At 40.0% G+C, this 125,601-nt stretch overlaps 1 protein-coding gene across 1 annotated transcript; it reads left to right on the top strand.

The window, feature by feature from the left end:
- The first annotated feature begins 43,416 nt into the window (after positions 1-43,416).
- Positions 43,417-111,990, top strand: LOC126470049 (uncharacterized). Its single transcript, XM_050097550.1, has 6 exons — positions 43,417-43,593; positions 44,358-44,579; positions 80,155-80,383; positions 97,898-97,978; positions 98,065-98,139; positions 110,959-111,990. Exons 1-6 carry the CDS (start codon positions 43,522-43,524, stop codon positions 110,988-110,990), a joined length of 711 nt encoding a protein of 236 aa, XP_049953507.1. The 5' UTR covers positions 43,417-43,521; the 3' UTR covers positions 110,991-111,990.
- The last annotated feature ends 13,611 nt before the right edge of the window (positions 111,991-125,601 follow it).

The following is a 125,601-nucleotide window of genomic DNA, read 5'->3' as shown; positions in this document are numbered from 1 at the left end:
CTACAGTCACTTATCTTCGACACTTTCCTGTATACCACAGCAGTATCAGTGAACACCTGCATGTTGCAGCTCCCCCTCCTCCTCCCCCCAATCTGCCACATCATATATGTACATAAAAAACAGAAAAGGTCCTATTACACTTCCTGGGGCATTCTTGATATTACCCTTGTCTCTGAGGAACACTCGCCGTCGAGGACAACATACTGGGTTATATTATTTAAGCAGTCTTCAAGCCAGTCAAATATCTGGGAGCCTACTCCGTATGCACATACCTCCATTAACAGTCTGCAGTGGGGTACCATGTCGAATGCCTTTCAAAAATCTAGAAATGTGGAATCTGCCTAGTTCTCAGGATGTCATGTGAGAAAAGAGCAAGCTGGGTTTCACAAGGGCAATGCTTTCTGAAGACATTGTGAAGCTTCTGAAGCTGGATGTATTGCCTCTTCAAGAAAACGTTCTAAATATAGCTCTGAACTTAATCTGAGAGCAGTTACCAAAGAAGTGTGTGACTTTGTGACCAACAAACTAAAGGAAGATTACAAAACGCTCATGTATTTATTACCTCTGAAATTATTGACCCAAAATATTTGCTTCTTTCAGAGAACATTTCCCAGGTGTTTTAGACAGTAGGTTATCATTGAGTTATAGTCCATTTATTTGTCATGATAAATTGAAGAAGAACTATCAGTGATTTATCACAAAGATCCGTTTAAAGGCATTACATCGGTTCACTTTCCTTGTGGAAGGTCCCCTTGAAGAAGCGTTCAGTGAAGCCAACATAAGTTGGCAGATTGTACTAACTACACATTCTTCAACAGCAGAAGCAAACTGCAGTTTCAGCGCTGTAAAACTATTTCAAACCTTTTTCAGAAATAGTGTGGGTCAAGAAAGACTGAACTCAATGACTGTTTGTTCTATTCGCAAGGAGAAAATCAGCGAAATTCCAAACTTCAACAATATAGTGATTGAAATGATTGCCAGTCAGAAGAATAGGCGTGCTCAGTTGTTCTATAAGTAAGCTGCAGGACAAAGACCACATTAGTTAACATTTTAGTTACGTAAGATACACATGAAACCTTACCTAGCCAAGGTTTATCCCAGAGTTTTTGCCCTTGCCCAAAACAAAAGCCACGAATGTCCCCAAATTGTTCTCTGGTGCATTCCCAATGTGGAAGAAGTAACATGCTTCTTCCCACAGTTACACTTGTGTTGTTTTTACACGACAATCACATCACACAAGCACATCTAGAATAAGTATGAACATCAGCAGGAGGAGACCTGGTGCATTTCGATTCGGACCCAAACAGCTCCAAACCTCTAAAGTTATTCAGTAAAATATGTCACCATAGCGTAATCTTACACACTCACAAAAATATACAGAAAACCAGGGAAACTGATGGACCTCACCAACTACAATATTACACACACACATACACACGAGAGCGCGCGCGCGCGCGCGCGTGCGCGCACTTACATACACAAAACGATAGTTCACTTCTGTATGTCAATTATTTATAGCTACAGTATTTTGTGGATTATATTTATAACTGTATAATTAGGATATTTACTATTTTTAGTATGGTTTAAGCAGGAGGGCATAAATAAAGATTAGATGGCAAACACTTGGGAACAATTCCGTTATAAAGCTTTTTCACTTTTTATTTGAGCCCCACCAACGAAACTGAGCAGCAGCTACCACTGGCTCAAAAGTTACGTCTGGAAATGTTTCACATAATATAGAACTAAGACTTGCTCCATAATCAGTGACACACTTAGCCCACAGCTGTTAAATGAAAAACTAATGAGTTTCTAAAGCAAAACATGATAAGATAGCTTACACACTACCAGCACATAAGATATCCATATGAAAAAATGTTAATGAATTTGAATTTAACTGACAAAGTGCCGTACAGGGTTACAGAGCACATTTTTTTAATGCATCAACATGCACTAAATTTTATTTCAATCTCCCACAAAGTACAGCGAGGAACATTACAACAAAATGGGTCTCCGGTGTGTCACTTAAAACTGTTTCAAGTTTAATAAAATTCTGGCACATCAGATTTAGTAGGATTCCAATGTATTGGTGAAATTCGTCTACTATCTTCAGTGAAAATAAATGTTACTAATCAATCGCCACATGACATGCCAAGCACCCATGCACACACCTCCATAACTCACAGCCAAGGATCTGACACTCGCTAGTTGGTAAAGTTCTGTCAGCTGGCCACGCATAATCCACAGGGAACGATTGCTGCTAAATGCAAGACTGCATCACTGTAGCCATCGCCCCATTCATGTGAACTCCAACTGAAGAAATCATCCCACCCAATCCATGTGAAGCTTAACCTACTGCTTTGCAGTTGAGACCAAGCAATAACTACTAAGATTTTGGACTGAGTGAGAGCTGACACAGGTGTACTCAGCATTTAGTTACTTTTCTGCAACTTTGGAAGCAACTGTCAGGATGTCGCAGAATCTGTAACCCACTTGTCCATACAAGCTGGTGCAAGACTCAGGAATTGACTGGTAGAGCCAATGATGAAATCAACAGAGTGTATAACACTTACATTTAAATTTTCCTTGACGTGGGAGGTGATTGTAGTACACTCACTTCTGCTAAAATGTATTGTTTGTAGCACTTGTTAATAATCTGTAAATGTGTGAAAACATTTATATAATTGCTGTTGCATTTCTAGCATTTGCAAGTAAGAATGCCTTTGCCACTGTGACTACAAAGCCTATTCAGTGGCAAGAAACAACTCCATTCAAAGCAGAAATATATACTCATTTCGTGACGACAAGATGTGACAATATGGAGTAAAGTTGAATACCAATACCGTCAAAGCTGCTAATATTAAGTTCTCCATTAAATGCAAAAAGATGCAAAACAAAGGATTTGGTCAAAAAGAAAGTAGAATACAAGAAAAATATTTAAAATGCATTTAAGTCGAGCAGTTCACAAAGTTTTACAGAATACTATACAACGAAACCAATTCCTGTTTTATATGAAACAGAACAAATATGGAATCAGTTACTCCACATTTTATTGAAATGATGCAGAATATGACCAAGATACCCACAGTATGGTTCCAAAAGTGCAATAGTAAATTATAATCAAGAATGCAGTACAATGAAACCAGTTCTGTGTCATGTCATGTCAAATGATACGAGGTTTTGAGATTTTCTAAGACGCAGATACTTCCATTTGATAATGGACACACAGTAGAAATCGCAGTATTATGTTTATCAAATAAATAATTTTATAGCTTCAAGGCGATCATGATGACATTTACAAACTTTTGTATGTCTGTGAAGCTCAGCTACGAGAAGTTAATCTTGGTTTTTATTGAGATTTCTCGCATACATTACTTTTCAAAGCAACAAAAACCTTTCAGTTCCCTGGCATACACTTTACAACTAAACTACTATAGATGAGGCGACCTGCATCAGTCACGTTACATGATTTTGTGAACGTATATATGGCTATACTTAAGCGTTATTGCAGCTCTAGACAAGGCTATAGTCCCACTTAGACCCATTTTGCTTCGCAGTTGAAAGCTGGAAACATTACTGGTGGATGTCAAGGATCATTTTATGTCAACTCGACTACTGGCCCATCCATAGAACATAAATGAAAAATGTTTTCCTTTAAAGTGCATATTTAGAATTACAAATATGGATTTTCGAGCATTATATCACTGTATTAAAAGTTCGCTGCAAGGCCATTAGGAGCACTACCGTACTCTGGTTTCACACAGGCATGAAATACTTACACGCACCGCCACCCATAACTACTGTCCCATTCAAGTTAGCATTTCCACATGCTGCAGCTGGAAAAGCTACTTACACGACTTTCAAGACGGCGACAAGTAAAGCATTTAGGAAGGAGAAACTAGTGGCAGGCAATGTTTAACAGTATCCTTCAAGTAAAAGAAGCTTCTCCCTGAATGGAAGATAATATGGTTGCATAGCATTTGGTCCAAGAGTTTATTCTGACATTGGCAGAGAAAAAACAGATCCACAAAGGTTGGCTATGGAAATAGGTATCTTGTAGTAATTGTGAGGAGACATCCACTATGCTAATAAGGGAGCTATCTGCTGAGGACGAAAATAATATTCATCACTGCAGTCCATGCATTGCAATGTGAAGAATACTATTTTTTTAAATTTATGTTAAATGCTTAGAAGCTATCTACAATAAACCAAAGGTACTTTAGAAAGTTAGGTTTTTGTTTCAACAATTCTGCTTTGTTTTTATTTTTAGCTTTAGTCAAGATTGTGGTAGGTCACAGGTTATGTAAAAATGATGCTTTCTCTACTGGTACAGTACTTAAATTTGTAATAAAACTTACTACTATTATACAGAAGACATTTCTTAGTGATTGCATCAGTAGAGAGCCTTTTGTATTTGCATAGAATTTTAATTAGGGTCAAGAACATCTTTAATTAAATCTATAAAGGCACAAATAAAACTTGTATTTCTACTTCACCACCATATTTATACTAGGTGACTAAAGCAAAAAACTATTATCATTATACTGAAATAAAAAATATCTCCACAATATTGATGGTTCTGTAATAATTTGGACCTCAGTGAATCTATATTCTAAGCTACAATATTTTTCGAATCTGTATGTCACTTCAAATGGTGCTGTCTTACTTTATTAGAAACAAGTAATTATAAGCAATGAGTCTCCTGTTGCACATTTAAGAGAATTATGCAACTTCACAAAGTATTTATTCGTGTACTTAACGACTAAACCCATTATTGTGTCAAGATATTAACTACTTATGTTCAAAAAGACAGCTTTACACAGGCATCAATGACTTACATGTCCATTTCCCCCACCACCATTCACTAAAGTCAATTTACATGTCATAGCACTCTATTTGGACACTGACACACAAGTTTATGCATAAGATATGAAATTTAAAAGGCATTTTTAACTTTCTTGCACAATATCACTTTCCTCATCATCACATATGAGCTTTAGTTTCTTTGTGGTTTTAGAGATTTAAAACTACTGTTCAGCCACACTGAAATCCTACACAAATATGAAAATGTTTGAATCGGCACTATACTTGAGTAATGATCGTTCAGCACAGTAGTACAAAATTCAGTTACAAAATTAAGTACCATGCCAGTAAACCAAATATATATGGACAGCATCTGTGGCCTATCAGAATCTTGAACAACGCAAAAAAACTGAACTTTTGATACAAAAGCATTACTTTCCAATGTGTGCTGTAAACAACATAAAAATTTAGAAATAGTGCTCTTCAGAATGTAATTCATGTATTGCAGTACTCCAAATACCATATATACATTTCAGTGTTACCTGTAATTTAGAGCTGGCATGGCATTTCGCATATGTTTGTTAGACTTTTATATAGAGACAGAAATATGGCTCAAAAAGATTTCACAATTGATTTTACTCATTCGAAAATGATTTTCGAATGAAACTTAGTTCTCAACAGATAATTCCTTTACTTGCATATTATATGTTCCCAAACGGTTCTACAACATGCCAGTTTCCATAACAAACACTTGTGGAGCCGTGTTTTTCATCAAGATATTTGGCTTAAAGTTGCACAACTCCAATATGAATAATTTCACTTACTGCCATCTAAAACGTCACGTAAATAGTGCTTCCAATTTTGGAGCAGGGAAACTAATTTGCAAGTAAGGGTAGTGGTGGATGGGGGGCGGGGTGCACATGTAAGAAATTAAACCTGTGGGAACCTAGCTTAAGAGAGCTAAGAGGTATACAGTCCAATGGTCGAGGGCAGGATCAGAGCTGCATTCCTACAGCTTGTAACAAGACTAATGGTAATCAGCAGTGCTGCTATTGGCTATGTTTCTATGAACACATTGAGATTACAGAACAAATTGTGAACTGTAATTACTTGAAGTTAAAGTATAAGTCCACTGAATGAAAAAGGCATTGAGGGCCAACAAACGAAAATCGAACTGTACCTATCAGCACACTGGAATGGTGTACACAACTCACTTGACACCCGTGAAAAATGTTTTATATTCTGCTATGTGATCTACAGTTCTCAAGAAAAGCGTTTCAAAATAAGTTTAAGGAATTACAATTTCTGTTTTTCTTTTTTTTTCAAGCATTCTTGGGGATATGGAGATCAAAAGAACCATGAGATAGGAGTTCATTTTCCACAGCAGAACTTCACAAAATAGTGGCATTCATAATACTTGTTGAAATTGCTTGGCAAACCACTTGTGTGTGGTGAGATCATGGCTAGCAATGGACTGCAATGGTATTGCATGCATGGAACTGTGGGATAGATCGATCATGTGAGGGGACTTTAAAATGTGTCCATTAGCGAGTAATTGTGTAAGAATGTTCTGTAAGTATTTATCATGAGGCTCTATTTAAATGTTTGAAAAGAGAATATTTAAAAGTTAGTACTGTCGTGTTTCATAAGCTCACTCAAATAATTAATTTAAGCACAGCATTTGCAAAACCATTACCTTCTGAATGATGCAGTTCGATGGGATCAGCTAAAGTAGTTACTTCATCTGATGGAGTATACATAACAGAAAAGTCATACATTTCTTCAGCCATCCAAGCATTATTTCAAGCATCAACGAGGGACAAATCTTCCAATATGGCTTGTTGGATTCTATGTTTAATTTCCTCTTCCTTGCTGCTTGCGACAATCCGCTAGGCCCAAAAGGAACATAATCATCAAGGACTTGAAATTCTTCATCGGGCTTCTGCCTCATTTCTAACACATCATTTAAAATAGCATCAGAATTTTCCTGCGTAATTTTCTTTATTTTACAAGGAGTCCTTGTAGCTTCTGTTTCCATACAGTTTTCATCCAAAACAGCAGGTGTGTTTGTTTCATATTCATTTTCTTTGTTTTCTCCATCACACACCCCAAATAAATATAATGTAGAATGAATATTACATCTACATCTACACAGATAATCTGCAAGCCAGCGCACGGTGCGTGGTGGGGGTTACACTGTACTTCTACAAGTCAAGTCACTACCTTTCCTATTCCACTTGCAAACAGAGCAAGGGAAAAACGACAATCTATATGCCGCCATATGAGCCCTAAGTTCTCGTATCTTGTCTTAGCGGTCCTTATGAACAATGTGTGTTGGCAGCTGTAGAGTCATTCGCCAATCAGCTTCAAATGCAATCAGGTTCTATATTTTCTCAATGACGTTTCTCAAAAAGAACATCATCTTTCCCCCCAGGATTCCCATTTGAGTTCCCAAAGCATGTCTGTAACAATTACAAGTAGAGATATTCAGCAGGTTCTATCTCAGTTTTTAAAATAACCTGCTGAATATATCTACTGTTATCCAAATTTCAATTCTAACTCATTTACTTTCATTTTAAAAAACGTGTATCTTATTATAAAATACGTAGGAAATTTAGAGGAAAGGATATTTTTTCTTTTTACTATCACTTATAAAAATTATTTTTTTTAAAAAAAAAGGTAAATGTAAGAAAAGAATTAAAAAGTGCAAAACATTGCTATCGAATACCTTCCACTCTTCTCCGACTTTAGGCTTCTGACCCTGCCTACGTGACACTTCACAAAGACTAAGTTCAGCTTTAAATGAACCGCCTCATTTTTTGCGGTTATTATTCATTACACAGCCGAGGACAGAAAATGTGTGGCAAATGGCTAGCTCTCCCCACATTTGACTCATTTCTGACTTCGTCAGATCTATGGCCACAATCATTCAGTCGATATAGTGATGCGGAGTCTGGCAGAAATCGTCGGTCGGCGGTTTTTATATATAGTTGGCACTGGAGAAACAAAGTTGATTCTAATTTCCACATCTTCATCTGTTTATTTTACACATAAAATAAATTATTTTCTTCTCCATATTACATTCATTTGAAGAGACGAATATGAAACAACATGTAAATGTCAATGACAGTACTGAATTCAGTGTTAAAAAACAATAATTTACATTTGAAATGGTGTATGTTCCCGTATTAAAGTCAATGGAACTTATATCAGAGTCATCCATCATTCAGCAAAGAAATGACACATGAGACAGAGGTACATTTGTGTTCATGTGAGAGAGATGGAGTAAACAGGAAACTGTTTTTTGATAAAGAGCTGCGGATAGAACTGTCTCATTCGGCCTTGGACTCAAGCTGACAGTTACTGCTCACACTGAGGTAACTGTTAATTCTCGTAACAACTGTTCAACCGATTTTAAAAATCCAAAATGTTATCATAATCTATTAAAAATTCTAAGTTATAATTTTGTGCTTTGCATTGTATCGCAAATTGTTTTTACCTTACATTACTATACACAAGTGTGTCATTCGGAATTTTATGATTAAAAGTTGCATAAAGTTTCATAGTTGCCTTCTGACTTGTAACAAATTTTTTATGCAAATCATGTTAATGATGTAGGTAGTATAGTCGTTATGAAATAATATACAGTTATATCAGTGTCTGCTTTAAGTAGTGTAACTCGTTTAAAATCGAGAAATGTATCACAAGCGTTCTGAAAATTATTTTAGTTATGGAAATCTGTAATATCTAACTAAAAAATATTACTACCACTTAATCCTGCAGCTTCTAAAGTATTAAGTTCATATAAGGATACTGCAATTATCGGATGTTTCAATGAATTTTCTCGTTGTTCAAGTTGATAAATGGGTTCATATTTAACAGTTGGTACAAGAGTTAGTATTCATTTGTTATCTTTTCTAAGCTTGTTTTTCCAACATTTATATCACCTTTAAGGTGATGTAGTTTATTTCCAAAAATACTCATTTATTAAATTTAGTATATCATTAAATTTATAATTATCTGACAACAGTTTTGGAAGAAATAAACACAAATGGCCACAAATTACCTCATTAAAATCTTGACTTCGTTGTCCATTATAATCCAACTCGCTTGAACCACGATGCAACCTATGGCCTGTTTTAGCTGATGTAATATATTTAACCAATTCTCTTGGAATTTTTCCTACAAATGATTTAAATTCAGATCTTTTATTTTTATTTTTATAGTAATAAAATCAATGAGTACCAGCATGATCAGCTGTATATCAGTTTACTATTTCACCTTCAAAACTTCTTGGTTTATTGGGTAATTCATCATTCATGAATACTCTGAGCACTATGGGACTTAACATCTGAGGTCATCAGTCCCCTAGAACTTGATTTTTAATTCCTTAGCAAGTTTTTCTATATCAAAATTTCTTAATGGATTTGGATAAAAATCGAATGTTTCTGGCACTTTTTTAATTTTTTTTCATTCCAGCGCCAACTTTCTTTTCCATTGCCAAATTATTTCTTTTTTGTTCTGATCCTTTATTGGTTTTTTTTATTTATTACTGCATTTACAATGGCTCCAGAACACGCCAACCAGTGAACCAGCAGTTGCTAGATATAGTAATGCAACCAGTAGAAATGGTAAAAATCCTCCTTCATGTTTTGTTAATGCCAAATCTTCTTTCTTTTTGTTAGGTACTCAATAAATTTTTTAACAACAGGTTTACCTAAAGTTATAATTAAATTACCACCTGTTTTTGTAATCTCTCTTTTTAGTGCATCAGTTAAAAAACAATCGATACCATTTAATTGTTCATTATTTTATTTAAATTTAATCGATTTTCGTTTAGTCTTACCACTAGGTAGCAAAATATAATCAATATGGAAGTTATTCATTTATATAGATAAACATTGTAAGGATGATTTTTTAGGTAGCACTGAAATGGTGCTTCTGAAATTTGTTATAATCCCCAACCATCGTAATCATCAAGTCCCATACGTAATTTTGGTGTTCAATACATTATTCCTCTAACAGCTGTTGTTGCTGATTTTTCCCCAAGTGAGGCATCTTTAGCATACATTCTGTCTATTGCAGCTAACGATAGTTCTTTGTTTGCCATATGTCCAGATTCTAAATATTTATTATCTCAATATGCACTATCATGTTGTTCAGATGTTTTATCTAGTGGATTAATTCCTCTATCACCATATGTTAATCATTCCTCTAACTTGGTAAGAAGCCTGAGGTATGAATATCCCGGTACATGCATCTTAGGCTTTGATAATTTATTTAAATCCTAATTTACTAATCTTTTCCTACATTTTTCACTTTTCCAAAATTTGTGAGAAAGCCTATTCGAAAATTTCATTAAGTATGGAATTCCTTTTGGATTGTTGATGATAATATCAGTAAATTTATTTGTTAACATTTGAATTATTCCATTTTTTCATTATGAGAAGTTTTATTTCCAGGTTATTCTTCACCATGAATTATTGATAATCTATCGATTAACTGATGGACCTCATCCATCCAAACATATTCAATAGATTTTTCTGAATATTTCTTTATTAGACCTTGCCCTATATTTTTAATCTGGACTTGAATCTGGAACACCTATATTTTTGCTCCTGAAGTTTGGGAAATAGTCATCAACAGTTTGTTTTATGTAATGTTTGTGTTTTTTACCTCTACTTGATTAGATTTTATTTGGATAATTATCAGAATATAATGTATCTGATATGTACAAAGTATCTGAAAAGTTGGATAAATCAGCACCACCAAATCTTCACCTATATTGCCCATAGTAATACGTTTTTAGTTGAAAGATTCATTAATCCATCTGTAACTTCATATTGTTTATGACCAATAGTTATTTTATAATAACTGAATTTAACTGATAGATAAACAACATATTTAAATTGACCAACAGGTCTAAATCCAAAATTTATATCTTCATAATTGTTGACATCCCCCCCATGAACCATGGACCTTGCCGTTGGTGGGGAGGCTTGCGTGCCTCAGCGATACAAATAGCCGTACCGTAGGTGCAACCACAACGGAGGGGTATCTGTTGAGAGGCCAGACAAACGTGTGGTTCCTGAAGAGGGGCAGCAGCCTTTTCAGTAGTTGCAAGGGCAACAGTCTGGATGATTGACTGATCTGGCCTTGTAACAATAACCAAAACGGCCTTGCTGTGCTGGTACTGCGAACGGCTGAAAGCAAGGGGAAACTACACCCGTAATTTTTCCCGAGGGCATGCAGCTTTACTGTATGATTACATGATGATGGCGTCCTCTTGGGTAAAATATTCCGGAGGTAAAATAATCCCCCATTCGGATCTCCGGGCGGGGACTACTCAAGAGGATGTCATTATCAGGAGAAAGAAAACTGGCGTTCTACGGATCGGAGTGTGGAATGTCAGATCCCTTAATCGGGCAGGTAGGTTAGAAAATTTAAAAAGGGAAATGGATAGGTTGAAGTTAGATATAGTGGGAATTAGCGAAGTTCGGTGGCAGGAGGAACAAGACTTCTGGTCAGGTGACTACAGGGTTATAAACACAAAATCAAATAGGGGTAATGCAGGAGTAGGTTTAATAATGAATAGGAAAATAGGAATGCGGGTAAGCTACTACAAACAGCATAGTGAACGCATTATTGTGGCCAAGATAGATACAAAGCCCACACCTACTACAGTAGTACAAGTTTATATGCCAACTAGCTCTGCAGATGACGAAGAAATTGAAGAAATGTATGATGAAATAAAAGAAATCATTCAGATTGTGAAGGGAGACGAAAATTTAATAGTCATGGGTGACTGGAATTCGAGTGTAGGAAAAGGGAGAGAAGGAAACATAGTAGGTGAATATGGATTGGGGGACAGAAATGAAAGAGGAAGCCGCCTGGTAGAATTTTGCACAGAGCACAACATAATCATAACTAACACTTGGTTTAAGAATCATGAAAGAAGGTTGTATACATGGAAGAACCCTGGAGATACTAAAAGGTATCAGATAGATTATATAATGGTAAGACAGAGATTTAGGAACCAGGTTTTAAATTGTAAGACATTTCCAGGGGCAGATGTGGACTCTGACCACAATCTATTGGTTATGACCTGTAGATTAAAACTGAAGAAACTGCAAAAAGGTGGGAATTTAAGGAGATGGGACCTGGATAAACTAAAAGAACCAGAGGTTGTACAGAGATTCAGGAGAGCATAAGGGAGCAATTGACAGGAATGGGGGAAATAAATACAGTAGAAGAAGAATGGGTAGCTTTGAGGGATGAAGTAGTGAAGGCAGCAGAGAATCAAGTAGGTAAAAAGACGAGGGCTAGTAGAAATCCTTGGGTAACAGAAGAAATATTGAATTTAATTGATGAAAGGAGAAAATATAAAAATGCAGTAAGTGAAACAGGCAAAAAGGAATACAAACGTCTCAAAAATGAGATCGACAGGAAGTGCAAAATGGCTAAGCAGGGATGGCTAGAGGACAAATGTAAGGATGTAGAGGCCTATCTCACTAGGGGTAAGATAGATACCGCCTACAGGAAAATTAAAGAGACCTTTGGAGATAAGAGAACGACTTGTATGAATATCAAGAGCTCAGATGGAAACCCAGTTCTAAGCAAAGAAGGGAAAGCAGAAAGGTGGAAGGAGTATATAGAGGGTCTATACAAGGGCGATGTACTTGAGGACAATATTATGGAAATGGAAGAGGATGTAGATGAAGATGAAATGGGAGATACGATACTGCATGAAGAGTTTGACAGAGCACTGAAAGACCTGAGTCGAAACAAGGCCCCCGGAGTAGACAATATTCCATTGGAACTACTGACGGCCATGGGAGAGCCAGTCCTGACAAAACTCTACCACCTGGTGAGCAAGATGTATGAAACAGGCGAAATACCCTCAGACTTCAAGAAGAATATAATAATTCCAATCCCAAAGAAAGCAGGTGTTGACAGATGTGAAAATTACCGAACTATCAGCTTAATAAGTCACAGCTGCAAAATACTAACACGAATTCTTTACAGACGAATGGAAAAACTAGTAGAAGCCAACCTCGGGGAAGATCAGTTTGGATTCCGTAGAAACACTGAAACACGTGAGGCAATACTCACCTTACGACTTATCTTAGAAGAAAGATTAAGGAAAGGCAAACCTACGTTTCTAGCATTTGTAGACTTAGAGAAAGCTTTTGACAATGTTGACTGGAATACTCTCTTTCAAATTCTAAAGGTGGCAGGGGTAAAATACAGGGAGCGAAAGGCTATTTACAATTTGTACAGAAACCAGATGGCAGTTATAAGAGTCGAGGGACATGAAAGGGAAGCAGTGGTTGGGAAGGGAGTAAGACAGGGTTGTAGCCTCTCCCCGATGTTGTTCAATCTGTATATTGAACAAGCAGTAAAGGAAACAAAAGAAAAATTCGGAGTAGGTATTAAAATTCATGGAGAAGAAATAAAAACTTTGAGGTTCGCCGATGACATTGTAATTCTGTCAGAGACAGCAAAGGACTTGGAAGAGCAGTTGAATGGAATGGACAGTGTCTTGAAAGGAGGATATAAGATGAACATCAACAAAAGCAAAACAAGGATCATGGAATGTAGTCTAATTAAGTCGGGTGATGCTGAGGGAATTAGATTAGGAAATGAGGCACTTAAAGTAGTAAAGGAGTTTTGCTATTTGGGGAGCAAAATAACTGATGACGGTCGAAGTAGAGAGGATATAAAATGTAGGCTGGCAATGGCAAGGAAAGCGTTTCTGAAGAAGAGAAATTTGTTAACATCCAGTATTGATTTAATTGTCAGGAAGTCATTTCTGAAAGTATTTGTATGGAGTGTAGCCATGTATGGAAGTGAAACATGGATGATAAATAGTTTGGACAAGAAGAGAATAGAAGCTTTCGAAATGTGGTGCTACAGAAGAATGCTGAAGATTAGATGGGTAGATCACATAACTAATGAGGAAGTATTGAATAGGATTGGGGAGAAGAGAAGTTTGTGGCACAACTTGACCAGAAGAAGGGATCGGTTGGTAGGACATGTGTTGAGGCATCAAGGGATCACCAATTTAGTATTGGAGGGCAGCGTGGAGGGTATAAATCGTAGAGGGAGACCAAGAGATGAATACACTAAGCAGATTCAGAAGGATGTAGGTTGCAGTAGGTACTGGGAGATGAAAAAGCTTGCACAGGATAGAGTAGCATGGAGAGCTGCATCAAACCAGTCTCAGGACTGAAGACCACAACAACAACAACAATTGTTGACATACTTTAATGTCCTTTCACTTGTATTTATTCTTTTAGAATAGACAACATTCTTTATTTTTTGACATCACTCAACTTTATTTTTTTAACTGCAATCTGAGGTTGAGCTATTGTTTTTCTTTCTTCTTCATATTTGTTCAGTGAATCTTGTATTTCTGATTCACTTATTAAGTTGTCATATTTACCATTATTACCTTTGAACAAATTGTGTAGTTCTCTAATTGCAATATCATCTTCAGACCAGTTGTGTAGTTTTCTATTTGGTGATAAATCTCCAAAATCCTCTGTATGATTATGATAGAGAATCATCTGCTTTGTAACCTCTCTGTTTTCTTCAGTATCTTTTAACACATTATCACCTAAACCTACAACAAACTTTCCTTTAAGTATTTTATTTTACCTGGGTTTTCTAATGCCCTCTGGGTCATTTTTGGTAAACATTTGTTAAAGATGAAATAAGCACTAATCAAATATTTTTAAATGTTCAACATTTATGTTTATTATGCTGGCACCAGCAAGAGCTGGCTTTAGACAGTTACTTGTTTAACCTTTATGTTATGTTATGTTTAACCTTCTTGTTCAACGTTTATATAATGTTATATTTCATTTCTGGACTTGCCTCCATTTGGTTTCCTAGTCATGTCTATTGTAAAAAATTCAAGCCAATCATTCCAGCATTTATTAGATATTTCTTTAAAATCGTCAAATTTTTTTTTAAATCTCAACCCACAAACTCATGATAAATATGATTTAAACTTGTGTCATCTTATCTGAAAATATTTCAAATAATTAAGATTATCTCTGACTAATCGTTTTGGTATTTTCGAATAAGTTTGAGCTAAGCAAAAGTAAACTATTCCTTCATATCTACCTCTAGTAAAATATTCTTTAACTATAACTTGATTTTCAAGAAGAATGTCTTTAAAAACTACAATTGAGTTGCTTTGACATTAATCTAATTGAATAATTTCATCGTTATTTTCCATAAAAGTTGCAATTTTTTCGTTATGCTTATTTTCAGATTTTTCACATCTTTCTATAAATTCTTGATATTTCGGTTCATCATGAGTTTATTGGTAGAGATTTAAAAAAGTCTGATAATTTTAAAGAAATATGTAGTAAGTGCTGGAATGATCAGTGTGACCTAACATCTCAAAGATGTTCGGGCTCACATGAGGTTCCACTTTGTTGAAATGTCTTGGCTCAAGCTCGTCTAGGAGTTGAACCGCACGTGTCGCATTACACGCCCTAAATTAGACACTTTGTGACCCTTTGGTTAAATTGTCTGGCTGCTGGTAAGTCTGCAAAATACAAAGTTAACATAACGTATAGTAACAGTGATAATAATACCGTGAACTAAATTAACCACTCAGTTGCGATTTGGTTAAAATAATGTATATTCAGAAAGCAAAGTAATAGCGAAAGTGGTCGTATTTAGAGTTATTGTTACACTCAAGCGCATATCCATTTGACATGGTTATATCATTCACAATCTCATCGCGAATTACTCCACCTCGTTAACTATGCAAAAATTTGGAGTTCACACTAGGCTTGAGACTGCTCAGCTCTCAGAGACTGGGTCCCACAATACCACACAATGTGTTTCCCTTCCTAGCTGCCTAAAGACAAACTATCTGCTTTCGTATGTCAATCCCAACTATATCCTTTGGTGTCTCCATCCGAACTGTCCACTTTGAGTCTGCACCAGCACTGTCCGTCTGCCTGTCCACGGCCGCGTTTCCCGTGTGCGGAATATACTCGCTCAACTGACTAGAGCAGTTCCCTTTCCTGAAGCCCTCCATTTGATTGGCTACAGCTTATTCTATGATATTTTACATTTTAACGTATTTAAATAATCAAAGATTGACCACTTTCACATTCTAAATAAAGTAACAATAATATCCATGACATAGTAAAAGTTAAATTCTTTTACATAAAATCAATGAAATTTCTTTCTTAACTTCGAATGTCAGTAGCTTTGCACTAATGTCTTTCTGATAAATAAATAAAGAACAAAAGAAAGTATTATGCACTAAACTTTACAACAAATATTCTATTACCTAATGATTTAATAAGGTGTCATGCTGCCATCATTCAATGTGTTCCATGTGGAAGAAGTGATGATCTGATGCTTAACTGAAAATACTGATAATTTAAATTTACTATATCTCTTAATCAAATAAAGTTAGTGTTGATATTTACATTTCTGATTTTAATGATGTGCTTCTATATGAAATGTCGATCGTTAAGAGCGACCAAAGCGATTAGATTTTAGAATTCAGGTGTTTGTTACAAAACTTGTTAATTTCACTTTAACAGTAAATCCTAAATTATTATAGATATGTTCAATATTCAAGTTTTATTGGGATCACCATGAAATGTTACGAAGTATGGTAGATTAAAATTACTGTGGCTAGATTCCCTGCATTACTACAGAATTAAGTAGTTTCTATTAATGTTTCCCTTTATGGCCAATCTTAGGTCCGCCATGTTTAACACTGCTACATCTCCTTAGCCACAAACGGCTTCTATTGGGTCTCCCTATCATGTAGGTTCTCGTCTGTCTCACTTGCACACTACAGCACTTAGACCTCAATAGCAATAGACACCTGTTAGTTTCCCCATCTCGTGGTGAATCTGTGCTCTTTGTGGCATGCAGTTCTGGATAACAGGGTTCATTTCACATTTCCTGAAGGCTGACTCTTTCGGCCATATACTCAAATGACAGTGAAGTGCTCGTTAACACAGATCAGTTTGGATTTTTTAGGATAGACATTACTAGGAAACTTTTAGAATAAAGGTAAAAATGATTAATTTTATCCCAATTTAACCATCCTGGTGCTAGAATATAATTATTAATTATTAATGTCTTTTTCCACAACCCCTTGGTCCTCTGATTGCACATTGAATATAATTTTGTAAACATTTAACTGGCTTACATTTTGACTTCTGCTAAGGAACTAAGGTTTCATTTAATTAAATTAAAAAATTAATAAATGAGTTGTTTGTTTCAGTTGACAGATAAATCATCTGTTCTCAAAAGAATATTAACTGCACATACATAACAATGTGACACTTGTTGGTTTTGTATTAAACTACTTTGACTCTGAATATTACATCAAAAAACAATGAATTCTGTTGTGTTGGAGAAAGTCCTGTTGGTCAGTATAGATAAAAAACTTCGAAAAATTTATTCATACGTAAAAGCCAAATATTCACATTAAAGCAGATGAAATTTTAGACAGAGTAACTATTGAGAGTGATGTAAAATTATAGTATGGGAAGTGCACTTTGATTTAGTGGACAAATTGATGAAGCCATTAAATAGACTGCTGATAACAATGTTACTAAAATGATTCTATTTTAGTTAATTAATATAAATTTTAATCTAGCTGATAAAATGTTTATACAACACACTGATCATTTTCATTGAGAAACTAATATTATTTCTTAATTCAAGCCTAAATTTGAATTTTGTGAACCAATAATTTCTAAATCAAATTTTTCTGTAAATATTGCAATTATGTATCCTACTCAAGTTTTAGAAATTCCTATAACTGATGAAAATGACAGTTTGATTGACTTTAATGGTGTTTGTGTAACTGTTGTTTTAGAAATGTTTTAGTCCTTCATAAAATTTTTTCCTTAATAAATCACGAACAAAACAGAGAGTTATCGGTTTTACTCACTCCCTGTGAACGAGAAAAGTGAAAGTAATTTAAATGTACCCAAGAAGGATACAGAAATTAATATAAGTATTAGTGATGGATGGTTACATCCCAACCATGCACAGTTATACATGTGCATCAGTATTACTGGAATTTATGGTACAGATTATCCAACATACAATGGAAAATCCAATAACAATTCATCAATAATCATGTGTCAAAACTGTTGCATTTTATAAGCCCAAAGAAAGGAAATCATATTTTATCAGGAATTTCTTCATCAGTTCTGTTGAATTTTAATTCATCTCTTACTGATAAGTATGGAGGATCATATTCTTAAAAATGGAAAAATAAAAAGTAAGAAAAATAAAGTACCTTATCCACTAGGAACCGCTGGTGAATTTTTTTAAAGATTATAAGGAAATTATATGGGGAGGTGATTCGACAGTAATTTTTACTTGGAGTTCAAGTGTGGTAGATGCTATTTTATGACGGTCTGATTTGAACCAAGCTGGAGTTGAAATAAAAGAACTTTTTCAAAAGCCAGTTGCAGCATTAGGCATTGGTGACGGCTATCAGCCTCGTGCCTGTGGGAGCCTTGCCTTATTCCAGATGTTAAAATTTTAGCGATCTAGTTACACTTATTTATCTCCATATAAGTGTGGTAGTATTTGTCTAAGGTCGTCTGGCAACGTTATGAAAGTTATCCCCTATTACACACTGCACACAGCACCCCAAGTGTATATGTCTGGAACTGCAGACTGGTTCAGATAGATCGATTACAGGATACACGTATGTTGTACCTGTCATGAATATGTGCGTGCATACTAGCACGCAGTGATGCACAAAATTCAGAGGTACAGAGGCTTTTCATGACTAAGTTAAAAACTGGTTATTTGTCCACTGGAAATAAGTTATTGCTTATATTTTGATACATTTATCATGGTGATGTGATTTATTTTATATTTTTTAGGTAAGTCATTATCCAAATAGATTTCTTAACATATTTACTTTCCTGTAGAATGCTATTTATTTGACTGTCGAAAATTTTAGATAAGAATTTCTTTAACAAATTTTGTATTTTAATGTCTTTTTCTGATACAATACACAGCAGAATAAATAAAGTTCTGTTATGTACAACAATCATACATCTTGTTTCGTCTATACCACAACACAGAGTACTTTAAGTACTGCACTCATCAATCTACTTAACAAAAAATATTTCTAGGTCATCATGTCTGAAGGACCGTCAAGAGACAGAGACATAGGGAGGAAATGGGAATCCAGTGTGCATCCAAAAGAAGAAGAAAGGTTGGGATGGGCACATCCAAACAGGCTACTAGTTCTAGTAAGATGAAATTTCTTAAGGAACCTTCTTCAGGTGTAACTGCTCCAGAGGACTCTGATGAATCTCTTCTCCAAGTTTCTTTGTTTCTGTAACAGAATCAGCATCAGGGTCGAATGAATAGGTTACCCTTCCTGAATCAGTATCGACATTGCGTGGAGGTACTGTGATCCAAGATTCTGAGCTTAATAAAGAGTTAAAACGAGAAAGGATTAGTGATTCAGAAAATTAAGAGCAAACTTTTCATATAAGAGAGTGATTTATAGAATTAGATCCAGGAAAGTGGATATTTCCAGTAATAGATTCGCAGTGTCATGACAAAAGTACCAAACAAAACATGCAGAAATCTGATGAAAGTTACCCCAAAGACGCAAAGAAAAGAAATTTTACTAAATGTCATTTTACTAAAAAATTGAGTAACAGCAAAAAGCAACATGGCATATTATTAGCTTACTCCATGCCTCAAGATAAAGTTTATTGGTTTCTATGTAGACTTTTTTTGTATTTGCAGACACAGGTGGTAAAAAGAAGGATGTTGTGTAAAATAAGGATGTTGTGACTGGAAAGACTTAAACTGGATATTGCAAAGACATGAACTAAGTCAAGGAAATATGGGCTGCATGATTAAATAGATGGAATTCTATAAAGGAATCGATTATGGAAAAATGGTAGACAAGGAAAATGAGATACTGATTAGGGAATCCCAAAAGTACTGGTACAACTTGTCTGAAAGATTGATCGATATTATCAGCTACTTAGCCTTAAACAATCTGGCATTTAGAGTTTGTTGAGAATCCCTTAACCTGAGCGATAGCAAAAACACTGGAAATTTTATAGATCTATTTAAAATGTTATTCAAATAAGATCTAAAACTAAAAGAGCACTTGCAACGTATTAATGAAAAGCTACTTTGTCAACATTATCTGAGCCATGAAAGCCAATATAAATTAATTACATTAATACCGAAATCTGTTATTAACGAAGTTATAAAGAGAGTCAAACAAGTAAAATATTATGCCTTCATGCTCTATTGTACCAGGGATGTGAGTCACATGGAACAAATGTCAATAATATTAAAATTTTATAATTCCTCAACTAAAGAAATAGAGGAACATTTCGTTGGGTTTATTGTTGTCACGGTAACAATGGGAGAGTATTTAACAAATGCCATGTTAAAGGAACTAGAAAACTATAACCTAGATATCCTAAACCTTCGAGGACAGGGATATGATAACGACTCCACTATGGTTGACGTTAATGAAGGTGTCATAACAAAGATGCTCAATATTAATCCACTAGCATTCTTCACACCTTGGGGATCACGTTGGAATTTCCTTTGGATAGATGCAGCCAACACTTCTGCAACAGCTAAAATATGTTTTGGCTTCATCATAAAGTTAATGTGGCCTTCACAAAGTCAAGCAAGCCTTGAGATCTTACAAAAAGTAAATTAAAATTGGCATTAAAACCTATGTCTGAAACACGATGGTAAAGTTGAATCAGAGCAGTAAAATCGATATTTTTACAAGTTGATGTCAACAAAAGTTTGAATCACCTGAAAAATAAAAATGATTATTCCAAAACCGTTAATGACTGTGAAGAAATTTTGAATGAAGCAATAACTTTTAAGTATATTGCTGCAATGCACGTGTGGTATGATATTTTACTATGTGTAAACAATATAAGTTAACTAAAGCAAGATAATCTGTAAGAGCCATCTGAATTTATATTTGTAATAAATCTGAAACCGGCAATGGTTTGATCTAAATAATTTTTTTGTAAACCATACTTGCATCCATTTAAATTATAAGCCCTATAAAGGATCGATAGTATCAGGTAAGATCATCGAGAACCAGTTTCTATGACCAAGGAAGCTCTAGCCTAATTTCCCTCACACCTCATTACAGGAGACGAGGTACTGGCAGAAGTAAAGCTGTGAGGACGGGGCGTGAGTCGTGCTTGAGTAGCTCAGTTGGTAGAGCACTTGCCCGCGAAAGGCAAAGGTCCCGAGTTCGTGTCTCGGTCCGGCACACAGTTTTAATCTACCAGGAAGTTTCATATCAGCGCACACTCCGCTGCAGAGTGAAAATCTCATTCTGGAAACATCCCCCAGGCTGTGGCTAAGCCATGTGTCCACAGTATCCTTTCTTTCAGGAGTGCTAGTTCTCCAAGGTTCGCAGGAGAGCTTCTGTAAAGTTTGGAAGGTAGGAGACGAGATACTGGCAGAAGTAAAGCTGTGAGTACCAGGTGTGAGTCGTGCTTGGGTAGCTCAGATGGTAGAGCACTTGCCCGTGAAAGGCAAAGGTCCCGAGTTCGAGTCTCCGTCCGGCACACAGTTTTAAACTGCCAGGAAGTTTCATATCAGCGCACACTCCGCTGCAGAGTGAAAATCTCATTCTGGAAGCAAGTTTACTGTTACCAGCCAGTGTTTATTTATCTCCAAGACGTGTTTAAAAGGTTTAAACCTCCATCATCAGGTGGATTTACATTTGTTACTACGGTGTGTGTGTGCATGTTGTGCTACAATTTCACATTTAAAGATCTGACCAAGTGTCACAGTTGAGTGGAGAGGAGCCTCTTATAGCTGTAGTTGTAGGGTTGGGGTTGGGTTGTTTGGGGGAAGAGACCAAACAGCGAGGTCATCGGTCTCATCAGATTAGGGAAGGATGGAAAAGGAAGTCGGTCATGCCCTTTCAAAGGAAATATCCGGCATTTGCCTGGAGCCATTTAGGGAAATCACGGAAAACCTAAATCAGGATTGCCGGACATGAGATTGAACTGTTGTCCTCTCAAATGCTCGGTTGTAGGTTAGGAAACATGCAGCAGTCCTCAGCAGTTAGGGAGACTAAATCAGTTGCAAATTCTTTCCCTTTCAAAGGAAATATCCCGGCATTTGCCTGGAGCCATTTAGGGAAATCACGGAAAACCTAAATCAGGATTGCCGGACATGAGATTGATCTGTTGTCCTCTCAAATGCTCGGTTGTAGGTTAGGAAACATGCAGCAGTCCTCAGCAGTTAGGGAGACTAAGTCAGTTGCAAATTCTAACACAAAGGAGAAGGTTCTGGTGCTAGGTAGTTTGCATGGCAGAGGTGTGGGCCAGCAGTTGCAGGAAGTGTTAGGGAATGAGTACCAGGTCATCAGCATTGTGAAACCTAGTGTAGGGTTGGCTCAGGTGACTGTTAACATAGGGAGCTATGTAGGAATTTTATGAAAGAGGATCAGCTAGAGATTGTGAGTGGAGCAGGGAACAGCATTGATAGGGACAGGGCATATGATGTGGATGGTGAGGTGGTAAAGATTGCTACTCAAACTGGCGGCACTAGTGTGGACTTCCTGCGACTGTTTCTGTGTCATGATTGGCCTCATCTTAATGCTGCAGATGCTGGATTACAAATTTTCATAACTCTACAGAATTCAATATGCCATATTTCGTATTTGTTACATTTCAGACTAATTGTTAAAATTATCAATTCCTTCACTCTCCATTATATGATCACGTTAAGTTACAAAATATATACCTGAAAAATGGAAGTAACTAAATTTTCCCAGACAAAATGTGGAATACTAATCCTCCAAATAATTTTCTGAAAGCTTACAATACATTTCTCAATTTTAAATTGATTTTGTTACAAGTCAAAAGTCAACTATGAAACTTTATGCAACTCTTAATGCTAAAATTCCGAATGACACACTTGTGTTTATAGTAATGTATGGTGAAAACAATTTGCAATACGCTGCACAGCACAAAATTTTAACCGAGAATTATTAATAGAGTGTGATGGCATTTGGAATTTTTAAAATAGGTTGAAAAGTTGTTACATGAATTAGCAGTTCCTCAGTGTGAGCAGTAGAAGAAGATAAAAGTCAGCTGTTAACTGGACGCAAGGCAGAGTGAGATAAGACTGCCTCTAGAGAGACTGGTGACGATTGAGCACAACGCAAGTTCTATCTGCAGCTCTTTATCAAAAAACTGTTTTTTGTTTACACCATCTCTCTCACATGAACACAAATATACCTCTTTTTCTTATATCTTTTCTTTATTCTTTGCTGAATAACAGATGACTCTGATATAAGTTACATTGGCTTTAACACAGGAACGTAAATTTTTTTAATACTGATTTCAGTACTGTCATTGATATTTACACAATGTTTACAATTCGTCTATACCAATCAATGTGATGTTATGAAGAAAATAATTTAACTTCTGTGTAAAACAAACAGATGAAAATTTGTAAATTAGAATCAACTTTGTTTCTCCAATACCAACTATATATACAAGCTGCTGACTGACGCTTTCTGTCAGACTCTGCATCACTATATCGACTGAATTATTGTGGCCATAGATCTGACGAAGTCATAAATGTGTCAAATGTGGGAGAGAGCTAGTCATTTGACATAGCGTTTTCTGTCCTCGGCTGTGTACTTAATAATAACCTGAAAAAATGAGGTGGTTCATTTAATTCTGAACCTAGTTTTTGTGAAGTAATCATGTACACAGGGTCAGAAGCCCAAAACTAGGAAACGAGTGGGAGGTATTCGATAGCAAATGCTTTGCACTTTTTAATGCTTTTCTTACATCCATTTTTTTAAAAGATAATTTTTCATAATAAGTGATCGTTATATCAGTTCCTGTAAATTTTTTATGTATTTTATAATAAAATAGAAGTTTTTTAAATGTAAGTAAGTGAGTTAGACCTGAAATTTGTAAGACAGTAGAGATATTCAGCAGGTTATGCTGAATTTTTAAAAGATAAAGTGAAACTCGCTCTCGACTTTTCTTTTAAATACTGAGCTAGAACCCGATCAATATCTCTGCTCGTAATTGCTACAGAGATGCTTTGGGAACTCAAATGGGAATCCTGGGAGGCAAGACAATGCTCTTTTTGAGAAACGCCATTGAGATAATATAGAACCTCATTGCATTTGAAGCTGGTTGCCGAACGATTCTACAGCTGCCAATATACATTACTCATAAGGACCGTGAAAACAAGATACGAGAACTTAGGGCTCATGTGGAGGAATATAGACAGAAGTTTTTCCCTCGCTCTGTTTGGAAGTGGAACAGGAAAGGTATTGACTAGTAGTGGTACAGGGTACCCCCGCCAGGCATTGTATGGTGGCTTGCAGATTATCTATGTAGATTTGGATGTAATATTCATTCTACATTATGATATTTATTTGAGGTGCGTGATGGAGAAAACAAAGAAAATGAATATGAAACAAACACACCTACTGTTTTGGATGAAAATTTTATAGAAACAGAAGCTACAAGACCTCCTTGTACAATGAAGAAAATTACACAGGAAAATTCTGATGCTATTTTAAATAATGCGTTAGAAATGAGGCAGAAGCCTGATGAAGAATTTCGAGTCTTTGGTGATTATGTTGCTTTTGGGCCTAGAGGATTGTCACAAGCAGCAAGTAAGAGGAAATTGAACATAGAATCCAACAAGCCATATTGGAAGATCTGTCAGTCGTTGATGCTTGAAATAATGCTTGGATGGCTGAAGACATATATGACTTTTCTGCTATGTATACTCCATTGGATGAAGTAACTACTTTAGCTGATCCCATCGAACTGCATCTTTCAGAAGGTAACGGTTTTGCAAATGCTATGCTTAAATGAATTATTTGAGTGAGCCCATGAAACATGACAATACTAACTTTTAAATATTCTCTTTTCAAACATTTAAATAGAGCTTCATGGTAAGTACTTACAGAATATTCTTGCACAATTTACTCACTACTGGACACGCTTTAAAGTCCCCTCACATGAGCGATCTATCCCACAGTTCCATGCATGCGATACCATTGCAGTCCATTGCTAGCCGTGATCTCACCACACAGAAGCGGTTGACCAAGCAGTTTCAACCAGTATTATGAATGCCATTATTTTTTGAAGTTCTACTGTGGAAAATGAACTCCTATCTCACGTTTCTTTTGATCTCCATATCGCCAGGAACGCTTGCAAAAAAAAAGAAGGAAAACGGAAATGGTAATTTCTTAATCTTATTTTGAAACGCTTTTCTTGAGAACTGTAGATTATATAGCAGAATATAGAACAGTTTTCACTGATTTCAAGTGAGTTGTGTACGTCATTCCAGTGTGCTGATAGGTACAGTTCGTTTTTCGTTTGTTGGCCCTCAATTTCTTTTTCATTCAGTGGTCTTATACTTTAACTTCAAGTAATTTCAGCACACAATTTGTTTTGTAAACTCGCTGTGACTGTAGAAACATTGCCAATAACAGCACTGCTGATTACCTTTAGTCTTGTTACAAACTATAGGAGTGCAGCTTTCATCCTGCTCTCGTTCATTGGACTATGCACCTCTTGGCTCTATTAAGCCAGGTTTCCACAGGTTTAATTTCTTACATGTGCACCCCACCCCCATCAACCACTACCCTCACATGCAAATTAGAGTTTCCCTACTCCAAAATTGGCAGCACTATTTACGTGACGTTTTAGATGGCAGCAAGTGAAATTATTCATATTGGAGTTGTGCAGCTTTTAGCCAAAGAACTTATAATGATGTTGATGAAAAAAATCAGATCCATAACCGTTTTTTATGGAAACTGGCATGTTGTACAACGATGTGGGTACATCTAACATGCTAATAAAGGAATTCTCTGCTGAGGACGAAGTCTCGTTCAAAAATCATTTCCGAATGAGTATTATCAATTGTAAAACCATTTTGAGCCATAATTGTGACTCTATAGAAAAGTCTAACAAACATATGCGAAATGCCAAGCCAGCTCTAAATTACAGGTAACATTGAAATGTATATGGTATCTGGAGTACTGCAATATATGAATTACATTCTGAAGAGCACTATTTCTAAATTTTTATGTTGTCTGCAGCACACATTGGAAAGTAATTCTTTTGTATCAAATGTTTAGTTTTTTGGGTTGTTCAAGGTTCTGATAGGCCACAGGTGCTGTACATATATGTTTGGTTTACCAGTATGGTACTTAATTTTGTAACTGAATTTTTTACTCCTGTGCCCAAGAATCATTACTCAAGAATAGTGCCAATTCGAACACTTTTATATCTACATAGGATTTCAGTGAGGCTGAACAGTAGTTTTAAATCTCTAAAACCACAAATAAATTCCCATTCCACAGTAATATTTACATTCAATGACTAAACAAAATTGTTACCATTATATTGAAATAAAAAATACCTTTACAGTTTTTGCTGTTACACAATAACATTAACCTCAACAAGTTCACTCTCTCAGTTACAATACTTTTTAATACAGATCATCACTTCAAACAAATATATGTTACTCTTATTACAAATAAGTGGTTGTAAGGAGTTTCTGAATTGTAGAATGATATTCCTATCACACTATTTAAGAAATTTTTCCACTTTAAAAAGTATCCATTAACTTTTTTGAAAACTAAAAACATTATTTTTCATGAGACTAACATTTCAAGTACATAAATAAATGATACTAGACCCATACTTTAAAATGAACTAGAGCAGGATGAGAGCTGATTCCCCTACCTTCAGTTGCTGAAGCTCATACATGATGGTGAGGGAAGTAATATTGCTCAAGAAAGATAAAATGCCTTTTAAATTTCATCTCTCATGCATAAGCTGTTGCGTCAGAGTCCAAGTAGACTGCTATCCTATGTAAATTGACTTATGTGAATGGTGGTGGTGGAAATGCACATGTAAGTCATTTATACCTGTGCAAAGCTGTCTATGTGAACATAAATAGTTAATGTTTTGACACAATAATAGGTTTAGTATTCAAGTACATGAATAAATACTTTGTGAAGTAAGGGGCATAATTACCTTAAATGTGCAACAGGAGTCTCATTCATTATGATTACTTGTTTCTAATAAAGTAACACAGCACCATTTGAAATGACATACGGATTCGAAAAATGTGATAGCTTGGAGTATAGACTTACTGAGGTCCATGTTACTGCAAAACAGTCAATCTTGTGGAGATATTTTTTTATTTCAGTATAATGATAATAGTTTTTTGCTTTAGTCACTGAGTATAAATATGATGGTGAAGTAGAAATAAAAAATTTATTTGTGCCTTTATAGAGTTAATTAAAGGTGTTCTTCACCCTAATTAAAATTCTATGCAAATATGAATGTCTCCATGCTGATGCAATGACTGAGAAATGACATCTGTACAATGGTAAAGAGTTTTATTACATAATTAAATGCTGTAATAGTACAGGAGAAATAATTTTTGCATCACCTGTCATGATCTTGACTAAAGTTAAAAATAAAAACAGAGTATAACTGTTGAAACAAAAACTTTACTTTCTGATGTGCCTTCGGTTTAATGTAGGCTGTGATAAGCATTTAACATAAAATTTTAAAAATAGTGTTCTTCACAATAGAATACATGTATTACAGTTGTGAGTATGATTTTCGTCCTCAGCAAACAGTTTCCTTATTAGCATAGTGGATGTCACCAAACGATTTCTACAAGACAGCTATTTCCATTACCAATATTTGTGGGTCTGTTTTTGCTTTGCCGATATTAGAATAAGTTCTTAGACTGAAAGCTATGCAACCATATTATCTCCCGCACAGGGGGTAAGCTTCTTTCACTTGAAGTATTGAACTACAGTGGTACACTTTGCCTGACACTAGCTTCTCCTTCTAAAATGCTTTACTTGTCGCCATCTTGAAAGTCATGTGAGTAGCGTTTCCAACTTCAGCATGTGGAAATGCTAACTTGAATGTAAGGGTAGTCGTGGTGGAACATGCATGTAAGTATTTTATGCCTGTGGAAACCTGGCTTTACAATAGGAAAACAGAGTACAGTAGTGCTCCTAATGGCCTTGCAGTGAACTTTTAATGCAATGATGCAATGCTCGAAATTCATATTTTTAATTCTAAATATGTGCTTTAAATGACAACATTTTTCATTTATGTACTATGGGTGGGCCTATAGTCGAGTCGACATAAAATGATCCCTGATGGCCAGAAGTGTTGTTTCCAACTTTCAACTGTGATGCACAAAGTGGTCTAGGTGAAACAATTTTCTTGCATAAAGATGCAATAACATTGAAGCATAGCCATATATACATTTACAAAATCATGTCACGTAACTAATGTAACCTTAATCGACTATAGTAGTCTAGTTGTAAAGTGTATGCCAGGAAACATGAAAATTTTTTTTTGTATTGAAAAGTAATGCATTTGAGAAATCTCAATTTAAGAAAACAGGATTAGCTTCTCGTAGCTGGGCTTCACAGACATGCAAAATTTTGTAAAGGTCATTATGCTAGTCTTGAATCTATAAAATGATTTATTTGTTAAACACAATATTGCCATTTCCTCTGTGTGGCCATTATCAAATGGAAGTAACTGTGTCTTAGAAAATCTCAAAACCTCAGTATCATCTGACATGACATGACACAGAACCGATTTCATAGTGTGGCGTTCCTGACTATAATTTACTATTGCACTCTTGAAATTTCATTGTGAGTATATTGCTCATATTCTGAATTATTTTAATAACATATGGAGTTCGTGATTCCATATTTGTTCTGTTTCATATAAAACAGGGGTGACATTGGAGCACTTAAGAGGCAAGGTGCTAGGTTCGTTACTGGTAGGTTCGATCAGCAGTCAAGTGTTACGGATATGCTTTGCGAGCTCATTTGGGATCCCTGATGGGAAGAAGACATCCATTTCGAAGAACACTACTAAGGAAATTTAGAAAACCCACATTTGAAGCAGGACTGCAGAACGATCCTACTGCTGCCAACATACATTTTGCCTAGGGAACACAAAGATAAGATACAAGAAATTAGGGTTGATACAGAGGCATACAGACAGTTTTTTCTCTCTCTCTACCCATGAGTGGAAGTGGAAAGGGAACAAATAGTTGTGGTATAATACCACCATATGGTGTATGTAAATGCAGACGTATAACTTGCAATGTTCTCTTGTACTTCAAAACAGTGACTCAAAATGATGTAATGCATTAGATATAGAAACAGAGTACTTTAAGATTTTAAACATTTTGTGTCTGTGAGCTCAGGACTGTGTATGTAATTATATAAAATGTAATAGTCAGTTGCATACAACATTTTTTATTTAAAAAGCACATTAACCAGGTTTCAATAGATCTAAACTATTCTCATAAGAATGGTAAAAGTTATCTAGAAAAATATATAAAGTATAGGTAATATACATAAAGTAGATACATATGTGAAAATCCTTAACCAAAACCACAAAACAGTACTTACATGAAATAACATAACAACTTTAAAATTTCAGCAACAGTGCTCTCATCAAATGATATGTTTGTGTTCCATGACTCAAGAATAAATGTCATAATAAAAAAGACAGACTGTTATCGTAGAATGATAAAACCATGGTTGCAAATGTGGCACAAGCTAACTGCTGTAGCCAGCTAGGGCCGGCACACACACAGCACAAGAGGCATCAGACTAAACGGCATGTAAGCCGACACTGCCATGAGATGGAGACAAGGATTAGTAGTCCTATGTAGTAACAAAACAGAAAATTTATAAACATCTGCGTTAAGAGCAAAATTAGATAGCTGTAGGTATACACTAGTGACACATAGTACAATGTGAAAGTTTGTGAAAATAATAAATCAGCCTTTATACAGGTGATTTGAAATAAAATAAAAAACTGATAAGGGCAGTTGGTTAACGGAAACCGATTTCCCGACGCTACTGAGGGGAAAAATTCAAAAATAAAGCAAATCTAAGTAGCGGCGTCTAAATTTTGAAAGAAACTTTTATTACGCAACTGTAATTGCTCATTAAGAATAAAACCGTTTTTAAGCGAGAGGTGTTTGAAAATTCCAATTTTTCAGTGATATCGAGTCTGAGACCTTTTTTCTCTTGCACTTGTTTGTGTTTGTGCCCTGTGATTAACAAGTGATCATCAAAGGAAAAATTACGAATATTAGTACTCTTTCTCCTAGAATATGTTCTCTGAATCTTACAGATATAGGCAGCCCTGTTTGTCCTATGTAATAGGCTGGACAAGAGTCATAGACGATTTTATGAACTCCTGACTTTTGCAAATAAGACTGAAGACCAACTTGAATCCAGACTGCACATAAGATTATTTTTTAGAGAATTATTGGTGGAAAAAGCTACTTTGCAATCATATTTGTTTTGCAGAAGATCTGTATTCTGTAAGAGACAGGTCCAAGAATAGTATAGAAATAAAATTTTTCTTGTCATTTCGATCATTAATGGAAACGCCCAGAGTGGTGATTCTGTTCTTTGTTTTATTACTGAAAATGTTACTATATTGGGTTCATAGCCATTATTAACCGCAATACCATTGATCAAATTTATTTCTGCTTCAACATTTTCATTGGCTAATGGAATAGAATAGCACTATTGACAGCTGACTGGAAGAAGACGTTCTTATGAGACTGTGGTTGTGTTGAAGAAAAAAGGTATTGGCTAATAGAAGAGAATAGCACTAATGACAGCTGAATGGAAGAAGACGTTCTTATGAGGCTAGGAAAAAAGTACTATTTGATCAGTACAAGTTTCTTTACGGAAGATATTAAAGGAAATTTTGTCATTTACTATTGCCACAGTAAGGTCTAAGTATCCCAATTGCCGCAATTCGTTTCCAGGTACGCAGCTGAAAGTAATTTTTTCGTGAAGTTCGTTGACAATTTTGAGTAGGTGATCAGTCCTGTTATTCGATCGTCTATAAACAATCAAAGTATCGTCAACATGTCTAGGATACGAAATAACGCTTAAGGCAGCAGCTGAAAAATGCAAAAAAAGAATTCTAGGAAATTTATAAAAATGTCTGCTAGGATTCCTGCTAATGGGTTGCCCATCGCAAGACCTCAAGTTGTTGATATAACTGTCCATTGAAACTGAAATAACTGTATTTAATTACAATTTGAAGCAAATTCATGAAATCAGTAACGTTTTTTGAAGAAATGTAAATTTTTTCTACTATGTCCGAGGCTGTTTTGACTGACACAGTCGTGTAGAGATTTTTAATGTCGAAAGAAATTAACAAACTATCTTGATCACAATGCATGTCTTTAACTTTATTGACTAAGCTTTGACTGTTGGAGATAGAATAATTATTCTGGAAAATAAAAGATATTTTCAATTTGTTGTGCAGAAACTTAGCTAGGTCATGTTAGGCATTATTCATACTATTCGAAATTGGATGTACAGGATGTCATAATTTATGAACTTTAAATTGGACACATAAGTTTGATAAGGTTTAAGTAAAAATTTTGCATCGTTAACTGAGGCTCTTATTTCTTTTGGCAAAACAGGAGTGGGATCCTCATGCAGGTCGGAAACGTCGATTTCTTCGAAAAACTCCAAGATTTTAGTAACATATTACTGCTTTTTAACAATGACGATGGCATTCCCTTTTCAGACTTTGTTATTAAAACATCATTTACTTCAAGTCAACCCGCTTTGAATCTGATTAAAAGGAGAAAGTAGACATCCCACCATGAACTGACTTCGAGAACAGGCAGAGATACTAAGAAGACGCCGCCAGCACACGCCCCTGTGGACGGACTGCTACTAGAACAGATGCTGTTCGCTCCGCACCAGGGCACGGACCGCTTTTGGAATACCTGGAGGGGGGGGAGGAGATAAAAGCCCTGCTCCGGCACCTCTGTGGTCAGTTCATCAGTGCACTTAATGATGGCAACGTGGTCTCTTGCCGAAATATTGTGCCTGTGGGGTACTAACACCTGTGAACTCTTTCATCATGAAATACACCAGGAGGAACTGAAGAACCACATCACATACCCTTACAGGGCGGAGATGAATCGCAACATCAAAAGTCTTGACAAGCTGCTCCACTCGAGAAACGGTTTACTCAGTGAATTTGCATTCTTTATGAGATGCCGTGAAGAGCGTGTGGTGCTGAACTTCGAGAAGGTGACGCACCATATTGATTCAGCGGCAGCCAGAAGAATCAAGAAACGTGCAAGCCCAGCCACGGTTTGTGAAAGAATATGTTTTACTCGCTGGTGCCTGAACTCGACTAACAGAGAACTTCTCAAACTATATCTTCAGCTGACCAACCAGGTCAGCTCCTGGACGTGAAAATCGATTCATGGTGTCACAGGGACCACAGAGGACTCTGTACAAAGAAAGGCGACTGGAAGTCAGACATCACAATTCGAGCGTTTATCAGAACGACAACTTTCTGAGGCTCCCTGCAAGACCATTATCAATCTTACGGCCAGGCAATTGGATGGGAACGCGCTCTCTGTTCTTGAGAGAGCACTTAACTTTGCACCACCTCCTAAATTCGCACCTATCATGGATATCATCAGTGCAGTGGAACAGGCACCTGCACGACTTCCATCTGAAGCAACTGAAGAAGTACATCGCTCTCATGGAAACTAAAACCTGTAAAACCAAACTTCTCTAGTAGGGAGATGGCAGCCATATGGGAGCTACGAGAAGATCCAGATGTGGTCTTACCAGGCGACAAAAGCAACGCACCTGTGGCCTTATCTCATCAGGATTACATTGAGAATATGCGGGGCTTCCTAGAAAACAGCTCATGTCAGAAGATCAACACTGATCCTACCACGAGAATGGAGAGGAAGACCATGGCTCTCTTTTAAGAATCCGGCTTACCATGCAATGTTGTGAAAAAGCATGTATTCCACCAAGACTTATCAGACTCCCAAAGTTACACAAAGAGGGAGTGACTTTACACCCGATTGTCAGCAACATTGATGCTCCAACGTAATCACTTGCAAAATACCTGTCAGATATGCTTAATCCTCATGTTGGAAAATGTCCACACCATATTCACAACTCAGTGGACTTTGTTGGGCGTCTTAACAACTTCAGGCTTCAAGGATCGGACATCATTTTGAGTTTCAGTGTTGTCTCTCTCTTCACGAAAGTGCCTTTGCAGGAATTCTTGGAACTTTTCGGTCAGAAAATTGACATAGAGACGACCAATCTTTTTCTTTTCTTTTTTCATTTCTGAGAACGCATGCTGTTACAGCGTGATTACCTGTCAATACCACATTAATGCAATAAATGCTCAAAATTATGTCTGTCAATCTCAATGCATTTGGAAATAAGTGTAACAACATTCCTCTCAACAGCGAGTTGTTCGCCTTCCATAATGTTCGCACATGCATTAACAATGTGCTGACGCATGTTGTCAAGCGTTGTTGATGGATAACGATAGCAGCAAATATCTTTCAACTTTCCCCACTGAAAGAAATCCGGGGACATCAGATCCGGTGAACGTGCGGGCCATGGTATGGTGCTTCGATGACCAATCCACCTGTCATGAAATATGCTACTCAACACCACTTCAACCGCGCCCGAGCTATGTGCCAGACATCCATCATGTTGGAAGTACATCGCCATTCTGTCATGCAGTGAAACATCTTGTAGTAACATCGGTAGAACAATACGCAGGAAGTCAGCATACATTGCACCATTTACATTACCACCGATAAAATGGGGGCCAATTATCCTTCCTCCCATAATGCCGCACCATACATTAACCCTCCAAGGTCGCTGATGTTCCACTTGTTGCAGCAATTGTGGATTTCCCGTTGCCCAATAGTGCACATTATGCCGGTTTACATTACCGCTGTTGGTGAATGACGCTTCGTCGCTAAACAGAACGCGTGCAAAAAATCTGTCGTCATCCCGTAATTTCTCTTGTGCCCAGTAGAAGCACTGTACACGACGCTCAAAGTCGTTGCCATGCATTCCTGGTGCATAGAAATTTGGTACGGGTGCAATCGATGTTGATGTAGCATTCTCAACAACGAAGTTTTTGAGATTCCCGATTCTCACACGATTTGTCTGCTACTGATGTGCGGATTAGCCTCGACAGCAGCTTAAACACCTACTTGGGCATCATCTTTTGTTGCAGGTCGTGGTTGACGTTTCACATGTGGCTGAACACTTCCTGTTTACTTAAATAACGTAACTATCTGGCGAACGGTCCAGATACTTGGATGATGTCGTCCAGGATACCGAGCAGCATACATAGCACACTCCCATTGGGCATTTTGATCACAATATCCATACATCAACACGATATCGACCTTTTCCGCAATTGGTAAACGGTCCATTTTAACACAGGTAATGTATCACGAAGAAAATACCGTCCGCACAGGCGGAATGTTACGTGATACCACGTACTTACATGTTTGTGACTATTACAGTGCCATCTATCACAAAGTGAATAAAGTGGTCCAACTAAAACATTTATATTTCTTTACATACTACACGAATATGTAATAAAAAATGGGGGTTCCTATTTTAAAAACACGCAGTTGAAATCCGTTTGACCTATGGCAGCGCCATCTAGCGGGCCAACCATAGCGCCATCTGGTTTCCCTCTTCAAACTAGACGAGTTCCGTTCTTTGTAGTTTTTCGATTTGATGCTTACTTCGTGAGATATTTGGCCTTGTCACTATCAATGGACCACCTTGTATAATGCTGAGTATGCTGAAATAAAATATTTTGAGCTTTGGGACAAAGTACAGAAAGGATCGGAAATGAGATTCTATTATTCATACATAACATCATATTTATTAATACATGTACTTGACAAATTTCAAATGATGTTCTAGATTTTACAATTGTCTATGTAACTCAATTAATATTAATTTTTATTTTGTGTAAATTCCATTCTTCTTTCTTGCCTCATGAACTCAGTGCTTACATCATCATAGAAGATATCCTACTTCTTAGACTGTGAAGAACATCTGCCTGTATGGATAGAAGTGCCAAAACAGAAAGAGGCTGTTGACTCTGTGTACATCTTTGGCATGATTTAATTCTTCTTAATGCAGAAAAGGAGCTTTCTACAGATGCAACTGTGCTTGGAACAGTAACAAAAAGTAAACCTAGTTTATACACTTCAGGCAGAGCTGTATCAAATTGTCTCACAAGTTCATATGGGTGATCGTTACTAAAGTTCTCATATGCATATAACATGAATAGTTCATTTTTCAGTGGAACGAAATCAAACACGTCCTTATGAGATTGTCTGAATTTTTCAAATTTTTAAAATGCACATGAGACATTCAGAACAAAATTTGTTCTGTATGTTTCTGCTGAATATCAGTAGCAAAAAGTTGTTTTGGGGCTAGACAGAAATTTCAAAAATCCTTGAGCTGCAATTGCTATTTCATTGTCCCAATTTGAGCTTTCATCCAGTATGTCCTCAAAGAATTCAACAAATGAGGTTCACTGATCTTTCACAGTGTGAAGGAAATGGGATGAAAAATTCCATCATATTGGGGCACGTCTTCACATTCTTTTCACTGTAAATTCATTCAGTGCATGAGTTCTTTTTGAGGATTTTTGGAAAAATGACTCCAAACCTGTTAGCGCCTGAAAAAATATTCTGCATTCTTTTATGCAAGAAACTGACAGAGACAGAAATAGATTTAAGATGTGACTAAAACAATGAACAAATATGGCCTTTGGATATAGTTCTTGAACCTTAGCTCTTAGTCTACCCAAATGGACAGCCATCACAGCTGCACCGTTTGGACAACCAACTTAGGACTTAAATTAAATTCTTTGACAGTCTTGACCATGTGCTGAAGCAACCCAATGGCTGTTCTGCCTGTACTAACATCTGTAAGTGGGATGAACCTTTCATGAACTTCTCCAGTTTCAGAATTCATATACCTTGGTGTCTTTGAGAGTTGAAAAGAATTCATTATATCTGATGTTTCATCGAATAACAAAGCAACGAATGTTGACTGTGTAGTTTTTTCTGTAATTGTTTTTAGAAGTACCTCACTGACAGCAAGTAATATGTCACTTTGAATTCTATTTGAAGTTCCACAGAACATTTTGGACGTGTGAAGATAATTAGTTAATGTAGCATCATACTGAGATAGTAACTCAATAAGACCCAAGCAAACACCCTTGTTCAGAGAATCTTCTCCCTCATTGTGTCCATGAAATGGAACCTCATGAACAGCAATGACATATACAATGTCAATTAATCTTTTCAACACTTCATTATTCTTGCTAGCAGATTCATTATGATGTACAATATCAGTCTGTAACTGTGTATCAGGCTGACTATCTATAAATGTTGTGCTGAAAGTTTTATTTTTCAGCACCGATAAAATGTGAGACTGAGATTCCTTGTGTTTCTGTATGGCACTGTGCAAATTGTTCAGGTAATTATATCCATTGTTTGACCATACAGTTTGTTCTTTTGCAAACAATAAACATGGCCAGCAAAAACGTTTGTTAAGCATCAAACTCCCTGTGATCCAGTCTTTCCAGCTATATTGAGACATTGGAAATATTGAACATATTCTTGGCTTTTGTCTTTATGAGCTGCCTTCAGATTAGGCAATTCTGGGCAAGGTCTGCCAGTTTGCACAATTTCCTGTTTTTCGCTTAGACCCCTTAGACGAAACAGTCTTCACAACAATTGTTCTATTATACACTCCACCTCCACTGTACTGTAATTAGTGATAATAAACAAAAACATAATTAATAAATGAAATTTTTACGATTCCTGAGACATTTTTATGGTCTTATATATCACTGATATATGTATGAGACTGAGGCACAAAATAAAATTTTTGCCGATGACAGGATCTAACCCAGGCCTCTAGCATACTAATCAAACATGCTATCCATTACACCACTGCCACATTCGAAAAAACTTGTACTCCAAAGGGAATTAAAAATTTGAAAAGCTTTGCGTAAATATTAATTTGTTGTATCAGTCTCATAAATTTAAGACTGTAATTGATTATAGTATTATAATCAACAAACCAAGACAATGAAACATAAAATAAATAATGAATACCATACTTTCATTATACTGATATTGTGTTCTGAACTTCGAACATCTTCATGCAACAATTCTAATTCAAACTTCTCTTTCACTCCAAAAAAAAAAATATTGTTTTCTGAACTTGGAGTGTCTACAAAAAATAACTTGACTTTCACTTGAAAAAAATTTGTCACTGTGCGTTAGCTAGCTAACTGGGCAGCAGAAGGCCGCGAGCTTGCCCGCGGCGTGTGTGCACACCACACGTGAGCTAACTAACAGGGCAGCGGAAGCCTCACAGCTTCCCTGAGTCGCTCAAAATCTCGCCTGTGCACATGTGCCCACACATGCACTCCACCACGCGTATCACACAACAGCAGCTCTTAGCTCAGCAGTAAAGTTAGCAGTTTTTCTATTGCAGAAACACGAATTGCAGAAGAAACATTTATGTTTCCAGAACACAGAGGACTGTGGGTAATCGGCACTTACGTAGCATATTGGGAATGCACGCCTCGTCCCTATGGGAGCCTGTCCGATGGTCAAATGATGGTATATTCGTATTTACAATATTCATAGGAGCAAATTTTAGATATAATATTTGTTTTCTATAATTTCAGGTAACTTCAACACAATAAGAATGGTTACAAATTGCTAACTGTTTCGAAAAGAGGTGGGATTTTTCAAATCGTATTGGTGCAATGGCTGGGAAACATGTAATCATACAGGTTCTCAAGGAAGAAGACAGTACGTCCTTCAGTTATAAAGGCACCCAGTATTGTGCTATTGGCACTGTTTGGACCTGGCTATGGAGTAAGAAGTAATGGCAGAATATCTGATGGTGGAGTTTTTAATAACTGTAGGCTATCAGAATGTCTTGAGCACAATACTTTGAATTTACCAGTTCATTGAGACTTGGTAGAACTGTTCAGATATCGTATGTCCTCATCTACATCTACATCCATACTCCGCAAGCCACCTGACGGTGTGTGGCGGAGGGTACCCTGAGTACCTCTATCGGTTCTCCCTTCTATTACAGTCTCGTATTGTTCGTGGAAAGAAGGATTGTCGGTATGCCTCTGTGTGGGATCTAATCTCTCTGATTTTATCCTCATGGTCTCTTCGCGAGATATACGTAGGAGAGAGCAATATACTGCTTGACTCTTCAGTGAAGGTATGTTCTCGAAACTTTAACAAAAGCCCGTACCGAGCTACTGAGCGTCTCTCCTGCAGAGCCTTCCACTGGAGTTTATCTATCATCTCCGTAACGCTTTCGCGATTACTAAATGATCCTGTAACGAAGCGCGATGCTCTCCATTGGATCTTCTCTATCTCTTCTATCAACCCTATCTGGTACGGATCCCACACTGCTGAGCAGTATTCAAGCAGTGGGCGAACAAGCGTACTGTAACCTGCTTCCTTTGTTTTCGGATTGCATTTCCTTAGGATTCTTCCAATGAATCTCAGTCTGGCATCTGCTTTACCGACTATCAACTTTATATGATCACTCCATTTTAAATCACTCCTAATGCGTACTCCCAGATAATTTATGGAATTAACTGGTTCCAGTTGCTGACCTGCTATTTTGTAGCTAAATGATAAGGGAACTATCTTTCTATATATTCGCAGCACATTACACTTGTCTACATTGAGTTTCAATTGCCATTCCCTGCACCATGCGTCAATTCGTTGCAGATCCTCCTGCATTTCAGTACAATTTTCCATTGTTACAACCTCTCAATACACCACAGCATCATCTGCAAAAAGCCTCAGTGAACTTCCGATGTCATCCACAAGATCATTTATGTATATTGTTAATAGCAACGGTCCTATGACACACCCCTGCGGCACACCTGAAATCACTGTTACTTCAGAAGACTTCTCTCCATTCAGAATGACATGCTGCGTTCTGTTATCTAGGAACACTTCAATCCAATCGCACAATTGGTCTGATAGTCCGTATGCTCTTACTTTGTTCATTAAACGACTGTGGGGAACTGTATCGAACGCCTTGTGGAAGTCAAGAAACACGGCATCTACCTGTGAACCCGTGTCTGTGGCCCTCTGAGTCTCGTGAACGAATAGCGCGAGCTGCGTTTCACACGACTGTCTTTTTCGAAACCCATGCTGATTCCTACAGAGTAGATTTCTAGTCTCCAGAAAAGTCATTATACTCGAACATAATATGTGTTCCAAAATTCTGCAACTGATCGACGTTAGAGATATAGGTCTACACTTCTGCACATCTGTTCGACGTCCCTTCTGGAAAATTGGGATGACCTGTGCCCTTTTCCAATCCTTTGGAACGCTACGGTCTTCTAGAGACCTACGGTACACCGCTGCAAGAAGGGGGGCAAGTTCCTTCGCGTAATCTGTGTAAAATCGAACTGGTGTCCCATCAGGTCCAGCGGCCTTTCCTCTTTTGAGCGATTTTAATTGTTTCTCTATCCCTCTGTCGTCTATTTCGATATCTACCATTTTGTCATCTGTGCGACAATCTAGAGAAGGAACTACAGTGCAGTCTTCCTTTGTGAAACAGCTTTGGAAAAAGACATTTAGTATTTCGGCCTTTAGTCTGTCATGCTCTGTTGCTAATATACATTTTCTATAAAAAATATATTATGTAGTCTTACCCTTTAAGAAGTCAGCCAGTGCAAAACCTAGTGTTCAATTATCTACTCTCTAGAGCAGGAAATGGGTCTGAAACATGTTTTGAACTTATCTCCAAATGATTTCGAGTATTAAAAACTCCAATTCTTATAAACCTAAAAAAAGAAAGGAAACTTGTCAAGGAAATTTGTGTTCTCCACAATTTTTTTAGTGGCAGAGGGAATAGCAATTCCCATTATATGCCACTTCGCGCATTTGTTGCTCGAGATTCACAAACTCAAGGAGAATTCCACAAAGATAGATGGGTGGAAACAAATGTACCGCTGGAATCCCGAAACATACATAATTGGCCACAGTCAGCCAAGGAAGTGCGAATTAAATTTACAGATTACTTTTTTTCACCAGGAAGGAAAGTAGACTGGTTATACTGTTGTCTTTAGAGTTTCGCTGAGTTTTTCATGTTAGCATACAATGCATCGTATTTGTAATAAGTGTTCTTTGTAATATGTAAAATTTCTTTCAGTTACAAAATTGTCCTGTGTTTCCTTTGGCATGCAGGACCAAAAATAATCAAAATATTCCCACTTGGTTCTGTATACATCATCGGCATTCTCTCCACTTTTCCTCTTTCTCATTTTGTTGACTTCCTGTGTATATTGTATGCACAAATGATGATTTTTTTTTATTTCAGTCTCAGTTGTACCAAAGTGTGCCGTGATTTTTTCGAAAGCGTCCTGTTTCTTTATTCTCGTTTTGAAGTCCACTTGCTTTACATTCCACAGTACAGGGAAACACTCCACTTTTTATATTAACAACTGCATTTTATCATAACTCCACATGAAGTTAGACACTGACATTTTTAATGAAACAAGAAGTTGAAGAAAACTTCCAGCAACTGGCTCGTTAAGCAGAGTTCACACATGCAACAAAAGTGTCGCCACAGTTAGTGGCATACTACAGTTGCAATGTAGTTGTATGACAGCTCAAAATTTTCTACTTTGTTGTACTTTGTGGTGCCACATTGCTTCCACTCACTGCTCAATGGTGACACTATTTCGAAACACGAGCATCCTGTCGTAGTATTAGGGAGTAATTGCTGCTTCTCTCCATTCGATTTCAGAGAGTTTTCGGTTTATTATGGAAAGAGAATGAAGCCGGCCGCTGTGGCTGAGCTGTTCTAGGCGCTTCAGTCTGGAACCGCGCGACTGCTATGGTCACAGGTTCGAATCCTGCCTCGGGCATGGATGTGTGTGATGTCCTTAGGTTAGTTAGGTTTAAGTAGTTCTGGGTTCTAGGGGACTGATGACCTCAGGTGTTAAGTCCCATAGTGCTCAGAGCCATTTGAAAAAATTGAAATGAGTGATAGGCAGGTACATCTTCGCAGCTTCTGGAACTACAAGAATGACAACCTATGTTCCATTTTTTGCAACTGTGTGTATGTGTGTGTGTGTGTGTGTGTGTGTGTGTGTGTGTGTGTGTGTGTGTGTGTGTGTGTGTGTGTGTGTTGTGTGTGTGTGTGTAAAAACCAATGACGTATTCCACAATCTTTAAAGACTTTTGGATAAATAACTAAATAAACTTAATATATGTAGTCAAAAAGCCAGTCATATTTGATTTGTGAGAGCAAGGATTGCTTACATTATGGGTTGTATGTAGGAAATAGCTCCTTAGTGTGATGTGACAGCTGTTAAACTCAAAATCAGTTATTTTAAATGCCTATATCAACGAATAGAGTAAAATTCTAAACTCTTGGAAGAGTGTCGACTCTGCAGATGATTTTTACATGCCAACTGTTGGTTGGTTTGCTGCCGCAGCGAACATTTTCGTCTCCGAGTGTTATTTCTTTTATAAATGCGTTTTTTACCCTTGATTTATCCTTGTGCAAAATCTGTTTTCGGATCCAAAGTTTTGGTTTCATGTTCCTTGTATTTCACTCTTGTCGCAGTTATAATGCCATAACCTGTACTATCTATATTCACACTCGCTCATATGATTTCAATTGACATCGTATCGAAAGCTGTGCAAGTACATAGGATTTGTGGCGTTCTGTGTGAATGGAAGCTCACGATGCCACTACAGAAGACTACAAGCTGTGGCGCCACATTAGTTGCGCGTGTGAACCGCACTTACATCTTCGTGGATACTTCGCAAGCCAGCGTACGGTGCATGACGGACGGTACCCTGTGCATTACTTGTCATTTCTTTTCCTGTTCCACTCGCAGATAGAGGGAGGGAAAAGTAACTATCTATATGCCTCCGTATGAGCCCTAATTTCTTGTATCTTTTCTTCGAGGTCTTTACGCGCAATGTATGTTGCCGGCCGCGGTGGTCTAGTGGTTCTAGGCGTTCAGTCCGGAACCGCGCGACTGCTTCGGTCGCAGGTTCGAATCCTGCCTCGGGCATGGATGTGTGTGCTGTCCTTAGGTTAGTTAGGTTTAAGTAGTTCTAAGTTCTAGGGGACTGATGACCACAGCTGTTTAGTCCCATAGTGCTCAGAGCCATTTGAACCAATGTATGTTGGCAACAGTAGAATCGTTCGGCAATCAGTTTCTAACTTTCTTAACTTATACGTAAAGCCTAGTTTACACGACAACACTAGGTTGCAGGAAACTGCGCTACCGGCCACGGTTCATGCACGCCGAGCGTTTGCGCAACTCGTCGGTGAACTAAACAGTTTCGGCGTGTTCCAACTTTGGCGACACTAATTGCATGGGTTTTGACGTTATGTGTGTGCGTAGAATGTAGGCAAACTGAAGTATGAAGTGGGGAACGGGGAATAATGTTCGCTTTTTGTATATATATGCTTTGCATAGTTGTTTGTGGGATTTCATTGATGCTGATTACAAAAAGAAGCAACATATTGCTGCTCCTGAGACCGTCATGTGCGATCAGAACATAGATAGTTTGACAATATCTGAGCTGCAGGGCAAAATTTATTGGATTAGGAGCACATATACAACTGAATTAAGAAAAATACAACCAACTGTAATTCTAGCTGAAGAAATGCTCTTGTCTACAAGACTAAAATACCAAAGGCTACGCAAATCAGGAAGCTACATTCTTTATTCAATATTCATCCATTTAAAACGTCGCAGCAGTGCTCCCCATTCACATATGTCTGAAGTTTAACATTTTTCCATCTTCAAGAGAATAGTTTGCAAACCATTACCTTCTTAAATGCGGCCTGCTTCGAATATTTACTGCTGTTAATGTTAATAATTATTGGTGTTAATCAAACAGCGTCATCACCAACTGAAACAGCATCTTATAACATGCCGAGTGTTCTTGATTGTAATGCATGCAATGTGATACGTATTTTCAGTTCTGGCGACAGTGCTTCATGCTTTACAGTATCTTTATTCCGTATCATATAATTAACTTTATTTAGAAGAAACGTTAAGAGTTCTGGCGACATTCTAAGATAATTAAAGGCACTTCTTGGGTCTTCCATTACAACTTATTTCAGCAAGGATGCTGAGCAACCGAGCTGACGCCTTTTCTTGATCCAGGCACGAATCGAATCACTTTTCTTATTTTTATCTTATGCAGCGATTCCACACAACAAGCTTTAACTCCATCACAACTCGTGCGACGTGGAGCTGCCAAAACTTTCATTTTAGACACGACTCAGGAACCTACAAAACGACGAAACTGAAATAAATACTGGTTTCACCGTATCTACAGTCAAATATGAAACTATTTGCGTGTAACTCATTCCACGCAACGAGTGGCGCAACCCAATGTCGTCATGTAAATTAGGCATAACAGTTTGCAACTAGGGTGCTTCCACATTTAAGTTGACGTATGCAATGGGTGGTGCAGATGTGCACGTGTAAATGATTGATGCCAGCTTTACATGGGCCTTGATCTACTTACATTGTTGTGTTCAGAGACATTTTGCCGTTACGCCAGTTGTCTAATATCAAAGATTCTAATTTTACACATATGCATCTGCTGTCGTTGAAACGTTTCAAACGAGATTCATTTGTTACGCGCGAAAGTGGTGTGTTATTGATATAGTGTTTGATTTGCTGTTGGAGTAGTGGGTGTGTATGCCAAGAAATAACTATGACTGTAACAAACTTAGCTTTGAGTAAAGAGGTTGAAAGCAATAACATGTTCCTGACGCCGGCTGCGAAGGTAAGTAGTATTTATGTTGAAGAAATTATTTTCCTTTGCTTATAGTTGTGTTGAAAGAAGTGTGCGTATGTTTAATTGTTACTGTTTTATTTCACAGCTTCTGTGGAGGTAACTATTAAGATACATCATATCCGTATGTTAGTGCAAAATGTATTAATTTTTTCTTTTTTAAAAGGAAAATACTTAAACCATAAAAGGTGAAATGTGCCAACGTTGTGTTAATTTTTGTATCGTAAATCGTCCCAAAGAGATGCGTCTTTGAGTTATATTTAATGCACCACATAATTCTTGTGTGGTATATGAGTAATAAAAGCGGACCGAAGACACTTCGTATTGGATTGAACTTAATGATGGCAAAGTGTCGTATTTGGTGATTTTCGTATTTATTCTTGCATGTATTGAAAATATACCGTTTCGATGCAAAGACGCATTATAGGCCTCTCAGAATCACATCATTTTTTGTACAATTTATCGTACTAAAATTTTGAGGAGTACAACGCCGGCCCATCATACAGCTACCATTGTTTTGTGAACTAGACACAGTTTAAATCTTTTATGATGATAAAAGTGGATAACCTTCAGGAATATGATTAAATTTACGAAGCTGAAGTAGAGGACTGGTATTGTGTTGATGTGTGATTATTCTTTTTGTCTAGTATTGCAGGCCGATGTTTGTTGATTTCATGCTCAACGGTCATTGGACTGCCTGCTATGTCACCAATACTGTTGTTAACTAGAGATCTCTGTGAATTGTCTGCTTCCAGAAAAAAGGAAAAATTGGCGCTAAAAAGAAACAAGTGCAAATTGAACCACCTCCACCACCCAAAAAACCTGAGAAGAAAGTACCAGAGGGGAGAAAATATGCACAGATTGCACCAGAATCTATTAAAATTAAGGGTGAATGTGTTGGAGTTGATGACTTGGATGATGCCGTAGCAAAAGCTTTGAGTGAAGAAGTTAGTTACAGGCTAAGGGAAATTATTTCAGTAAGTTTACTTTCATTTTTTTGCATGTTCCATGAATCATGTTTTTGAGAATTTGTCATTAGGTTTATAAGTAGCGAAAATTTCCTCTGAAAATACAGTTTTATGCTGGTCATATACATAACTGGTTTTTTGTTTAAATTTAAAACTAAATTTGATGTAACATAACCACCAACAGCTGTTTATTCAGAAATTCATCTATGGACCAGGGAAAGAGTTGTCAAGGGTAGCTAATTTCAATTTTTTCAGAGCTTGCACCTCTAATTCATTTCTCTGCCCTCCTTCACAATAGAAGGAAGTGTGCAATGATTTTCACTCTAGTGATGATTTACTAATATGGATAAACCTTCCAGGCAGAACAGTGCCCAGAACCACACCCAGATAGGTGCTCTGCAACTGGACATTGTACAGTCAAGTGCAATGGGACATTGTACAGTCAAGGAGCTGTGTTTTAAATATAGAGGCAACGTTGAGAATTAGATGGCTCACATCACTAGCAAAATCCACTATGCTGCTGATGCATCAATGCTATAGTCTTCAGTTCAGCTTAAAAGACATCCTGTTTCATGGTATTGTGGAGAATGCTATTATGTCATGATATGTAATGCCCGTGGGACTGGACGCTATGTTGGATGATGGTGGTTGGTCATCAAGGTCAGGATCTTGATGGACCACCATGCCTTGGTGGGGGTTAGCAGTGAATAGGTGTGAGGTGGTGTATCTGTCACCCAAAAGGCACTAAAGAAACATCATTAACAAAGTAAAAAATTTATTGTTCAAAGATGCACAACTCTCTTGACTCACAGAGTGCTTGCAGTGCCCATGGGGCAGAGGTGGCACATGCTGTGCTGTAATTCACTAATGCCTGGGATGCAATGCACTGTAGCAGCTGCAGTGGGAGCCATAGAGTCAGCACCCAGCAATGTCCTGGGGTTGCTAGCCACATGTCCTGGGGTTGCTAGCCACATCCATTATTGTCCACACTCTCCAGCTCCAACTTGCACGCAGCTTCAGAGAGTGGGTAATCAGGGCACTCTCGATCATACCATAGACAGTGCCCTGAGAGACACTCACCAAATCTGCCTGGAGTGCATGTACCCATGCTGAGTTATGCTACAGCCCCATTATGAGACAGATGAGCAATGTCAGAGTCTCCCTACAGGAGCAGAGGAGAGTGGCAGCAACACCATAGCTCCACAGTGATGGGTGGTGGTGCTGTGCCGTGACTCAAGGTGGCAATGCCCCTCACAGGTGGGAATTTTTGCACTACCAGGGATCGTAGATGAGCAGGAGATAAACCAACATTGGTCCAACCTCCATGCTGGATGGCTGCAACTGAGTAGATGCCAGACTATCATAGGTCCCTGCTCTGAGCTCATCAACTATAGAATAACATAATTCCACTGGAATGGAAGTAATATTTACATAGAGCTGGCCCATGTACTTTGCCATGGTCTGGCAGGCATAACATCAGCTGGCCTGCTTTTCTTGTGTAGTTAGCTTTTCTGGCCGCCCTAATTGCAGTTGAAAGATGACTCAACTTCGTCTTTCAGGAGGGGCCACGGACATACACTCCTGGAAATGGAAAAAAGAACACATTGACACCGGTGTGTCAGACCCACCATACTTGCTCCGGACACTGCGAGAGGGCTGTACAAGCAATGATCACACGCACGGCACAGCGGTGTTGGCCGTCGAATGGCGCTAGCTGCGCAGCATTTGTGCACCGCCGCCGTCAGTGTCAGCCAGTTTGCCGTGGCATACGGAGCTCCATCGCAATCTTTAACACTGGTAGCATGCCACGACAGCGTGGACGTGAACCGTATGTGCAGTTGACGGACTTTGAGCGAGGGCGTATAGTGGGCATGCGGGAGGCCGGGTGGACGTACCGCCGAATTGCTCAACACGTGGGGCGTGAGGTCTCCACAGTACATCGATGTTGTCGCCAGTGGTCGGCGGAAGGTGCACGTGCCCGTCGACCTGGGACCGGACCGCAGCGACGCACGGATGCACGCCAAGACCGTAGGATCCTACGCAGTGCCGTAGGGGACCGCACCGCCACTTCCCAGCAAATTAGGGACACTGTTGCTCCTGGGGTATCGGCAAGGACCATTCGCAACCATCTCCATGAAGCTGGGCTACGGTCCCGCACACCGTTAGGCCGTCTTCCGCTCACGCCCCAACACCGTGCAGCCCGCCTCCAGAGGTGTCGCGACAGGCGTGAATGGAGGAACGAATGGAGACGTGTCGTCTTCAGCGATGAGAGTCGCTTCTGCCTTGGTGCCAATGATGGTCGTATGCGTGTTTGGCGCCGTGCAGGTGAGCGCCACAATTAGGACTGCATACGACCGAGGCACACAGGGCCAACACCCGGCATCATGGTGTGGGGAGCGATCTCCTACACTGGCCGTACACCACTGGTGATCGTCGAGGGGACACTGAATAGTGCACGGTACATCCAAACCGTCATCGAACCCATCGTTCTACCATTCCTAGACCGGCAAGGGAACTTGCTGTTCCAAACAGGACAATGCACGTCCGCATGTATCCCGTGCCACCCAACGTGCTCTAGAAGGTGTAAGTCAACTACCCTGGCCAGCAAGATCTCCGGATCTGTCCCCCATTGAGCATGTTTGGGACTGGATGAAGCGTCGTCTCACGCGGTCTGCACGTCCAGCACGAGCGCTGGTCCAACTGAGGCGCCAGGTGGAAATGGCATGGCAAGCCGTTCCACAGGACTACATCCAGCATCTCTACGATCGTCTCCATGGGAGAATAGCAGCCTGCATTGCTGCGAAAGGTGGATATACACTGTACTAGTGCCGACATTGTGCATGCTCTGTTGCCTGTGTCTCTGTGCCTGTGGTTCTGTCAGTGTGATCATGTGATGTATCTGACCCCAGGAATGTGTCAATAAAGTTTCCCCTTCCTGGGACAATGAATTCACGGTGTTCTTATTTCAATTTCCAGGAGTGTATTTTGCAGAGTTAGTATACTGAATAGTTATTCTTGCATATGACTTACACCTGCTTACATCACTGTGTGTAGTCAGCACAATGATGGAACCCTCCTCTCTCTATCTTGTCATTCTACTATATTGGCACTGTGGGCATCCAGCTTGTATGACATGTAGCAATTAACTCGATCTTGCAACCATATTCCATATAACGTGTGAGCAGTCCTTCCATGTTGGCATTCCGCCCAGAGAGATGTAGGAAAACCTGGAGTATCACACTCACCCTGGACATTCTCAGTGATACATCATGAGGGAAAAAGGAATTTGTGTCATTTCCCCTTCCTCTTTCAGAAAGCTCATGTGCATGGTTCATCATATACTAACAAAGGCTAAGAATGCTCCCTACACACAAAGCGCATCCCCCCCCCCCCCCCACACACACACACACAAAAAAAAACAATGTGTATTAACAAAAATAAACCCACAACATCCCTAAACAAATCAATAAACAACATTAATACACATTTTACCTTTAACAGACACACAAAGCAGATTAAACGCTACTCATTGGTGTGTTCTAATTGGGTAACATATCTTGCATGCACTCTGTTCACTCATTCTTTGTTCCTCCGTTTTTCAGATTGAGTGTCCTGCACTAGGGATGATACAGATACTTGCAGCAAAACATCTACAGTCCCTTTAAATGGCTTCCTATGCTCCACATGAAAAGAAGTTTTTGTTAGTAGCTGCACCCTGACATTGACAGGTGGTATTACTTCCTTGGTACCAGGTCATTTTTTTTACCCCAGCCTTAGGTGCATAGGAATTTGTCACTAAAACCCATTGTCCCACACTGTTCTGTAATAACTTACACAAACATTGCTCTTGGAGGTAGACGTCCCAATTGTCAAGATGGATGTTCATGTAATGACTCAGCATCCTTGAAATCAGGTGATGCGTGTGTTCCATTTCCCATTTGATTGATGGTGGAAGGAACTAGTCCAAGGATTGTGAATGAGCAACAACTTGCGTAGCACTTTCATTAACTCAATCATAAAATTAATGCCCTGATCCATGATTATGGTATCAGAAATGCCAAATTTAAGCAACCAGTTGTTCACCATAGCTTGCACTACTGTACTTGCTTGCTGGTCTGGAATAGCATCCTTTGTGAGAAAATGTGAAAAATGATCTATCTTGGTCAATAAGTTATGGTTACCTATAGGTGTATGATTAAATAGGGTCATAAAATCCATCCCCAGCAATTTGAATGGTTTGGGTGCTTCTGGTATCTTCTGTAATAGGATTCATGGTGACAGATAGGCACGTTGTTCTCCATCAAAACTTTTCAACCTGTCATCACAGTTGCTTGCCATCTGCCATGACCGGCTAAAATATGGTCATGTACTTGCTTTAATACTTCATGCCTAAAAGCTACAAGTACTACCACAACTGGTCTGCCTTTCATCACTGTGCACAGCAACCCTTTGTGTGTCGTAAATTGTGACTGTGACCTAAATAGTTGGCAGTCAGTGTCAGCTGCTTTGGCCTGTTGCCGTTCAGCAATGTTCCTACCAAATGCGTGCAGAACTTTAACCTACCTACTCAAATTATCAGCATTAGTATGCTTTTCCCCAAGTTTTTGTACCAACTTATAAAATTTACTCAACTTCAGAGCTCACCACATCAGTTGATCCTGGCAGATCCTTTAGCCCAGCCACCACTTTACACGCCATGGTCTGTTACAGCTTTAATCTTTACGCCATACAAGTAACAATGGAAATACATCTCATCATAAATAACTGCCAACATTTCCTTTTCTGTGGTAGAATAATTCTGCTCTGCTTTATTCAGCTGTCTCGGCATATGTGCCACTGGATGCTCTTTGCCATCCACATTTTGGCTAAGAATTTCATTCCGGATGTGGAAAGGGTGCTTCCAGATGCCATGAGATGTACAGGTGTTGACTCATGTCGGTACCAATGATGTGTGTCACTTTTGACTGGAGGAGATTCTCTTTGGTTTTGGGTGGCTAGTGGGAATAGTAAAGACTGTCAGTCTTGCTCGCGAGATTAAAGCAGGGCTCACCATCTGCAGCATTGTCAGTAGAACCAGCTGTGGTCCTTTGGTGTAGAGCCATGTGGAGGGTTCAGATCAGAGGCTCAGGCAGTTCTCTGACCATGTAGGTTGCTGATTATTTGACATGTGCCATCGGGTGGTGGGTTTCCATGTTCCGCTTAATAGGTCAGCAGTCCACTACATACAGGAAGTGGCTGCATGGGTAGCGGGGGCTGTATGGAAGGGACTGGGCGGTTTTAGGTTAGAGGGTCTCAGGAAATCACAGAAAGGGCGTCCATCTAAAAGAGGCACGGAAAACACAGTAAGGTAGTTGTAGAAATGGTCAGTATTGTAGTTGTAAATTGTAGTAGCTGTGTTGGGTTGTTTCACTGACCCTCGACTCAGAAGATACAGCTGCTGAACAGTTCAAAGAAAACTTGAGTCTCATTTCAAATAGGTACCCCACTCATACAATTATAGTCAGTGGTGACTACAATCTACCCTCAATATGTTGGAAAAGTTTACATTTAAAGCTGGTGGCAGGCATAAAAGTCATCCGAAATTGTACTGAATGCTTTCTCAGAAAATTATTTTAAACAGTTAGTTCATGAGCCCACTCGAAGCATAAATGGTTGCGAAAGCATACTTGACCTCTTAGCAACAAATAATCCTGGACATATAGGGAGTATCGTGACGATTACAGGGATTAGTGACCACAAGGCCGTTGCTGCTAGGCTGAATACCGTAACACCTACAATCATCAAAAAGAAACACAAAGTATATCTATTTAAAAAAGCTGATAAAAATACCCTTAACACCTTTTTAAGAGACAGTCATCACTCCTTCCGATGTGATCATGTAAGTGTTGTGGAATGTTTTCAGAGAGATAGTATCGACAGCAATTGAGAGGTATATACCACATAAATTAATAAGTGATGGTACTTATCCCCCATCGTACACAAAACGGGTCAGATCATTGTTGCAGGAGCAATGGAAAAAGCATGCCAAATTTAAAAGAATGCAAAATCCCCAAGATTGGCAAAGTTTTACAGAAGTTATAAATATTGCATGTACTTCAATGCGAGATGCTTTTAATAATTTCCACAATTAAATTCTGTCTCAAAATCTGGCAGAACACCTAAAGAGATTCTGGTCATACATAAAGCACACCAGTAGCAAGATGCAATCAATACCTTCACTGCGCGATAACAACGGTGAAGTCACTGATGACAGTGCCACTAAAGCAGAGTTATTAAACACGGTTTTCCGAAACTCCTTCACCAAAGAAGATGAAGTAAATATTCCTGAATTCCAATCAAGAACAATTGCCAAGATAAGAAACATAGAAGTAGATATTCTCGGTGTAGCAAAGCAGCTATAATAATAATAATAATGGCGTGTGACGAGGGCCTCCCGTCGGGTAGACCGCTCGCCTGGTGCAAGTCTTTCGATTTGACGCCACTTCGAAATCACTTAATAAAGGCAAGACCTCCAGTCCAGATTGTATACCAGTCAGGTTCCTTTTAGAGTATGCTGAGACAATAGCTCCATATTTAGCAATTATATACAACTGCTTGCTCACCAAAAGATCCATACCTAAATACTGGAAAATTCTTAAGTCACACCAATACCCAAAAAGAGAAGTAGGAGTAATCCATTGAATTACAGGTCCATATCACTAACGTCGATTTGCAGCAGGGTTTTGGAACGCATACTGTGTTTGAACATTATGAAGTACCTTGAGGGAAATGATTTATTGACACATAATCAGCACAGATTCAGAAAATATTTTTCTTGTGAAACAGAAGGCTTTTGACACAGTTCCTCACAAGCATCGTCTAACCAAACTGCGCCCCTATGGAATATCGCCTCAGTTATGGGACTGGATTCATAATTTCCTGTCAGAAAGATCACAGTTTGTAGTAATAGACAGAAAGTCATCGAGTAAAACAGAAGTAATATCCGGCATTGCCCAAGGAAGTGTTAAAAGTCCTCTGTTGTTCCTGATCTATATTAACGACATAGGAGACAATCTGAGTAGCCGTCTTAGATTGTTTGCAGCTAATGCTGTCATTTACTGTCTTGTAAAGTTATCAGATAGCAAACACAAACTGCAAAATGATTTAGAGAAGATACCTCTTTGTTGCGAAAAGTGGCAATTGATCCTGAATAAAGAAAAGTGTGAAGTATTCACATGAGTACTAAAAGAAATCCACTAAATTTCGATTACATGATAAGTCACACAAATCTGAAGGCTGTAAATTCAGCTAAATACTTAGGGATTGCAATTACAAATAACCTAAATTGGAACATTCACATAGATAATGTTGTGGGTAGAGCAAACCAAAGACTGTGATTCATTGGCCGAACACTTAGAAGGTGCAACAGATCTACTAAAGAGACTGCTTACACCACACTTTTCTGCCCTCTTCTTGAGTATTGCTGTGTGGTGTGAGATCTACAACGGGTGGGACTGACGGATGACATCAAAAAGCTTAAAAGAAGGGCAGCTCGTTTTGTATTATCGCAAAATAGAGGAGATAGTGCCACAGACATGACATGTGAATTGGATTGGCAATCATCAAAACACAGGCTTTTTCATTGAGACGGGATCTCCTCGTGAAATTTCAATCACCAGTTTTCTCCTCTGATTGTGAAAACATTCTTTTGGCACCCACCTACATAAGGAGAAATGATCATCATGACAAAATGCACACCATTAGAGAGTGGAACAGTAGAGAGACAGCTTGAAGGTTGTTCATTGAACCCTGTGCCAGGCACTTTATTATGAATAGCAGAGTAATCACGTAGATGTAGACACAGATTTAGAACACATCCAATCACCAGACTACTCACGTCACACAGTAAAATAAATTCACTGCTAAAATCTGGAAGCCCCAATACCAGACTCATGGTGAATGCCTGTTCCAAATCCTAAAATGCAGTTTCATGGCAACTGAGCACTGATTTTTCCCAACAGATGATTTCAGAAAATATGTTAACATATTTCATATAATAATTGCAAAGCCCAAGGAATGACTGTGAAGCTGTTAAGTTGTCTGTGGTGGCACAAAATCACAGACAGCAGAAATCAAACGTGGATCGGATCTGACACCCTCCTGACTAATCACATGACTGAAGTAATTCGCCTGTGTTACAATGAAGTGACACTTACCCACAGTGAGTGTCACCATGCAGCACATACCATATTGTACACTTCATCCAGTTGCTGCACATGCTCCTCCATATCTTTCGAAAATACGGTGATATCATTGAGATAAACCATACTCTGCTTCAGTTTCAATCTTCTGAGCATTCCATCTAATAGCCTTTGAAAGGTTGCTGGTGCATTCTTAAGACCAAATGACATCCAGTGCTATTGACAATGGTCCCAAGATGCCATATCAGGACCGTCTACCAGAACCACCTCCAACTGATGATAACCATTTCTCCAATCCATTGTTGAGAAATATTCACAGTGACCCAAGTTTTCCAGTCTAGTTTACATTTAGTATAGAATATATGTCTGTAATATTCCTTGCATTCAGGTAATGGTAATTGCAACAAATCTATGTTTTTTTGTACCATCTGCTGACTTCATTGGTACAATTACGACACTTGCTCACAATGAACTGTCGCTATGCTCAATGATACAATTAGTTAACTGCTGATCAGTAAAATCTTCCATTTCTGGTCACAAGTGCCTCAGGATTTCATACGGTTTTCTGTACACAGAAGCATTACTACCTGTTATATTCTGTGCTATGGTTCCTCTTGATTAAACGGATCAGCAAATCTTAATTGCAGAGCTATAGCAGAGTCATCTTTCCAAACTGTGTGTTTCACTTTGTCACTCAGTGCAGACATAGTGTTGTCTTGCTTGTGACCAAGGCCTCCTTCCGACCTATCGAGTACTCATCTTCATTCAGAATAGCCAAACTGGCAACTAGTAACCCCACTGGCAGACTCATTTTGCTCATACCAAAATTGTCTTTACTCACTGGAACAATGTTATCTCCGTCTACTTATCTTGCGTGTACTGCAATCCTATGCACAAAGAAATGTGAAACATCCAAATTATCATTGCATTCTACAATGCACAACATTTCACTCAGGAGGTATACACCCACACTAACTCAGAATAACTTTCCTGTGGCTCTTGGCACTATCATCTGAATTGATTTACAGTGTATGTGTCTGTATTCTATTTTGTGCCTCATTCATGATAGGTGAACCTTGCGGCGATGTAACACTAGCAGTGGTCATTCTGAGCTTAAACAGTGTTCCGCAGAGTTCAATATGTTTCTGTGATGAGGCAACACCTCTATGTACTGTTGAAAGTTCCTTGCTCCAATACTGAAATTGAGCAATGCTGATCCCAGTGATGCACATCATTACCACCCACTCCACATGACCTATATCATGGAGTCCTCAGCATCCTCCTACCTAGAAGGTCTTGACTGACTACTGACAAAAGCTCCTGCATCCACCAAAAAAAACTTTTATTCTGTTCCTTTAACTAAGCCCACCAAGCCACATTCCACCTCTGCAATGGGAGCATCATCAGATGGTTAAGGAATTCTCACTAGTGTTTAATGAGTGTTTCTTCTGACGCCGTCCATTCCTCTTTTCATTATGATGCATGCGCAGTGGCCCACTACCCCACACCCTTAACACCAGTGTTGTTGACATTACTTCTTAACATAGCCCGTAGTCCACATCTATAACACTTTCACAACAGGAAAATTGTCCTGTTTATCCTATCCCTGTGTCACAATATCAACTTCAAGATGTTTAACCACCATCTAAATCTTTCAGGTTTACCTTTGTAATCCTCTTCAATGTATCTGTCGGCAATTCTCTTAAATACACATCCAGTGCCCTGTTTTCAGCTTCTTATAAAATGACTTTACCCACCTCCACATTTTGCATTACTTCTTAGTTACTTGTATTGGCTTTCCCGATTCTGTCCAAAAATGCTTGCAATGATTCATTATGTTTTTGGGGTAGACCATTAAATTTCTCCCTGAAAATCCTTATCTTTTTGTTTGTGGTACCACTGATAAAGCCTCTTTTGCAATTGCTCAAACATCTGTGCCCTACCCAATCCCTCGTGGTACATAACGTATGATTTGGCCATATTTAGGCATGTTTCAGCCGACCAATTCCATAGCTTTGCAACGACCTTCAGATCACCAATAAGTACTGACACATCCTCAGTCGACTTACGAGTGAAAGGTGTCATGGGGTTAGAACTAACAGAATCTGCTGAAGGAATGGGTACAGAAAATAATGTTTTCACCTCCACCAGCTCAGTGTGCCTGTGCCCACCTACAGTTTGGTGACTGCCTACATGGCTATGCAACACGTTACAGTTCTGCAGTGCAATTACTTGCTTCTGTGGGGCATCAGTTGCCTCCCACTTAGTCACTGTTCGTGTTTCCGACATTTGTTTAATCTCCATCAAACATTAAAATAGCAGAAAAAATAGGTTAACACACACAAAACTGTGGTACAAAGTACACTAGTTCTTTCACCGTATTGTGACCCAACAAGATTCAGAGCACTGACACACTTCTACATGTGCTACATACAGCTGACATGTATGCATGGCAACTAGAGTTCAGCTAAAATTACAAAATGGACACTAGAGATGGGCAAACTGAAACACGTAACTGTTATGAAACAGTACAATGTAATGTTTCGATACGCTGTTTCGAAACAGTGGAACAGTTTGTGTTTTGTAATTTAATAAACCTACACATTTTATCATCTTGAATGTCTAATGTATAAGTATGTCCATATAAACACGAATGAGGTGCGAGAGCGCTAATCATATCGCAGAAAGTATGAAACTATCACTTAAGCGTCTTGGCAGTTTCGTATTTCATGCAGCAAATGCGTTGCTTTCGTATCGTGTGACTTTCATACTTTTCAATTGGCTGAGGACAGCCATAGCTGAAGACAGAAGAACCACCACGAACGGAACTGGAGGTGGGAGCAAACTGCAGAAACAACGGATATGCTACTGGGATTCCCACATTCCGTTAGTATAGGTAATATACCAATCCTACTAATTTCCATGCACACAAAGGGAATCATTGTGGATAATAGGCACAGTGACTATAGCCTTACAAATAATGCCAAATAATTCGAATAAATAACAAAATATAACAGAAAAAATTTTGTCTTTCAAGGTGTTTCGAACCGTTACTATAAATTCACCATGCTTCCCAGCCCTTCCCGTTCACCATTACATTATCAGTGATATGGCAAACAGATTGCTTGCAATTATACCTACATCAAATTTGTATATATGTCTAATAACTGTCACATTACACCTTTTTTTTTATTCACAATGTTGTAGGCTTACTTGCGTTTCTTAATATGATTACTGTACATGAACAGAGAAGCGTATGTTATAAAAAAGTGTAATTTAACTGAATGATTTTCACGTATTTATTATTTTGAATGTGAATAGTATGTGTTGTTTGATTGTTTGGTTAGTGTTTATAAAGCAGATGTTACGCCATTTCGGGATAGGACAGTCAGCTAGAAACGAAGCTTTATTTTCGGATATCTTAAGCTTCATGGTATTGCTTGTCAAAAAGATTTCGACACTCTTGAAAGTGTTTCACGAAGTGGTATATTGTGTTTCAGTACCTGTGCCGAGCCCAAATCTCGTCCGACACAGAGTGGAATGAAACCTCACTGTTTCGATACAATTAGTCCGTTCCAAGCACAGGTGGACTGAAACAGCCTTATTTTGAAACAACAATACAGTTTCTGTGTCTGGCTCGAGATCAAATCTGGTCCGGTTATCAGAGACAGGGGCGGAATGAAACACTACCGTTTCGAAACAGTGAACCACAGCCGTTCCGAAACACTGAAACAGTTCCACGTATCGATACGCTGTATCGAAACATAGAAACAGTGGCCAAGTCTAATGGGCACATCACATGTTGCAAGTAATGCCTCTAAATTGAGACAAGTCCACAGGTTCCTGCGGCTTGATGAATCACTTTTTTCAATTTTTATGACAATTGTGGCACCCTACCGTGCTTGTAAACAAAAGAAGCAAAAAAGGCCGATACAATAAGCAACCATACACCACCTTGGACTTTTGACCTGTAAGAGGCTGCTGCTAAAGTCAAGTTGCCAGACCAAGCTGAACCTCCCAACACTGGATACCATTGTGTCAGATTGGACCACTTCTGGTAGCAAATGTAATTCCATGTCCTGGGACATGTGTAATTGTGCTGAGTTATGCTGCAGCATCCTGTCAGGAGAAAGGTGAGCAACATTGGAGTCTGCCTGCAGCTACTAGCAACAGCACACCCCTACAATGATTGATGATGGTCTTCTGCATGGACCCGCTGGTTAGGCCACCAGAAAGCCCACTGAAATATGGCGCCCACAGGTCTCCATCAGTCTTGATGCAGATGATCACACTGCAGTTCATGGTGGCAATTTCCACCAGGTAGGACATGCTGCTCCATCAGATATTGTAGGCAGCTAGATGAGAAGGAAATAGACCAACATAGGTCCAGCCTCCAAGCCAGATGGCTGCCAACTGACGAGGAACCAATTTAGTATGAAGCCACAAGTTCAATCTTTAGTAAGGCTCATTGGAAAGTGTTGGGTTAACAATTATGATAGGAAAAAAATACGTTTCACAGACAGGGAAAAAACAAACAGCCGGAGGCTGAATTTGTCCAGTGGTTCCAGGTGGTACGACTTGCAATGTCACACACTTTTCAGGAGAGATAGATTGCTCTAAAGGAGTATGGTTTTTATACACAGATTAGGAATCAAGCAAAAGCAAGTTATTTTGACCAGCTCTTGGCCAAAAGCAGTGCTGACACGATATTTGTAGATCTATTACACCAATTGTTTCACTCTTCCTTGCTGTGATATAAATATTCCCTAGAACCCTTGCAAGATCATACACATGAGAAAGAATCTTAGGGGGCAGAACACCTCCATCTTCTCAAAGCACAATAAATAAATTTCCAGCCAATTTACCATCCAGATTAACGGTCAGCATAATTGCTAACGCATGCGTTAAGGCATTGATGTTTGTTGATCTTGATACAACTCTCTCGGTACCACCGATTGCCAGTGTTCCTTTCAAATGTATTCCGCGTTGAAATCCCCATTGGTTGGAGTTGAAAACAAATTCCTTACTGAATGATGGGATGAGTTTGTTCGCATTATCTACAAGTTTTCATGCCAGTTATGCAGTTTGCTGTGCATTGCCAAGTTGACACTTTGTTTGAAATTTTGGTATCCTACGTCTTCCCATTGCACTGATGTTATGCAACTATTCCCTGCTTCCCTCAAAATTGGTATAATCTATGTCGTGCGTCATTTGATGTGCATAATGTAGTAGGTCACTATTGTGCAATTGTAAATTGTATTGAGCATCCATGAAATGCACAACACCTGTTTTTGTAACAAGTTCACCTTGTACTTCCTTGAATATCTGTAGTTTTTATTATGTACTACATGGTCATATTACTGTGGACTTATTTGAAATCTGTTCGTAATTGTTTTCTTACTATGCTGTGGATGATCTTACATTTACATAATTATGTTTAGTATCCACTCCTTGGACAATGATTGTCCATTACTACATTTCACTGGAGACAGGATTTCTGGATTCCTGTCTGACAAGGATGATGAACTACGTGGCTTGACACCTGTTTCAGTATCACTTTCACTTGTTAAGTACGTATCATGTACATTGTCTTCACAGTGGATTGTATACAACCCTACACATTCCACTGACGTGTCTTTCAGAAACGCTAATATTTTATGTGCTATTTCTTTCTCTGCAAAATTCTTTGCATACCTGTCTGACAAAATGTCAGCTTTGGCATTTGTAGTAGATATAATGCAATGTTATCTTTTTTATAATTGCCATTGCTGTTTTTTGTATCAACACCACTAGAACTGTATCACTGTTGTGAGTTATTAGTCAACTAAGCAATTCAACTACACTACATTGTATCATGCTGTGCTCACCATTGTATACATTCAGTCCTGCCCCCTGTTGTCATTAGCAGCCAATAGTGTGGTTCCATGGTAAACAGCATGTGGCACGTCGAGTGCCGTAAACATCATTGGTTTTCTGCGAACTCAAACTCAAGGGATTTTTTGTGAGTGGGTGCAGACTGAGACAAGTCCCTCCTCTGGGCTTGTCAGCTACAGGATAACATACTTTCACTAGAAAAGGAGTAATATACAGGGTGTTACAAAAAGGTACGGCCAAACTTTCAGGAAAAATTCCTCACACACAAATAAAGAAAAGATGTTATATGGACATGGGTCCGGAAACGCTTAATTTCCATGTTAGAGCTCATTTTAGTTTCATCAGTATGTACTGTACTTCCTCGATTCACTGCCAGTTGGCCCAATTGAAGGAAGGTAATGTTGACTTCGGTGCTTGTGTTGACATGCGACTCATTGCTCTACAGTACTAGCATCAAGCACATCAGTACGTAGCATCAACAGGTTAGTGTTCATCACGAACGTGGTTTTGGAGTCAGTGCAATGTTTACAAATGCGGAGTTGGCAGATGCCCATTTGATGTATGGATTAGCACGGGGCAATAGCCGTGGTGCGGTACGTTTGTATCGAGACAGATTTCCAGAACGAAGGTGTCCCGACAGGAAGACGTTCGAAGCAATTGATCGGCGTCTTAGGGAGCACGGAACATTCGAGCCTATGACTCGCGACTGGGTAAGACCTAGAACGACGAGGACACCTGCAATGGATGAGGCAATTCTTCGTGCAGTTGACGATAACCCTAATGTCAGCGTCAGAGAAGTTGGTGCTGTACAAGGTAACGTTGACCACGTCACTGTATGGAGAGTGCTACGGGAGAACCAGTTGTTTTCGTACCGTGTACAGCGTGTGGAGGTACTATCAGCAGCTGATTGGCCTCCACGGGTACACTTCTGTGAATGGTTCATCCAACAATGTGTCAATCCTCATTTCAGTGCAAATGTTCTCTTTACAGCTGAGGCTTCATTCCGACGTGATCAAATTGTAAATTTTCACAATCAACATGTGTGTGTTGACGAGAATCCGCACGCAATTGTGCAATCACGTCATCAACACAGATTTTCTGTGAATGTTTGGGCAGTCATTGTTGGTGATGTCTTGTTTGGGCCCCATGTTCTTCCACCAATGCTCAATGGAACATGTTATCATGATTTCATATGGGGTACTCTACCTGTGCTGCTAGAACATGTGCCTTTACAAGTACGACACAACATGTGGTTCATGCACAATGGAGCTCCTGCACATTTCAGTCGAAGTGTTTGTACGCTTTTCAACAACAGATTCGGTGACCAATGGATTGATAGAGGCGGACCAATTCCATGGCCTCCACGCTTTCCTGACCTCAACCCTCTTGACTTTCATTTATGGGGGCATTTGAAAGCTCTTGTCTACGCAACCCCGGTACAAAATGTTGAGACTCTTCGTGCTCGTATTGTGGACGGCTGTGATACAATACGCCATTCTCCAGGGCTGCATCACCACATTAGGGATTCCATGCGACGGAGGGTGGATGCATGTATCCTCGCTAACGGAGGACATTTTGAACATTTCCTGTAACAAAGTGTTTGAAGTCACGTTGGTAAGTTCTGTTGCTGTGTGTTTCCATTCCATGATTAATGTGATTTGAAGAGAAGTAATAAAATGAGGTCTAACATGGAAAGTAAGCGTTTCCGGACCCATGTCCACATAACATATTTTCTTTCTTTGTGTGTGAGGAATGTTTCCTGAAAGTTTGGCCATACCTTTTTGTAACACCCTGTATACACATGGCTGGCCTGTGTGCTTTGCCATTGTGAGGCAGCCAGGGCCCCACCTGGCCGCCTTTTCTTGTTTGGTTGCCGTAGTTGCAGCTGGAAGATTATAACACTACCAGCTTCTATTGCTATAGCTATTGACCGCTAATGTTACTCCTATGACAGGAATTTAATTTTGGTTGTTAACATGTGCTAATGGTTAAGGTATCGGGCTATGCTTAGTTATCTAAAAGATTGTGTTTTGATAGGAAGTAATAGTTGAACTGGTGGGAATTGAACAAAGGTTCTGGCGGTATCTAAAGGAAAGAAAAATGTTTGCTAGGCTAATTAGCCAAGCTGGTACCAAGAAATTTTAATTTTCATTTAGTAAATTAATTATTTTATGTGGCTTTAGTTGGTACTACTCTGTTCTGCAAAAAGGATGTGATAAAGCAGCTCAGTGGAACAATTCTGGGAACAGTAATTTACCATGAGTAACACAGATGGAATCTTAGAAGTGTTTAGGCCACAAACTGGTACTCACTAACATTAACTGTCTGTATTCAGAATAAGAAAGCTAATATTCATTACAAGAAATCAATTACTGTTGGTGGAGCAGAACTAATATGGATAGGAGGAGGTATTACCATTCAATTAATTAAAAACACCTATATAATGCAGACCTATAACCTGTTATGATAAACGATGTAGTTTATGTTGTAACCTTGTAGTTTGAGCACACAAATCAAACAGTGCATGATACAAGTGACTCCACGGCCAGCCTAGAGAGTTCGCCTCAGCCTGGACAGACTGTGCCATGTGCGCAAACAGCCCAATATAAGACCTTGATCTGTTTTATACTTCATTCACTGTTATTGTGAATCTCTTCCTGTGGGAACAGAAAAAAATCTTTGTCGGTATTACATCTGAGTATGTGTTTATACAACATTACAACATACTTGGTGATGAGTGCAGTATTCTGCTCACCGTGTTTATTTTCTTTGGTTTGATATATAGCCAACATGTCAGTGGAAGTAGTTCTTCAAACCCTTGTTGAACAACAAACTCTCACCGAACAACAGTGAGCCCTCACTGAGCAATAACATGCTCTCGCCATGGCACTATCTGTGGAAGATTGGAACGCATATGAAAAACGCCTTCAGCGACATTTTCAAGCTGTTGGAGTCGCCGACCCCAACTTCTCCTAGGCTTTATTTTTATCGTGGATTTCTGCTTGTGTTTATCACCTATTTGTGTCAACTAGCTCCTTTTCCTGAACCTGATAGTCTCCCTTTTTATGAAATGTGTCAATTGCTCTCTAATTATCATTGCGATCATACTCGTGTAAAGCCCTACCATTGTCAAAAGAAGCCACAACAGTCGTACAGAGCTTGGCCAATGGAACTTCATGGGCCCATTGTTGCCAATTTGTTACTGAGGCCAATGGGTCTCATATGCTGATTGGATGGTTCATGATGCTATAAGACGCCTCGCCTTTAATAGTGAAGTTCATGAACTTGCTTTACAATGTGCAAATCAATCTCCCACAGGTGTTCTGAACATTGCTAGCTCTTTTGAAATATCTAGGGCAGTAGGAAATCAGATAGAAGCATGGTGTGAAGTAGCGGCCGCTGCTGCCTATACTCCTTGGCTGCCGTCAGTTAGCTCAAGGGGGGAACACGGCGTCATGCTAAGCAGCAGTATTGGCAGGCAGTGTCACAACAGCAGCTGGGGCAGTATTCTTCTCTTCCATCGTGCCCTTAGTGTTTTGCTCAGCATGTGGCCATGTGTCCTAAGTGTTGGACGACATGCAACCATTGTAAAACAGAAAAAGGGACATATTGTGTGTGTGTGTGTGTGTGTGTGTGTGTGTGTGCGCGTGTGTGCGTGCGTGTGTGCGTGCGCGTGCGTGTGTGTGTGTGTGTGCGCGCAACTCTCAACCTTCTTCACCAGACATGAACAGTGAACAGTGCTTTCTAACTGATGGTAGCCCAAACTAACTCTACACTGAAGTATGCATGATGGACACGATGTTAAAAATGCAAGTGAACGTCGGTGCAGCAGTGACATTATTAAATTCACAAACCTATGTGTCTCTTTCATCAGTTGATGAATTACAACAAACGACTACTAGCTATATTGGTACAGTTTTCTACTTCCATGGTGTACAAAGCAGTTGTTCAGCCATTGACCTTTTTAGTGGTGGATAATGCCAACACTGAAAACTAATTTGGGTTAGAAGCCTTCAAAATTTTTGGATTCTCTATTTCTGATGAAGTGCACCTGGTATCAGATCAAGTTCCGTACCAACTATTGGACGTGCTCTGCTGGGAATATTCCTCACCGTTTTTAGAGGATTTATAGTATGCTACTGATTTCAAGTTTCACATCACAATGAAACTGACAGTGCATCCTAAGTCAAATTGGAACTAAATCAACTTATATCTTTTGAGTGTTATCATGCCTGTCTTCTCTAGTGAATGGTCTACCCCATTGATAACTGTCCTAAACCCTAACAGCAATCTTCGGCTCTCTGGTGATTTGAAAGTGTCTTTAAATTCAGTCTGTTATTCATACCTATCCCTTACGCTGTCCGGATGAACTCATGAGACAGCTTTCCATGGGCTAATATTTTTCCAAAATAACTTGTCAGAATCCTACTCACAACTGCCTGCCTCTGGATGATGATTCCAAACACGCCCTTGCAGTGAATAGCCCCTTCAGGTTATGTCACTACTAGTGTCTGCCATTTGGCGTGTCTAGCATTCCTGCCATTTTCCAATGATTTTTGGAGCAAGTCGCAGCCTCGATGCTGGGATGCGTAAACTACCTGGATGAAAGTGTGTTCTCAGGTTCCTCAGCAGATGAACATTTGCAGAACCTTTGTGCCTTGTTTATGGTGCTACGCGCTGACAGTTTGAAATGTAACTTGAACAAATTACAATTTTTTCAGCGCTCTATCTCTGTTTTGAAGTCTCAAATGTCGGTGTCAAGTCTTTATGCCAAAATGTCAATGCTATTAAGCTTTGCTGTGTCCTACGTGTGTCAGAGAGTTGCAAATCTTTGTAGGGAAGATTGCATACTACCATAAATTTCTTCCTGGTGCAGCCACATTGACCCAGTCACTTCGTGCTTTTCACTTGTTGCCTGCCTGCAAGCGTGCTTGCACCTTGCTAAGGTCAAAATTACACAAGCACTTTGCTTGGTTAGCTACCAACATATTGTTTTGGCCACAGATGCCTCCCAGTGTGGCCTCGGGACTGTTCGTGAACACAAATATGCGGATAACTCCAAACGCCCCATTGCGTAAACATCCAAAACTCTGAATCGTGCAGCAGCACTACTCGCAGATAGAAAAAGATGTCCTCGCTATAGTGTACGCACTCAAAAAATTTCATGTTTTACTATACAATTCTAAATTTAATTTGATTACTGATCATAAACCTCCGGTTTCTTTACCGAACAAAGTGGCCTAACACCTGGTATGCTGGGCGCTCTTATTGTCACACTATAATCGTGAGATTAATTTCCGTCTCACAGCACAACATGCTAATGCGTATGCTCCTTCTCGATTGCCAACTGGCCTGAATCCATAATTTGATCAGGATGAACAGTTGTGTTTTGATTTAGACATCCGAGCCCAAAGCACCGTGGGTGATTTTCCCATTACCAGTTCTCTGATTTCGGTGGCTGTTGTGGTTGATTCTGTCTTGCCACATTGTTCAATTTGTCCAGCACGGCTGGCCAGATAAACCACAACTCCAAGTGTTGGATCCTTGACGCATTTATTATGCTCTCTGCCACCGCCTCTCGGATTTTTGAATGTGTTACTGTTGGCTACTAGAGTGTTGGCACCCAGGATTGTGATCCTGTCTGCATTGCAGCGGAATGTCATGTGCCTTCTCCACCTGAATCTTCTAGGTATGTTTCTCATACAAAATTGCTGACCCGTCGTCACACATTTTGGAAGGGTGTTGACCATGAGACCTTGTGCATTGTCAGCCTGCCTGCAGGCCCCATGCATCAGGTGGCACCACAGGCCTGCCCCACCTACCCTCCTCCCCATTGCACCCCTGGGAGCATATTCATGTTGGTTTTGTGGGTCTGTTCCCTAACTCCTTTTGACCTGTAGTATCAGATTCTTGCTCAAAGTTCCCTTGTGTGGTTCATTGCGTGTCCACCGCAGCTGCAGTCACTGCCCTCTCAAAGATTTTTTCCTTAGAAGGACTGTCATATAAGTGTGTGATGGACAATGGCCCACAGTTTGTGTCTCAAGATTTTGAAGATCTTGGTACAAAGAGTGGCATCAGGCTAGTTACGGTCCCTACCTTTCATTCTCAGTCCACTGGAGAGGTGGAGTGGCTGGTCAGCGCATTCAAAACCCAGATTGAAAAATATATTACTCAAAATTATTCCATGAGTTCTTGAGTTCATGAGTTCATATAGATTCACTCCTGTCTGTGACGGCAAGCCAGTGGAGCTGCTTCACGGCTGCCAGCCCCATACACTGCTTCATCTGCTCTGGCCAACACTTGGCCACCTGCCGGTGTCTGCATCAGAGTGATTTCATCAGGACTCAGTCTTCTGGGCCGATAGGTGTGGCCAACATCCTAAGTGGATACCAGTGGTTATCCACCTTGGCCTATGACACCATCTGTGCAGTGTGGGCACCTCCTATGGCTTATGTCACAACACTACGACAAGCTCTGTCCACAAATGACTGACTGCCCAGCAGATAGCCGTCCACCCCGTGCCCACCGTCAATCATCCGTGCCCCGTGCCGGCCACCACAGTGTCGTCTATACCTCCTCCTGCTCCTGTGCCATTTTTGACTCCATCTCCACAGCCCCTTTCGCCACCACCTTCTCTGCTACTCCATCGCTGAGTGCCTGCCCCGATATGGACATTGCTACAGCACCATCATCACGAGTGCTCCATTACAGCCTCTTGCAGAGCAGTGTGTGCCATGCCTGTTCGTGCCTGCACCATTTTATACCATATTCTCCTGTGATAACATAACACCTCGATACCTGCTCCAGCAGTCATCACCGATTGATGAAGACATGGACATCTCCACAGTGAACACTTCCTCCAAGGGGGAAGGAGTATTTTAACCTTATAGTGTGAGCACACATAATTAAACAGCACATGGCAGAAGTGCCTCCATAACCGGCCTAGATAGGTCACCTCACAACCTGGACAGATGGCGCAGCCTATGCCGTGTGCATAGCAGTCCAATATAAGTCCAATGGTTAGGCCCTCAGCCTCACTTGCTTATCATATACTCATGTACAAAACTGTGTATTGATGTGTTCTATATTTGTGAGACCTTGCACTGTTCTGTGCTTCATACAGTGGTATTGTGAATCCCATTCTGTGGAAGTAGAAAAAATCTTGGTTGGTGTTATGCTTGAGGTTGTGTCTGTACAACATTACAACAGTTTGTATACATTTCCTTTGGGAGCATATACTTCTTTGTACTAAGCAGATCATAAATGAAACAAGGGCTCTTTGTATCTGTTATGGTCTGTAACTTGAACTATTCACTTATGAAAATTTATGTGGAGTATTTCAGCAACAAAATTGTACACAAAAGAAATTTACTTCTCCACAAAAGTCAGTGAATCCACTTAAGGCAAGGATTACTTTGCAGTTCAGTAAAGCAGATACTCAGATGTATTGAATCACTGGTAAAAGAATCCCGTGTAGGTAAATGACTAAGGAATACTACATGGTTCTCAACACCAAGTTTAACTAGAAATAATTATTATTTGCACATAAAACAAATAACTGGTCAATACAAACAATTGCATTACTAAATTTTTACTTGAAATGCAGATGGTTTCAGTGGTTATCTTCCGTAGCTAAAGTGGAGACAGCAAATGTACTCGTGGCTGTTACTGTACAAAGACTTTGAAAATTATCCTCTTTGCACCAGATTTTTCTAATTAAGAGCCAACGAATAAATGCCATGAATAATTAGCCAGAACTCTTCCACATTGAAGGCATTATTGCTCAGTCTTGCTGCTTTGCTTGCCTCCTTCAACATATGAGATGTGAACAGTTTGCAAGATAGCCACCAACTGACTGTGCCACAAATACTTCTTGTGGTTCTGCCACTAAATCCTCCTTTTCTATTCCCGCCATGTGTGTTTTCATAGCAGTGGTATTGTCCTCCAGGTTTTACATAAGTACAAACCTATGTTCCCTATGCATTAACTGCCTCTACAAATACTGTTTCAACATTTCAGTATTTGTACAGAATATATTTTTTTTAATTACATGCATACATTAATTATAGTGATACATATTGATAGAAAATATGATGAAACATTTGCATAGCTGCTTAACCAAAGAACACAGTGACAAAAATGTCACACTAAGCATAGGAAGACAAAGACAATACATGATATAGGTATAGTCGATGTTGTTCACATGTGTTAAAAGGTGACTTAATCTTGCCTTTTAGGAGTGGTGGTGGACGTATTTTGCAGTCACTATACTGAAAAACTACTCATGCATCTGAGTTACGCCACTTTGTATGGCCAGCACAATTATGGCATCCTCCTTTTCTATCATGTCATTTTGCTGCATTGGCAATTTGTGGACGTAGCTGCCATCTATGGAATTTCACCTGGCTGCTGCATACTGAACTGTGTTGCTCCGTTGCTCATCTCTTGCATTACCTGGGGAAGACTTCAAAATTTATACTCAACGACATAAGGTTGTCAGTCTGTTGTGTTTCAGAAGGTAGGTGGTTGGCTCTATAAAGATCCAAGTGCAGATCACCTGCAGGTAACCTCACACCCTTTCACTGATAGAGGTGGTGTAGTGGCTTGCACAGTGGACTTACTTTTAGGATGATAGCAGTTCAGATCCCCTTCTAGTCATCCAGAATTAAGTTTCGATAATTATGTTAAATTGCTTAAGGCAAACTGTCATTAAGATAGCAAAGCCTCGTATGTTTTGCATGGAAAAAAAAGCTTTCACATACATATATAACATATATATATATATATATATATATATATATATATATATATATATATATATATATATATATATATATTTTCAGTTAATACAAGTCAGTCATGCTACATTAGAGAGATATTGGGTCATAAATTAAAGTGATAATATTTTATGTACATATTATTTGGCAACTTTATGGTATTTATGGCCTTATTAAATAAGAAATGAGGTTTTGTAACAACACATTGTTAACACTCAAGAACTTACAAGCTTATGCACTCAAGTAGTTTTTATGTCATTAATGGAACTGAGCATACAGACTTAAACAACCAGTTTAGTAGCAATTTAAAGCCTTTTTATCAAAAAATAAAAGCTGTGGAGTAGTTCTTTGTGTTTTTTCCTGTACTAGCCTAAAATTATTGTTAAAGAAGACCTTTGTAAAAGTGGTAATCTCGTAGAATAACAGAGTTGAGACACATTAAACAATGGTACTTTTTTTTTTGCAGAAATTGCAACTAGTCCTGTTAACAGAGTTTTTATATCCCTAATGACTGTATTGGAGCATCTTGTAAGTAATTTCTAACCCTCTTCAAATTCCAATTTATATCAAATACCCACAGGTGGATTATACCTCAGAGCCGATATGTCTGCAACACCTGAATATCTTACTTTACTCCTTGGACAAATTCGTTTATGGTATGGAACTTCAAAGATGTTTTTTAAAAAGTCATGATATACACATTATACTCTGTACTGGCCCTGTTTATCACACCTTGCTTCTTTTAACACAATTGCATAATTAGTTGGAAATATAGACAATGTTCCTCTTTCTGTATTGACTTCTGTGTGCACAGCCACATTCCACTTGTATGTGTCCTTCACGTAAATAGTTCTGAATGATGATTGTACCACTTGCTAAGCTGTAATTTTGCAACACATTTCAAAGAAGGGCATTTCAGTTCTAAGATTAACACTAATCACTATATAATACTTTAGTTTTACTTTTCTTTCATTCTTTTATTTCAGTGCATAAAAAATCTGTAATGAAAGCTGAAAACACATTAGCCATCTTCATTATTTATGGCAAATAAAACATATAACTGAAACACGTCTAAATTATAAACAGCGAAATTGTGACACACCAGCTTCTCTTTAAATATAAAGACAACTTGCCTGGTTGCAGACATTTACTGCGCTGCTTGTACATCCATGGTATATACATAACACTTTCCTGCTTCTGTTGCCTTGTTATCATTTGATGTCTCCTGTCTTGCCTTCTTTTTCTTCATCTGCGAGCATTGTACTGACTCCCTTAAATATTATGTAACTGGTCAGAAAGACAGATATCCCATTTGTCTTTCTTTCAACAGACTAAAGCAGTGTTATATTCCTGTATTTCTTTTAAAAATTAATATTTTCTAACAGCTGGTTCATTATTATTGCTAATGCAATCACTTACGAACACTGTGTATGAATTACCAAATGTGGCTTCAAATAAAGCTCGCAAAAAGATGCTCATCGATAATTTGATGCCAACTTAGGAATTTTATGTAAAAATTTATTAACATTTTCTTTCAGTGTATTACTTTCTTCATTCAGTTCACTTCCTATTTTAAAATAATTATCCTCTTTTAATCTGTTTAACCCACCTGCTGACTGACCTCTCACAAATTCCTAAGTTAGAGGAACATTCCTTTACACAATTAAAACATCATCTTATACTTTTAAACTGTACTGAAAACTACATTTCCTTCTTGATTCTCCTACTTTGGTTTTTTATTTAACTTCTTTCCTGTGAACAAGGGTAGCAACGCACACTGTCTGATGTTCCCATTTCATAATTGGCCAGAATGTATGAAATATTGAAGAAAACATTCCATCATTATTTTATTTTCAATAGAATTTTGATGAGTATCGTGGATCCATTTTCTTATGTTCTCTTGTTTACCAATTTGTTCTCCTTTTTTCTTACCGTCAGTACTTTATTAATCTTTGTCTTTCATCCTAGAAATTTTAGATTCATTTCTTTTCCATATAGAAGGATATGCTATATCTTTGTTAGTATGCTTTCTTGTTATTCCATTACTTTTATTCATGGGTTCTTGCTCCACAACATTATTCGGGAAGTTTAAATTTTTAGCATGGCTTTCCCTTTGATTTTGAATACCTAACACCACTTCTTTATAACAGCTGCAACTGACTGAAAATTGTAATTTTTTATATTTCATGGTTTCTGAAGTCTTATTCTTTTTTTAGACTTTTTGGGACCAACTTTCTTCCTCTGTTTTTATGTTGAGCTTAGATCATCTACTTCTGAGCCTTCAGATTCCTCTGTTATAGTAAGTTCATAACTTGTACTTGAATCTGTAAAATCACTGCCTTCTAGATTATTTACATTTAAGTTAGTAGGTGCTGGAGGTTCATTTACTGTTCGGAATGATACTGGTGGTACACTTGGAATGTCAGATAATTGTTTGGGTCATTTTCAGTATTATAATTCTCCTAGATTCATACTTTCTTACATGTGTTTGACTTCCCTGCAATATCAAGAGAAATCTCCAGAAAATTCACTGATTATATGTAAAATTTATATACTGGGCACTTCTAGACCAATCTAGAAATACTGTAAGCCTGTAACATGTTATTATCTACATGCACTGAGAGTATCTACAGAAAGTAAGTTAGGGTTTGGTACAATAAGATGGAGAGAGAATAACATAATCCAAAACTAAGCTAACATTTTTGTTTTATAATGCACCTACACTTGATTGTTTTCATATTGAGGACAACGTACTTCATTATTTATGTTTGCAATGTTTTTGGATGGCCTGTTTAATCTTCTGTATACAACTAATCACTAGAACAGTTAATAACTTAATGTGTGTTAATCGCTACAATGTAACACTCTTAAATTGCACAAAAAGAATGTCATAAATCTCGCCAACAAACCATAAATGAGTATTACATTGGCACAATGGTGAAAGAAGTGCAGTAAATTTCGAGGCAGAAACAATCTTCTGAGATACGTTAAAGTATCAATGTTACAAGATATGAGGTTTTGATACTTTGCTATAAAAGACCTCAGCATACCTGTATTGAGATATGGGATTTCTCATCTTATGCAGGACACATTTCTAAAGATCTGGAATCATGTAACTAAAACTTGATAATTTTTTTGTTACAAGGTTTTGCTGTCTTAACAGCAGAAATGGTGTTGTAGTTTCTTTGAAAAAGATGCAGCAGATTTCTTTCCCCAACTTCCCTAATCTGAAGTTGGGCTCTGCCTCCAGTGACCTTATTAATGCAGCATTACACATGATCTTCTTTTCTCAGCCTTTCAGGTCAAGACTCACAAGACAACTTTGCACAATAATTGTACACTTCCGTATTAAGGTGGGCTTCGGTGCAAAGCTAATTACAGATACACGTTTCGTTTGATGAAACTTTGTCTGAATGCATTGTTTACCTCATAGTTGTAGTCCTAAATGGTCAAAAGGTTCCTCAAGCCATCATGGATAAAATCTCACAGTCTTGTTGAAGCAGACTCATGTTGCAAAGGGAGCAACAGGGACTGGTACTGATGAACAGTAAACAGTTGTTAAAAAGCTCTATCCTATTGCAATGTACCATCTCATGTCCCATATATACTGTTTAGTAGTAGTGACTCTTTCTCAGGTGTAATATTACTCAGTTGCATTCTATGGCAAGAGCACTCAGTGGTAGTGGTCTCATGCATATTTTAAAATGAGTTTAATATTCTATTATATTTTGACAAAGGCTTCCACTGTGTTAAGTGATGGTTGGGCTTCTATTTCATATCTCAGTGGGATAAAGTTGGACGAGGTTTAAAATTTTGTTGTCTAAAATGCTGGAAAAAAGGTTAAAGCATTTTCACTTGGTGGGTACCTCTCTGTCTGTCAGTCTGTGTTTCTCACCATTTCTCTAAAACTTCCAGTTGCCTGTATTGCCTAAGTATATTACAGCAGGATATGCCTGATGGTGTTATGTCCTGCTTTGTTTACTACATCCTAGTGTGCAACTGCACCTCTTAAGATTAGTATTTTCATCACATCACCGTGTTCTGTAGTTTAATCAGTGACAGATAAACAACATACTATTTCATCACGTGCAAAAAGTCATCACTCCCTTCCACTTCAAGAGAATATAAGCAAGATACGGCAGGATATGGTTTACTGAAGTACTATAACCACCTCTGCTACTTATAGCAGCATTGTCTATAGCAAAGAATTAACCCCAAGCTCTCACATTCAGTATGACATACTGAAAAAAAGAAAGGGGGGGGGGGGGTGTCACCTATAGGTGACATGGCCATAACACTGTGTAACACTGCCTCTAGTGGGGATATTGATTGTTACATTTCAACCTCCGTTCCAGATAGTTCTAGATCTATTTTCTATGGGAGTGAGATCAGGTGATTTAGTGAGCAAGTTGAGGTGCGATAAGGTTTATGAGTGCTTGTCAGAATAGGAACTTAATTGTGCAGGGCTGTGAATATGGTTGTTGTCCACAATGTATTCATCATGATTACGTGGAAGGAATGGCATCAGCTGATCAGTGATTATGTTAAAATAAATATCCTGATCCATGTCCACTGACCGAGTGAGGTGGCGCAGTGGCTAGCACACTGGACTCGCATTTGGGTGGACGACTGTTCAATCCCACGTCCGGCCATCCTGATTTAGGTTTTCTGTGATTTACCTAAATTGCTCAGGCAAATGCTGGGATGGCTCCTTGAAAGGGCATGGCCAACTTCCTTCCCCACCCTTCCCTAATCCGATGAGACCGATGACCTTGCTGTTTGGCCTCTTCCCCCAAACTACCCAACCCAACCCCATGTTCACTGTAACCAAAATCTTTTTACCAAAATTGCAGTACAAAAAACACACCTAAAACTTCATAGAACTACCTCCAACTAAATCCTCCATATATGATGGTGGGTCTAATGAAAACCTTAAATATTTTTTTAAATATTATTTATTTTGCAGAAGTGGTACAAAGCTGTATCACTTTTCAAGATAATCTCCCCCACGCTCAATGCAAGTTCTCCAGCACTTGCAAAGTGCATAAATACCTTTAGAAAAAAAATTCTTTCGGTAGTCCGCGCAACCAGTTGTGCACTGTGTGGCGTACCTCTTCATCAGAACGGAACTTCTTTCTTCCCATTGCGTCCTTGAGTCATCCAAACATATGGAAATCACTTGGGGGCAAGGTGTGGTGAGTATGGTGGATAAGGAAGACACTCAAAATGCAGGTCTGTGATTGTTGCAACTGTTGTACGGGCAGTGTGGGGCCTTGAATTGTCATGTTGCAAAAGGACACCTGTGACAGCAATCCATGTCGCTTTGATTTGATTGCAGGCCGCAGATGATTTTTAGGAGATTTGGTGATGAGGAATGGTGCCATTCCTTGCTCGCTCTCTTTGTTTCTGGTTGTTGGAAGTGAACCCAGGTTTCGTACCCAGTAACGATTCTTGCAAGGAAGCCATCACCTTCTCGTTCAAAGTGCCGAAGAAGTTCTTCACAAGCATCAACACCTCATTCTCTCATTTCAGGAGTCAATTGCCGTGGCACCCATCCTGCAGACACTTTGTGAAACTGGAGTACATCATGCACAATATGGTGTGCTGACCCATGACTAATCTGTAAACATGCTGCAATGTCATTCAGTCCCCCCAGGGGATCCACAACTCTTTTGTGGATACGTGCGTAGCGAGCACGGGGCCCCAGGCTAATGTGGCCTTCCTTCCTTTCCGGGCTGCATACCTTCCCTTTCCGCATCCTTCCCCGTCCCCTGTCTTCGCCCCCCCCTCACCTCTGGCTCTTTCCTTCCCTTTCTCCCCCTCTGGGAATACGGTTTGTGCCTACGTCCGGAGACGGACGCTTGTAAATGTACCGCATTCTTAGCCTTCCTTGCTTGTATGTCTTCTTCCTTCCTTTGTCCTTCTCTTTTCCTTACCTCTTCTCTTTACCCTTTTCTCCGCTGCGGCGTTTGAGACCCCCTCTTCTTTCCTTTCCCTTTCTCTTTCTTCCTCCCTGTGTGTGTCTGAAGGCCGACCCACGCACTTCCGTGCATAGCCGGTGACGGGGTAACGCGTAATTCCCCGCCCCGGGTAGACAGGTAGGACACGTACGTACCCCCTGGTAAAGGCCAGGCCCAGGGAGGGGTGATTACCCGAGCTGATACCTTCCGAAAGTGCCGATTGGTCCCTCCGTCCGTTTGTCGGGAGGTGTGACCTGAGGTGTGAACAATCACCTAAGGCGGGAGTGCCCTCAGAGAGGGCCCCCAGAAGGGAGGAGCGCGCCATCGGAGACGCCGGTAATCATGGGGGATTCTTCCGCAATGGTTTCCTCACCTTCCACTATGTCTGCTCACAAACGTAAGTTCACTGAGTCTCGGCCACAGACGGTTCTTCCATCGTTGCCACAGTTCCTTGTTGTTCCTCGGTCTGACGAAGGTCAAGACTTTTCCACGGTCAACCCTTTCATTATTCAGAAAGGTGTCGACGCAATTGCGGGTCCTGTAAAGTCTTGTTCCAGATTACGGAATGGCACCCTGTTGTTAGAAACACACAGTGCCCTCCAGGCTCAAAAATTGCTGCGTACTTCTCTGCTCCACACCTTCCCTGTCCGGGTGGAACCGCACCGTACCTTAAATTCCTCGCGTGGAGTCGTTTATACACGCTCCCTCGATGGATTGTCTGACGAAGAAATTCAGCACTACCTGTCTGACCAGGGCGTCACGACTGTTCATCGGGTTATGAAAAGGGTTGACTCGAACATCATTCCAACCCGCACTGTCTTCTTGACATTTGACAAAGTTCAACTCCCATCAAAAATCAAAGCAGGCTATGAGATAATTTCCGTTCGCCCTTATGTCCCAAACCCTACGCGTTGCTATCGATGTCAGCGGTTCAATCACACCAGCCAGTCCTGTTCCAATCCAGCCAAATGTGTTACGTGTGGCAAGGATGCCCATGAGGGTGCTTGTCCACCTCCATCCCCTCGCTGCATCAACTGTATGGGTGACCACGCTGCTTCCTCTCAAGATTGCCCTGTTTTTAAGGACGAAAAGCTGATCCAGGAAATAAGAGTGAAGGAAAAGGTGTCGACCTTTGCTGCTCGAAAGTTACTCGCCAGTCGCCAGCCCACCGTGCCTCAGAAAGGAAAATACAGCGCTGTCCTTGCTTCTCCTCGGCCAACAAAGGAGGCAGCCACGCAGACTTGCGACCTCACATTTAGTACCACGGTCGTCAGATCGGCCAGCGCAAAGATCGCCCGTTCAACCTCACCACTTTCGCCTGCCCACTCTATGGCTCACCCTTCGTCGGGTTCTGCTAAATCTCGAGCCCAAAAGTCAGACGCCAAGTCTTCGAAAAAAGAGCATTCTCGTGAAGAGTTTTTACGTACTGCAACTTCACAACCATCGGTTCCTCCTTCATCTAAACATCTTACCTCCAAGAAGGCTACGAAGAAACACAGTTCCTCTCCTTCTCCGCCAAGGCGTGTCCCATCTACAGCACCACCTGGCGGAAATCGCCCTCGGCCATCTTCTGTGTCGCCGAGGCGCACTGCAGGTGGCCGGTCAACTGGCCGATCGTTGGTGGCAGGAGCTGCTCCTGTCCAACCTATGGATCAGGATCTTCTGCCTTCGACTGAATGCCATTCCATGCTGTCAGTCGCAAGCTCTGAGCAGTCGTTGAGTTAACAGCACCCTTGGTCACGTTCCTCCATTTTCTGTTCACCCTATGTCCATTATCCACTGGAATATCCGCGGCATTCGCGCCAAGCGGGATGAATTGTCGATCCTCTTACGATCCTACTCGCCGGTCATCTTCTGTCTTCAGGAAACAAAGCTGCGTCCCCATGACCACTTTGTTCTCCCTCATTTTCAGTCCGTCCGATATGACCTCCCCTCTGTTGAAGGCACTCCAGCCCATGGAGGACTCATGATTCTGTTCCATGATACTCTCCATTATCACCCAATCGCCTTAAACACTTCCTTCCAAGCTGTCGCCGTCCGTCTTTCCCTTTCTGGATACACGTTCTCTCTTTGTACGGTATACATTCCATCTGGCGAAGAGTTCTCGGGCTTCCAGCCGGGTGACGGTGTCTTCAAACAGCGACGTTTCGACGAGTGACATACTCATCATCTTCGCCAGAAGATGATGAGTATGTCACTCGTCGAAACGTCGCTGTTTGAAGACACCGTCACCCGGCTGGAAGCCCGAGAACTCTTCGCCAGCTGTATACGCCGGGAAAGCATACACTCACATATGCATTCCATCGTCTACACCAATGGCACGAGCTGATCTCCTTCATCTTCTTGATCAGCTTCCACCCCCCTATTTGCTGGTTGGGGACTTCAATGCCCACCACCCGCTTTGGGGATCTCCACATCCTTGTCCACGTGGCTCACTATTGCTAGACGTCTTCCACCAAGCGGATCTAGTCTGCCTCAACACTGGGGTCCCCACATTTTTGTCTGCCTCCACGGCAAATTTATCTCATTTGGACCTTGCGGTCGGTACTGTTCCGCTAGCTCGGCGCTTCGAATGGTTCGCCCTTGATGATACACACTCGAGTGACCACTTTCCATGTGTTCTTCGACTGCAGCCTCAACTGCCATATATGCGCTCGCGACGCTGGAAGTTTGCCCAAGCCGATTGGACACTTTTTTCGTCTCTAGCGACATTCGATGACCGTCGCTTTCCCAGCGTCGACGATGAGGTCACACATTTTACCGACGTTATTCTCACAGCTGCGGAACGTTCAATACCACGCACCTCCGAATTGCCCCGGCGCCCCCCAGTTCCTTGGTGGAACGAGGCATGCTGTGACGCAATACGTGAGCGGCGACGTGCTCTTCGCATTTTCCGTCACCATCCAACTTTGGCCAACTGTATCCGATATAAGCAGCTCCGTGCGTGATGCCGTCGCGTCATCCGCGATAGCAAGAAGGCAAGCTGGAAATTCTTTATTAGCTCATTTAACACCTTCACTCCCTCCTCGGAAGTTTGGAGTCTGCTTCGACGGTTCTCAGGCGCGCCTAGTTTCTTCCCGGTCTCTGGGCTCACTGTCGCGCATGATACCTTAGTGGACCCCGTCGCAATTTCTAACTCATTGGGTCAGCACTTTGCTGAGATTTCGAGCTCTTCAAATTACCCGCCAGCGTTTCTCCCGAAGAAACGTGCAGCGGAAGTGCGACATCTTGCTTTCTCCTCTCAAAATCGCGAAAGCTACAATACTGTTTTCTCCATGCGCGAACTCCAACATGCACTCTCTTCTTCTCGCTCCTCCGCCCCAGGACCGGATGGTATCCATGTCCAAATATTGCTGCATTTATCAACCCATAGCCTGCGTTACCTCCTTCGCCTTTATAATCGAATTTGGACCGACAGTACCTTTCCCAGGCGATGGCGGGAAGCTATTGTCGTTCCCATTCCGAAACCTGGAAAGGACAAACATCTCCCCTCTAGCTATCTCCCCATTTCTCTCACGAGTAGTGTCTGTAAGGTTTTGGAGCGTATGGTGAATTACCGTTTAGCTTGGTGGCTGCAATCCCACAGTCTTTTAACACCAGTCCAATGCGGATTCCGAAAGCATCGTTCTGCCGTTGACCATCTTGTTGCTCTCTCCACTTATATCATGAACAATTTTCTCCGGAAACGCCAAACGGTAGCAATATTTTTTGATCTGGAGAGAGCATACGATACCTGTTGGAGGACAGGCATCCTCCGCACACTGTTCTCTTGGGGCTTCCGAGGCCGGCTGCCCCTTTTTCTTCGCGAATTTATGGCAGAGCGCACATTTAGGGTGCGGGTGAACACTACTCTCTCCCGTACTTTCTCCCAAGAAAACGGGGTACCCCAGGGCTCCGTGCTGAGTGTTGTACTGTTTGCCATCGCCATTAATCCAATTATGGATTGTCTCCTTCCTGATGTCTCGGGCTCCCTCTTTGTGGACGATTTTGCGATCTACTACAGCTCTCAACGGACCAGCCTTCTTGAAAGACGTCTTCAAGGATGTCTCGATCGCCTCCACTCGTGGAGCATCGAAACCGGCTTCCGTTTCTCACCCAGTAAGACCGTTTGTGTTAATTTTTGGCGACGTAAGGAGTTTCTTCCGCCCTCCTTACATCTAGGTCCTGTCAACCTTCCGTTTTCCGACGTCGCTAAATTCTTGGGTCTTATGTTTGACAGAAAACTGTGCTGGTCCTCCCACGTTTCCTATCTTTCGGCTCGCTGTCTGCGTTCCCTTAACACCCTCCGTGTCCTGAATGGTACCTCTTGGGGAGCGGACCGAGTGGTCCTTCTCCGCCTCTATCGCGCCTTAGTGCGCTCGAAATTGGATTATGGAAGCATAGTCTACTCCTCTGCTCGGCCGTCTATTCTTCGGCGTCTCGACTCTATCCACCACCGTGGATTACGTTTAGTGTCTGGAGCTTTTTACACCAGCCCTGTGGAAAGCCTTTATGCTGAGACTGCTGAACCTCCGCTGTCCAATCGGCGGGCAGTCCTTCTGAGTCGTTATGCTAGCCATCTGTCTTCCATGCCTGCTAATCCAGCCCATGACCTTTTTTTCGACGCCTCCTTTGATGTCGGGTATGCAGGCCGCTCCTCCTCCCTACTACCCCCGGGAGTCCGCTTCCGTCAACTGCTCCATTCTCTTTCCTTCTGCTTTCCTAAAACCTTCTTGACAACTTGGGGTACAGCACCACCTTGGCTCCGTCCCCGGATCGACTTGCTCAGAGACCTATGTCAATTTCCCAAGGATGGTACCCCTACACTTGTTTACCGTCGGGCATTTGCTGCTCTATGTGCACAAATGACGGAAGCCACATTTATTTACACCGATGGCTCGAAAACATCGTTAGGTGTAGGGAGTGCCTATATTGTTGGCGACACCCCAAATCACTTTCGGCTTCCAGACCAGTGTTCGGTTTATACTGCGGAGCTTTACGCTGTTCTCCAGGCTGTCCACTACATCCGCCGCCATCAGCGGATACAGTACGTAATCTGCTCAGATTCTCTCAGCTCTCTCCTAAGTCTCCAAGCTCTTTACCCTGTGCACCCTCTGGTCCACCGGATTCAGGACTGTCTGCGCTTGCTCCACCTGGGGGGCGTCTCAGTGGCGTTCCTCTGGCTCCCGGGACACGCTGGTATCTGTGGAAATGAGGCGGCCGATATAGCGGCCAAGGCTGCAGTCTCTCTTCCTCGGCCAGCTATTCAGTCTCTTCCGTTTACCGATCTACGGAGCGGTTTATGTCGCCAAGTTGCTCATTTATGGCATGCGCATTGGTCAACACTTCCCCATAATAAATTGCAGGAAGTGAAAGCCCTTCCTTGCGCTTGGACCTCTTCCTCCCGAACGCGTCGTCGGGAGGAGGTAATTTTAGCTAGACTCCGGATAGGGCACTGTCTTTTTAGTCATCGACATCTTTTAAGCGGTGATCCTACCCCACTGTGTCCCCACTGCTCTCAGCTGTGGACGGTCAGACACCTTTTAATTGAATGCCCCTATTTTAATCCGTTACGCTCCCGTCTACAGCTATCGCCTGATCTGTCGTCGATTTTAGCAGATGACACGCGCTCGGCTGACCGCGTTCTACAGTTTATTCGTGACAGTGAAATGACGTCAGTCATTTGAAGCTTTTTTTGGGGGACAACCAACCCCTTTCTATAGTGGATTTTTAAGCATTCCTTCTGCCTTTAGTTTCTCAAATTTTATGACTTTGTTCCCATTGCTGCTGATTTTAAATTTCGTTCTTTTCCTGTTTTCTACGTCACGAGCTGGGCGCTAATGACCATAGAAGTTTTGCGCCCTAAAACCACAAAAAAAAAAAAAAAAAAGTCATTCAGTGTCACTCGGCTGTTTTCCTTCACTATGGCTTCAACTGCTGCAATGTTCTTGTGGAGTCACAACTCATTGTGCCTGACCTGGACGAGGAGCATCTTCCACTGAAGTCACACCATTTGCGAACTTCCTACTCCACTCGTAGACTTGCTGCTGTGACAAACGTGCATCACCGTGCTGAACCTTCATTTGTCAATGAATTTCAGTAGGTTTCACACCTTCACTATGCAAAAACCGAATCACAGAACGCTGTTCTTCCCTGGTGCAAGTTGCAAGTGGGGTGGCCATTTTTATACTGATACTGTGATGGTATGTGTGCATCTGCACTATGCTGCCATCTACAGGCCATTCTGCATGCTGTTTGTAGCACGCTTATCAACTTACAGGACAATGGCGCGAAATTTCGATTTGTTTTTACAAATTTAAGGTTTTCATTTGACTCACCCTCATACTGCAGACCAAATGCCTCATTGGGCCATTGATGCACTCAGTGTCTTGCATCATTTGAAAAGAGGCAAAATTAGTACTCATTAGACCGCTCTACAGTCCCTCAGTCTGCGACTGTCCAGTTTCTGTGTTGTTTGGCCCACTGAATACATCCTCCTTCGTGTGATTCTGTGAGCAATAGTGTTTTGGAAGGTACTCAGCTCCAAATGTCAACTGCATGCAATTCGCTTCTCAATGTTCACTGAGGTATCTGTTTGAGGTAACTAACTATATAATTGTCAATGCGGCTCACTTTTGAATGTCTTTACTGACTTAAATTGTGTTTTTTTCTGTTTTGATATTCTTAATTGATGTTTAAAATATGATTGTCAATGTTTATGTCGAAATAACTAGATTCTAAACCTTTGGTATTAGTATAGTAAAGTACATTTGCTAAATCTCCATGCTGATCATTCATTTTTATTTTTGGACAGAAAAGTACTATTTACATGCGTCAGACCAAGAGCACCAAACTAAGCAGAGCCCACTTGAAGAGTGTGTTTGTTGCAAATGATTTGGAATATAATTTAGGCCATCTAACACCACCTTCATTCAATTTGCTTGAAGGACCAGAAATTTTTGTCCAGCTGGATTCAACCGATAATCTTGAAGAAATGGTTTATTCTAATGAAGAATTAGAGCAATTTCAACCAAAAATAGCAGGTAATTACGTAGCTTCCTACTGTAATATGCAGTTATGAGTTTGGAAAATATGCTCAGATATTTAAAATCAGAATGTACTGTGATTGTACTGACATTTTGTTCCGTTTTGACCTCTTTGGTGTATCTCAATCTGTTCAGTAGTACATGATGTTTATTTTTGTATTATGACATTAATAAAAAAGAACTGAGTGTTCAGTTCCAGCTTGTGTTTGTGAAGCAAGAGGAGGAAGATTAGGGCTTAACATCTCACATATGGCTTGTTGTCCGTATTAGATGAAATATAAGTAGACACAAGCATATTTTAATTTACAATGGTAACCAATTGATGGCCCTCCAACAAGTGGTCGGACCACTCTTTATTTAGTAGAAAGCAAGTGGTAGCCATTGCCAGGTGGTCCTGTCTTATTCAAGTTACATTTGGGCTCATTACATTGTTCTACAAGGGTTCTAGTTCTGGGATAAAAGATTGTGATTCTGTATGAATGTTTAATGAGAAAGTCAGACCTGAAATAAAAATTTCGTTATTGGGGATAGATTTCCAGTAATTCGAACATTTATGTCATAAAAAAGCCATTATTTGTGACTAAAAGAGAGAAAAATTGTAAATAATAGTTGGCAATATTAATTCTGCATTTATGACAAATGTTTTAATATTTAGATGTTGTTACTCATTTCTAGTTTGTGTACAGTTACAAACATGCATTTCAACAAACCTAAACTCATAGTCACTGTTGGTCTCAAGGGTTACTGTTTAAAGTGATTTTTGGTTTTTATGCAAGAAGTTACAGAGGAGGAAGGGAGTAAATACAAATGTCTTTGTATAGTATTACTTAAAGTGTGTACTGATATATTTTTGATTTTTCTAGAAATACCTTGTCAGCACTACTGTTGATATAGTCGCGACAATTTTTTATATCTGTGAGGAATTTGCATTTGCAAGAAATAGAGAGAATTTCACCCTTTATAAAGAAGGCTGTCAAACATAATTTTGGAATAGCCGTTGGAAATCAGGAAAAATAATGGCCCCACATAAATGTTTCTCAACTTGTTGTTGTAAATTAATAAACTGGTAGAAAGGGAAAGAAAAAGCTTTGTTATTTCCTACACTTATGGTATGAAGAGAACCAGAAGACCATATCTCAGGTGGTTTTTTTTTCTGTGTCGAATATTCATGGATTTGCAAGGATGGAATTGAATTTATTTATTTATTTATTTATTTGCCTGTAAACAACTTTTGTGTTGTATTATAAGGCATCATCAGTGTATACATAATTATACAAAAGTTAACATATATAAATGTGGACATTCTGTTGGGCATGTGTAAGTACTTTAAGTTTGTATAGACTGGGGACTAAGTACTTTATACTCACTAAAGTACTGTCTGTGAGAAGTTTAATTGCTTGAACCTAAATACATCCAATAGATTTTTTCCATCAGACGAAAACCTCTTTTGCTCCAGCAGAGTTTCCTCAAAGAAATATTCCATAGTGCAAGTGTGTATGAAAAAGGATATAGTATACCGTAAGCATGAGCTCTTTACCCACACAATCCTTCAGTTTCCTAACGAGATATAAACGTCATGCCAATTTACTGCAGAGCTTTTCTGCATAGCATAATTTACTATCAGTTTATATACCTAACAATTTTACAGAATGTTCGGTTTTATTTTGTCTATTTTCATTTAATGTTGACCTATTTTCATTTGAATCAATGAGCTACCTTTTCCACCATGGAGTTGTTGATTTGTTCAGCAATATTCATATTGTAACAGATTGTGTATCTGGACCTACCTTCCACACTAAGGCCAGTGCCACACTCTAAAAGTCTTTCAGGTACTTAAAGGCAAACAAATGAAGAAATCAATAGTGACAGTGAATTTGATGGCAATGAGGAAATGATAACATCTCCTGCAATATATGATCCACTGTACCAGGACACTTGTAGAGGTTCAGCACCACACTTATAAATGCAGGCAGATTTTTAGTGTGTGATATAGGGCTAAGTAAACAAAAGACAGAACTGGTTGATTTAAGGTCACAGGAATATAATCTTCTCCATCTAACTACCAACATCATCAAATTTAGACACAGAGAAGGTATTTTTATTTTCTACTTCGCAAGCCAGTGACATTTTGTAACACTGTTGCATGCTTAATGAAAGCACTCATGTTCAGAAACGAACCACAGGAGTGGCCAATGCAAGTTTGGCTAAAGAAAGTTATGAAACTTCAGAAGATATTCTCAAATTAATTAAATACAGTGAGCATAAGTGATTCCAAAATAATTTCATTGTTACTGGGAATTCAACAAGGCTGCACAAAATACGATTGTTTCCTATGCAAGTGAGAAAGTAGTGATAGCAAAGGCCATCACATAAATAAGAAATGGCCTGAACGAAATTGGAAAGTGGGTGAAGAAAAAAAAAGTTAAATGTCAAAGCCTGGTAGCTCAAGAAGATATCCTTCTTCCATCTCTTCACATCAAACTCGGTTTAATTAAACACTCTGTAAAGGCAATGGATCAAACTGGCAGAGGGCTTGCCTATCTTCCTGAAAAATTTCCTTGTCCTACAGCAGAAAATAAATAAATAAAAGGTGTATTTGTGGGCTGTAAGGTTAGGGAACTTCAGCTAAATCAGAATTTTGGAACATATAAGTGTGAGCATGGTAAACTTTTTAAGAAAATTTCAGAAAACTTCAATGGAGGAAGAAGACGAGCTGCAAATTACAAAGAAGTAGTGGATCAGAGGATAAACACTTGTCAATATCTTGCCTGCAACATGTCTTTGACAGTACATTTCCTGGGCTCTCACAATGATTTTTCCCATGAAAACCATTGAAAGACAGTGAGAAGGGAAGTGGATGCCTACAATGTTGGCAGACTATTGCTGGAGTATCATTTGAGACAAGAAAGACACTCCATACAAGAGAACAAAATGAGATATGTAATTTTTTTATTGCCACATTTGCCCCCCGCCCCCCTCCTCTCTCTCTCTCTCTCTCTCTCTCTCTCTCTCTCTCTCTCTCTCTCTCTCTCTCTCCCTCTCTCTCCCCCCTCCTCACCCTCCTCCCCCTCTCCCCCTCCCCCTCTCCCCCTCCTCCCCTCCCCTCCCCCCAACCCTGCCTGCCTGCCTTGCCTTCCCTTTGATGAAAGTACATGCTAGAAGTGAATTCTTTTATAAGAACAGCCTCGGACATCACCCTCCTGGGCTTCCGTAATATGGCATTTAGATTATTTAACTGAAATTCTTGAATTCCGAAAAAATAAGCTAACGTTTAAATACTAATAGATTAGATAAAAATGGACATTCTGATTAAACTGTCCATGGCAGAGAAAAACTGAAAACAGCTTTTGACTGATCTTTGATATTGCTATAAAATTTACAGCTTTTAAAAGGCACAGCTCTTTCTAAATTAATCACCCAAATTTTGTGAATGGTGAATCAAGTGTTCCCAATATTCTCAATTATCTAAACAATTTGCAACAGGAGGTTCTGGGACTCAATCTACAAATGTTTCTCATCATTATTTTCTGAGCAGTGAAGAATGTTAGAACAAGATGAACTTCCACAAAAAGTAATTTCATATGATATGGTGTCAGACCTAGTGGTGTAGCAGTAAATCAAACGTGCCTGAAAACTAGAGAGATCATGGGATGAAATCCTGGATAGACCATGGAAATTTTCTGTTTACCTTTAATCTGACCTTTATCTCTTAATGATGTGAGGATTTGCCATGTACGACATGTGGTTCAGATTCCACGCCCAACTGTAAGTCCCATATTCCTAGTAGGATAACTGGAGTAGGTTGGGGACATGAAAGTCGCCGAAGTGGCACCCAGTCAAAAGATTTGCATGCGGCCGTTGAACTAAACACAGTTATTATTATTATTATTATTATTATTATTATTATTATTTGATGGAGTGCATACAAATAAACTAAACTGTCATTGTGATTGTCTGCTCTTTGACAAGAGAAACTGTGAAAGTGGTTGAGCTCGGCCTCTTCACTGTTTGAGGTATGAGATATTTCCAGTTTAGTTTTCAGTCAGTTGAAAATCTAGAAACTTGACTCTATAAATTCTGTCATAGTTGGTTGTTTCACTGTTCACTTCAGAGTTTTTGTGGCTTAAGCAACACTGTATGAAATATTTCAAGTTTGGATTGCATGAAAGAGAGCTAGCAGTAAACCAGTTGATGACTAAGGTGGTGATGTGACTGTGGCTAATAAAATTTCATTTACGTTGCTGAACTACACGCAGACAAGCAAACAAATTTTCTCTCGTGATTTCCACCTTCAGATCACTAGCATAAATCAGAAAAATCTTGTCAGAACACCTTCCCTCTTCAGATACAGCACGGACATGTTGTCATGCTGGCTACTGTGGCATGTCAATCCATTGTGAAACAGTGCTGCGGGATTAGCCGAGCGGTCTAAGGCACTGTAGTCATGGGACTGTGCGGCTGGTCCCAGCAGAGGTTCGAGTCCTCCCTCGGGCATGTGTGTGTGTGTGTTTGTGTGTGTGTGTGTGTGTGTGTGTGTGTGTGTGTGTGTGTGTGTGTGTGTGTTTGTCCTTAGGATAATTTAGGTTAAGTAATGTGTAAGCTTAGGGACTGATGACCTTAGCAGTTAAGCCCCATAAGACTTCACACACATTTGAACATTCTTTTTTTGTGAAACAGTCTGTGAATGCAAATTCTAAACGGTTTTGTAAAGAAAATGAAATTACGTGCAAGATCATCTTGTGCTCAATGTATCATTGTCAAGGAAAGTCATGGTTGGTTGGTTGCTTGGTTGGTTTCATGTACCACGGATTATTTTGCACGAGAAAGTGTAATGAAGTGGAACTAGTCTTTTTACATTTACATCGCTGATTAATTTGTAAATATGGTTACATGCTGAACATATCTAAGCCTTTCCAGTAATTCCTACCCTCCACCTATTCCCTGTTACTACAATAGAAATTCTTCTCTGTGAAGTAGAAGAAAACTTTCTCAGTTTGTTATCAAATTTTTACTCTGCTGTCTGTCAAACGTTTTGTATCATCAGGTAAGTGATCAAAAATTTTAGTTAGTGTTGTGCACCCTTTTCCGTGCTAAAGACCACCTTAATGTGGAGCAATGAATGTCATTTTACCTTGTGGTATTGTAATTATGTACCTCATTGTTCCTTTGGAACGGTAGTGGATTATTTACAACAAACTTCATGAGGGAATAAGTGTACTGTGAAGCAGTAGTCAGAATGCCCAATTCCTTAAACAAATGTCTGTAAGATGATTGTGGGCGAGCACCACGTATTATTCTTAAAACGTGTTTTTGAAGAATGATGACTTTCTTTCTTAATGATGAGTTACGCCAGAATATTAGTCCATGTAACATTATTGAGTGAAAATATGCAAAATGTGTCAACTACCTGATTTGTCTCTCCTCCAGATTTGCATTGAATCGAAGTGCAATTGTGGCTTAACTAACGTGTTTATTCCAGTTCAAAATCTTATAAACATAAGTACCTAAGCATTTTGAAGTTCTCACTCTATTTATTATTTTCTCACCATGTGTTCCACGTATCATTGTTGTAGTAATCCTAGATGTGCAGAACTGAATATGTTGTTGAGTGTGCCTAACATAATAAATTCCATAAAACTCCAATTTGGGAATACTATGATTCACACAGTCAAATGCCTTAGATAAATCACAGAAAATACCAACCAGTACTATTTTATTACTAAATAATTGTATTATTTTGTGAATGAACATGTCAGTGGCATACTCAATAGGGTAACTCTTGTGAAATCCAAACTGTTTCACTGAGGATATTACTGTTACTAAGGTGGGATACTACTTTAGAATACATCACCTCAAAAATTTTGAAAGTTGTGTCAACAGTGAAAAAGGCCAGTAGTTATTGACATCTCTCTTATCTCCTTACTTAAAAAGGGGCTTAGCAACAGCATATTATACCCTCTCTGAAAAAGATGTCTTGAGTTAGTAGTGCATTACATATTTCAGATAAGAATGGCCTTATTTTATGGGAACAAATCTTTAGTACTCTGTGAAACACTATCAAAGCCAGATGAGTTTTTATTTATGATAGAACGTGTAATTTTCTTAATTTCAGAAGGAGAAGGTGGTGATACAATTTTATGAGAGTTGCTTTTTCAAAGGTTTGCTGTGGTTTTTCTCTTGAACTGTTTGTCCCTGTGATTTCTACTACATGTAAGAAATGATTATTGAATATATTGGCTCATCATTTGTAGCCCTTCCATTCGGTTCATTAGTGATGTTATCCTGTTCTGTGGCTGATTATCTTGTCCCTTGTTTCACTACATTTCCTGTAGGCTTTAGTCTGTTGTTGGAACTACTGATTTCTGATATTAAATGCACATTGCTTGTTTTTTAATAACATTTTTAGTAATTTTGTGTAGTTTTTGTAGTGCACGACTACTCCAGATCTGTACTTGTTCTTGCCAACAGATACATTTCCTTTTTCATTTCACATGGTACTTTAATGCCTCTAGTGATTCATGGCTTTTTACATGACTGTTTAATATTATTTCTGGTTACTTCATTATGAAACCTATTTTCAAATAATAATACGAAGTTATCATGAAATAGATAAAATCTAATGTTAGCATTTGTTTTATTGTGAATGAAATTCACCTCTTGTAAACTATTCTCAAAAACATTTATCCTGGAGTCATTAGTTATTCTAACGGATTTCCACTGACAAGTATCCATACTGTAAGGCAGTATGTTATTTATCCTAACTAACTGTGCCTCATGATCACAATCATGATTTGTCACTTGGTAAACAGTTGTTTTCTTGCTTTGAGCTTCACCAAAGAAAACATTATCAATTAGAGTCCTACTGCCTTTATCCACCTTTGCTGGAAAGTTCATTACTGAGATCAAACTGTAGGATCTGATTAAGGTTTCCAGATATTTTTCTTACCAGAATCCTTCAGAAAATCTGCATTGAAGTCACCATAGACTTAACTATGTCCTCCTGTCTGATAAATAGCATAGTAACACTTCAAAATTTCACAGTGGGTATCTGTATACAGTTACAACTAAAAGTGAACTATTTTTCAATATCAGTTCACAAGCACACACTTCTGTGTTCTGATCACTAGAAAATCTACTTATCTCAGTGTTTCTGAACTTGTGTTCCATCTTAGTATATGTGACAACTCATCCTTTTCCCATATTAGTTCTGCACGAGTAAGCTATTAGAATGTAATATCTTTTACATGTAACTTACATAACCCTGTGGGTATGTGGTGCCCAGTCAGGCACGGGATGTTGATATTTTCAAAGCTCTCTAAATTTTCCAGACAAGAAGCACTTCTGCTTTATTACTCAGCCCTATAATATTTTAATGAAATAAGCTACACTTTCTTTTCTGTGCATACTTAAGCATTGTGTGAGACTCTTCTGTTATTTTGGCTTATTTCAAAACAGGGTGCCTGAATCCTGATTCTAACCTAAAAAAGTTACCTCTCTGACTCCAGTAACCATAGGGACCCTAATTTGAGTGATGCTGGGCCCCTTGTATATTTTCTGTAAGACGCACAGCCAACCTGTTCTTCCCTCTCCTATTAAGGTGTAGCCCAAGTCTAGTATATCCCCACCTCACAATTGTAGCAACAGGCACTGCACTCATATGAGATTTCATTCCAGTCACCAGCAGCCTGCTCAACTCAGATGTTCACATGACTCACTGCAGTGTTAATCCAGGATTGGTCATGGTATTTTAGGACCTCATCAAAACTCATACCTGTGTGTGTGTGTGTGTGTGTGTGTGTGTGTGTGTGTGTGTGTGTGTGTGGGGGGGGGGGGGGGGGGGGGGGGCGTACGGTTGTAGTTGCTACTCGCTACTCTTCTATTTGTTCCAGGTCATCCTTAATATGTGAGAGTGGCTGGAAATGAGACAGAATAAACTTTGGCTGTTTAAACTGATGATTTGACTGGCATACTGCCATCCCGAAAGAGTGATTTGCTCTCAACTCTGTCATCCACAGAGTGTAGCACCTAAATGATTTTTTCCTACATAATTGAAAATCGTGCTTCAGAAAAAAATCATCCTGTCATATGTGGAAATATCCTAATTGTTCCTCCTTTTGTTGCTATAAATAACAAACATTCAAAATCAAAGAGCTCAGACCATTCTCACTACCCTTACATCAGTTTATTCTCACATCTTCCAGCCTGGCAGCTACTAAACGTGTTGAAAATTGTGAGACTATAAGAATGTGTGAAAGGCAACATTTTTAACTTTCCACCACAATACAGAAGTGCAAACTATACATGAGGACTATTCGGAAAGGAAGGAATGACAGGTCGTGAAATGGAAACCACAGTGAAAATCAAAACGGTTTTATCTGCAACAGTTATCTACAACTTCCAGCTACTTATCTCTATAGTCGCCGATCCGACTTAGGCGTTTGTCGTAGCATTGTACCAACTTTCCAATACCCTCGTTATAGAAGGCAGCCGCCAGTGCTTTCCGCCAATTCTCTACACTGGCCTACAGCTCGTCGTCTGTGCCAAAATGTTGTCTTCATAGCCGGCAGTTCATGTGAGCAGAGATGAAACTCAGAGGGAGACAATTACAGGCTGTATTGTGGGTAATCAAACATTTCCAATTGAAGACGATGCCGGATCGTCTTCATTGCCCCTCCAGGATGCGGCTGAGAATTGTCTTGAAGAAGAAAACACTTTTACAGTTATGTAGTATTGGCTGCATAGCTTCAGGCAAAATTTCTCACCAGGCCCTTTTACTTGGTGGGAGACACTATTGTTCTAGGTATCTTTATGTGCTCCCTGTGTGCTCAGAACTAAAAAGAACGACATAACGCAATCGATGGGCATACTAGAGACACTGCCCAACACACCTGTGCAAAACTTCATCAGATTTTCACTGTGATTTCCATTTTGCCACCGATTGTTCCTTACTTTCCGGTTGGTTGGTTGGTTGGTTGGTTGGTTGGTTGGTTTGGGGGATTAAAGGGACCAGACTGCTATGGTCATCAGTCCCTTACTTTCCGAATAACCCTCGTAGTTTCAGAAATGTTTTTGTGGATATTGTCTCTCTGATTGCTCTAGATACTTGCAGCTGTTTGTAGGTATTCCATTTGAATAGCTTTTGTAAGGTGTGCTGTGCTGTGGGTGGTTTTTGCATTGATAGGACTCTTCAGTGGTGGTATTCTTCTGAGTAGCATTTTTTTTTTTTTTTTTTTTTTTTAGTAAGACAATGGTGCTCGTAGTTGAAGGTAAACAGATTAAAAATTCTTATGAATTGACTTTCTGTACACCTGTACCGTACGTACAGCTAAGTGAAATGTGTGCACACAGTTCCCAAATGATGAATTTGTTTGTGGCTGTACTTTTCTGTACTAAAATAATATTCATTTGGAATATCAAAGTGTAAGTAGCAGCAAACAGTGCACAAAGTATGTGTGATGCTGTTAATAATCACTGAAAAAAATGGCTCGGAGCACTATGGGACTTAACTTCTGAGGTCATCAGTCCCCTAGAACTTAGAACTACTTAAACCTAACTAACCTAAGGACACCACACACATCCATGTCAGAGGCACCCCCCTGCGGGTCCGGGGTAAGAATAGGCCCGAGGTATTCCTGCCTGTCGTAAGAGGTGACTAAAAGGAGTTTCAACCGTTTCGGCATTCCATGTGATGGTCCCCCTTGGGGTTTGACCTCCTTTTTTCAAAATTCTACAGAAGTACGAGCCTTTTGGGGAAGGACGCCTTACATAGTGTATCACTGGTCCTCAGTGCATTAAGACCTTGGCACTCAGCATTGTAACGGCGTTGTAACCACACCCACTATTCTTCCAATTGGGCCTAAACGCCTGATGGGTTGCGCACGTTCCGCCCATAGTGCGTCCCCATCTGCACCTACGATCATGATGGACTTTCCATGGCACCCGAAATCCAGCGCGGTAGCCAGCCCGTTGTGGTGGGGTCGTCATGTACCCTCTAGGTTGTAGCCTCCTGACAACACAGGGATCGTACTGCCGATACCTGAGCTGCACCCTCCCCACGTCGGCCAAGGAGTAGATGCCCATCTCCTTGGGACATCGGGACTCCCGGCAACGGTCATCCTGCCAGCTGGCCCTTGCTGAGGCTGGGTGGCGCCCGTGGGGAGAGCCCCTGGTCGGAGTGGGTGGTATCGGGGCGGACGTTTCGCAGATGAAACGTCAACATGTATCAGGTCGCTCTGCGGCCGAGTCTTTTAAAAGGAAAGGTACTGTCTCTGGTTCTGGTTCTCCTGCCCTTTCCCCCTTGGCCACTCCCTGGGAGGAAGGACAGGCCCGCCGGCTTGGGGCGAAGTACTTCCCCCGCTATTTAGTCTGTTCTCGGACCGATGGGGGGACGTTCGCCACCTCCAAGCCCATGTTCTTTGTCCAGCACATAGAGGACATCTTCGGGGAAATCGAGGCTCTCAGTAAAATGCGTTCGGGGTCCGTTCTTATAAAGACCGCTTCCGCCACACAGTCGGCGGCGCTCGAGGCGTGCGACCGACTAGGGGACATCCCAGTGTCCATTGTCATGCATCTGGCACTGCATAGGACGCAGGGGGTTATTGTTCATCGGGACCTCCTACTGCAATCTGATGAGGAGCTCAGGGCCAACCTGGAGCGCCGAGGCGTGCATTTCGTCCGGCGAGTTCAGCGCGGCCCCAGAGACCGTCGCATCGACACCGGAGCCTTTATCCTCGCCTTCGAGGGGGACGTTCTCCCGGAGAAGGTAAAGGTGATGTGCTACCGGTGCGACGTGCGACCTTACGTCCCGCCTCGTATGCGCTGTTTTCGGTGTTTGCGCTTTGGGCACATGTCGTCACGGTGTGAGGCTGAGCCCCTGTGTCGCGATTGTGGACGTCCTCTTCGTGAGGAACATACCTGCACCCCACCACCTCGGTGCGTCAATTGTCCTGGCATCCACTCGCCTAGATCTTTAGACTGTCCCGCATATCAGAAGGAGAAGAAGATTCAAGAAATAAAAATTTTGGGTCGTCTCTCTTATTCTGAGGCCAGGAAGAGGTATGACCGCCTCCATCCTGTGACATTGACAACTTTGTTTGCCTCAGTCGTGTCCACTCCTTCCACAGTATCCTCACCCCTATACTGTCCCCCCTCCACCTCCTCACCCCATCCGGGGTCTATGCCTCCGCCTCCCAAATCCCTCCCTTCCAAATCCTCCTCCCTCGCGGCCCCTGCCCCAGGGGCCACCCTTCCTCCTCGTCCCCCTCCGCCGCCTGAGAAGCGATCCTCTTTTCAGGCGTCCAGCGGGGAAACGTTCCGGAACCCGGCTTCTGAGGTCTGGTGTTCCAAAACGGACCCCGCGCGTGAGGACCTTCGGGTCCAGCCCACCATCCCCGTGCCTCGTCGGACTTCCAAGAAGGCCTCCAAGAAGAATTCTTTATCCCCCTCTCCACCCCGGTGCGTTTCGTCTGACGCTCTATCCGCGAGTCGCTGCTCCCGGCCGTCCTCAGTTTCGCCGGGACGCTCTGCTGCCAGGCGCTCAGCTGGCCTCTCGTCGGCGAATGATGCTGCCCCTCCTATGCAACCCGGGAAAGTGGCCGCAGCTGGCGACGACTCGATGGAACAGGATACGCCTCCCGCCGGTTGTAGCATTGTTCCCTCGAAACCTGGCCCTCCGCGGCCGTCGAGGTGACCAGCTCTTCACCCGTTTCGTTCCCCCCCCTTTTTTCTGACTAGCGATGGCTTTGTTACATTGGAACATCAGAGGTATTCGATCTGATTGGGAGGAATTACAACTGCTCCTCCGCCTGCACTGTCCGCTCGTCCTTGGTCTCCAGGAAACCAAGTTGCGCCCAACTGACCGTATTGCTTTTACCCACTATACCTCGGAGCAGACTGATTTCACCCCTGCGGACGGTATTCCAGCTCACGGTGGGGTCATGTTGCTCGTTCGGGACGATGTCTATTACCATCCCATCCCATTGACCACCCCACTCCAAGCAATAGCTGTCCGTATTACTCTTTCTGCCTTTACTTTTTCTGTTTGTACCATCTACACTCCATTGTCATCCGCAGTTAGTCGAGCTGACATGATGCACCTGATTGTTCAGCTTCCTCCGCCGTTTTTATTGTTTGTCGACTTCAATGCCCATCATCCCCTTTGGGGCTCTCCTGCATCCTGTCAGAGAGGCTCCCTCTTGGCGGATGTTTTCAACCATCTCAATCTTGTCTGCCTCAATACTGGCGCCCCGACTTTCCTCTCGGACTCCACTCATACCTACTCCCACTTGGACCTCTCGATCTGTTCTACCACTCTTGCCCATCGGTTTGAGTGGTATGTCCTTTTTGACACTTATTCGAGCGACCACTTCCCCTGTGTCGTTCGTCTCCTACACCACACCCCATCCCCACGTCCTTCGAGCTGGAACATACCGAAAGCTGACTGGGGACTTTACTCCTCCCTGGCGACCTTTCCGGACCACGATTTTCTCAGTTGTGACAGTCAGGTCGAATACCTCACGGCTGTTATCATCAATGCTGCCAAACGTTCCATTCCTCATACTACCTCTTCTTCACGTCGCGTTTCCGTCCCCTGGTGGAATGAGGCTTGTCGAGACGCTATCCGTGCTCGACGACGTGCTTTACGCACCTTTTGCCGCCATCCTACGTGGGCGAATTGTATTGGATACAAACGACTCAGAGCGCAATGCCGTAGAGTCATCAAAGACAGCAAAAAAGCTTGTTGGGCCTCTTTCACCAGCTCCTTTCACAGTTTTACTCCCTCTTCTGTCGTCTGGGGTGGCCCGCGCCGGCTGTCGGGCATTAAGGCCCACTCCTCGGTACCTGGCCTGACTTCAGGTACTGAGGTCCTTTTTGATCCTGTGGATGTCTCCAACGTCTTCGGCCTCTTTTTTGCGGAGGTTTCAAGCTCCGCCCATTACCACCCTGCCTTCCTTCCCAGGAAAGAGGCAGAAGAGGCTCGGCGTCCTTCCTTCCACTCGCTGAATCTGGAAAATTATAATGCCCCCTTTACTATGCGGGAACTCGAACGTGCACTTGCACTGTCCCGGTCCTCTGCTCCGGGGCCAGATGCCATTCACATTCAGATGCTGGCCCACATTTCTCCGGCAGACAAAAGCTTCCTTCTTCGTACCTACAATCGCGTCTGGACCGAAGGTCAAGCCCCATGTGTTGGCGTGACGCCGTCATTGTTCCTATACCCAAACCCGGGAAGGATAGACACCTTCCCTCTAGTTACCGCCCCATTTCTCTTACAAGCTGTGTCTGTAAGGTGATGGAGCGTATGGTTAACGCTCGGTTAGTTTGGATTCTTGAATCTCGACGGCTACTTACCAATGTTCAATGCGGCTTTCGTCACCGCCGCTCTGCTGTTGACCACCTTGTGACCTTGTCGACATTCATCATGAACAACTTTTTGCGAAAGCGCCAAACGGTAGCCGTGTTCTTCGATTTGGAGAAGGCTTATGATACCTGTTGGAGAGGAGGTATCCTCCGTACTATGCACAGGTGGGGTCTACGCGGTCGCTTGCCCCTTTTTATTGATTCCTTTTTAACAGATCGCAAGTTTAGGGTACGTGTGGGTTCCGTATTGTCCGACGTCTTCCTCCAGGAGAACGGAGTGCCTCAGGGCTCCGTCTTGAGTGTAGCCCTTTTTGCCATAGCGATCAATCCAATTATGGATTGCATTCCACCTAATGTCTCAGGCTCTCTTTTTGTCGATGACTTCGCGATCTACTGCAGTGCCCAGAGAACATGCCTCCTGGAGCGCTACCTTCAGCGTTGTCTAGACAGCCTATACTCATGGAGTGTGGCTAATGGCTTCCGGTTCTCTGAAGAGAAGACGGTTTGCATCAACTTTTGGCGATATAAAGCGTTCCTTCTGCCATCCTTACATCTCGGTCCCGTTGTTCTCCCATTCGTGGAAACAAATAAGTTTCTAGGGCTCACACTGGACAGGAAACTTTGTTGGTCTCCACACGTCTCTTATTTGGCTGCCCGTTGTACACGTTCCCTTAATGTCCTCAGAGTTCTCAGTGGTTCATCTTGGGGAGCGGATCGCACTGTCCTGCTTCGCTTGTATCGGTCCATAGTCCGATCGAAGCTGGATTATGGGAGCATCTTCTATTCGTCTGCTCGGCCATCCTTCTTACGCCATCTCAACTCCATCCACCATAGGGGGTTATGTCTTGCGACCGGAGCCTTCTACACTAGTGCCGTCGAGAGTCTTTATGCTGAAGCTGCCGAATTACCATTGACCTACTGGCGCGACGTACTGCTTTGTCGGTATGCCTGCCGGCTGTTGTCAATGCCCGACCACCCCTCTTATCACTCCTTCTCCGCCGATTCTCTCGACCGTCAGTATGGGTTGTATGTGTCTGCCCTGCTGCCCCCTGGAGTCAGCTTTCATCGCCTGCTTCGACAATTGGATTTTGCCCTCCCTACCACCTTCAGAGAGGGTGAGAGCCTGACTCCACCTTGGCTCCAGGCTCCGGTTCATATTTATCTCGACCTCAGCTCTCTCCCGAAGGAGGGTACTCCGGCTGCAGTGTATTGCTCACGGTTTGTCAAACTTCGTGCGCGACTTGCCTTTATTTACACTGATGGCTCCAAAACTGACGATGGTGTCGGCTGTGCCTTTGTCGTCGGGGCCGTCACCTTTAAATACCGGCTCCTCGACCAATGTTCTAGCTTTCTGGCCGAGCTTTTTGCTCTCCATCAGGCCGTTCAGTATGCCCGCCGCCACCGCCATTCATCGTATGTACTCTGCTCTGATTCACTCAGTGCTCTTCAGAGCCTTGGAGCTCCTTATCCGGTCCATCCCTTGGTGCAATGGATCCAGCAGTCCCTCCATTCTTTTGCTGATGGTGGCTCTCCTGTCAGCTTTCTGTGGGTTCCCGGCCATGTAGGAGTGCCTGGGAATGAGGCTGCTGATGCTGCAGCCAAGGCTGCAGTCCTCCTGCCTCAGCCCGCCTCCCATTGTGTCCCGTCATCTGATGTTAGTGGGGTTGTTTGTAAGAGGCTTGTGGCGTTGTGCTGGGATGCTTGGTCCTCACTTTAAGGAAACAAGCTCCGGGAAGTAAAGCCGTTCCCAACTGCTTGGACAACCTCCTCTCGACTATCTCGGTGAGAAGAGGTCCTTCTGACCAGGTTGCGGATTGGGCATTGCCGGTTTAGCCACCGCTACCTGCTCTCCGGTGCCCCAGCCCTGCAGTGCCCTTGTGGTCATGTATTAACAGTGCGCCATGTTTTATTGTCGTGTCCCCGTTTTAGTCAATCTCGTGTTGTCCTGTCTCTGCCATCTACTTTACAGGATATTTTAGCTGATGACGCTCGAACAGCTGCTCGTGTTCTTCGTTTTATTACTTTGACTGGCTTATCCAAAGACATCTAACTCTTTCACTTATTTTATCTGCATCTTTGTAAGAACTTTCTGGTGCCCCCCCCCCCCCCCCCCCCCACCCACCCACCTTGAGTTTTACTAGATTCTATGTGCTCTAACAATTGTGACTGGGTGCTAATGACCTCAGTAGTTGAGCGCCCTTAAACCCCCAAAAAAAAAAAAAAATGCCCGAGGCAGGATTCGAACCTGCGACTGTAGTGGTCGCGCGGTTCCAGACTGTAGCGACTAGAACCGCTCAGCCACTTCGGCCGGCTAATAATCACTGAGCTCCATAGAATGTGAATGGTGCTGTTCTTATAAGGCTCTTACTCAATAAGGTGGCAAATTAGTCAAGTCCCTTGACTCTTATTCAGGAGTAGTGAAGTTCAAATTTGTGTCCAAAAAGTAGCATTCTAAAACAAAATTAATGAAGAGCACCATTGTCCATAAATGTGCAAACTAGTGTAAATATTGCTATACACACTGAATGCTCGTTTCTGGTGAAGAATAAACAGGACTAATCTCCTAGCATAATGGCACCTTCATAAAGCTGTGGGTACGCAGTGTTCAATGACACCATTTGGTTCCTGCAGTGAAATCTAACCATTGTTAAGGAATATAACTGTGGAACCCAATCAAAAAGTGTGTAACATCAATTATCAGTCATTGACATGCAGTGTAGCCAGTAACTACACTTGACTGAACCTTAGGGATGCTGAATCATTGCTTTCCACTGTCTGAACAGTGGAGCTCAAAACTGTTAATAATAAAGAAAGTGTGTGGTACAATTCTTTGCTGGAGAACTGGGTGCAATGGTTATCACAGTGGTTTTTAGTTTGTGAGAAGTGGGATCCAAATCCCTGTCCATCTATTCGGATTTAGGTTCAGATATTCCATGGTTTTCTAAATCATTAAGGCAAATGTGGATTGGTTGCTTTGGAAAGGAAGCCGCTGACTCCCTTCTGTATCTTTGTCTCGTCAGAGCTTATGGTGTAACTTGCGTTACCTTGTAACTAACTAATGGGGGATTAAACCGTAATCTTCCTTCCTTTTTGTTTAATGCGGATGAATTATTCTGTGGAGAATAACTTTTAAGAACTGACAGGTTGGTATTTGGTATGGTCCATTCTGAAATGCCTTCACAGTGTGAATAATACACGACTGCCAATCAGTGGCACACCCGCAACCAGCCCTGCTGATTTAGGTTTTCCATGATTGTGCTAAATTGCTTCAGGCAAATGCCGGGATGGTTCCTTTGAAAGGACACGCCTGACTTCCTTCCCCATACTTTCCCAATCCACTGGGACTGATGACCTTGTTCAGTCCCCCCCCCCCCTCCCCTCTAACCCACCCCCACCCACCCACCCACCTCTCAGCCAACCAACCAGTGGCACACATTTGGCCCCCATGACCCTCACTATTTGCACTTTGTTCAGTTCACATAATGTGATACAAACAGTTCTGGTGAAAGACTTTTGCATGAAAACTGAAAGTGATATTACTTACAACCACAGTTTCAAGTCAGCCTGGCCTGTTTGATCTTTACACATTGAAGATGGCAACAAATGCTGTACATATTGGTGTGTTTCGGTTCCTTATCAAGATGTGTATTTTGTAAATCCCTCACTTTTGAACATCAAATGTGAAATTTGTCCAAAATCTCATGATCAAATAACAAAATTTGAAAATCTGTAATGAGCATACTGTGCTTTTGTTAATTGTTCATTTTTGTCTGCTGTGACTGTTACAACAAAAAAACACAGGCCTTTATAGTTTTGGATTTTATATAATATCAGACATCCTGTATTTTACTGCAGTTTCCAAGAATTAATAAAGTTCATCAATAATAGTAGGTATGTTGAAAACTATTCCATTTGTTTAATTGTGTTATGAAGGCAACTGTTAGCTATACACAGCTTGCTTCAAATGCAGGTTTGGGACAGGAATGGTGTGGACAACAGTAATGCTTTGTTGAGACAGTGTGGTGCAGTTTTGTAATTTAATTGTGTGATAATTGGATGTAAATTTGAGAGGGGCACTGCTAGCCTGAAATCATATACAGATTTTCTGTAAAAAAAAATTAATTAATTAATTAATTTATCTGTTCATTTCAGGTAAAATTGTACTTCCAGACAAAAGAGTTAAACCTGCTGATCCAAATAAGAAAACAACAAATGGGACTGAATCCCTTGAAGGTAATGCTTCTTAATATTTAAATCTTTTACGTGCAAAATATTCCAATTGTGTACAGTTAATGAATAGAACTTTCTGTCCATTTCAGGTAAGACCGTTGTTCCAGATAAACAGTCAAAATCTACCGCAGCAAACAAGAAACAGGAGACAGAGCCATTGGAAGGTAGTACTACTTAAATTTAATTTTTGTCTCCATTAGAAACTTTTTATGTTCAATTTTTATTATGGCCTATTGAATAAGTGTGTGCATTTTTTATTTAGAATGCTGCAAAATCACACCTCTTTCATTTCAGTATGATGCCTCAGCCAAACAACAATATTTTCTAAAGCTTTTCAGTATGTCTTGTCTTGCAGCTTTCACATAGTGAAGAAAAAAGACAGATTTTATTTTTTGCACCAAAGTTGCTATTTATTGGTTAACTAGTTTCATTCTGTGTGTGGGCAGTTCTAGAGTTGTATTTGACAGATAATACGAAAAAGAAAAGCAGTAACCAGAAACAGAACTTTATTTGCACAACACTATCAAAAACTAAAGGCACATAATGCCTTAATATTAAAAGCAGGCAAAGATATTAGGATTCTCTTGGTGAAGAAAACTGAGTATATAAGTAAAACACAAGAATTATTTAAGGCAAAATGCAAATATCATACATATAGATAAAGACTGCACAAACAGATTCAGACACTTAATAGAAAGTGATAAAGAAATCTGAATTTCTCTTAACACAAAAAGAACATAATAGGTACATAGTCACCAACCCACAATGCTCCAAGCTAAGAGCACACAAATCCGGAACAACAAATTATTTTCTCGGATGTAACTAATCTATACGGCAATGAGCCCGTTGATGACCGTTGACCTGGAAGAAACCTCTTGAAACATAGAAAAATGTAAGAAACAGGAGACTATGAATTAGTAGAACTACTAACCATAATTTTATCCCACAACTATTTTAGCTTCAGTGGCCAAATATTCTTACAGAAAGAGGGTCTTGTGATTGGTAGCTGCCTGTGTGGCACACTAGCATATATATTTCTAGACCACCAAAAAAATAAATTCTTTGAAGAACAAGACCGCTGGTGAAGAAAAGTAGTACACTATCTAAGATACATAAATTACACCATCACTGTATTTAGCAGATCAGTGAAGGAAGTTAGCAACAATATACACAAAATATCACCTTCGCAATCAAACACCTATTTAACCATGATATTACCTTCCTTAATTTAACTGTCATGAACACTGATTAAGTACATACTTTCAGTATCTTCCACAAGCTGACATTTACAGACATTGTCATTCGTAATAACTCATCGCTTTTGGAACCACTGTCCTGAGTCGTTATGCTAGCCATCTGTCTTCCATGTATGCTAATCCGGCCCATGACATTTTTTTCAACGCCTCCTTGGATTTAGGGTATGCAGGCCGCCTTTCCTCCCTACTACCACCGGGAGTCCGCTTCTGTCAACTGCTCCATTCTCTTTCCTTCCGCTTTCCTAAAACTTTGTTGACAACTTGGGGTACAGCACCGCCTTGGCTCCATCCCCGGACCTGCCTGCTCCGTGACCTTTGTCAGTTTCCCAAGGACGGAACCCCTTCACTTGTTTATCGTCGGGCATTTTCTGCTCTATGTGCACAACTGAAGGAAGCCACATTTATTTACACTGATGGCTCAAAAACATCGTTTGGTGTAGGGAGTGCCTATATTGTTGGCGACACCCCAAATCGATTTCAGCTTCCCGACCAGTGTTCGGTTTATACTGCGGAGCTTTACGCTGTTCTCCAGGCTGTCCAATACATCCGTCGCCATCAGCGGATACAATATGTTATCTATTCAGATTCTCTCAGCTCTCTCCTCAATCTCCAAGCTCTATACCCTGTCCACCCTCTGGTCCACCGGATTCAGGACTGCCTACGCTTGCTCCATTTGGGGGGCGTCTCTGTGACGTTCCTCTGGATCCCAGGACACGTTGGTATCTGTGGAAATGAGGCGGCCGATATAGCGGCCAAGGCTGCAGTCTCTCTTCTTCAGCCAGCTATTCGCACGATTCCCTTCGCCGATCTACGGAGTGTTTTATGTTGTTGTGTTGTTCTTTTATGGCATGCACATTGGTCAACACTTCCCAATAATAAATTGCGGGACATGAAAGCTCTTCCCTGTGCTTGGACCTCTTCCTCCCGAACGCGTCGTCGGGAGGAGGTAATTTTAACTAGACTCCGGATAGGGCACTGTCTTTTTAGCCATCGACATCTTTTAAGTGGTGATCCTCCCCCACTCTGTCCCCACTGCTCTCAGCTGTGGACGGTAAGACACCTTTTAATTGAGTGCCCCTATTTTACTCCGTTACGCGCCCGTCTACAGCTGTCGCCTGATATATCTTCCATTTTAGCAGATGACACGCACTCAGCCGATCATGTTCTCGAGTTTATTAGTGCCAGTGAGATGACGTCAGTCATTTGAAGCTCTTTTTGGGGACAATTCTGTTTTAAGTTTCTCCAATTTTTTGAGTTTCGTTCCCATTGCTACTAGTTTCCAGTTTGATTTTCTATCTTTTCCTAAGTCACAGACTGGGCGCTAATCACTGTAGCAGTTTTGCGCCCTAAAACCATAACCAAAAAAAAAAAAAAAAAAAAAACAACTTGGAGCCATAAAGAAACATACTCTAGATCAGAAGTAGTCTGAATCATCAAATACTGTCTCAACATTGTAAATTTTAATTCAGCCCTAAATATGCTCAGAGCCCTGCCAATCAGTAAGGGCTAGAGCTGGTTGACAAGCTAAATAAAAAGAAATACAAAACGGGAAAATCATTAAAGACAAAGTCGTGCTGATCAAGACTGAAACAAAAATAAATATAAATTTGTTGTACTTCCGTACTGGGGACATGTATCAGACAGAATAAATTCCTCATTAAAGAAAGCAAATCTGAAAATAGGGTCCTTCACCAGCAACACATTAGGAGCAAAGATCATTTATCAAATAGACATCATGCAATGATATAATCATTCTGGTGCTTACAAAATCAAATGCAGTGAATGTAATAAAGCCTACATTGAACAAATAGGTAAAATTGTTAAAACAAGATATAGAGAAACAAAAATGTAAGCAGAAATAACCCTTCTGCGTGCAGCATGCCCCTCAGAAAATAAACAAATGGCTGAAAATATCAAGAGCAATTACACTGTTATACATAATGCTTCCAGAGACTGATTGACTTTTTAGAAGAAAAATAACTCCACATTAATATGACCAAGCATCCAAAACAAACATTAAATGAATAAACAGAATTATGCAACAAAAAATTCATAGGATTTTTCAGTAACACCTTAATCAGCATATAATATACACTACATCCTACATTAATCACCAAATACCCAACTACAAACAATTCATAGGAACCTTCTATAGCACCTTATTCAGCAGATGAATTGCACTCCTTTCTACACTATTCACCAGATATGTGACTACAAACTAGTCACTGAAAACCCAGTTATGACAGCGGTACAATACTATCATATGTAGAGCATATTGAATACAAGTGAAATAATGTGTCTCCTCTTGTGTAATGCTAGAAATAAGATAGAATTTTATTATACAACTACACTCCTGGAAATGGAAAAAAGAACACATTGACACCGGTGTGTCAGACCCACCATACTTGCTCCGGACACTGCGAGAGGGCTGTACAAGCAATGATCACACGCACGGCACAGCGGACACACCAGGAACCGCGGTGTTGGCCGTCGAATGGCGCTAGCTGTGCAGCATTTGTGCACCGCCGCCGTCAGTGACAGCCAGTTTGCCGTGGCATACGGAGCTCCATCGCAGTCTTTAACACTGGTAGCATGCCGCGACAGCGTGGACGTGAACCGTATGTGCAGTTGACGGACTTTGAGCGAGGGCGTATACTGGGCATGCGGGAGGCCGGGTGGACGTACCGCCGAATTGTTCAACACGTGGGGCGTGAGGTCTCCACAGTACATCGATGTTGTCGCCAGTGGTCGGCGGAAGGTGCACGTGCCCGTCGACCTGGGACCGGACCGCAGCGACGCACGGATGCACGCCAAGACCATAGGATCCTACGCAGTGCCGTAGGGGACCGCACCGCCACTTCCCAGCAAATTAGGGACACTTTTGCTCCTGGGGTATCGGCGAGGACCATTCGCAACCGTCTCCATGAAGCTGGGCTACGGTCCCGCACACCGTTAGGCCGTCTTCCGCTCACGCCCCAACATCGTGCAGCCCGCCTCCAGTGGTGTCGCGACAGGCGTGAATGGAGGGACGAATGGAGACGTGTCGTCTTCAGCGATGAGAGTCGCTTCTGCCTTGGTGCCAATGATGGTCGTATGCGTGTTTGGCGCCGTGCAGGTGAGCGCCACAATCAGGACTGCATACGACCGAGGCACACAGGGCCAACACCCGGCATCATTGTGTGGGGAGCGATCTCCTACACTGGCCGTACACCACTGGTGATCGTCGAGGGGACACTGAATAGTGCACGGTACATCCAAACCGTCATCGAACCCATCGTTCTACCATTCCTAGACCGGCAAGGGAACTTGCTGTTCCAACAGGACAATGCACATCCGCATGTATCCCGTGCCACCCAACGTGCTCTAGAAGGTGTAAGTCAACTACCCTGGCCAGCAAGATCTCCGGATCTGTCCCCCATTGAGCATGTTTGGGACTGGATGAAGCTTCGTCTCACGCGGTCTGCACGTCCAGCACGAACGCTGGTCCAACTGAGGCGCCAGGTGGAAATGGGATGGCAAGCCGTTCCACAGGACTACATCCAGCGTCTGTACGATCGTCTCCATGGGAGAATAGCAGCCTGCATTGCTGCGAAAGGTGGATATACACTGTACTAGTGCCGACATTGTGCATGCTCTGTTGCCTGTGTCTATGTGCCTGTGGTTCTGTCAGTGTGATCATGTGATGTATCTGACCCCAGGAATGTGTCAATAAAGTTTCCCCTTCCTGGGACAATGAATTCACGGTGTTCTTATTTCAATTTCCAGGAGTGTATAATGTGATGAGATATTGTATCCCACACTGAACAAAATGTGATATTACATTCACAGAGTAAACTGAATGTTTCAGAGATTATATAAGACATACAATAAAATTCTTTGGATTAACATTTGTCAAATTTATGGTAATACCTAGGGAAAATAAGTCATTGTGACACACTGTGAACTCCGGTGAGAACCAATCCTCCGTTGTGTATGAGATATTGTCGTCACATGGATCAGATCATGCTGGATAATGATAGCACCGCAAATTAGACAAATATATCGTATGCTCATACACTGCCATACTACCATAAGGTATAACTACAATTATGACATGTTGTAAAACAGATCTGATGTACACATAAAATGTGATGAAATGAATAGGATTGTCCACACCAACTTTACCCCAAATACCAAATACAAAAATAGTTAACATCTGGACCATGTTATTACAGATACGTTTATTATCCACCTTTGACACATCCACTCATAAAATTTCATTCTTTGTGACAGGTGGTTGCGAAAATGAGCAAAGCCCAAAACTATTCAGCCAATAAATAAATAGTGACTTTGGTGCAAATAATAAAAAAAACCTCACTTCTCAACAATATTATTATTGAATCATGATTGATGGTTGACATTTTAATGATTGATCCTCATACAACTTGTGTTTGCCTGAAAAGAGAAGTGACCATCTTGAACGTACCTTAGTTTTCATATTTTGTTTCCGCTGTGTGACAGCAGGCTGCCAACGTATTTGCTTAGAAGCTATGCATGAATTGTATCAAAGGGTGCCTTGGCCAGTGCTGCAGTTAGTAAAGTACTCTGAATCAAACCCACTCTGCTGACAAAGCCAGTGGAAGACGTAAAAATTAATTTGAACTAAAGATATCACATTCACAAGTGTATAACCATTTACAGGGATGCGAATCTTGCTTCATGCCCAACATCTGCAACACCATACACAATACTTCCACAGAACTTATGTGCCCGTGTACTGCTATTAATGAGTGAATCATTCAGATTTAACCACAATAACCATTCTAATAGAATTAAACAAACAAATAAAACACAAAAGCAATTTATCTATACAGAAGAACTCCATGATCTGCCATGTCTGCAGTCCGCATTAGCCAGAGGACAGCCAGTCAACAAATATCCATGTGTTGCAACTGTCACTTGCAGTGTTTATAGTAGAGTCCTTTTCTATTTTTATTAACAAAAAGTGAAGCCAAATTCGTGATCCCATTAGGAGAAACCAGTAACTGAATATCACCCAAAATACAACCTGCACAGCCTTGACCCCTAAATTAGAAGGTCCATAATTCATTATATATCAGCTTTTGCAACATGCCACTTGCAGCAGTTATAGTAGACTACTACTCTACTTTTGTAACCAAAATGGGTTTCATGTACTTCAATTTTTTTCATTTTATCTGCAATGGATTTTGCATACGTGCTAATTCCTGCCTTGATGTGCTTCATCATTGGTCCTGGGAAAAAAATTGAAAAAATATCGAAAGGATTGCTGCTGTCATCCACTTCTGCCACACATCCACTTTCTACTTTGAATTAAAGAGTCTAATGTGGTCCATCCAATTCGTCTGAATATATTTGAAGTACTATCTTGATTATTAGGAATTATATTATACACTGTTGGAGGTGGCATTTTGCCTTAAAATGCAATGGAGAAATAACTTACATAGCAGATTTTAGACAGAAAATGATATACAACAATGGAATGGTAATATTGAAACAATGTTTTCTTACCAGAGTCTGATTGAGTAGCAGAATAACAATATTCGCTTTCAAAAATGTCCCCTTTGAAACTAGCCTTCAGGTGGTTCATTCGAAGCTTCTTGATATCAGTATTGTTCAAAAACTTCAACATATTTTTCGGAAAATGCACTACTAACATTACGAGAAACCCGCGAAACATCAGCATCACGTGTCAGTTCTGCAGTTTTTAACAGGTGAGGGTTGCCCTTTGAGAATATTGAAATAGTTATAGAAATGTCCAAACACTGGCAGTTAAGATAACATCAAACTCAAATAGAAGCTGCGAGCAGAATGGAAACAGTGTAAATGGAGATGAGCTGAGCTCGGGCGTGGGACACTCACAGCGTTACTGCCACACACGCTGTGCTTGGGTTTCAAATTGTTAAGTGGCCATTATTAATATATCTGTCCATGGCCTGCTTATACAAAGTAGGTTTGAGAAACTTATTTATCCACAATGTTCTGTGGCTTGTAGCTAATGGGAATGACTAGTTAGTGTATTGTCAGCTAGTTATAATGTTTGCCTCAAAAGCTTGCTTCACGCATCAGTTGGCAGTGCTTTTAATGCTATAGGGTTTGTGCTTACAATGTGGTGGCCTTTGGCAGTGGCAAAACAGACACAATTGTCATATTTGGAAATAGGATGGCTGCTTTTAGCAAGTGATAACATCATCAGTGATATCTCATATAACTGGCAAGACATAAAGCATGAAGAAAATGAAATTCACATGGATTCAGAATCATTTGACAGTTATGCAGCACTGGAACATGTACCAAAAAATGTTTTTGTGCATGTTAGTTTGGTTCCCCGGCATTTTTTGTTTATTGATAAGAAGGGTGTAAAAGTGCCAGTAATACAGAATGATGTAATTAGTTGTTTTTAGTGTATTGTAGATGACTCTTCATGCAAAAAAAAGCTGATCAAGCTGACTTATACCCACATGACTACATAGCTTCTATTCACAATTTATCAGCAATATTTAGGATTCACTGCTGGCAAGATTTAACAGATGATGAAGTGATGACAATAATTGGAATATTTATTCTTCTGGGAATTTTGTAAAAGCCAGAATGTAAATTGTGCTTTCCAAAATGGGAGTCACTTGACACAACATTCTTTAGGAAACGAGAGAGTAAAAAAGTGTCATCTTCCCTAAAGATTCTGGTCTGTTTACTCACTACAAAGGAACATTACTGTCAAGGAAGCTTTGTTGTTCTGGATAGCATGTCTTGGATAGAAGCAATTTACTCCTTCAAAACATGATTTGGAATAAAATTTTACGATCTTTGTGAAAGCTATTCTGGATATATATTGGACTTCACTGTTTGTATTGGTAAGAACACACATTATGGCAGTCATAATCCTGAAGAGAAAATGACTTAATAAATGGTTTTTTAGCTTCTTGTTATTTTCTCGGAAAGGTTTATTATATTTACTTCGACAGCTGGTACACTAGTCCAGCTATGGGTGACAAACTAACAGGAACACCGACATTGTCAGCACAAAGTAGCTAAACGGAAAGGGTTTCTCTGACATCAATAAAAGTGAAAGAATGAGGGGACAAATATGTAATGGGATGCGATAAACAAGAAAATGGTGATGAAATGGAAGGACAAGAGAGACGACATGATGGACAGCATCTCCATGATGAGGGACATCAGTTGGGAGTCCCATCTCAGTCAGGCATTATCCAGAATTTTTGCCAGGCATAACAAAGAAAAGACCAAGAAGTAGTTGTGGATTATGCACACGAAGAGGTCTTTGAAAAGATACCTCTTATTCATGTTCAGAATGTGAATTCCCCTATGTGCAACACCATCATTTTAAATATTTCACACCGAAAAAGGCCTGGAATTGTGTAGAAATAAAACGTTATTCTCTTCTTTAATACTCTCTTTTTGATCCTAATCTAATTTTGGTTCATACACTAAAATCAACAAAGAAGTGTTTTAATGAGCGAGCAAGTTATGTAGCGTGACTGCAGCAGCCAGCACTAGTGAAGTTATCCACGAGGCAGAGAAGCGCTCATGAAAAATACCAACTTATTGGGTTAAAATAACGTCCATCATTTGAAAAATCTTTCCTGATATTTTTTATTTAAATGTTACAAATTGTTTAGTAACAGAAATATTTGTTATTTCTTTTTTAGTAAGAAATCTGCTTTGGGTTGTAAACTAAAATCCAAGCCAGTGTCATGCTTTTACCACATTATTTTGTAATAACGCAGTTTTATGATTCCAGTGAGAGTGTATAATTGTGTTACTCAAGTCCCGAAGTAGCATATATTATACCCTCTGTAAGAAGTATTCAACTGTTAAAAACATTTGGTTTTGGTTTACAACACAAACCAGTAATTATAAAAGAAACACATACATATTTCAAATGTGTGATCAAGGCTGAAAAGGCCATCCAAGGGTTCCACACAACAGTCTTAGCTCCATTAATAGAAATGTGAAGGTATGACAAATCCAGTTTCAGTATACCCATGATTCCCTTATTTGAGCTCCACATGTCATTATGCCATTTGATGTTGACGTAGCAACTGACAAGTGCACCCATGTTCCTGTGGGTTTGAGAGTTCTTCATTGGTTGAGCTTGGTGTTATACAGATCTTTCAGTCCACCTAGAAGAAGATTCTGCTGGGATTATGCTCATGTAATCTCTCTACACTTTTAATCACTTGTTGTGGGTGCACTGTTATTACACACTATGACTAAATTCATTTGGACACTGCAATTTTCACAAATGTTGGTGTTCTATAATCACTCAAATTACACTGTCTAACTTATGCATGTAAAGAACAGAGGTGCTGTTGAGTCTAAACCATAGGTGGGCAGTGAGAGAGCCACACTTCCGGAGCCATCTTCATGAGCATGGGCAGAGCCAAGGAGCCAAGATGACGATGCTTGGTTTGTGGGGCACTCAACTGCGCGGTTATCATTGCCTATACAAATTCCCAACCACTGCTCAGTCCAATCTCACCACTTTCATGAATGATGATGAAATGATGACAACACAAACACCCAGTCATCTCGAGGCAGATGAAAATCCCTGGACCCACCAGGAATCGGACCCAGGACGAGGAGCCAAGAGCAGCTGGTGTCTGTCTAATAGTTTGTGCGTAAAGACTAGATGGCAATATGTGCAGCCAAGGTGCAAGAATAGCCACAGCAATGTACTTGGCTGAGTACACAGTATTATGTTATGTTACAGTGCATTGTGTAGTTGAAATGGCTAGTCAAAGCAATGCAGTAAAGTGGTGTTCTATTTTATGGTTTTTTTTACCAAAAGCAAAGGAGGAACACAATGTTTGGTATGTGGTAAAATATTAATAATAAAAAAGTACAATATAGAACTTCACTGCAGAACGCAATACTTCAAATACATTACTTAAAGTTCTGGAAATCAGGGAAATTTGGAAAAACACTGGAGAAATTGTGTTTTTGTCTCAGTAGATGAAATAGTTTGTTTACTGAGATGTCATGCGTCATCGCTGGCTGGGCGAAGCTGAGAATGTGTGCTGCTTCCTGACTCCCTCATTCTTACTGCTTCTCCCCTTCCTACCACTCCTCTCAGCTTGCAGTCAGTGCTGCCACCACTTCTGGCTGCTAGCCTAGCAGCTGCTGAAGAGAGGCAGGGAGGTGTGAGAAGTGGTTTGTTTGGATCTGGTTCTCAGATATTGTTGGTGTAGCGGCAGGAGGTGGCGGTCATGTGTGCACGAGTTGTGTCTGAGTGAATGTGTGAATGTGTGTGTGTGTGTGTGTGTGTGTGTGTGTGTGTGTGTGTGTGTGTGTGTGTGTGTGTGTGTGTTTTCTTGTTTTCTGACAAAGGCTATGGCCGAAAATTTAGTTGTGAGAGTGTGATTCTCTTTTCTACTTGCCTGTGTGCAGCTCAGCGATCATCTTTATGGTAAGTTCCTACCTATCCTTATTGGTATTGACTCTCATAGTATTTGCACAAGTTATCTGTTGCATGGATTGATCATCGTGGCATCATTTCATCAACATGGTGTCTGTGACATGTGAATAACTTGCCCACGAGTGTATGTCCGTGATGGGCCAAAGCCACAGACCATCTCTGTGAGTATCTCTAACGGATTGGGCCTTCTGATCTGAAGCCCACCATTTCCCACTAATGCAGGTCCTGCCCATTAGATCTAGTCTCGCTGATCTGCCTGCAGGCTGGGTCTGTTCATGTGTGGCATAATGCAGTGGATTTTCACAATTTATCCGTGGACCCAGGACTGAGGTGCTCCTCGGCAGGCCAGAGGCCACAAGCGATGGATTTCAGGAATTGCAAGTGTCTCAACACAAGTACATTGTACAGTGTGGCGTTTTATAGTCATTTTATTTATAGTAGTGCATTTTGCATTTCAAAAGTAGTTTATGCATGAGAAAGTATGAACAGTAAGGAGAAGAAAATTGTGGCAGTCGCTCGCAATTTGTGCGCTATGTACTCATATATTTCTTGAAAGAAAAATCACCCAATACCTGTTAAGTAATGGACATGACACAGTGGGCAGTAACCGACAATAACGAACATAGTGGAACCAACATATTATTGGCCATCACTTATTGTGTTGGTCTACACAACTACTCTTCTCTGCCTTACACACATCTCTCAAGACGCCTACTTTACTTTTTCTGGGGTTATTTCTGAGAACAGCACTGTCCATTGAGCCAATTTGTGCCCCCCTTTGGTCTACACAGTGACTTCCATAAAGAAAAATGTTTTTTATGTATGTATGAACATAAAAAAGCAGAATTATTATTGTACTGTAATAGAGAATACTAAATATGGAACATATTTCAGTTGTTAAACATACTAATTTCCAGCATTTTAAGACAAGTGTCACATTGTTGAAGTATTTAGTGAGGTGGAGGGGGGGGGGGGGGACTTCCTAGAGTTTGAGAGATAGTTATTCATGAATACTAAGCTTCTGCATTTGTTACAAAAGCTGTGATGTTCGCGGTGTGTGAGGTTATTACATTGTACATCATTGTAGATGAGTTGCTTCAGTTGAAAATAACGATCACAAATTACTTGCATCTTTAAAGGTTGCTGAAAATTGAAGAGGAGTATCACAGAGATCTCTCCGTCACAGAGGAAGCCTCGGTGCTTATATCAAAGAACTTGTTTCACCATAGAAGACTGAATGTGGTTTCACAAACTAATTGTCAGAGTAGTTCCAAAATAACAAGATATCAAGTGGAAGGAAGATAGGCAAGGAGGAGGCAGTTGAACATCTCATTGTGCTTATTAGATACAAAATACAGGTTCAGTTGAACAAAAATATAGGTTTAAAGTGGGCATTGAGATACTGAAGGAACCATTGAATAAGGGATTGATTTACGTGAATTATTAATATTAAAACCTGAATCAAGATGTTAAAGTTAGAGAATCTGAAGTGTTCCTCCCTCTCCCCAAATAATTTCCAAACATCCATGAACAGTCAGTGACTAGGAACAAAGTGTCTTTATGTTAAACTTCATACTGTTTCTACAAAGGTTGATTTAAAGAAGTGCATGCTGCTAATTTTCGTAATTCCCTCTGTAATGGATAGTTGCAGATGTGTGATGAGTGCAGCACTCTGTTATTTTCAAAGGATGACTTATTGATAGTAACCATAAAATCAAAGTATCAGATGCTTCTATGTTATAGTTTAGTGTTCTGAGATTGCATTGCAGTAATAGGCATTGCTGGGGATTTTGTGCCATAGTTTGCATGTAAGTAAAGAGTGTTAAATTCGTAAAATGTGGACCTTAATAGTGGACAGAAACTGTAGCCTGCTTCGGGGACTGTACTGAGAGCCATCTTCTTTGCTGCAAAATAACTGATTGAAGTTTTATACTGTTCTTTATAGAACATTATCCTCTCCTGAAATGAATGTGAGTTGTAAAACATTGAGATGATGTGACCAATGAAAGAAATGTGTTATGTTGATGTTTCTATTTTGTGCATTGTTTACAAGCAAAAAGAGATTTATGAAATAATGCTATATTACTTTTTTTGACACTGTAATGTCTGCTTGGAGCACAATCATTGTATATGATTTCTTCATAGATTTTCTGATTAAATATTGTAGTGATTTTATAAGCCTGATCATTTTTATCTAACTGTTTCTGGAAAATGAATTTTTCTTTTGAGTTTTGCAAGTCATGATACTAATGCTTTTGTTCTAATTACAGCTTTGGGGTTACGAAAGGTTGCTAAGACCTGAATCTTCAGTCACCATTGTCAGCATTTGTCATTGAACCATATCAAAAGATTTGAAAGAAATTTTAGCTCTCTTTAAAGTGCTGTTGCAGCATATGCAGAAAGATAGAGCTTGCAGTTATTGTGGAGCATGATTGAAGAATAATTATGCAGTCACAGAAAAAGAAAAGCAGTATATAAACATAAAAATTCTGAGGAGATAATATTATGTAATTCATCAGCTTCTCCCAGTGTACTTCATGTTGAAATAGTCCACAGATGAACTACTCAGTGTCAGTGCGCTGAACGTGGACATCAGGCAGTTCACTCGTGAACTATTTTGACAACGTAATATTTCATTGACATTTATAAATGTTGTGTAATATAACAGAACTTACATTTACAATTGTGATCATGAAGCAAGTGGATATCCTTATGAGTTACAGGACATACAGGTTACACTGCTGTAAATTAGATAATTAGGTTTTCAGTTTGTCTTCCTAGGTTAAAGTAATATCATGGATCACGGTGAGAATGGGTAACATAGTGTTTAGAGGCTATCAAACTCAAGTGTGTTTGGCCACATTTAATGACACTGCTCATCTTTATTCTAACTTCGATGTTTTACTACACGTCTCATTACAGTAGTAACTGTATTTGCTGCCTATCATTCTGTATTATAATATTTCAAAGACATCTCTGGAGTTCATCATTCTTTAGTAAAATTGTACTGAATATGCTTATTAATACATTTAAAATGTTGCCAAATGCATTAAAGTGGTATTAGACGTAAAAATGCTGGATTATTATTTTTAGTGTAGAGTTATCTACATAATGGACTCGTTCAGTGTGAAAAATTGCGCTAAAAGATTTGATATTTTGTTAATTTTATTTATGTATTTATTTATTTCCCTCTTGTAAAATGTCAGGACTTCACTTAGATATAACTAGAATTAACACTTTTCACACCTCAAGTAAGATAATTGTGCAGAAGGAAGTATTTTCACAAAGAAATATTTTTAAAAAACTTTAAGAGATTATCTTTTACAAAGTGTAACACAGATTACATGTTCTGTTGAAATATAAAGATAAAAGAATACAGTTGTGTATGTCCATGTTTTTCATACTGATGATAAAAATTAAAATAAGAGGAATCAGTGGTGCTTCCAGCAAATTTTCTGTTGATAGATATCCTTTCTCATTTAAAATTCTCCAAATAATAGAAGAATGTGCATTTTAATTGTAGTTCCATCATTCACATAGTACTGCTAAAACTGTTCAGAAGAATTAATGCTACTTGTTCATAATTCATTCATCCAGGATGGTTTTTGTGTGTTTGAGAACTTCGGTATTAATCGTAGAAGGCAAGCTTCCATGGGCAGTAGTTACGTAATTGCTGATATTTATTTTATGGGCATACGGTCAAAGTTCAAGGCATAATTCTCTCCCCAGTGTTTCGTCTTCCAATGCTGGAAAGGCTTTAATGATTCAGAAAGCAGTTACAGAGACTAAACACCTCAGCAAGCTGAACTGTTTATATGAATTCATGCAATGGTTTGTTAGTGACAGCATCAGACTTAAGCTTATGATCACAGAGTCGCGTCAACATATGCCATGGAGCTTGTAGTAGGGAAGAGTTAGTGCTGTTTGTTTTATTAATACTAAGGCCCTCGGCTTGTCTAACTTCAGTCCTCCTCCTTTTCTGTTAATACTGTTTCTGTGCTTTTGAATTTATGTGGCTCCTCTTAAATCCTAGCATAGTAATTACTAGAACTAGCTAAGACCACAGTTTCAGAGAAACAAATTTGGTGGTTTCCCCAGTCCTAGTGCATGATCTGCTACTGCTGATTTATCTGTCTTGCCCAGTTGACAGTTGCTGTTGTGTTCATTGAGGTGAGTGTTAATGCTTCTTCTTCTTTTGTAGCTCCTATGTCTACTTGGCATGTGCGAGCATTTGAACACTGCAAAGGACTTTCACCTGCCACTTGTCCACCCATATATAAAATCCCTTGTGCTTGTGGCGAAGTGTGCATAGGAAGTACAAAAAGGATTATTATTAACATCCAGCTCAAGGAACACAAGAGCAGTTGTCACCTGGGCACAGCGGATAAATGAGCTGTAACAGATCATGCTTTAGGACCAGAAAACCACCAAATAAGTTGCTCTGACACTGTGATCATAGTGAGATCTACTAATTACTATGATAGGATGTACAAAGAAGCCATAGAAATTTTAAAGCACAAAAAGAATTTTAACAGAAAAGAAGGGCTGAAAGTAGAAAAGATATGGGCCTTAGTGGTAAATAAAACAAATAGTGCCAACTTTTCCTCACTACAAGCTCTACAGCATAAGTCGGCACAACTCTGCAATTTTAGGCAGTGATCTGATGATGTCGTGAAGTATCCATTGTGGGGATGCATATAAACAGTTTGGCTTGCTGAGCTTTTTAGTCTGTAACAGATTTCTGGGTCATTAAAGCCTTTTATGATGTCTCCAGCATTGTAAGAGGAAACTTGGTGAGGGAATTATGCCTTGGACCATGGCCATGTCCATAAAACAAGTATGGGTAAAATTCAGCATTGTCCGACAGTATTACCATTAACCCATGTCAGCATGTTCCACAAATACTCAATGCAGCTGAAATCAGAATTCATTGCTGGTCATTCCATCACCTGAATTTGTAGACTTTTCCAGACATACCTGATGATGTCCACTACAGGTGCGCAGGCATTTTTGTGAAATGCGGCAACTACCACACAATCTATCACCTCATCTCGAAGGGTACTGTTAAACACTATCAAGAACCTTGCCGGATTACATTTAGCATCTGCGACTTACACAGTATCTCAATCTTCTCATAAGGAAGCCTTAAATTTATGGTAAGCAACACAGGTATCAAATGGTGAAATAGCCAGATGATGTGGGTTCACATGAGCTGAAGACTTAACTGTGTAATGTTGGCACCTGATCAAACACCAATGTTACAGTTAATGTTATGAAGTCATCTTGCCATTGCACTAATGTGCCACGACAAAGATTGGCATATCTCTGTCGGGCTACAGTGTGTCGGAAACCTCGATCAGTTCATCTTGTAAACTACCTGTCTCCTTGTAGCTATGCCAGAAAACTCGGAAAGATCATAAGGTTGGATTATAGTCATATTTTTGTTTATGATTTGGTGCAGTTAACTTAGAGTGTCACGTTTAATTGTTCTCTTTTAGAAACTTTTGTATTAGTAGTTGGTATACACGCTGTTTGTGGACATTAAAGTTACATTCTATGATTATTAAGTTAATTAACAAACATTGCAGTTACGTGAGTACTGAATTTTTGTTGTAAGAAATAAGTAACTTTTATGTTTTATCATGTACCTGAAAAGCTAACATTCAGGCCTAATTTTTGTGGCTTGTAAATAACAAAAATTCAAGTAGTGAAAAGTCTGTTATGTGATTTAATTCTATTTTTAAGTGTGTGATTTGAGTTGCTGTGCATGATAAGTTTGGGTGGTGTCATAGGATAGTCAAAGGGGGAATGGCGATTGTAGGTTGTGGGCTGGAATTTCACTTTGGTGACTATCCAGGAAATGAATGGGGTAATAAATGAGGCTGTCTCATGGAACTTAAGACTCTGCAAGAAAGACAATAGAATTGCTGAGTAGGAAGCAAAACTATGTACCCTTCAACCTGAATTAGAACTTGAAATTTGAACCAGACAGGTTTAAGGGGGAAAAGGTGATTGGGACTGGGTAAAGGTAACAAGTAATGGGCAAAGGGTACCAGTTCTTCAATTCTTTCATCTGCATTTGAACTTACAGTATCGAATAAATTTGGTGTGTTACCTAAATTATGAGGAGAAGAACCTCCTCCAGCTGTAGGTCACAGTAGGGTGAAGCAGGCTTCTAGCAAAGAAACTTGGTATAGGATGGTACCAAAAGAGAGCAAGAAGAAACGTCTTGCTGCTAGATAGTAGCCGTGGGAGGAGTGTAGGCCAGATGATAGAGGGCAGCAGGAAAGAGTTTGACAAAGGACAATAATTAATGCATTAGGGGTGACCTGGATGAAAGAGGAGCAGCAACTACACACACAAATGTGAGTTTTGAGGAGGTCCTTCAATGCGATGACCAGCCCTGTGTTAACATTGCTGCAAGCCACATGAACACTGACTGAAATGAAATCTTATACGAGTGCAGTGCCTGTTGCTACAGTTGCGAGGTGGCGATATACTAGACCCGGTCTACACCTCAATAGGAGAGGGAAGGTTTGGCTGAGCTGCTTATGGAAAATATACAAGGAGCCCAGCATCACTCAAATTAGGTTCCCTATGGTTATTGGTATCAGAGAGGTAACTTTTTTAGGTTCTAATCAGGATTCAGGCACCCTGTTTTGAAATAAGTCAAAATAATGAAAGAGTCCCACAAAATGCTTAAGCATGTACAGAAAAGAAAGAGCAGCTTATTTCATTAAAATATTAGAGGACAGTAATAAACCAGAAGCGCTTCTTGTCTGGAAAATTTAGAGAGCTTTGAAAATATCAACATCCTGTGCCTGACTGGGCACCACATACCCACAGGGTTATGTAAGTTACATGCAAAAGATATTACACTCTAGCAGTTTACTCATTCAGGGCTAATATGGGAAAAAGAGGAGTTGTCACATATACTAAGATGGAACACAAGTTCAGAAACACTGAGATAAGTAGATTTTCTAGTGATCAGAACACAGAAGTGTGTGCTTGTGAACTGATATTGAAAAATAGTCCACTTTTAGTTGTAACTGTATACAGATACCCACTGTGAAATTTTGAAGTGTTACTATGCTATTTATCAGACAGGAGGACATAGTTAAGTCTATGGTGACTTTAGTGCAGATTTTCTGAAGGACTCTGGTAGGAAAAATATCTGGAAACCTTAATCAGATCCTACAGTTTCATCTCAGTAATGAACTTAACATCACAGGTGGATAAAGGCAGTAGGACTCTAATTGATAATGTTTTCTTTGGTGAAGCTCAAAGCAAGAAAACAACTGTTTACCAAGTGACAAATCGTGATTGTGATCATGAGGCACAGTTAGTTAGGATAAATAACATACTGCCTTACAGTATGAATACTCGTCAGTGGAAATCCATTAGAATAATTAATGACTCCAGGACAAATGTTTTTAAGAGCAGTTTACAAGAGGTGACTTGGCATGAAATTCATGATGAACCAAATGCTAACATTAGATTTAATCTATTCCATGATAACTTCATATCATTATTTGAAAATAGATTTCAGCATAAGCTAACCAAAAAGATATTGAACAGCCATGTAAAAAGCCATGGATTAGTAGAGGGACATAGTTAGTGAAATTAAAAGGGAAATGCATGTGTTGGCAAGAAAAAGTACAGATCTGGAGTAGTCGTGCACTAGAAAAACTAAACAAAATTACTAAAAATGTTATTAGAAAATCAAGCAATGTGCACTTACCAGAAAACAGCAGTGCCGACAACACACTGAAGTCTATATGGAACATAGTGTAATGAGAGACAGGATAACTAGCCAAAGAACATAACATCACCATTGAACTGAATTGAAGGGTTACAAATGATGTATCACAGGTGGCAAATATATTTAAAAACCTTTTCTTAAACATAGTAAAAAGTATTCAGGCAAAAAGTTAAAGATAAAATCACAACAGTGTGCTGAAAAAGCAACTATCATAAAATTCAATCATATAAATGTATCAGCAACTTCTTCTGAAATTAAGAAAATTATACATTTAAAAAAAATAAAAGCTCATCCGGTTTTTGGTGTTGTTTCCAAGAGAGTACTAAAGATTTGTTCCCATAAAATAAGCTGTCTTGTCTGGAATATGTAATGCACCATCTACTCCACGGCATTTTTCCAGAGAGCCTGAAATATGCCGTTGCCAAATCTATATTTAAGAAAGGTGATTGGAGACATGTCAATAACTACCATTGTGTTTCACTGCTGACACAATTTTCAAAATATTTGAGGTAATGTATTCTAAAGCAGTATGTCACCTTACCATCAATAATATCCTCATAAAAACACTGTCTGGATTTCAGAAGAGTTGCCCTTCTGAGGATGCAATTTATGTGTTCATTCACCAAATTTTACAAGTATTAAATAATAAAATAACACTGGTTGGTATGTAAGGCATTTGACTGTGTGAATCACAGTATTCTCCCAGATAAATTGAAGTTTTATGGAATTGATGGTATAGCCAGCCAATGGGCAGTGTGGTATCTAACCAAAAGAAGAGAGTAAGTTGTACTTAGTAATTCAACGAATGGTAGTTTGGGAACATTATTCTGACTGGGGAGATTGCATATAGGGTTCCCCAAGGCTCAATCTTAGGTTTCTTTTTGTTCCTCTTATATGTAAATTAGCTTCTGTCTTATATAAAACTGAGTTAGATCTTTTTGCAGATGAGACTAGTATCATAACCAATCCAAACACACATACAGAAACAAACGAAATCTTAAAAGTATCATTGACTAATTTCCTGTGAATGGTATCACTCTCAATTTTAGAGAGACACAACTAGAATTGTAAAACTTCCCTAGGCTACTGTAGACTTTCATAAGTACGTGTAGATAAAGGTAGTTTTCTTAGTAGCCTTGGTCAGTTAAGTTCATAACCGTGTTACCTGTATGTTAGGTGTGCTGCATACCCCTCGGCCATTACCTCATTTCAATCACTATTTATGTATGCAATCAGTCTCTTACTAGAAACCTAAAGCAGTGAATTGTATAGAAACTGAGTGAGGGAGTATAAAGGGCCATGTAACCTACGGAATGTTCTACATAGTTATCTTGCCGTCAATTCCTTAAAAATAAACAGTACTTATAGCAAAATTGAAATTATCAATGTTTAATACTGGTTTTATTTGAAAATTTTTAATTTGTATCATGAAACAGAGGTATGTTGTAAAAATAAAGAAAACAATACAGATTTAACATATAGTGCTAGAAAATGCAATTTCCTAAAAAAAAAATGAAAATATAAAATTATCGCTTCAGTACTTCACCAAGCCCATATAAAACATGGTTCTGTTATTCGTAAACAACTTTCACACTTATCACTAATAATCGGAAGCTTTTGTCTTTAATCATAATGAAGAACATTCTATTGAGAAAAAAAGACAATAATAGTTATATTAATTTTTTAATGTTTGTTCATGTGAATTATACTTGCATGAAAAGTGATTGCTTTGTTTACATTAAAGTGCAAAAACTATGCGAACAACTAGTTTGTATTACTTATCAGATGCACTGTATATTTTGCAAGGAACTGCAAAAACTGAACAATGTGTGGTTTTAATTAAGTGAAAAACAAACAAACTAAGAGAAGTCATTGGCTCCCAGTTTCTCTCTTACACATTCATTTATGTTTCTTTCCCTACCAATACAACAGGCAATCCTACTACTTATTATGTCATATATGTACTGTACCAAAACTTTGGAACTGACACACTCTAGACACAACATACTCAGCTCTGTACATCTAGGTGTACCACACCAGTGATAAGTGTAACAAATGGCGAGAAATTAATAAATAGGATGGAAACTTCTAAATTCTTCTATGTACATACTGATGAGAGTCTAAACTGGAAAAAGCACATTTTGGAACTCCTAAAACAATGTAGTTCAGCCGCATTTGCACTTCAAATCCTTGCAAATCCTGAGGAGAGACACATCAATAAGTTGACAAATTTTGCTTTTCAACAATCAAGAAAGAAATTCTTCATTCTTCAAAAATATGCTGTAAGATTAATGTGCGGTGCTTACTCACAATCATCTTCAAGACACCTGTTGAAGGAGTTGATCATTCTGACTATTTCTTCACAGTATATTTGCTCCCTCATGAAGTTTGTTGTAAATAATTCACTGCAGTTAAAAAACAAAACATTATATACACAATTAAAATACCAGAAGGAACAGTAACATTCATTACTTCCCATTAAGATGGTCTTGAGCACAAAACGGGGGTGCACACTGCTGCAACTATAATATTTGATCACTTGGCCAATGATATAAAATGTCTGACAGAAAGCAAAGGAAATTTTCAAAACAAACTGAAAAAGTTTCTTCTTGACAACACCTATTTCATACAAGAATTTCTATTATAGTAATGTGGGAAAGGTGGCAGGTAGGAATTACTGTGTATTAAAAATAATAAATAAAAAACCATAGAAATGGTCTGCATGAAACCATATTTACAAATTAATTTACATTGTGAATGTAAAATGATTCCATCCACATCATTATGATTTATCGTGTAAGGTGATCCAAGGAACACGAAACAAACTATTGTATAACTGGCAGATAGGGGGACATTGAGATTTTTAGCAACAGAAAGGAACAGTTTCCTTGTCAGAGTGAGTTCACTTGTGATGTTTGTGCAGTTAAGGTAAATGGTTTTTACTTTTCATTTACGCCACTTTAATGTGTTTAATTCAGAAAAAGTATCTGCTTCAACTTCTTTATAATGACAAATCACTGTTGTTTTGTTTGCACATGCAGAGAAATGTAGATCTAAGATACATTTTGTCAGATCTCTCACCCAATGTGCAGAATTTTAATATTTGCAGATTAGTAGTGCATGCTTCCCTTCAGGGTGTATTTCACATGACCGTTAAGAAACAATTAAGTATCTGCAATGGACTGCATCTGTCTCACCTCACTATACAATACCCAAGAATTAACTATAATCAAGAAGGGAAAACCACACACACACACATTTTGTGATCAAGATATGTGGAGGGTTACTGAAGTAGTAAAAGGTTAATCACAAGACACTGAGAACAGAACAGCAACTAAAACATATAATTAGATTTGCTCTCAAACCAAGAGAGAGGTTTTTAAGAAGAAATAAATCTCTGGTAGCAGATGACAGACTAGTTTCACCTCCTCACTGCTTCCCCAACATGCTCTATAGCAGTAAGGCTGAGCCAGAAGTCCGGCCGAGCGGTTCTAGGCACTTCAGTCTGGAATAGCGCGACTGCTACGGTCGCTGGTTCGAATCCTGCTTCGAACATGGATGTGTGTGATGTCCTTAGGTTAGTTAGGTTTAAGTAGTTCTAAGTTGTAGGGGACTGATGACCTCCGATGTTAAGTCCCATAGTACTCAGAGCCATTTGAACCATTTTGAACCAATACTTGGTGACGGGAGGGAGTCTGTTCTACTCACACCAATTAGTGTTGTTTCTGATACTGGGTGTGTGGGGGACAGTGGGTGGTTCACTTTTTTTTAAAGTGCTCTTGCCATCCTTAGAAGTGTATTTTGTATTACTGTTTCTGCAAACAGGGCTTGCCAAACAAAACCATTAAATGGAGATATTTAAACAGGTAAATTTTGTTAACAGTTAGGCCTAAAATCAACATCGTTTGAACACCTCTGTAAGGATGAGGATAACACACACAAAGAATTATTCATATACTGAAGTTCATTGGCTTTTAAAAGGCGCAGTGGTATCACATTCGGTTTTTATGTAAGAGGATGGAAAAAGAATAAAAAAATTTGTGTGTGCTCCGTTCAGGTTTGTGCCATAGTTTTAGTGAAAACGTTGGAATAAAACCAGATGTGTTTTGTATTAATATGTAATCTGATTACCAATGTCTTTGATACTATGGGCACACAGTTCAGTGGTTGCAGAATAGATAAATTACAAGGTTTATTGCCGTTGGTCACTCCACTGTATGCCTGATGAGCCAGCTGTGTTATAGCTTTGTGCTGTTTCTCATTTCACTTTTGATGCTACTGTAGCTCTTACATTGGCTCAACACTGAAGTTTATAGGAGTCTTGGATTTCTTTTGACACAAGCTTTTCTTTGACTTGAGTTTTCCATAATTCTGAGCATATTTACAAATCATATGAGGTGACAGTTTTCAATTTAATACCAATTTTGACATATTTTGGCAAATATTTTTATTGTCTCACTTTGGGTCCTAGCAGTACTCTACAGCTCTTCACAATGATACCTGATCAGACTGGCCATGGGTGCTTATAGGACCAGCCCCATGCCTGTCTCCTGTGCCACTTACCATCCGGTGCCAGCTTCTCACAGTGTGTCAGATACTCGCTACTCCAACTTCCTCTACATACTGTACTGTTGCTCATGTAGCTACAGAACGCCACTTTACAAATCATCCCTGGGCATTGAGGCCATTTGGAATTTGTATGAAATATCTGCTTGAGTTTCTTTTAGCTCTTCCACGGTTTTACATCTGTTTTAATCCCAGGTATAGGACCTTTCACACTTTCTCAGTTGTCTTCACGCATATGAGATAAAGTGATTGCGTGGCTCAATACGAGTGAGGTGGGAGTAAGTGAATGAGTGTTATTTTATAGATTTCCTCCTCACCATGTGCAGCAATTTTAGGGACTTTATCCACATATGTTTGTTTTACTGCGGGTAAGGGCACTGATAACCTTGCCATTGAGTGCGCATAAGCTGCACGCATGCACGCACACACACACACACACAGACACACACACACACACACACACACACGACACCCAACTCCAAGTCTTAGCTACCTGCATGAGGTGATTCATAACAGTTGAATGCGTGCGGTGGCATCACAGCAAAACAAATACTGTGTAACAGACGTGATCTATCCATTGCCATCTCAACTATTATTTACACATTACTAGTTTCTTAGCTGTTAGCTAGCCAAATCTTACAGCATTTTGTTACACAAGAAGTCAGGCCGACGACCAAATAGACATTTTTATGTGAGAGACGTGTACTTTTAAAGATTGGTGGTGGTTAGTGTTTAACGTCCCGTCGACAACGAGGTCATTAGAGACGGAGCGCAAGCTCGGGTTAGGGAAGAATTGGGAAGGAAATCGGCCGTGCCCTTTCAAAGGAACCATCCCGGCATTTGCCTGAAACGATTTAGGGAAATCACGGAAAACCTAAATCAGGATGGCCGGAGACGGGATTGAACCGTCGTCCTCCCGAATGCGAGTCCAGGGTGCTAACCACTGCGCCACCGTGCTCGGTACTTTTAAAGATTGCTTACCTATTGGGTGTGTTCTCACATATCAACACATTAAACCTGCATCTATCAGAAAAAGTTGATGCAATATTTCAAGGTGAGCAATACTGTAGCTACGAGGAACAAATTAAAACTCCAGGAGTGATAAATCTCAAATGGCAACTGTTGGTTTTCTTGTCTCCAGAATTTATTCATATTTTGGAAAACATTGAACTTGCCTTTTAGACATCTTGTACAGTATTTACACAAATGTTAAAGACTCCTGAATACTTTCCAGGACCTGAATCATATAAAGTTTGTTGGGGATTGTCTTCTGCCGACCTGAGCAAAGGGCTGCTAGAACTGCAGAGCAAGAACTATAAAAACAAGTTTGAGAAGCAAAATGTTGAGACTTTCTGAGCACTTTACGATTGGCCTGTTTTAACAAAGTAAGCAGCAGGAATTATGATGGTTTCTCACTTCCTGCTTGTGTGAATGTGTCTTTACTGTAGTAATTTGCATGGAAAAGTAGGTACAGGAACAGACTCAAAGATGTCAGTGCTGACCTTGGGATTCAGCTGTTGGGAACTGAACCTAATGCTATCAAGTTTCAGTGACATACATCAAGATTTGTACTGATTTCTTTTAAAGTTGTTTTTCAGTTATTAAAAATGTTACTTGAAATGTCAACTTTTCATAAAATGCAGATACTAATCTTGAAGCTGAAAATGCTGCCCTGTCTTACTTGTCTGCCCACTGCACCTACTTACAGTATAGAGGGTGTCTAAGGAAGAGTTGTCAATATTCAGGGATATGGCAGGAATGATCATTAAAACAAAAAAAGTCTAGTAAACATAGGCCCTAAAATGCATACCTTACGAGCTATAAGCACTTCTTCATATTCAATGAAGTGAAACACAAGTGTTCATAGTTCTTAAGGCATGCATTTTAGGGCCAATGTTTGTTAGGCATTTTTGCTTTGAATGGTGGTTCCTGTTATCCATGAATATTGACCATTCCTCCTGGGATAATCTGTGTATTATTATTATTTTCGATTATTCCCATTTAAGAGAGCGTTTGAACTTGAATTTCTTTATGATGATTGTTTATGTTTTCTCTGAGCCCAAATTTTCTTCATGTGTTCACTGTGTTGTTTCTTTCGCTCCGCTGTCCATTTGCACCCTGGTCTCTTCTGTGTTGTGGTGTCAAATTTATGTTTTTTGATGATGTTCCTGAATTCAGTTCTATTTTCTGTTTTCTGTATTTACTGTTATGTGTGCTTCTCTGAGGTCCTCTTCAACTTCTTTTATCCATTTTGTTTTTCCCCTGCCTGAGTTGATGACTTCAAGAATTCGCTTTGAAATTCTGTTTTCATTCATCCTGTGGATATGTCCGTAGAACTGCATTCTTCTTTTCCTTATTGTATCCGTAATCTTGTCTGTGTATGTATATAATTCTGATGTTGGTCTCTTCTTCCAGATTCCTTGCTCTTGTATCGGGCCAAAATTTTTCTTGAGGATTTTCCTTTCTTGTTTCTCTATTTCTTTGATTTTAGTTTGCCCACCTATTTGTGTTGTTTCAGATGCATACAGTGCCTCCAGAAGTACGACAGTGTTGTAGTGCCTCAATTTTGCATTAATGGATATGGACTTTTTGTTATAGTTCCACGTGAGTTTATTATAAATAGCTTAACTTATTTTTCATTAGATGTAGTACCAAACAGTTTCGATGCTTTACCTGTTAAGGGGTCCACCGTAATAAACAAGCGCTCTGTTGGATTCAGTTCCGTTGATCTAACTGACCAGTTCATGCAGTGGATGTTAACAGGCATGGTAATATTGTCCATGAAAAAGAAGTCTTGACTAAATGTATCTCTTAAACTGCCCACATGGTACAGCTGGTTATTTCTATGCACATCTATGAAGATAAGGAGCTTCATACACAGGGTGTATATTACCCGGACAGCTGGGAATTTTTTCACCCGGGAGAAAAACAGGAAAAACATAGGAATTTTTCATTGTTTTAGTTTCAGTTAAATTTTTGTAATTCTGACTGGTAAGACCTCATAATCTAACAAATTATTTTATTTCAGCCTGCTACTGCAGAATAATGCAGCAACAAAACATGAACGAGAGAAAAACACCAATATAAAAGTTAAAATACAAAGAAAATGTGGCAAAGGCTTTATGATGAAGACTATGTAATTCTTCATAACAACAAACAGCTTTCGAGGAGTGTAACATCACAAATGTTTACATTTCTAACAGGTTACTGGAAAATATTGCGAATGGTGGTTTCAGAAGCATTGCTTCCAAAATATATTTCCTTTTACGCAAGGTGAATTATATTATGTGAGAATGAGAATGTGCGATGAATTTCTTAAATTGCAGAGCATTTAGTCTCATTCAAAACTTAACACTTTTAGGACCAGCCACTTCGAAAAATTTCAGGCCCAGAAGACCAGACATTTGTCATAATTTAAAATTTTACTGGCACATCTGTGTTTGACATGCCTTAAAAGGTAACTCTTGCAACTAGCTTTTATTGTAGCTATACTATATTTATAGTCATTTAAACCATGAACTTTCCTATTTGTGTGTTCGCACTACTTAAGTGATATTCCTATTGGCTGACCGTTGTGCCAATGCTTTCTGCAGCGATCGCTCGCTTCCGAGTGACGTCACTGTCGAGAACCATCTGCACCGCGAGGCTTATTCTCACGCCCACGTACGGTGCTATTCCGCTCATGTAACATTTACGAAAGCTGAGGCGCAATGTAAACAGTCACGTGTTCGATAGTTTACCGATACAGTGCTTGCTACGACTATGAAACTCTTATATTGTTTTTCTAGTGATAGCGAAACTATTAACTGTGGCCCACTTAACATGCATATTCTGTTATTCAATCTTTTCTATTAGGTAACATAACGTGCCAAACTTTCAGGCCGTTTTCAAATAATATACAATTTTCAGTCGCTCACAAGAGCTTTCAGTTTAGTAACCATACTTTTGCGTCACAGTCGGAAACAGCGTATTTTTGGAAATTTGTGGTAAGGTACTATGGGACCAAACTGCTGAGGTCATCGGTCCCTAGGCGTACACACTATTTAATCTAACTTGAACTAACTTACTCTGAGGACAACACACGCATCCATGCCCGACGGAAGACTCGAACCTCCGGACCCGCGCGAACCGTGGCAAGGGGCCAGAGACCACGCGGCTAAATAGTGTAAAACACTTTTCTCATTAAGATATTAAATAGTAAGAAAACGCTATAAGTCCAGTTACTTTACACATTACTACGCGTCATACAGAAGTTAGACGATTAATCGCCTCATTTTCAAGAATTTGAAGAAGAATTTAAATACCTTAACCCGATATGTAGTGAACCGCAGAAGCTCTCCACCTGCGTGCTGTTTGTTTGGCCCTCTGTGCCGTTTGCTGATTTGTTGAGGTGTCTTATTCGAGTAAAGGTTATGGTTTTAGCATACATTGTGATGACCTCTTAAGAAATAGCCGTAACTTCCCAATTAAGTCTTGCCAGGGGTCTAATCACACTGGCGTCTTTACACAGACTGCTGCCATGAAAATTTGAAAATAGCACCTCCAACTGCTTAATAGCTTCAAATCACTCATCTGAAGGGACGAT

Source organism: Schistocerca serialis, chromosome 3 (assembly GCF_023864345.2).
Source record: "Schistocerca serialis cubense isolate TAMUIC-IGC-003099 chromosome 3, iqSchSeri2.2, whole genome shotgun sequence".
Taxonomy (NCBI): Eukaryota; Metazoa; Arthropoda; class Insecta; order Orthoptera; family Acrididae; genus Schistocerca; species Schistocerca serialis.
Note: the sequence above shows the minus strand (reverse complement) of the source record. Positions and strands in the feature narration are given on the sequence as shown.

What these genes read in the sequence shown, in the direction of transcription:
- LOC126470049 (XM_050097550.1), top strand. Translation starts at nt 43,522, where the DNA reads ATGACTGTAACAAACTTAGCTTTGAGTAAAGAGGTTGAAAGCAATAAC. An exon ending in GGCTAAGGGAAATTATTTCA is followed by an intron (nt 44,580 to 80,154) that starts GTAAGTTTACTT and finishes ATTTTTGGACAG; the next exon opens with AAAAGTACTATTTACATGCG. An exon ending in TGGGACTGAATCCCTTGAAG is followed by an intron (nt 97,979 to 98,064) that starts GTAATGCTTCTT and finishes TGTCCATTTCAG; the next exon opens with GTAAGACCGTTGTTCCAGAT.